The 101183-nt window shown below is 43.0% G+C and overlaps 1 protein-coding gene and 1 long non-coding RNA gene across 3 annotated transcripts; one reads left to right on the top strand and one right to left on the bottom strand.

The window, feature by feature from the left end:
- The first annotated feature begins 11525 nt into the window (after positions 1 to 11525).
- LOC120052502 lies at positions 11526 to 25409 on the top strand. 2 transcript variants are annotated; one of them, XR_005477377.1, is made up of 4 exons: positions 11526 to 12188; positions 12416 to 12521; positions 17775 to 18461; positions 23564 to 25409. It is a non-coding gene; the product is annotated as an uncharacterized LOC120052502 (long non-coding RNA). The 2 variants fall into 2 exon arrangements; XR_005477376.1 differs by lacking the exons at positions 17775 to 18461; positions 23564 to 25409 and adding an exon at positions 14640 to 15263 and having other exon boundaries at positions 11528 to 12188.
- LOC120052501 (glypican-1-like) lies at positions 17301 to 90232 on the bottom strand. Its single transcript, XM_038999450.1, has 9 exons — positions 89638 to 90232; positions 32790 to 32948; positions 27373 to 27767; positions 24089 to 24254; positions 23741 to 23871; positions 23475 to 23615; positions 23094 to 23227; positions 18251 to 18426; positions 17301 to 18026 (listed from the first exon to the last, which is right to left on the bottom strand). Exons 1-9 carry the CDS (start codon positions 89792 to 89794, stop codon positions 17821 to 17823), a joined length of 1665 nt encoding a protein of 554 aa, XP_038855378.1. The 5' UTR covers positions 89795 to 90232; the 3' UTR covers positions 17301 to 17820.
- Positions 90233 to 101183: the final 10951 nt, after the last annotated feature.

Here is a 101183-nt window from a genome sequence, read left to right as displayed (position 1 = left end):
CCCACACCGGTTCTGCTCTGATGGACTTACGCAAAAAGTAGAATCCTTGTTACTCTTCATTATTCAGGCTGGACCTACAAACAAGATCAAATCAGATACATAATTATTCTCTCAATGTCACATTATATTTTAAAATGTATTGGCAGCTGTAATTCATAGAAAAACACTATATTGGAAAAGTAGCAGGCCTAAACGTTTGCATGATCCAGGATATAAAGAGTAAACAGCAACACTCCTGGGAGCAGTGGCCCAATAAAAGAAACCACCTCGGTTTTCAAGGAGTATTGGAAACATTCCCTGGAGCCATGTATCCTCTTTTACAGTGCCTTGTAAAAGTATTCATCCCCCTTGGCGTTTTTCCTATTTTGTTGCATTACAACCTGTAATTGAAATTGATTTTTATTTGGATTTCATGTAATGGACATACACAAAATAGTCCAAATTGGTGAAGTGAAATAAAAAAATTACTTGTTTCAAAAAATTACAAAAACTTTCAAACGAAAAGCGGTGCATGCATATGTATTCACCCCCTTTGCTATGAAGCCCCTAAATAAGATCAGAAGTCACATAATTAGTTAAATAAACTCCACCTGTGTGCAATCTAAGTGTCACATGATCTGTCACATGATCTCAGTATATATACACCTGTTCTGAAAGGCCCACCAAGCAAGCGGAACCATGAAGACCAAGGAGCTCTCCAAACAGGTCAGGGACAAAGTTGTGGAGAAGTACAGATCAGGGTTGGGTTATAAATACATTTCAGAAACTTTGAACATCCCACGGAGCGTCATTAAATACATTATTTAAAAATAAATGCAAAGCTCCACAGCGGAGATTGGAGTATCTGTCCATAGGACCACTTTAAGCCGTACACTGCACAGAGCTGGGCTTTATGGAAGAGTGGCCAGAAAAAAAGCCATTGCTTAAAGAAAAAAATAATCAAACACGTTTGGTGATCGCCAAAAGACATGTGGGAGACTCCCCAATCATATGGAAGAAGGTACTCTGGTTAAATGTAGCTTTTTGGCCATCATGGAAAACGCTATGTCTGGCGCAAACCCAACACATCTCATCACCCCGAGAACACCATCCCCACAGGGAAGCATTGTGGTGGCAGCATCATGCTGTGGGGATGTTTTTCATTGGCAGGGACTTTGAAACTGGTGAGAATTGAAGGAATGATGGATGGCACTAAATACAGGGAAATTCTTGTGTGAAACCTGTTTCAGTCTTCCAGAGACTTGAGACTGGGGCGAATGTTCACCTTCCAGCAGGACAATGACCCTAAGCATACTGCTAAAGCAACACTCAAGTGGTTAAAGGAGAAACATTAAAATGTCTTGGAATGGCCTAGTCAAAGCCCAGACCTCAATCCAATTGAGAATCTGTGGTATGACTTAAAGATTGCTGCACACCAGCGGAACCCATCCAACTTGAAGGAGCTGGAGCAGTTTTGCCTTGAAGAATGGGCAAAAATCCCAGTGGCTAGATGTGCCAAGCTTATAGAGCCATACCCCAAGAGACTTGCAGCTGTAATTGCTGCAAAAGGTGGCTCTACAAAGTATTGACTTTGGGGGGGGGGGGGGGGTGAATAGTTATGCAAGCTCAAGTTTTCTGTTTTTTTGTTTGTTTATTTCTTGTTTGTTTCACAATAAAAAAAAATTGCATCTTCAAAGTAGTAGGCATGTTGTGTAAGTCAAATGATACAAACCCCCCGAAAATCCATTTTAATTCCAGGTTGTAGGGCAACAAAATGGAAAAAATGCCAAGGATGATGAATACTTTCGCAAGCCACTGTACCTAAATGTTTCATGCAGACCACCATAGTCCCTGTGCCCAAGAATGTCAAGGTAACCTGCCTAAATGACTACCGCCCCGTAGCACTCACGTCTGTAGCCATGAAGTGCTTTGAAAGGCTGGTCATGGCTCACATCAACACCATCATCCTAGACCAACTCCAATGAACAATTGGCCCCAACAGATCCACAGATGACGCAACCTTAATTGCACGCCACACTACCCTTTCCCACTTGGACAAAAGAAACAACTACGTGAGAATGCTGTTCATTGGCTACAGCTCAGCGTTCAACACCATAGTGCCCACAAAGCTCATCGCTAAGCTAAAGACCCTAGGACTAAACATCTCCCTCGGCAACTGGATCCTGGACTTCCTTAAGGGCCTCCCCCAGGTGGTAATGGTAGGAAAAAATACATCTTCCACGCTGATCCTCAACACGGGGCCCCCTCAGGGGTGCGTGCTTAGTCCCTGCCTGTACTCCCTGTTCACCCATGACTGCGTATCCAAGCATGACTCCAACGCCATCATTAAGTTTGCTGATGACACAAACAGTGGTAGGCCTGATCACCGACAAAGATGAGACAGCCTATAGGGAGGAGGTCAGATACCTGGCAGTGTGGTGCCAGGACAACAACCTTTCCCTCAACCTGAGCAAGACAAAGGAGCTGATCGTGGACTACAGGAAATGGAGGGCCAAACACGCCACCATTCACAACGACGGGGCTGTAGTCGAGCGGGTTGAGAGCTTTAAGTTCCTTGGTGTCCACATCACCAACAAACTATCATGGTCCAAACATACCAATACAGAGGGAACGACAGCGTTTATTCCCCCTCAGGAGAATGAAAAGATTTGGCATGGGTCCCCATATCTTTAAAAAGATCCACAACTTCACCATCGAGAGAATCCTGACCGGTTGCATCACTGCCTGGTATGGCAACTGCTCGGCATCTGACCGTAAGGTGCTACAGATGGTAATGCGAATGGCCCAGTACATCATTGGGGCTAAGCTTCCTGCCATCCAGGACCTCTATACTAGGCAGTATCAGAGGAAGGACCAAATAATTGTCATAGACTCCAGCCACCCAAGTCATAGATGGTTCTCTATGGTACCGCAAGGTAAGTAGAGCACGGAGTGCCAATTCTAGGTCCAAAAGACTCCTCAACAGCTTCTAACCCTAAGCCAAAAAACTTCTGAAAAATGTATCAAACGGCTACCCTGACTTTTCTTTACACTGCTGCTACTCGCTGCTTATTATCTATGCATAGTCATCTTTACCCCTACCTATACGTACATATTACCTCAACTATCTCGACTAACCTCTACTCTTTTTTTAAATTTAGTTCATTAAGTAAATATTTTCTCAACTCTTATTTTCTTAAAACTGCATTGTTGGTTAATAGCTTGTAAGTAAGCATTTCACGGTAAGGTCTACTACACCTGTTGTATTCGGTGCATGTGATTTGACTGAGCACGGAACGACGCCGCGTCTTTTGGACGTCTTTTTTTGGTCCTGTCCGGAATTGCTGTAGTTTGTTGGTCTTTTATGGGTGCAACCTTCATTTCAATGTCCACGGACGTAGATTTTTGGTACAATACATACCGGACCAAATCTGAACAATCATAGACGTCTATGTTTGGTTCTGATTAGACCCAGTCCGGATGGGCCTTGATTTCAACAGCCACAGACAGACTGGCCTATATTCGGTCCAAACATAGACATCTATAATTGCTTCCGATTTGATCTGGTCCGAACCTGCCTTGATTTGGCCCAAACATAGATGTCTGGTCCTGTCCCGACCAGACCAAATCTGAACAAATCATAGACATCTATGTCCCAGGACCCCTTTTGTGATAGCAAATTCATTAGGGACCAGCTCATAATCAGAACAAATCGAGTGAGATCAAAATAGTGTATGGAAGGATGAACCAAGTTCCTGGCCCTAGAATAAAATGTTGCAGTTTTCAAGCAAATTTCCTGCAATTCTACACATTTTGTCATGGGACAGATAGAAAACGTTGTTGACTTAAAGGCCCAGTGCAGAGTTTTATATATATTCAAAAGTTTGAACACACCTACTCATTCCAGGGTTTTTCTTTATTTTTACTATTTTCTACATTACAGAATAATAGTGAAGAAATCAAAACTATGAAATAACACATATGGAATCAAGTGTTAAACAAATCAAAATATATTTTATATTTATATTCTTCAAAGTAGCCACCCTTTGCCTTGAATGACAGCTTTGCACACTCTTGGCATTCTCTCAACCAGCTTCATGAGGTAGTCACCTGGAATGCATTTCAATTAACAGGTGTGCCTTGTTAAATGTTAATTTGTGGAAGTTCTTTCCTTCTTAATGCGTTTGAGCCAATCAGTTGTGTTGTGACAAGGTAGGGGTGGTATACAGAAGATAGCCCTATTTGGTAACAGACCAAGTCCGTATTATGGCAAGAACAGCTCAAATAAGCAAAGAGAAATGACAGTCCATCATTACTTTAAGACACGGAGATCAGTCAAGATGGAAAATTTCAAGAACTTTGAAAGTTTGTTCAAGTGCAGTCACAAAAACCATCAAGTGCTATGATGAAACTGGCTCTCATGAGGACCGCCACAGGAAAGTAAGACCCAGCGTTACCTCTACGGCAGTGGATACGTCCATTAGAGTTAACTGCACCTCAGATTGTAGCCCAAATACATGCTTCACAGAGTTCAAGTAAAAGACACATCTCAACATCAACTGTTCAGAAGAGACTGCATGAATCAGGCCTTCATTGTCGAATTGCTGCAAAGAAACCACTACTAAAGGACACCAATAATAAGAAGACACTTGCTTGGGCCAAGAAACACAAGCAATGGACATTAGACTGGTGGAAATCTGAGAGAATGCCAAGAGTGTGAAGAACTGTCATCAAGGCAAAGGGTGGCTACTTTGAAGAATCTAAAATATATTTATATATAAAATACACTTTTTTTGGTTACTACATGATTCTATATGTGTTATTTCATAGTTTTGACATCTTTACTATCATTCTACAATGTAGACAATAGTAAAATATAAAGAAAAACTCGAACTTTTGACTGGTACTATATATATGATTTATAAGTCCAAAAATGTATGTAGCAACTACAGATTGCCCCTTTAAGTATATCAAAAGTGTGCTAGTTTGAGCATGTGTCCATTAGGACTATGTTTCTTTCTCAGCATGAATTAGATTGCGCAATAAAAGCCTCATTTTTATTCCATAGGCTGGTGTCAGAGTCGTGTGTGTATAGGTGGCAGGGAAGTCAGGCGCAGGAGAATCAAACTTAAGGTAATGGAGTTGTTTAATAACAATAAATAAAACATAACTCCAAAACTATAATAACAATAAAACAAAGTGGGTACGAGGACCCGTCGCGCACCAATACAAACACGAAACTGAACATCAAACAATCTCTGACAAAGACATGAGGGGAAACAGAGGGTTAAATACACAACAGGTAATGAGTGGGATTGAAACCAGGTGTGTAGGAAGACAAGACAAAACCAATGGAAAATGAAAAATGGATCAATGATGGCTAGAAGACCGGTGACGTCGACCGCCGAGCACTGCCCGAACAAGGAGAGTCTTCGACTTCGGCAGAAGTCGTGACAGTACCCCCCCCTGACGCACGTCGACACCGGCCTCGGGGACGACCCGGAGGGCGAGGCACAGGGCGATCCGGATGGAGACGGTGGAAATCCTGCAGCATGGAAGGATCTAACACGTCCTCCACCGGAACCCAGCATCTCTCCTCCGGACCGTACCCCTCACAGTCCAAGAGGTACTGAAGGCCCCTTGCCCGACATCTCGAATCCAAGATGGATCGAACGGAGTACGCCGGGACCCCCTCGATGTCCAGAGGGGGCGGAGGAACATCTCGCACTTCAGCCTCCTGGAGCGGGCCAGCCACCACCGGCCTGAGGAGAGACATGGAACGAGGGGTTAATACGGTAATTAGTGGGTAGCTGTAACCTATAACATACCTTTTTCACTCTCCTCAGTACTTTAAACGGCCCCACAAACCGCGGACCCAGCTTCCGGCAGGGCAGGCAGAGGGGCAGGTTTCGGGTCGAGAGCCAGACCCAGTCCCCTGGTGCGAACACTGGGGCCTCACTGCGGTGACGGTCTGCGCAAACTTTCTGGCGTAGTGTGGCGCGCTGAAGGTGGACGTAGGCGGCCTCCCAGGTTTCCTCCGCGCGCCAGAACCAATTGTCCACCGCAGGAGCCTCGGTCTGACTCTGATGCCAAGGAGCCAGAACCGGCTGATACCCTAACACATATTGAAAGGGAGAAAGGTTAGTGGAGGAGTGGCGGAGCGAGTTCTGGGCCATCTCTGCCCATGGCACGAACTTCGCCTACTCCTCCGGCCGGTCCTGGCAATAAGACCGCAGAAACCTACCCACATCCTGGTTAACTCTCCACCTGCCCATTACTCTCGGGGTGAAAACCTGAGGTAAGGCTGACCGAGACCCCCAGACGTTCCATGAACGCCTTCCAGACCCTTGACGTGAACTGGGGACCCCGATCAGACACTATATCCTCAGGGACCCCATAGTGCCGGAAAACGTGTGTAAACAGGGCCTCCACAGTTTGTAAGGCCGTAGGGAGACCGAGCAAAGGGAGGAGACGACAGGACTTAGAAAAACAATCCACAACGACCAGGATCGTGGTGTTACCCTGTGAAAGTGGAAGATCAGTTAAAAAATCCACCGGCAGGTGCGACCACGGCCGTTGTGGAATGGGTAAGGGTTGTAACTTACCTCTGGGCAGGTGTCTAGGAGCCTTGCACTGGGCGCACACTGAGCAGGAGGAAACGTAAATCCTCACGTCCTTAGCTAAAGTGGGCCACCAGTACCTCCCTTCAAGACAGCGCACCGTCCGACCTATCCCAGGATGACCAGAGGAGGGTGACGTGTGGGCCCAATAGATCAGTCGGTCGCGGACAGCAGACGGAACGTACAGATGCCCAGCTGGACACTGAGGGGGAAAGGGCTCTGCACGTGACGCCCGCTCAATGTCCGCGTCCAGCTCCCACACTACCGGCGCCACCAAACAAGAGGCTGGGAGTATGGGAGTGGGATCCATGAACCGCTCCTCTGTGTCATACAGCCGGGACAGTGCGTCTGCCTTAACGTTTTGGGAGCCTGGTCTGTAAGAGAGGGTAAACACAAAACGGGTGAAAAACATGGCCCCCCTTGCCTGACGAGGATTCAGTCTCCTCGCCTCCCGGATGTACTCCAGATTGCGATGGTCAGTCCAGATGAGAAAAGGGTGTTTAGCCCCCTCAAGACAATGTCTCCACGCCTTCAAAGCTTTTACGACAGCCAACAGCTCCCGGTCCCCCACATCATAGTTTCCCTCCGCCGGTCTGAGCTTCTTCGAAAAGAAGGCACAGGGGCGGCGCTTCAGTGGCGCACCCGAGCGCTGAGAGAGCACTGCTCCTATCCCAGCTTCGGATGCGTCCACCTCCACTATGAACGGCAAAGAGGGATCCGGATGAGCCAACACCGGAACCGAGGTAAACAAAGCCTTCAGGTGCCTAAAAGCCCTGTTTGCTTCACCTGACCACTGCAAGCGCACCGGGCCCCCCTTTAGCAGTGAGGTAATGGGAGCAGCAACCTGACCAAAACCCCGGATAAACCTCCGGTAGTAGTTGGCAAACCCTAAGAATCGCTGCACCTCCTTTACCGTGGCGGGAGTCGGCCAATTACGCACGGCTGCAATGCGGTCACTCTCCATCTCCACTCCTGACGTGGAAATCCGATGCCCTAGGAAGGAGACGGACTGTTGGAAGAACAAGCATTTCTCAGCCTTGACATATAGGTCATGCTCCAGCAGGCGACCAAGCACTTTGCGCACCAGAGACACATGCTCGGCGCGTGTAGCGGAGTATATCAGGATGTCATCGATATACACCACTACACCCTGCCCGTGGAGGTCTCTGAAAATCTCGTCTACAAATGATTGGAAGACTGATGGAGCATTCATCAACCCATACGGCATGACGAGGTACTCATAATGCCCTGAGGTGGTACTAAATGCCGTCTTCCACTCGTCTCCCTTCCGAATACGCACCAGATTGTACGCACTCCTGAGATCCAGTGAAAAAGTGAAAAAAGTGAAAAAGCACGCCCCGTGCATTGACTCAATCGCCGTAGCGATAAGAGGTAGCGGGTAACGATACCTCACAGTGATTTTATTTAGACCTCGATAATCAATGCACGGGCGCAAACCTCCATCCTTCTTCTTCACAAAAAAGAAACTCGAGGAGACGGGGGAAATGGAGGGCTGAATGTACCCCTGACGCAGGGATTTGGAGACATATGTCTCCATAACCACCGTCTCCGCTTGCGACAGGGGATACACATGACTCCTGGGAAATGCAGCGTCTACCAGGAGACCTATCGCACAATCCCCCCGTCGATGGGGTGGTAATTGATTCGCCCTCTTTTTACAGAAGGCGAGAGCCAAATCGGCATATTCTGGGGGGATGCGCACGGTGGAGACCTGGTCTGGACTTTCCACCGTAGTAGCACCAACGGAAACCCCTAAACACCTATCTGAGCACTCTCGCGACCACCCCATGAGAGCCCTCTGTGGCCACGAAACAGTGGGTTTATGACAAGCTAACCAGGGTAGGCCCACCACCACAGAGTACGCAGGAGAATCAATAAGGAAAAGACTAATCTTCTCCTTGTGACCCCCCTGCGTTACCATACTCAAAGGAGCGGTGGCCTCCCTGATAAACACTGACCCTAATGGTCGACTATCTAAGGCATGAACGGGAAAAGGCATATCCACAGGAACAATGGGGATCCCTAAACTATGAGCTAAACCTTTATTAATGAAATTCCCAGCCGCGCCTGAATCTACTAGCGCCTTATGCTGGGAACGCGGGGAAAATTCAGGAAAAGTGACAGAGACAAACATATGTGCAACAGAGGGCTCTGGATGAGAATGGTGCCTACTCACCTGGGGTGACGGTAGAGTGCCCTGCCTGCTGCCTCGATTCCCAGAGGAACCAATCCGGCATCGACCAGCAGTGTGACCGCTGCGACCACATATGGTGCACGAGCGGGAACCCCCTCCGTTCTCCCTGCGCACCATCCCTCCCAACTCCATGGGTATAGGAGAGAGGGTGCGGGAGGATGGAACAACCAGACCCCGATCTAGACGTCCACGAGTAGCCAGCATGTTGTCCAGCCTGATGGACAGGTCCACCAGCTGGTCGAAGGTGAGGGTGGTGTCTCTACAGGCCAGCTCCCGACGGACATCCTCGCATAGACTACAGCGGTAATGTTCGATCAGGGCCCTGTCGCTCCATCCAGCGCCGGTAGCCAGGGTCCTAAACTCCAGAGCAAACTCCTGTGCGCTCCTCGTCTCCTGCCTCAGATGGTAGAGGAGCTCAACCGCCGCTCTGCCTTCGGGTGGGTGGTCAAATACGGTCCGGAAATGGCGGGTGAACTCCTCACGGTCCAACGCAGCATCCTCTTCTCCACACACAGCGCTGGCCCACTCCCGGGCTTTCCCGGTGAGGCACGAGACGAGGGCGTAACTCTTCTCACGATCTGATGGAGCTGGGTGGACCGTGGCCAGATATAAGCTTAGTTTGAGGAGGAAACCCTGGCAGCCAGCAGTATCTCCGTCGTACCCCTGTGGCAGGGATAAATGGATCCTGCTGGGTTCAAGCGGGGAAAAGACGATCAGGGGAGACCCCGGTTGTGCTGGTGGAGGCGCTGGAAAAACTCTGTGTCTCCCAGCGGTCCATATTCTGGACAAGGCGATCCATGGCGGCGCTCAGATTGTAAATCATCTCCGTATGTTCCATGACGCGCTCCTCCACCTCCATGGCCGGGGTACCTTCTCCTGCTGACTTCATTTTGGGTCAGAGATTCTGTCAGAGTCGTGTGTATAGGTGGCAGGGAAGTCAGGCGCAGGAGAATCAAACTTAAGGTAATGGAGTTGTTTAATAACAATAAATAAAACATAACTGCAAAACTATAATAACAATAAAACAAAGTGGGTACGAGGACCCGTCGCGCACCAATACAAACAACACGAAACTGAACATCAAACAATCTCTGACAAAGACATGAGGGGAAACAGAGGGTTAAATACACAACAGGTAATGAGTGGGATTAAAACCAGGTGTGTAGGAAGACAAGACAAAACCAAAAAATGGAAAAATTGAAAAATGGATCAATGATGGCTAGAAGACCGGTGACGTCAACCGCCGAGCACCGCCTGAACAAGGAGAGGCTTCGACTTTGGCAGAAGTCGTGACAGCTGGTATCCGCACAATACAGCTATTGCAAGAGCGAAATGTTTCACTGGCTGTCCACTTGTTTCAAAAACAATGATTGATAGGCAGCTTAAACTTCTTGAATTCATCCATTATTTGTCTCAAATAGACATTTAGAGTTGTGAACAGCCATCCACAATAACCACAATCAGTAAGGCGCAAATAGCTAAATGAGAGAGCAGCAGTGTGATTCACAGCAATGCGCTACGTAGATATCAATAATAAGTGATATACGTATCGCCGTAGACTACATCCTTACCTCCAAGCATTTATTCAAATTGGATAATCTTTGGATGCCAACAGCAGTCGCACCATTGGAAGACATAGCTTGGACTGTAGACTACAACATATTTTTTTACGCAAACATCCTTTCTGAATTTAAAAGTAATCCTCGAAGTAATCATGTCGTTTTTCAAAAGTATCTGTAATCTGATAACAATATTTTTGCTGGTAAAGTAGCGGATTATAGTTACAGTTTTTTCTGTAATCCCTTACATGTAACGGATTACATACCACAGGTGAAGAAGCCATGTAATCTGTTACTCCCCAACCCTGACCACGTGACAGACATCCGGCTTCTTCACCAGACATGATGCTTGGCATTCAGGCCAAAGAGTTCTATCTTGATTTCATCAGACCAGAGAATCTTGTTTTTCATAGTCTGAGTCCTTTAGATGCCTTTTGGCAAACTCCAAGCTAGCAGCCTTTTTTGAGGATTGGCTTCCGTCTGACCACTCTACCATAAAGGCCTGATTGGTTGAGTGTTGCAGAGATGGTTGTCCTTCTGGAAGATTCTCCCATCTCCACAGAGGAACTCTGGAGCTCTGTCAGAGTGACCATCTGGTCTTGGTCACCTCTCTCCATAAGGCCCTTCTTCGTTGATTGGCCGGGCAGCCAGCTCTAGGAAGAGTTTTGGTGGTTACAAACTTCTTCAATCTAAGAATGATGGAGGCCACTCTGTTCTTGGGGACCTTCAATGCTGCAGAAATGTCTTGGTACCCTTCCCCAGATCTGTGCCTCGACAGAATCCTGTCTCGGAGCTCTAGGAACAACTCCTTTGACCTTATGGCTTGGTTTTCGCTCTGACATGCATTGTCAGATGTGAGAACTTATAGACATGTGTGTGCTTTTCCAAATCATGTCCAATCGATTGAATTTACCACAGGAGGACTCCAATCAAGTTGTAGAAACATCTCAAGGATGATCAATCGAAACAGGATGCACCTGAGCTCAATTTTGAGTCTCATAGCGAAGGGTCTGAATACCTATGCAGTAAGGTATTTCTGTTTTTAATTTTTAATATATTTGCAAAAATTTATAAAAACCTGTTTTCACTTTGTCATTATGGTTTGTTGTGTTTAAATTGATGAGGAAAAAATGTAATTTAATCTATTTTAGAAGAAGGCTGTAACGTAACGAAATGTGTAGAAAGGGAAGGGGTCTGAATACTTTCTGAATTCACTATACATTACATAGCTATACAGAAAGCCCTTAAAGGGAACTACCTCCTAGAACCAACTTATCTGGTTATAAATGTTCTATGTGGCATCGATATGAGTCAGTAACATTAATTCTAGTGTCAGAATTGACTACAAAGTGTAAATAGGATAATTTTTTTCATAAACTCAGTCTCGTCCCAAAACGAGATTTGGAAGTGAGTGCTTCATAAGTATTTGGACAGCCAGGGCTCTGAGCTCATAGGAAATATTGTGGGTTCATTTTAGAGAGGCCATCCTTACTGACATAAATGTGAATTTATGTAAGTAAAACTGCAAACCATGGAGAAAATAATCCAATAGAATAATCCTCTAAATAAACCAAAGCAATATCACAAATGAAAGGGATGTACTGATTGACATAATTTTAGGGTGGAGTTGATTAACCCCCATCTCTTTGTTCAGTCACATGGGCAGGCAAACAACCATGAAGCTGCTACTGGACAGGGAAGCAGACCCCAATGCCTCCAGTGTGCCCATGCCTGTCTTCTTCCTGGTATGAAGGCAGGCCACATCCAGGCTGTCAGGCGTCTGCTGGAGTGTGGAGCACGTGCCTGCCTTCAGAGGTGGGTTATCTCTCACCTTTCTTTTACTCTTTCTCACTCTGAGTTAGCCCCACTAACATAACACATTGGCTACTCCTAGCTGGGTCTAGTTGACTACACAGAGTTGATGTTTCAATATGACTGTGGTTGCTGGAATGGCTTATGGTGACAAAAGGCTAGGGCGGTTGGTTGGTCTATTCCAGTGGAAAGTTACATTCAAATATCTCCTCTCATCTCTTGTGTTCCAGCAAAAGGGATTATACCCTCTGCACTTCGCTGCAGCTCTCCCCAGGGCAGAGGGCCCAAAGATCACAGAGCTGCAGGCTGCACACCGTGGGAGGGGGTTTGGAATAAGTAAGTTACCACTCTACTACTTCTCTCCACCTCCCCTAGTCCCCTAATGTAATCATTCTAAACTTGGCATAGGGTTTTCTCCCAACTCTCCATGACTGTTCAGTGAGATCTCTCACTGTGTTTAACACCAACCACTTAATTATTTCCATTGAATTTCCCCTCACACCCTCTCCATTCCTCAGTAGCCATTTAGTACATGAATACCCTGTTAAAATATGTGAGGAGTAAATCTGAATCCGTCTTTTTCATGGCACAATGTGAAATGTTTCTGCTCTGTTCTCTTACATTCATTTGGTTCCTTCAATTGTTCACAGACTGAGCGGTTTTGAACCATAATGTTTTGTTCTCCAACAAAGAGTTAATTTGCTGTAACAAAGGCGTTCTAAGCTTGCAACGATTATGGCAAGGAGGGGAGCTGCCAAATTCAGCTGGATGGGAGGAAGGAAGGAAGGGAGTGCATCCTCGAGAGGAGCTGGAACACATTAGAAGGGAGGAAGGGAGGGAGCGCATCCTCGAGAGGAGCTGGAACACATTAGAAGGGAGGAAGGGAGGGAGCGCATCCTCGAGAGGAGCTGGAACACATTAGAAGGGAGGAAGGGAGGGAGCGCATCCTCGAGAGGAGCTGGAACACATTAGAAGGGAGGAAGGGAGGGAGCACATCCTCGAGAGGAGCTGGAACACATTAGAAGGGAGGAAGGGAGGGAGCGCATCCTCGAGAGGAGCTGGACACATTAGAAGGGAGGAAGGGAGGGAGTGCATCCTCGAGAGGAGCTGGAACACATTAGAAGGGAGGAAGGGAGGGAGCGCATCCTCGAGAGGAGCTGGAACACATTAGAAGGGAGGAAGGGAGGGAGCGCATCCTCGAGAGGAGCTGGAACACATTAGAAGGGAGGAAGGGAGGGAGCGCATCCTCGAGAGGAGCTGGAACACATTAGAAGGGAGGAAGGGAGGGAGCGCATCCTCGAGAGGAGCTGGAACACATTAGAAGGGAGGAAGGGAGGGAGCGCATCCTCGAGAGGAGCTGGAACACATTAGAAGGGAGGAAGGGAGGGAGAGGAGCTGGAAGTAATGCTGGGGGGCATGAAAGGCTCCGGATAGGGAGCACATCCTTGAGAGGAGCTAGTTGGGACATCACACACAGTCAGGCTGGGATGAGTTGGCTTGGATGAGTGTGTGTGTGGGGGGGGGAGTTCAGACACTTGTTGTAGTCTAGTAGGCCAGGTTCTCCCAAACTTGGTCCTGCCCCCCCCCCCCCCCCCCCCGTGGGTGGGTGCACGTTTTGGTTTTGCCCTAGCACTACACAGCCGATTAAAATAACCAACTCATTATCAAGCTTTTATTATTTGAATCAGCTATCAGCTGTGTAGTGATAGTGCAAAACCCAAACGTGCACCCAGGGGGGGCCACAGGCCCAGTTTGGGAAACCCTGACCTACTAGATTACAACAAGTGTGTGACCCCTTGTAGTAGGCTATTATACGAGTTCAGACTAGTAAATGCCACATTTAAAGCTATACAAGTTTTAGTCACTAGATGGAAGCAAAGGCATTGTTATTGCATGTACAAGAAAATAAGGTTTTGAAGAAACACAGAAAATAAGGTCTGAGGTTAACACAGGTTTAGGAGATCGTATACGTTTTGTTCTAAGAGATAATAGCAGTCTGTTAACATGACCTTTATGAATTATGAAGCATTTGTGATTGAAATGCTTTTTTTATAACAAATTCTCCAGAATTCACTAAATGTTCATCAGTTAACTCAATTTATCTCAATGAACAAAACATACAAGATCTCCTAAGCCTGTGTAAACCTCAGACCTTATTTTCTGTGTTTCTTCCAAAACCCTATTCTTTCCCCATTGATTTTTCCCATAGGAATGGCTGAACAAACCAGAGGTAACTTATCAGAATCTTGAGAGGTTCAAGGAGAAGCTGGCAAGAGGGTTAGTATAGGGTAGGATCAGAGTAGGATAAGGCCCTATCTTCACTGCAGGACGTTATCTCAAAGTACTGAATAGAAAGGGAAAGTCTTTCTGATGTGATAAGATAGTCTGCCAGTCACGACCCATTAGATGCTAGAGAGATTGGGAATAAGCATGGCGTTGTGTTTGTGTCTGCAGCTTAGCCCAATGACCCAAACAGCTCTGTGATGAAAGCCAAAAGCAACAAGTGCTCTCAGGATCCGGACGCTCAAAGACGATACTTACGAGCCGGGGTCAAAACCATGACGGGCCAGCTCAGCCTGGCCCAGAAACTCTCAGAGACACTTTGAAAACCTGAAAAAGAACTACAGCGTCATCTGACAGCTACACAGAGATAGATTATGCTATATTAAAGCACTTTGGGAGTAGAATTTCTCTAGAAACATGGAGTGTGGTGACTTGATTTCATGTGAAATTGTGTGCCAGATGATTTGAGAGACATGATAATGTGCAGGAAGATAAGCTAATGATAATTAAACATTGTATGGACAGCATCCTAGTACTGTTGACTCTTGACTCTATTATCCCAAGTAGCAGTTAAAAAGAACAGTCAGTCAGACATCTTTGTCATCATGTTTATAATAACTGACACAATCTAGTGGAAAAACGACAGCGCGTTGACATATTTCACCTCGGCATTGTTGCAAATGTATTTTTATTTTTTTATCACTTGGACACTTTTTCAAATTGTCACATTGTACTTATGCCTCCGACTGTAGTTGGACAATTAAGCGTATTCACAAAATACTTGGGGCCCCTGTTTTTCTTTTCATCCATTTATTCCAAATACATAAACTCATTCACACCCTGACACATAAAAACACATTCACACCAGACCTGGGTTCAAATACTATTTCAGGTATTTTGATTACTTTTCAATACATTTCAAAAAAAGTATTCAGACAAAATTATTTAAAAAAAAAAACAGTAGTTGATTATTGGAATGTATTTAGAAATATACTTTGAAAGTATTTGGAAATATACTTGGAAAGTATTTGAAAATACTCAAATACATGACTCGAATACACTCCCATGCCTTTAACATAGGTATTTCAAATTTGGAAAATACTTTCAAATGCAATTTGGTCAACTATTTGGTTTTTACAAATAACCATTCAAATACTCAAAAGTAATTATTTTGGGCTGTGTATTTGAAAATACTCAAATACACAGAAAAAGTATTTAAATAACAATTACTCAAATACACGTGTTTGCGCCCTGATCTGCACCACACACGTAAGGTAATCAGCCAGTCTGTATCTGTATCCAAATCAATCAGCACTTCAACATGGCGCTTCTCACCCATTGATTTTCCATTGTGCTGATTCTCTGTGCATTGAGAGAGGGTCTGCTCATCGATTGCTCAGCATTCGTTGGCCCCGGGATCTGCACTGAGGAGCCCAGTGTTAGGTTTACAGCACAAAGAGTTTAAATTAAGAGCTATAAAAATCTGCAGGTAACAGGGAATGGGCCTGTGTTGTGTTAATCTTCTTCCCACCTCAATTAAAGTAAGGGAAATTAAGAACACAATATATCTCTACTGAATGTGCCTGGGTCCCATATGAAAAGCAGGTTAAGGAAGACACATGCAGTCTCATGGGCCTGTGTTGAAGGAGAAACAAGGTGCAGTGCAAATTTAGGGGATGGTAAACAAGACTGGAAAGCAGTATTCATGCTCTCAGTCTATTGTTTCCATTTCATTTAGCTCTGTTTTCAATGCTTCTTTCCTGGGAAATCAGACGCTGTATTCACACAGTCTTAAAGCATGCATTTTACATGCATCCATTCATACTGTGCCTATATGCAGTCAGTCAAACAGTCACACACACAGTTTTACACAAAGTCAAAGACAAGCATTCACACACTTACATACCGTACACCAGTACATTGACACCTACACTGCGTTACATTAACGAACACTGTGTCACCAGATCTTCCCCATTCTAACATCCACGTACTGTCTGGATGTCTTAAATTACTCAACCCCAACATATGAACATTTAATCACCATTGGCCATACATACACAATTTGCCACTACATCAGATTTATTCTCCGCTATGAGACTTGTAACTGTACACACACAGACACTTTGAAATGGTCCTCCTGTGTGTGACGGAGGGAACATGAGCCAGCTCCAACAATGCACTTACGTCACTGACTACACCTTAATACAATCTCATTACAATCTCACATTCCAGCAATGTTTGGAGAACGTGTGACTGCGTTTTAGTCAAGGCATTCCCACTCCACATCCAGCTGTAGTCAACTGTGTAGATGGCAGGTGGAGAAGGTTCAGACCCCTAAGCTTGGGTTAATGACCATAGATTACATTATATTATAAGACATAGAAAATATGTACAAAAAGGTGGACCCGTCTTTTTTTTTTGGACAGGTCACTAGGATGTGTTGAGTGAACAATACTAACCAAGGTCTCCGTCATCATGTCACAACTGGTACACTATGATTGAAATTGTTCTTGTGAAAAGATCTGCATGTGTGTGTTGGGCTTCTTTCGGCATGTGTAAATGCTGTGTGTTTCTGGCTAAGTGAACTGTGCATTATCACCTGACTGCTAACAGAATGGTGGCTTTTACAAGTTTTAAGACCAGATGGATAAATGAAAATATCAGGCACAGCGAGAGGCTTATAGGCCTAGTCTGACAAAAGTGGTTTTCTACAGTCCTTCAGTAGAAGTCAGGTATATAGTTATACTGCTTTCACAGATGCCCTCTCAAGTGAAGTTTGTCAATGGTGCTGTGTTAATGTGCTATTGATGCAAGTATATCACAAGTACAAGAAACCATTATTTTTGATTTAATATACTTGAGAGATCCAAATTCCCTGTCACTGTGATTGATATGAAAAACAAATGCATTGGATTAGCACACTGAAGATACACACCAAACCGTCTCTCACAGTGCTCTCACAACATCACGGTCAAGTTATTGGCATTGTTAGAACATTGCAACAAGGTCACATTGACTTTACATTAGAATGGCATGATCGCTAAGAAGCTTGTGCCATCCAAACATTGCATCTAGCATGTGAAACATCCTTGTTCACCACCCAAGCATAGAAACAATAAAAAGAAGCCAAAGACCAGCTCTACTTGCCACATAAAAAAAAAATCAAAACAAGAAAAAATGATTAGGAAATTTCTTTGTGTTTCTCTCATTAAAATGAAAGTTAGTCCATTCATTCAATAACAATCCTTTCCTATTTGGCAAAGTTACCCACCCATCCCCCCTTTTCTCTCTTCTATTCCATCTCAGAGCCCTACTCCAAAACACAGTCTCGACTGGATGCACCACCGGTCCATTATCGCCTGCGCAGCAGTGTGGCCAATGAGAGCAGGAGGAGGAGGATGGAGGGGTGGGTCTGGGTTCCTGTGCTCTTCACCTTCTTGTTCTCAGGATGATTGTAGTATCTGGTGCTGTCTGCTTTGGGCACAATGACACGAGGTCCATTGCGGGCACACGACTCGCCTGTACACATTCCACTTCCTGAACCACTGACGTCATCACCTGGAGACAAGGGAAAGGCATTGGTTAATTGAAATTAGGATATCAGTGAGACCAAGCGGTTCAACATGTTTCTGATACACTCCCAACTCTAACCTGCACATCCAATACCCCCCATCCCCAAACCCAATACCCCATACTCTCTCACCCTGTCTACTATACTCTTGGCCCTTCCTCCCTCCTCTCTCAACCCTCCTTCCCCCTCTCCTCTCCCGCCCGTCACTCACTGGCATCCTGGAAGTCCACGTCATTGCCGTTGAGGGCGTTCCTCAGCCGGTTGGTCATGATCTTCAGCTGCATGATCTGCTGGCGGATAGTCATGTCTGGCTTGGTGATGTCGATGTCCACTTCTGGGTTGTTGATCTGGCTGGCCAGGCCGTCGCCCATCACCTCAAGAAGATACCTGGACACAGAACACATGATGGAGATGTATGACAAGTAGGTTTTTGTGGGTTATGTTGTCTTTTTCTGTTGTAATCTGTGGGTATTTATGCTTGGACAAATCAATTATCTTTCAGGGATTTAGTCTAGCGATTTCACCAGTTATTGATTTGTCATCCTTTGTATGTGTCTGTCCATCTATCTCAGTCTCTCCTTATCATCTCTATCCTGTCTTCTTATGGGGTCTCTTCTCCTCCACTGGACTATATTGCTGTGGTCACAGTACTGGATGGAAAAACCACACACTCATGCAAATAGTCCGGGTAGCCATTTGATTACCTGTTAAGGAGTCTTATGGCTTAGGGGTAAAAGCTGTTGAGAAGGCTTTTGGTCCAAGACTTGATGCTCCGGGACCGCTTGCCATGTGGTAGCAGAGAGAACAGTCTATGACTGGGGTGGCTAGGGTCTTTGACAATTTTTAGGGCCTTCCTCTGACACCGCCTGTTGTAGAGGTCCTGGATGGCAGGCAGCTTAGCCCCAGTGATGTACTAGGCCGTACGCATTACCCTCTGTAGTGCCTTGCAGTCGGAGGCCGAGCAGTTGCCGTACCGGGCAGTGATGCAACCAGTCAGGATGCTCTCGATGGTGCAGCTGTATAACCTTTTGAGGATCTCAGGAACCATTCCAAATCTTTTCAGTTTCCTGAGGGGGAATAGGTTTTGTTGTGCCCTCTTCACAACTGTCTTGGTGTGTTTGGACCATTCTAGTTGGTTGGTGATGTAGACACCAAGGAACTTGAAGCTCTCAACCTGCTCCACTACAGCCCCGTCGATGAGAATGTTGGCATGCTCGGTCCTCCTTTTCCTGTAGTCCACAATCATCTCCTTTGTCTTGATTACGTTGAGGGAGAGGTTATTATTCTGGCACCACCCGGGCCAGGTCTCTGACCTCCTCCCTATAGACTGTTGTGTCGTCTGCACACTTAATGATGGTGTTGGAGTCGTGCCTGGCCATGCAGTCGTGTGTGAAGAGGGAGTACAGGAGGGTACTGAGCACGCACCCCTGAAGGGCTCCAGTGTTGAGGATCAGCGTGGCAGATATGTTGCTACCTACCCTCACCACCTGGGGCAGCCCGTCAGGAAGTCCAAGATCCAGTTGCAGAGGGAGGTGTTTAGTCCCAGGATCCTTAGCTTAGTGATGAGCTTTGAGGACACTGTGGTGTTGAACGCTGAGCTGTAGTCAATGAATCGCATTCTCATGTAGGTGTTCCTTTTGTCCAGATGGGAAAGGGGAGTGTGGAGTGCAATAGAGATTGCATCATCTGTGGATCTGTTTGAGCAGTATGCAAATTGGAGTGGGTCTAAGGTTTCTGGGATAATGGTGTTAATGTGAGCCATTACCAGCCTTTCAAAGCACTTCATGGCTACGGACGTGAGTGCTACGGGTCTGTAGTCATTTAGGCAGGTTACCTTAGTGTTCTTTGGCACAGGGACTATGGTGGTCTGCTTGAAACATGTTGGTATTACAGACTCAATCAGGGACATGTTGAAAATGTCAGTGAAGACACCTGCCAGTTGGTCAGCACATGCCTGGAGCACACGTCCTGGTAATCCGTGGCCCAGCGGCCTTGTGAATGTTAACCTGTTTAAAGGTCTTACTCACGTCGGCTACGGAGAACGTGATCACACAGTCGTCCGGAACAGCTGAGCATAGAAGTGATTTAGCTCGTCTGGTAGGCTCGTGTCACTGGGCAGCTTGCGGCTGTGCTTCCCATTGTAGTCAGTTTGTAGGCCCTGCCACAGCCAATGAGCGTTGGAGCCGGTGTAGTACGATTCAATCTTAGTCCTGTATTGGCACATTGCCTGTTTGATGGTTCGTCGGAGGGCATAGCAGGATTTATTATAAGCTTCCGGGTTAGAGTTCTAAGAAAATCTTGTCTGCTAAATTAACTAGTGTAGCCCACAGCCTTACGGCATAGCCAGAACAAATCAAATTTCCTTTGTCACATACACATGGTTAGCAGATGTTAATGCGAGCGTAGCGAAATGCTTGTGCTTCAAGTTCCGGCAGTGCAGTAATATCTAACACGTAATCTAACAAATTCACAACGACTACCTTATACACACAATGTAAGAGGATGGATATGTAAACATTATTAAAGTGGCATTATTTAAAGTGACTAGTGATACCATTATTAAATCGATTTATTAAAGTGGTTAGAGATTTGAGTCTGTATGTTGGCAGCAGCCTCTCTATGTTAGTGATGGCTGTTTAACAGTCTGATGGGCTTGAGATAGAAGCTGTTTTTCAGTCTCTCGTTCCCAGCTTTGATGCAACGGTACTGACCTCGCCTTCTGGATGATAGTGGGGTGAACAGGCAGTGGCTCGGGTGGTTGCTGTCCTTAATGATCTTTTTGGCCTTCCTGTGACATCGGGTGCTGTAGGTGTCCTGGAGGGCAGGTAGTTTGCCCCCGGTGATGCATTGTGCAGACCACACTACCCTCTGGAAAGCCCTGCGGTTGAAGAAGGTGCAGTTGCCGGACCAGGCGGTGATACAGCCCGACAGAATGCTCTCGATTTTGCATCTGTAGAAGTTTGTGAGGGCTAAATTTCTTCAGCCTCCTGAGGTTGGAGAGGAGCTGTTGCGTGGACCATTTCAGTTTGTCCATGATGTGTATGCTGAGGAACTTAAACTTTCCACCCTCTCCACTACTGTCCCGTCGATGTGGATAGGGGGGTGCTCCCTCTGCTATTTCCTGAAGTCCACGATCATCTGTTTTGTTGATGTTGAGCGAGAGGATATTTTCCTGACACCACCCTCCGAGGGCCCTCACCTCCTCCCTGTAGGCTGTCTTGTCGTTGTTGGTAATCAAGCCTACCACTGTAGTGTCATCTGCAAACTTGATGATTGAGTTGGAGGCATGCATGGCCATGCAGTCATGGGTAAACAGGGAGTACAGGAGAGGGCTGAGAACGCACCCAGTGTTGAGGATCAGCGGGGTGGAGATGTTGTTTCCTACCTTCTCCACCTGGGGGCGGCCAGTCATAAAGTCCAGGACCCAGTTGCACAGGGCGGAGTCGAGACCCAGGTTCTCAAGCTTAATGATGAGTTTGGAGGGTACTATGATGTTGAATACTGAGCTGTAGTCAATGAACAGCATTCTTGCATAGGTATTCCTCTTGTCCAGATGGGATAGGGCAGTGTGCAGTGTGATGACTAGGATAGGGATTGATTGAATATGTCCATAAACACACCAGCCAGCTGGTCTGCACATGCTCTGAGGACGCGGCTAGGGATGCAGTCTGGGCCGGCAGCCTTGCGAGGGTTAACACGTTTAAATGTTTTACTCATGTCGGCCACGTTGAAGGAGAGCCCGCAGTCTTTGGTAGCGGGCCGTGTCGGTGGTACTGTATTGTCCTCAAAGCGCGCAAAGAAGTTATTTTACTAATCCGTGATTGACTGTAGACCCTGCCACATACGTCTCGTGTTTGAGCCGTTGAATTGCGACTCTACTTGTCTCTGTACTGACACATTGCTTGTTTGATTGCCTTGCGGCGGGAATAGCTACACTGTTTGTATTCGGTCATGTTTCCAGTCGCCTTGCCATGATTAAATGCAGTAGTTCGCGCTTTCAGTTTTGTGTGAATGCTGCCATCAATCCACAGTTTCTGGTTAGGTAAGGTTTTAATAGTCACAGTGGGTACAACATCTCCAATGCACTTCCTAATAAACTCACTCACGAGACAGCGTAAACGTATAGGGCATATACATATAGGGCCTAACATAAGGACAACTCAGAGTATGCTATTCTGTTCTTCTAAAATAGACTGCATTTTTTTCATATCATGTTTCTTTAGAACTGTCTAAAATAAATAATGGATTTATTGTGATGGGGTAGGCTATATTACATGGATTTATTAGACTTAGACTAAAATGTAGATGTTCCAAAGATCTGCATCAGTGGCTTATAGGCTATGCGTGGAAAGCCAGGAGATGCTAAATGTGTTTATGTTAATTAACAGTCAGTTATTGTGAGACTGGCAGTTATTTGCTTGACAATCACTTGCTGATAACATTTCATGACCGGCACAGCCCTAGCTACATGCATTACTAATGGTCCCATTGCCTTGGAGTTGCATTTTTATGACATGGCCTGTCACATATTTCAATATTTCAGCATCACACACACACGCACATACACTTTTATATCAGCATCCAATGCTGCTTTAACGCTAACACAAACACACCCATGAACCCACAAGTACATACATTTTTTATGACACAGTCTGACATTATTCAGAGTAAACAGTCCTCCATAAATCAAATTGCCCAATCTCAATCCAATAAGGGAAGAGTTGTGGCTCTGCAGAAGGGGAGGTAAACTGCTCAATAATGTATTTAGAATACAGAGGGTCTTGGGGATTCACTCTAACCAGAGAGAGCGTTGCATGACAAATAGGCAGTGCTGTGTCTATAGCTCTGTGAATGGTTAGCATGTTCATCCTCATTCTAAATGGCATCTCAGGGTTACCTGAGCAATCCACATCCAACACAGTACAGATGTTCTCAGACATTTGAAGCGGGATAGTATACCATGGGATGGTATGCTACATATTCCTGTTGACAATGTGTCAGTAACAGTCTGTCTATACCAGACAGCTAAACTACAGGACAGGTGCTCATCATACCTGGCCTTGGTCATGCCATTCCAGCACTTGTCATCACTAGCTGCTCCTGCTGCCACTTTACTACTGCACAGAGCAGCTGGCAGCTGTACCCAGTACTGCTGCATCTCCCGCAGCTTACTGGACACATCAGATATCTAGGGGAGGAATGACAAACTAGTCAACACAAAACACGCATGTACACACACACAGAGAGAGCGAGAGAGAGAGAGAGAGAGAGAGAGAGAGAGAGAGAGAGGGAGAGGGAGAGGGAGAGAGAGAGAGAGAGAGAGAGAGAGAGAGAGAGAGAGAGAGAGAGAGAGAGAGAGAGAGAGCTATTCTTGGTCTACTGGGCACATTAGACTCAACAGAGAGGATATCCTGCAGTTTTAATGAAACACACACCTGCATCTCCAGCCGGACCCCTGCGGTGGGGCTAGGTTTGTACTCCATTGCGGTGCTGGCGGGGTTAACTCTCTTCTTTCTCTCCTCAGACCCTGAACTTTGTGTGCCTGCCACCTTGGGGGTCCCACAGGCCTGAAATACCTACCACCAAACACACAGTAAAACACACACCTTTAGACACACACATCTGAGACTCAAACACATGTAAAATAGCATAGAGCGTGGGAATAAAGGTTTAGTCAGGATTTGGTGCTGGTTGAACAGACCTTGCTGGTGAAGACCTCTGTGTTCTCCTGCATGTAGAGGATGGCGTCTGAGATACGGAGGGGGATGGAGTAGATGACCACGTCCACGCTGGGGTCAGAACTGAAACTAGATGCCACCTGCAGCATGGTGTCTGGACAAACAGAGACAGGAGATTAACAAGGGGAAAACTGAGTGTGTGCTTATATTTGCTGTGTGTGTGTGTGTGTGTGTGTGTGTGTGTGTGTGTGTGTGTGTGTGTGTGTGTGTGTGTGTGTGTGTGTGTGTGTGTGTGTGTGTGTGTGTGTGTGTGTGTGTGTGCGTGCGTGCGTACGTGTCCATGCAGTCGGGCGGACATGTGTGTCTCTCACCGATGAGGTTCTGCCACTCGGTGTCGAGGTCGGCCTGGTTGGCGAGGCATCCCTTCATGACATTTCTGCAGTAGTTGGCACAGGGCTTGACTGAGGCCAGGCCTCTACAGTGAGGACAGTACACCAGCTTCATCATGGCACGGGTACACTCTGGGCTGAGAGGTACCTGGAGGAAAAGACCAATCATCATCATCATCATCATCATCATCATCATCATCATCATCAATGAGCTTTGCATCTTTTCAATTTTGACTTCAATTATGAGGAGTTATGAGTAATACAGCGAGTTGGAATGGGAAGGTTATGTTTTGTAAAATAACTGCTATTCTGTATTCTATTTTCACTCAGGCATGATGACTGGCGCCTGTGTAGAGTAGAGAGTTGTTCTTTGCTACTTCTTAGGTCTCTATATGTATCAAGTCAACTGAGCATATCTGTGCTCCAGCGATAGAGGCCGTTACACTTGTCAGTGCGAAGACTGATGAAAAGCCCAGTAAAGCTCACTTAGAGACATCTTTCCTCCCCTGATGTACTGACTGGTTCCCTCCAGCACTGCCATTTTGTACACAGGTCTCTGAATGCGTACACCATCTCCAATACAGAGACAGAAGTTCACCCTCATTGCATTTGTGGTTATAATATGTATTATATTCTTGATTATCATGTATTGATTATGATTAAGAGTATTGTGCGATATGGAAGGGCAACACTACCATGCAGCTAACACATGACCGTGGTTAGATAGTGGATAAAGAAGTGGATATGTAGGTCTATGTTGTGTAGATGTTTGTGGTCAGAGGAGTCGGCCATCATTTCCAAGGACAATCACGCATTCAGAGGAGGACCATGTCATTTTCCCAGATTGCAGTTTCAAATTTAGCTCCTTAATGTGGATGTCTAGAGTTTGACACCATTAAGAACTACAAGCAAACTGATCAGATAACAAGATTAAAGAGGCATCATTACAACCGGTCCTTGTATTGCCAGACTTCACAGGGACACATCAACAGGGCTTAATGTAAACAGACAGCCGGCTTCCTAACACGTCCGACAGTCACCGATTGATTGTGACATCCCCGTGTGAGATCTCCTACAGTGTGACACAACAGGAGGGGGAGTGGAGCAGAGCAGAGGCCAGTTATTGGTGGCTGCTAAATTAAGATCAGTGATGGGACAGACGCCCATGATGCCTCACTGTTACAGCAGCCACCATCACTGGCAGTAATGACAATAATCAACCATAGCTCAAAGGAATTCTTCCATCTGCATGCTCTCTCTCTCTCTCTCTCTCTCTCTCTCTCTCTCTCTCTCTCTCTCTCTCTCTCTCTCTCTCAGATCCTCTCACTCAGATCCTCTCTCTCTCTCTCTCTCTCAGATCCTCTCACTCAGATCCTCTCTCTCTCTCTCTCTCTCTCTCTCTCTCTCTCTCTCTCTCTCTCTCAGATCCTCTCACTCAGATCCTCTCTCTCAGATCCTCTCACTCAGATCCTCTCACTTTATTCAAACTCTCTCTCTCATACACTCACGTTCATCGATCTCTCTATACCTCCTCCTCTATATCTCCCTCTCCATGTGTTCTATTCAAAGGTGGTAAAGCGTGTGGTATCATGTACTGGAAACACAGTCTGTATTTAAATGGGCCAGACTCTGGCCTCTTTGTGCCAACATAAAGAGTGGTTTGAAATGGTGGTTATTTTTAGGAAGAAGGGAGTGAAAGTCCACTGGATTCCTGCAAGTAGCTATTGGCCTCTGTGGTGTTTGTGTAAACAGCTTGTGTATGTTCGATATGTAACGCACAAATACACATCAATCCACTTTAAAAAACACAACAGATTACACAGTAGACATGACATTACACGTGTAGACTTAAAGTACTTTCATAGAAATGTAACATGCACATTAACTTAAAACCTTAAAACCTCACTCATTACATAGTCTCAAAGGCTCCTTCCTCTCTCCAAGAGTGTGCCAGGAATCCCCTTTTGAAACTCTTTATACCACCAAGAGCATCAAAAAATGGCATACATCCACTGCTGAGACAGAGAAGTGTCCCACTGTTACCCTACTTATGGTTGAAGAGAAAAAGTAGAATGTCCAAGTATTCAGCAAGTAGACAGTGGCTGTAGGAACAGGGACAGGAAGGCCAGACCTCTCTGTAATTCACTTCTGATGGGGAACAGATGTTAAGCTAGCCTAGCTACATTATTCATCTGCCTCTCAGACAAATAAAAACATATTTTATTTTTCACATGCTTTGTAAACAACAGGTATAGACTAACAGTGAAATGCTTACTTAGGGGTCCTTTTCCAACAATGCAGAGTTAAAGATCAAGATTGTATTTTTTTACAAAATAGTGGTACGAGGAATAAATATGCAGTGAATAACGAATAACAATATGGAATAAAAATAAAATGTCCATATATATAGGGAGTAGAAAAGAGGAATGTCCGCAACTCCGGTATGCTCCCATGGTGATTTAATCAGACGCACAATAAACACTAAGTTTTGATCCGAGTTGGATCTTAGTCGTTCTTTTGTCCTGCACCTGATAAGTTCAATGTGCATATTTATCCATTTTTCCCCCATTTATATAAGGAGTACCAGTACCGAGTCGATGTACAGGGGTACGAGGTAATTGAGGTAGCTGAGCTGTAGTCAATGAACAGCATTCTTACATAGGTATTAATTTTGTCCAGGTGGGTGAGGGCAGTGTGGAGTGCAATAGAGATTGCCTCCTCTGTGGATGAGTTGGGGCGGTATGGAAATTGGAGTGGGTCCAGAGTGTCTGGGAGGATGGTGTTGATGTGAGCCATGACCAGCCTTTCAAAGCATTTCATGGCTATAGAAGGGAGTGCTACAGGCAATGCACAGCAGCCTTTTACACACCCTTACTGAGACACGCCACTACTGAGACATGCCCCTACTGAGACACGCCCCTACTGAGACAAGCCCCTAGTGTGCTTTATCTATCCACAGTATTCATATGTTTTCACCAGGGTAACCAAGGTTAAACATTACCTGTGGGTGAAAATTACATAGTCTCATCCAGGGACTTTACTTTTTTGTGAAACGTTTACACAAGACACTAACTCGTAAAAATCCCAATTTGAACTGGTTGAGAGGGTTTCAGTGTGTGCTGTAGGATGTGAGTAATGTGTGTTAAGGTGGTTAATGGTTAACGGTGTGGCAGATGTGAGGTGATAATCTCAGGTATAAAAAGCACAGCCATGTTTATCAGAGGCAACAGCACGTGAAACAGCACAGGTCTCTACAACAATAGTACCTGGGAGACTTTGCGGACCACCTCTCCACTGACGGTCAGGCCCTGGACGAATGACCGCGCCGCCACCAAGGCCCGAGTGACCTTGGACTTGAGGTCGCGGGGAACATCCCCAAAGGGCCGCAGGGTCTCCGTCTGCTTGGCGACACACTCCAGATAGTCATCAGTGAGAGTGTACTGTGGGAGGGCGGAGGCCTTGAACAGGTGCTCCAGCAGCCGTGCCCAGAAGTCGTTGAGCGTCTCCTCCAGGTTGACAGCGGAGCCACGGTAGTAGCGACGCAGGTCAGTGTACAGGTCCTGGAACACAGGGGCGTTCTTGGAGTAGAGGGAGCTCAGTTTGGCCAGGAAGGACTCCTGGAGGGAGCGCTCTGAGCTATTCAGGAGGTCTGTGAAGTATGCTGAGGAGAGAGGAGAGAGGGACGAGGAGTCAAATACTGGACTAGTCAGTTGTATTTATAGGACAGGAGCAGCACCTATCAATGCCTTTGCCAGACCACAAACAAGGCCTAGGGAGCGTAGAGTGAGATACATTTCTTTACTTGAGGAACTTGAGGCAACCGACCAATCAAACACGAAAGAGATTATGAAAGAGACAGGCCTCCAAAGCTCTTTGGTCTAGTCTACAAAAGGGTGATCAGGCTCATTCACACGCATGGTCACCTGCGCCTGGCTGGAGATGCAGGTGTGTGTTTCATTAAAACTGCAGGATATCCTCTCTGTTGAGTCTAATGTGACCAGTAGACCAAGACCAAAAATCAATCTTTCCCTCTCTGACACACACACACACACACCTGGTTGGTCTCCAGCTTCCAGCCATAACAACATTAGCTCCATCACCACCTGTCTGTCAAGAGAAATAGCACTTACTGGCCTTCGGCACCTGTCAGGTCTACTGTACAGTATATTAGAGATTTAAAGCACTACCCATTGGGCACACACTGGTTGAATCAACGTTGTTTCCACATCATTTCAATTAAATTACATTGAAGCAACATGGAATAGACATTGAATTGATGTCTGTGCCCAGAGGATAAGGTCTTGGTGCTATGTAAAACATTGAAATAAATGGGAGTGTGGAAATGAGCAGATTAATTTGGCCCATCATTATGACCAGGGCATAAGAGACATAATACTGTATATATATGCACAGTATCAGTCAAACGTTTGGACACACCTACTCATTCAAGGATTTTTCTTTATTTTTACTATTTTCTACATTGCAGAATAATAGTGAAGACATCAAAACTATGAAATAACACATATGGAATCATGTAGTAACCAAAAAAAGTGTTAAACACATCAAAATACATTTTAGATCCTTCAAAGTAGCCTCCCTTTGCCTTGAATGACAGCTTTACACACTCTTGGCATTCTCTCAACCAGCTTCATGAGGTAGTTACCTGGAATGCATTTCACTTAACAGGTGTGCCTTGTTAAAAGTTAATTTGTGGAATGTCTTTCCTTCTTAATGCGTTTGAGCCAATCAGTTGTGTTGTGACAAGGTATGGGTTGTATACAGAAGATATCCCTATTTGGTAAAAGACCAAGTCCATATTATGGCAATAACAGCTCAAATAAGCAAAGAGAATCAACATTCCATCATTACTTTAAGACATGAAGGTCAGTCAATAATGAAAATGTCAAGAACTTTGGAAGTTTCTTCAAGTGCAGTCGCAAAAAACATCAAGTGCTTTGATGAAACTGGCTCTCATGAGGACTGCCACAGGAAAGGAAGACCCAGAGTTATCTCTGCTGCAGATGATACATTCATTAGAGTTACCAGCCTCAGGAATTGCAGCCCAAATACATGCTTCACAGAGTTCAAGTAACAGACACATCTCAACATCAACTGTTCAGAGGAGACTGCGTGAATCAGGCCTTCATGGTTGAATTGCTGCAAAAAAAACACTACTAAAGGACACCAATAAGAAGAAGAGACTTGCTTGGGCCAAGAAAGACAAGCAATGGACATTAGGCCGGTGGAAATCTGTCCTTTGGTCTGATGAGTCCAAATTTGAGATTTTTTGTTTCAAACTGCCGTGTCTTTGTGAGACGCAGAGTAGGTGAACGGATGATCTCCACATGTGTGGTTCCCACCGTGAAGCATGGAGGAGGAAGTGTGATGGTGTGGGGGTGCTTTGCTGGTGATATTGTCTGTGATTTATTTAGAATTCAAGGCACACTTAACCAGCAAGGCTACCATCGCATTCTGCAGCGATACGTCATCCCATCTGGTTTGCGCTTAGTGGGACTATCATTTGTTTTTCAACAGGACAATGACCCAACACACCTTCAGGCTGTGTAAGGGCTATTTGACCAAGAAGGAGAGTGATGGAGTGCTGCATCAGATGGCTTGACCTCCACAATCACCAGACCTCAAACCAATTGAGATGGTTTGGGATGATTTGGACTGCAGAGTGAAGGAAAAGCAGCCAACAATATGTGTGAACTCCTTCAAGTCTATTGGAAAAGCATTCCAGATGAAGCTGGCCAGTTAGTGGTGGCTGCTGGTGAAGCTGGTTGAGAGAATGCTAAGAGTGTGCAAAGCTGTCATCAAGGCAAAGGGTGGCTACTTTGAAGAATCTCAAATATAAAATATATTTTGATTTGTTTAACACTTTGTTTGTTACTACATAATTCCATATGTGTTATTTCATAGTTTTGATGTCGTCGCTATTATTCTACAATAGTAGAAAATAGTCCAAATAAAGAAAAACCTTTGAATGAGTAGGTGTGTCCAAACTTTTGACTGGTACTGTATATTTTAGGAACTCAGTCAGGGTCTCAACTTACTGTTGAGAGTTAGAATAGTATAGCATCAGCAGTTTTTCTCTTGTTATGGTAGTCACTGACAGTCAATCAATTAGCCCATGTCAGCTACCATTTTTTAGATAGGTAAATTAATCTAGCCAGCTATCTTGTAGTAACTTGTAGTAATCGTGGTAGTAATCATAGTCGAATATCGACCAGGCACAAAGGGCACGTTCCCAGGGGCCCTGACTTCCAGGGGGCACCCATTGATTTTGTTTGTCACTCTTACTCAGATATCATATTAACTTGGCATAAGTCAGGGCAAAATTTGTAGAATTGCAGGAAATTTGCTTGAAAACGGCAAAAGTGTCTCTCCACCCCATGGCATAATATGTAGAATAGCAGCAAACTTGTTTTAAAACTGCAACATTTTCTCTGAGCCCCATGACAAAATGTGTAGAATTGCAGGAAATTTACTCAAAAAATGTTTCCTCTCCGCCTTCAAAAGGGAGGCCACTAAAATGTTTTGCCCGCAAGGTTTTGCTTGAGGCCCCCAAAAGACTAGGGCCCTGATTGTGACATACAAGGAGGAGTGCTCTAGCTTTCCTGACAAATGAGCTATAGACACTGTTAGAACCTGTGAATTTATCTGTAGAACTGTAGAGCACTTTTTCAGCTGCAGTTCAGTTCACAGCACTGTGCGGGTACACTCTTAGAAAAAAGTGTTCCAAAAGGGTTATTCGGCTGTCCCCATAGGAGAACCCTTTTTGGTTCCAGGTAGAACCCTTTTAGGTTTCATGTAGAACCCTCTGTGGAAAGGGTTCTACATGGAAACCAAAGGGGTTCTACCCGGAACCAAAAAAGGGTTCTACCCGGAACAAAAAAGGGTTCTACCTGGAAGCAAAAAGGGTTCTTCAAAGGGTTTTCCTATGGGGACAGCCGAAGAACCCTTCTTGGTTCCAGGTAGAACTCTTTTGGTTCCCTTTAAGGTTCTAGATAGCACCTTTTTTCAAAGAGTGTATAGTGAGAGGAGAAGAGAAAAACAAAACAACAAAATCAACAAGGGACAATGTCATTGCCCCATATACCTCCTTATTGAGCCTTGCAATAAAGCGGCATATGTTGAGAGTTACAGTGTCAGTGGGAAATGTAATACATCTCTGTATCCTCCCATTCTGCTGACACACTGACTGGGCTGCTGCTGCTGCCTGCTGCTGGAGCTGACCCCTATAGAAAGAGGGTTAAGATGGGCAGACTGCCTCTGACTCTCCCTCTAATCTGAGGTTTGCATGCTGGAGGAGAGGGGAGGGCCTGGGTGGGGCCTGGGAGTGCTGCTGCTGCTGTGGAGATGCAGTAAAAACCTGCATTTATTTGAGCGAGTCCAGGGCCCACGCCCGACAACCCTGAACACAACCAGATGGCCATGTAGCTCTTACCGTCACTGCTCTCCGCGTCCTTCTGGTCCTTCTGTTTCTACTGCTCCTACTGCTACTACTCCTGTCCTCTACTGCTGATCCGACACAGCTGCAGTCATATCAAATGGGCTTGAAACATCCCCTGCACACTTCAATTTCCTCCTCTCTCTATCGCTGCTTCATGTAGCTATAGCTCTCCTGCTCATTCCTCTTTGATGCATTGCTTCATCCTCATCAACATCTGACTTTCCGCTGTCTCTGTGGTTGTAACCTCCTGATGTTGAGGGGATGAAAAGGGGTTGTGGGTTTTGGGGTGAGGGAGCTGTACTGTATGCAGCTGGACTAGCTCTATACTGTTCTGCCAGCCCAGCCCCTGTGTGTGTGATAGTGTCCGTGTTGTTGTGTGGCCCAAACCTTCCTCCTGTTGCTAGGCTAACTCTGCCACATCAGTCACAAGTATTTCATCTCGCTGCGTAAATCAGAGCAGCCCAGCAGTCCAGAAAGTGCAGAAAGCAGGAGAAAAAGGAACTGGAACTCCCCATCTGACAAACACTGCCTGACTCATACCACCATACCCTCTCCTCTTTCCTTCTTTTTTTAATTCTTTCAAATGTCCATTAGCATTGCCAGCATCTCAGCCTGTGGCAGTGGATAGGAGGAGGAGAGACAGAGGGAGGGCTCCCTGCTCCCCCCATCCCCACCAACCTGTCAGACGGTGTCTGCTAGGTTCCATGACTCATTACCACAACCAATCATAACTCACTCTCCCAACCGCCCGCAATCTCCTCCCTGTCTCTGTGTCTACTGCTCTCTGTCTATGCCACTCTGATGACAGCTAGGGCCCATCAAAGCAGGAAATATGACTCCATGCCATCATCCCCAGTTCCTGTTCTAATTTTATGTTAATCAGATGGATGGATGGAGGTCCAGATTACTTGTGGGGGATTTATTTCCCTGAGCAAACAACCGTGTTTCAGGCGTTATCAGCTGCTGTCATCGGGGCACCATATCCTTTGGGCCACACTGGTCCTGTAGCTGGAGCCTCAGGACTATATTGATTAGTTTATAAATAGAGTTTATCAGTGATGTGTTAAAGATTGCAGTCTTTAAAATTCTCAGAACAAGTCAAGGACATCATCAAGGGCATCCAGTTCTTGAACTCAAAGATCACACGCAAATACGTGTGTGTGTGTGCGTGCGTGTTTGTATTGTCAGCATAGAGGAGTGTATGCGTTCTGGGAGGCTGCTACTCACTGTCGAAGCTCCTGTACTGTGCATTGAGAGAGGCCTGTAGCGAGCGTCCAGCCTCTCTGACCAGGCCCTCAAACTCCCTGCGACTCAGGTTGGACAGGGTCTCCTCCATGGCACTGGTACAGCAGGTGTACCCCTGGGGACAGATCCGAAGGTGCTCACCTACACAGACGTAAGACAGAGGAGAGGACATGTTTAGGGTTTTATCCACAGTACATACAAACTATATTTCCATACATTTATTTTGTTCTTTCTGTATTTTGTTCATACAGCAAAACAGCACAACTGTGATGGTCATTGTATCTGATAAACTGAAAATGGTCCATAATGGATTGCTACTGGTCTCTGTAACCTGTGGAGTAATCAATCTCTTAAGGATCTAAAAATAGCTGTGCAGGCCCCTCTGCTTCCCTAGAACCCACAGTAATAAGAAAGAGAGAGGATGATATCTCATTGTTACCACCAGTTCATTACACTGACCTACATGCCATCACATGGCCTCGGGCCCTCAGGACCCCAGAGGTGGAGGAGGCAGCCCACTGGTTATCACATATCACCTCTCCCCCTCTCTCTGACTGTCTCTGAGCAACACATCAGACCAGTGTCTGTCAGACTACAGCCAGAGAAGAGCTTAACCAGAGAGAATAGAGATGAGCTCAGTCATAGAACAGAGATATTGATTATGTTAAAGGACACAGTGGGATCAACTCAAAGAGCATGGAGGTGAAAACTACACTGGAGAACGGGCCATTCCAAAGACTCATATATAAAAACAACCAGATGACATATACAGGTAACTGCCAAAAACACGTGTGTAAATGAGGGATACAAAGTGTATTAAAAGCAGATGCTTCCACAAAGGTATGGTTCCTGAGTTAATTAAGCAATTAACATCCCACCATGCTTAGGGTCATGTATAAAAATGCTGGGCAGGCCATTATTTTGGCCATTATTTTGGTTACCATGGCTATGCCCCATGAGATGACAATGCCCCCATCCACAGGGCACGAGTGATCATTGAATGGTTTGATAAGCATGAAAACAATGTAAACCATATGACAACGCCGTCTCAGTCACCAGATCCCTACCTAATTGAACACTTATGGGAGATTCTGGAGCGGCGCCTGAGACAGCGTTCTCCACCACCATCAACAATACACCAAATCATGGAATTTCTAGTGGAAGAATGGTGTCGCATCCCTCCAATAGAATTCCAGAAACTTGTAAAATCTATGCCAAGGTGCATTGAAGCTGTTCTCGCTCATGGTGGCCTAACGCCCTACTAAGACACTTTATGTTGGTGTTACCTTTATTTTGGCAGTTACTAATAGAAGAATGGCGCCGTAGGGGTTGGCTGCCGTTTTACGGACTCCTAATCAATTGTGTTATTTTGTGTTTTTGCATTGTTTGTAACTTCTTTTGTACATAATGTTGATGCTACAGTCTCTTATGACCGACAAGAGATTCTGGATTTCTGAAAAGCGATCACTCACCTCGAACTGGACGAAGATTATTTCTTTAATGAGTCTGACACGAAGGATATAATGTTGTTTCCTGGACAAGGCCCAAATCCCTGTTATTCGCATGAAGAAAAGAAGGAAATACAGTAGACACAGATCAGGGTGCCTTGTGAGAATTCGACGGTGACCCGCCTCCACCATCCGTTCTATTGGCCAATGTGCAATCACTGGAGAATAAACTGGATGAGCTCCGTTTGAGACTATCCTACGTACCAACAGGACATTAAAAACTGTAATATGTGGCTGAACAACGACGATGATATACAGTTGGCTGGGTTTTCCATGCATCGACAGGACAGAACAGCTACGTCCGGTAAGACGAGGTGTGGGGGTGTGTGTCTATTTGTCAATAACAGCTGGTGCGCAATGTCTAATATTAAGGTAATCTCGAGGTATTGCTCGCCTGAGGTAGAGTAAGCTGTAGACCACACCATCTACCAAGAGAGTTTTCACCTATATTTTTCGTAGCCGTCTATTTACCACCACAAACCGACGCTGGCACTAAGACTGCACTCAACCAGCTGTATAAGGCAAACAAGAAAATGCTCATCCAAAAGCGGCGCTCCTAGTGTCCGGGGACTTTAATGCTGGCAAACTTGAATCTGTTTAACCTCATTTCTACCAGCATGTCAAATATGCATACAGAGGGAAAAAAACTCTGGACCACCATAACCCCACACACAGAGATGCGTACAAAGCTCCTGCTGAATCCTGCTTACAAGCAACAACTAAAGCAGGAAGTGACTCGCTCAATACGGAAGTGGTCAGATGACGCGGATGCTACTCTACAGGACTGTTTAGCTGGCACAGACTGGAATATGTTCCGGGATTCATCCAATGGCATTGAGGAGTATACCACCTCAGTCACTGCCTTCATCAATAAGTGCATTGACAACGTCATCCCTACAGTGACTGTACGTACTAGAGGTCGACCGATTAATCAGCATGGCCGATTAATTAGGGCCGATTTCAAGTTTTCATAACAATCGGTAATCTGCATTTTTGGATGCCGATTATGGCCGATTACATTGCAACCCACGAGGAGACTGCGTAGCAGGCTGACCACCTGTTACACGAGTGCAGCATCAAAAGAACCTTGTGGCTGCAAGGAGCCAAGGTAAGTTGCTAGCTAGCATTAAACTTATCTTATAAAAAACAATCAATCATCACACAATCACTAGTTAACTACACATGGTTGATGATATTACTAGTGTAACTAGCTTGTCCTGCGTTGCATGTAATCAATGCGGTGCCTGTTAATTTATCATTGAATCACAGCCTACTTCAACTTCGCCAAACGGGTGATGATTTAACAAAAGCGCATTCGCGGAAAAAGCACAATCGTTGCACCAATGTACCGAACCATAAACATCAAAGCCTTTCTTAAAATAAATACACAAGTATATTTTTTTAAACCTGCATATTTAGTTAAAAGAAATTCATGTTAGCAGGCAATATTAACTAAGGAAATTGTGTCACTTCTCTAGCGTTCAGTGCAAGCAGAGTCAGGGTATATGCAGCAGTTTGGGCTGCCTGGTGCACAGCGCTGTTTATGACTTCAAGCCTATCAACTCCCGAGATTAGGCTGGCAATACTAAAGTGCCTATAAGAACATCCAATAGTCAAAGGTATATGAAAGACAAATGGTATAGAGAGAAATAGTTCTATAATTCCTATAATAACTACAACCTAAAACTTCTTAACTGGGAATATTGATGACTCATGTTTAAAGGAACCACCAGCTTTCATATGTTCTCATGTTCTGAGCAAGGAATCGCTTTCAAGGAGCAGGACACTAATCCGAACACTTATAAGATGTAGCAGAGCTTGCAAACTACTATGGACTACAAAGAGAAACCCAGCCATGAGCAGCCCAGTGACGCAAGCCTACCAGATGGGCTAAATGTAGGTAGCCTAGTGGTTAGAGCTTTGGGCTAGTAACCGAAAGGATGCTGGATTGAATCCCTGAGCTGACAAGGTAAAAATTGTTCTGCCCCTGAGCGAGGCAGTTAACCCACTGTTCCCCGGGTGCTGAAGACGTGGATGTTGATTGTGGCAGCCCCCCCACACCTCTCTGATTCAGAGGGGTTGGGTTAAATGCAGAAGCCACATTTCAGTTGAATGCATTCAGTGGTACAACTGACTAGGTATCCCCCTTTCCCTTATGCTCGCGTCGAGGCAAGCAACACTAAAGCATGCATGTGAGCACCAGCTTTTCCGCACGACTGTGTGATCACACTCTCCATAGCCGATGTGAACAAGACCTTTAAACAGGTCAACATTCACAAGGCCGCGGGGCCAGATGGATTACCAGGACGTTCCCAGAGCATGCACAGACCAACTTGCAAGTGTCTTCACTGACATTTTCAACCTCTCCCTGACCGAGTCTGTAATACCTACATGTTTCAAGCAGACCACCATAGTCCCTGTGCCCAAGAAAGCGAAGGTAACCTGCCTAAATGACTACCGCCCTGTAGCACTCACATCGGTAGCCATGAAGTGTTTGAAAGGCTGGTCATGGCTCCCATCAACACCAGCATGCCAGAAACCCTAACAGATCCACAGATGACGCAATCTCAAGCGTAATCCACACTGCCCTTTCCCACTTGGACAAAAGGAACACCTATGTGAGAATGCTGTTCATTGACTACAGTTCAGTGTTCAACACCGTAGCACCCACAAAGTTCATCACTAAGCTAAGTACCCTGAGAATGACCACCTAACTCTGCAACTGGATCCTGGACTTCCTGACGGGCCGCTCCTAGGTGGTGAGCGTAGGGAACAACACATCTACCACACTGATCCTCAACACGGGGGCCACTCAGGGGTGTGTGCTTAGTCCCATCCTGTACTCCCTTTTCACCCACGACTGCATGGCAAGCACGACCCTAACACCATCATCATTAAGTTTGCTGATGACACAACAATGGTAGGCCTGATCACCGACAACGATGAGACAGCCTATAGGGAGGAGGTCAGAGAACTGGCAGTGTGGTGCCAGGACAACAACCTCTCCCTCAACGTGACAAAGACAAAGGAGATGATCGTGGTCTACAGGACAAGGAGGTCCGAACACGCCCCCATTCACATCGACGGGGCTGTAGTGGAGCGTGTCGAGAGTTTCAAGCTCCTTGGTATCCACATCACTAACAAACTATCATGGTACAAACACACCAAGAAAGTCGTGAAGAGGGCATGACAAAGCCTTTTCCCCTCAGGAGACTGAAAAGAAAGGCATGGGTCCCCAGATCCGCAAAAAGTTCTACAGCTGCACCATCGAGAGAATCCCGATCGGTTGCATCACCGGCTGGTATGGCAACTGCTCTGCATCTGACCCTAAGGCGCTACCGAGGGTAGTGCGTACAGCCCAGTGTCAGAGGAAGGCCCAAAAAATTGTAAAATAACCCAGTCACCCATGTCATAGACTGTTCTCTCTGCTACCACAATGCAAGCGGTTCCAGACCGCCAAGTTTAGGTGCAAAAAGCTCCTTAACAGCTTCTACCCCCAAGCCATAAAACTGCTGAACAATTAATCAAGTGGCCACCCAGATTATTTGCATTGACCCCCCCCCCCCCCCCCCCCCACCCCCCTTTGTTTTTACACTGCTGCTACTTGCAGTTTAATATCTACAGTATGCATAGTCACTTTACTCCTAACTACATGTACAAATTACCTCGACTAACCTGTAGCCCCGCATATTGACTCCCCCTGTATATAGCCTCATTATTGTTATTTTATTGTGTTACTTTATGTTTTAGATTTAATTTTTTTACTTAATTTAGTAAATATTTTCATAACTCTATTTTCTTAAAACTGCATTGTTGGTTAAGGGCTTGTAAGTAAGTATTTCAAGGTAAAAATCTACACCTGTTGTATTCGGCGCATGTGACAAATACATTTGTTTGATACCTGCATATACAGTACTGTGCCTTCAGAAAGCATTCACACCACTTGACTATTTCCTCACGTTGTTGTGTTACAGCCTGAAACTTTAAAATGTATTAAATTTAGATTTTTTGGGTCGCTGGCCTATACACAATACCCCATAATGTCAGCATTTTTACAAAGTATTCAAACCCCTTGTTATGGCAAGCCTAAATGAGTTCAGGAATAAAAAGGTGCTTTAACAAGTCACATAATACAGTACGTTGCATAGACTCACTCTTCGTGCAATAAATCAAATCAAATCAAATAGCGTTTAGCATGATTTTTAAATGACTACCTCATCACTGTACCCCACACATACAATTATCTGTAAGGTCCATCAGAGCAATGAATTTCAAACACAGATTCAACCACAAAGACCAGGAGAGGTTTTCCAATGCCTCGCAAAGAAGGGCACCGATTTGTAGATGGCTAAAACATCTAAAAAGCAGACATTGAATATCCCTTTGTGCATGGTGAAGTTATTAATTACACATTGGATGGTGTACCAATACACCCTGTCACTACAAAAATAGAGCTGTCTTTACTAACTCAGTTGCCGGAGAGGAAGGAAAACGCTCAGGAATTTCACCATGAGGCCAATGGTGACTTTAAAACAGTTACAGAGTTTAATAGCTGCGATAGGAGAAAAGTGAGGATGGATTACCAACATTGTAGTTACTTCACAATACTAACCTAGTTGACAGAGTGAAAAGAAGGAATAATAAAAATATTCCAAAAGATGCATCCTGTTTGCAACAAGGCACAAAAGTAATACTGCAAAATATGTGGCAAAGCAATTCACTTTTTGTCCGGAATACAAAGTGTTATGTTAGGGGCAAATCCAATACAACACATTACTGAGTACCACTCTCCATATTTTCAAGCATAGTGGTGGCTGCATCATGTTATGGGTATGGTTGTAATCATTAAGGACTGGGGAGTTTTTCAGGATAAAAACATTTATGGAATGGCGCTAAGCACAGGCAAAATCCTAGAGGAAAACATGGTTCAATCTGCTTTCCACTAGACACTGGGAGATGAATTCACCTTCCAGCAGGACAATAACCTAAAACACAAGACCACATCTACATGGGAGTTGCTTACCAGGAAGTCAGTGAATATTACTGAGTGACCAGGTTACATTTTTTACTTAAATCTGCTTGAAAATCTATGGCAAAACTTGAAAATGGTTGTCTAGCAATGATCAACAACCAATTTGACAGAGCTTGAAGAATTTTGAAAAGAATAATGGGCAAATATTGTATAATCCAACTGTAAGACTCACAGCTGTAATTGCTACAAAAGGTGATTCTAACATGTATTGTCTCAGGGGTGGGAATACTTCTGTAAATGAGATATTCTGTATTTCATTTTCAATACATTTGCAAACATTTCTAAAAACATGTTTTCACTTTGTCATTATGGGGTACTGTGTGTGGACGGGTGAGAAAAAAATTCTGTCAAGGGGTGTGAAAGGGGTGTGAAAACTTTCTGATGCGACTGTAAAATACATCCCAGCTAGCACATAACGTTCTGAGAACCATATGTTTCTTAGAGCTTGGTGAGAGTGTGTTTGTCCTATGGTTATTTTGCATACAACCTTCCCACAACTTTCTGGGAATGGTGCCAGGATAGTGTTCTGGCTTTGGAACATTCTCAGCACATTAAAGGAACTTCACAAAATAAAATCTTGTTATTTCAATAGTTTAACGTAATGTTTCCTAAAAGTTCAAACATGGTTATATTTAATTTCAATTTTGGTAATGTTCTAAGAGTGTTCTCCAACTGGTTTGACTTTGGGAATGTTCTCAAATAGTTCTTCTTGTCCCAAGAACGGTTATGAAAACTTTCCATAAAAACCACAAGAAAACTTTAGTAACATTCAGAGAATGTTCTAAGAATGTTATTTAAAAAGATATACATTGCATTCTCAGCATCAACAAAACTTTCTCTATCCTCTATCTTGTTAAGAACGAAAAGTAAGTCGCTCTGGATAAGAGTGTCTGCTAAATTACATTTTTTTTTTTTTAAAGTGTGTTCAGGTGTGTTGGCCGCGCCCACTAATTGGCCACATCTGATTTTAATCAGAGTGATTGTTTCCTTTGAAATGCGTTCTGTTTGAATAGACTAAAATGAACAGCTTTGTATGAGTAAAAAAAACAACATGGCATGCTAGCTCCATCCTGGTGATGCAGTGGACTTATTCCATGGATAAAAAACAGAAGAGCATAGGTTTGAATCTCACTGACGCCGTGCCACAATAAAAAAGAAATGTGTTTGCATGACTAATGCCTAAGCAATGGTTCCGTGTGGCTCAGTTGGTAGAGCATGGTGCTTGCAACGCCAGGGTTGTGGGTTCAATTCCCACGGGGGGACCAGGATGAATATGTATGAACTGTCTGCTAAATGACTTAAATGTAATTTCCATGTGTCCTATCTGTGCTTGGAGTTCAAAACAGTTACCCCAAACTAAGATAGCAGTGTTATTAAGTCTTATTGAAACATGTTCTCAGAATGTTATTTAATTACCTTCAAATAACCTATAATTTCCATTCTCAGAAGGTTAATAATACCTCCCAGGAAAATGTTCAGGGAACCCTAGTAAAACATTCTCAGAAACTCCCTGCAACCTAAAACTAAAAGGGACATTTCTAAATTCATCATCTCCAGCACCACCCCAACATCAACATAAGTGAAAATGGCGTAAAAACTATTTATCTTTCTCTATCTTTTTTACTACAAACATAGAAAGCTCAATTTTCCCATATGTTGATGTTGTGCTGGTGCTGGAGATGATTAATATGATGTTGACATTTTTAGAAATTTCCCTTTAACGTTCGCAGAACAGGCAAAATGTTCACTTCCATTCTCAGAACGTTTAAAAAACATTCAGTTTTACCGGTAAGGAAACATATGGCTTCATTCCCAGAACCAATGGGAAACAACACATTTACGTTCCCACAACTTCCAAGAAACCAAATGTGCTTGCTGGGATTAACCTCAACAAACACCAATACAGAACAGCACAAAGATGCTAAACACGTCGAAATCTCTGCAGTGCGGCATGTGAACATTGCTAGAAGTGATAGTAGAGCAATGGAGCACACACACAAACAAACACACATGCAGAAAAAAAGAGTGCCAGACAGCTTAGAGTACAGTCTGCAGTCCCAGTCCCCAGGCAGGTGGGGGTGAATCTGAGGAGGGGGTTAAGCAGACACAGGGGGTATGGGGGTTGAGTGGTCTGCCTGCTTGCCTTCTCTGACATTTCGCAAACAGGTTCCCTGTTAAAGCCCTTCCCTCGGCCTGGCCCTGGATGTCTTTACAGGGAACTGGAGCAAGAGATGTTATCGCATCCATGCATCTTTTATGACTCCTGACTACAGCAGGTGGGAAAAGTTCAGAGAAGTTTCTATTAACTTGTTTATTTCCTCACTTTTATCTTAAAATTCCAGAGAAAGAACATAGATATCTGCCTACCAGGAAGCTCACTAGTTGTGTGGTAGTCAGGCAGTAGTTTGTCTGTTTTCCTTTAGTGTTGTAAACAGCATGTGGTACAGTATTTTGACATTGTCATGAGGAGTATTGCAAACCTTTATATCAAATCAAACAACTTTGAGAGGACATGGAAAGGGATGATTGATCCTGATCGTGATCATGCTGTATAGAGATGAGAAGGGTAGCACTCAATGAACTTGACAGCCATTTTAATTGTGCATTTGCCTATTGTGTATAATTTTTAAAATCTTTTTAGCTTTATTTAACTAGGCAAGTATAAACTCCTTCCTCCTGAACATCTCTTTTTTTCTCTTTCTTTTAGTTATGTCTTTACTCTGAAGCAGCGCTTAGCTTCTGAAGCGAGACTTCAAACAGGTTGTGATGAGGTGATTTGATATGCGGAGCAAAGTGTGAACCAGTAAAAACTCAATGGAGGGATTCTAGTAGAGATCATATTGCGTGTCTTACTCGTAGGCCTAGAATACTACGGAGCTGAAAAGGCTAAAATCTCATTAAACAGCTCATCTTGTGGCCTGTTCATGAACATGCGTCCATTTTAGTCAGCGAGCAGGGGGAAGATGTGTGGCATGCATTTCAATTACTGCTGACAGTGAACAACGAAAGACAAGACTGATAATCTGTCATGTGCACCCACATTCATGCAAGCCAGGGACACAGGAGACACACGCTTGAGCACCCACCCACACCCACCCACACACCTCCCTCCCCAATCCATAGACATGCAAAGACAAACACACAGAATTATAAATAGCAAGTCATCATCAGTATGCGGATAGGATCACATCTCCCATTGGACCAGTAAGACAGCAAGGTTCCTGAGACTTAGGCCTACATTATGTAAATCCCTTACAACGGTATATACTGTATGTAACATTTGCCACTCCATATTGAGATGCTCTAGACCTACAGTATCTACACTCTGTAATATCTGCCTCCTAAGTGGCGCAGCGGTCCAAGGCACTGAATCGCAGCGCTTGAAGTGTCACTACAGCCCTGGGTTCGATGCCAGGCTGTGTCACAGCCTGCCATGACCGTGAGACCCATGAGGCGGCGCACAATTGGCCCAGCATCGTCCGGGTTAGGGGAAGGTTTGGCGGGCTGGGATTTCCTTGTCCCATTGAGCTCTAGCGACTCCTTGTGGAGGGCCGGGCACCTGGAAGCTGACCTCGGTCGCCAGCTGTGTGGCTAGCATCCGGGTTAAGCGAGTAGCGTGTCAAGAAGCAGTGCGGCTTGGCAGGGTCGTGTTTCGGAGGACGCATGCTCTCGACCTTCGCCTCTCCCGAGTCTGTACTGGAGTTGCAGCGATGGGACAAGACTGTAACTACCAATTGGATATCATGAAAAGGGGGTAAAAAGTACAAAATAATATATATATTTTTTATATAAAAAATATCTGTGATGGGTATGATTGCAAATGGGCAGCTACATCCTTGCTATAGTGGCTGGTTGGCTATATCCTATCCATATCCTGTTGGCTGCTTGGTGTTCGTCCCTGCAACTAACTGACAGACAGACAGACAGACAGACAGACAGACAGACAGACAGACAGACAGACAGACAGACAGACAGACAGACAGACAGACAGACAGACAGACAGACAGACAGACAGACAGACAGACAGACAGACAGACAGACAGACAGACAGACAGACAGACAAAGCCCTGGTCTGGTCTGTCTCTGGCTGGCTGGCTGTGTGAGGGAGCAGGTGCGGGGAGAAAGTCTAGCCCACTTACAGCGTTTATTCAAGAGGCAGATTACTGCTGAGGGATATGAGGGGTGTCCAACCTCGCTCCCGTGTCACACTAATCGAATCAAAGTCATAGCACTGCCAGCCACAGTCAAAGGCACAACCCACACATTTAATACAGACTAATACAATATGCAAGACTTCCACAGAAAATGTAGCTAGCAAATCTAGATTGGACAGCCGTTGAAAGAAAATGTTGACTTTGACTATTTGTCCATGAACCTGCACTCTCCATCTCATTTATATCTATGGCTGTCACTTCTGCAACCAGAAATTAATGTCTGGACAGACAATTGTGACCAGCCTACACTATATCTAGAACCTAACATGGTTCTTTGGCTGTCCACACAGTAGGATAACCCTTTAAAGAACCCTTTTAGGTTCAAGGTAGAACCCTTTTGGGATCCATGTAGAACCTTTTCCTCAGAGGGTTCTACATGGAACCCAAAGTAGTTTTACCTGGAAACAAAAAGGGTTCTACAAGGAATCAAAAAGGGTTCTCCTATGGGGACAGCTGAAGAACCCTTTTTTATAAGAGTGTACAAATGTCTCTCTATGCAAAAGAGATTGAAAAGAAAACCATGTCAAATGCTTGGAAGGGGCAATAAAAGGCTTGCAAAGACTTTCATAATGTCTAAATGTAACTTTTAAAACTAAATGGAAACTTTGGTTTAAGCGACAAAACCATCCACTTTAATTGAATTGGCATTCCACTTTAATATATTTAACTGTTTTTGGTTTAACCACTGATCTGTGGATGGTGGAAAGACATTTCCACCTCAGACATAGATGTTTGTTGTCATTAGACTGAAGTATGTTTACTACAGTAAAGGGGCTTAAAAACATTACAGCGTTGCTTAGTCATGGAAACTGTGTATCCTGCATGAGCCATAAAATTAATTAACTTACAGTGACAAACACATACAGTTGAAGTCGGAAGTTTACATACACCTTAGCCAAATACATTTAAACTCAGTTTTTCACAATTCCTGACATTTAATCCGAGTAAAAATTCCCTGTCTTAGGTCAGTTAGGATCACTACTTTAATTTACGAATGTGAAATGTCAGAATAATAGTAGAGAGAATGATTTATTTCAGCTTTTGTTTCTTTCATCACATTCCCAGTGGGTCAGAAGTTTACATACACTCAATTGGTGTTTGGTAGCATTGCCTTTAAATTGTTTAACTTGGGTCAAATGTTTCGGGGAGCCTTCCACAAGCTTTCCACAATAAGTTGGGTGAATTTTGGCCCATTCCTCCTGATAGAGCTGGTGTAACTGTTTGTAGGCCTCCTTGCTCGCACACGCTTTTTCAGTTCTGCCCACATATTTTTAAAGGATTGAGGTCAGGGCATTATGGCCACTCCAATACCTTGACTTTGTTGTCCTTAAGCCATTTTGCCACAACTTTGGAAGTATGCTTGGAGTCATTGTCCATTTGGAAGACCCATTTGCAACCAAGCTTTAACTTTCTGACTGATGTCTTGAGATGTTGCTTCAATATATCCACATAATTTTCCTGCCTCATGATGCCATCTATTTTGTGAAGTGCACCAGTCCCTCCTGCAGCAAAGCACCCCCACAACATGATGCTGCCACCCCCGTGCTTCACGGTTGGGATGGTGTTCTTCAGCTTGCAAGCATCCCCCTTTTTCCTCCAAACATAGCGATGGTCATTATGGCCAAACAGTTCTATTTTTTTCATCAGACCAGAGGACATTTCTCCAAAAAGTACAATCTTTGTCCCCATGTGCAGTTGCTAACTGTAGTCTGGCTTTTTTATGGCGGTTTTGGAGCAGTGGCTTCTTCTTCTTTGCTGAGCAGCCTTTCAGGTTATGTCGATATAGGACTCGTTTTACTGTGGATATAGCTACTTTTGTACCTGTTTCCTCCAGCATCTTCACAAGGTCCTTTGCCATTGTTCTGGGATTGATTTGCACTTTTCGCACCAAAGTACGTTCATCTCTAGGAGACAGAACGCGTCTCCCTCCTGAGCAGTATGACGGCTGCGTGGTCCCATGATGTTTATACTTGCGTACTATTGTTTGTACAGATGAACGTGGTACCTTCAGGTGTTTGGAAATTTCTCCCAAGGATGAACCAGACTTGTGGTCTACAATGTTTTTTCTGAGGTCTTGGCTGATTTCTTTTGATTTTCCCATGATGTCAAGCAAAGAAGCACTGAGTTTGAAGGTAGGCCTTGAAATACATTCACAGGTACACCTCCTTTAATAATGGAAAAATTGATGTAATCAATTTATCACTAGCCACTTATGTATATACTGTACGCTATACCATCTACTGCCTCTTGCCTCTTGATGTAATGTATCACTAGCCACTTTAAACAATGTCGCTTTATATGTTTTCATACCCTACATTACTCATCTCATATGTATATACTGAACTCTATACCATCTACTGCATCTTTCCTATGCCGTTCGGTCATCACTCATTTATATATTTTTATGTACATATTCGTATTCATTCCTTTACACTTGTGTGTATAAGGTAGTTGTTGTGAAATTGTTAGGTTATATTACTTGTTAGATATTACTGCATGGTCGGAACTAGAAGCACAAGCATTTCGCTACACTTGCATTAACATCTGCTAACCATGTGTATGTGACAAATACATTTGATTTGATTTGCTTTGAATTGACTCAAATAATGTCAATTAGCCTATCAGAAGCTTCTAAAGCCATTTTCCAAGCTGTTTAAAGGCATAGTATGTAAACTTCTGACCCGCCGGAATTATGATACAGTGAAGTGAAATAAGTGAAATAAGTGAAATAATCTGTCTGTAAACAATTGTTGGAAAAAGTATGTGTCATGCACAAGGTAGATGTCCTAACCGACTTGCCAAAACTAAAGTTTGTTAACAAGAAATTTGTCATTAGATCATTTATTTTGCTATTGTCCATATGTAGCTCGTTTTTGGTCACAGGTCCAGGAATGGCTGAAGAATTGCAACATTTGCGTAGAACTAACGCTGCAGATAGCAATACTGGGTGATTTGAAAAGCCATAGTCAATCAATCAATAATATAATAATTATTTTTGCAAAGAAATATTTTTCATTTACAATCTGTAGAAGCTATGAGAATAGAAAGGTTCAGTACTTTTGTGAAACATCACAGCACAGTTGAAAAATATATGGCAAATAGGAATCCAAAATGGATGATGTTGAGAGATAGATGGGAGGGGTTGAATGGAGCTGAAGGGTGGGACTAATAACAAGATAACCAATGTAAAACATACGGGGTCTGTAAAATATATATAGGTTCAGAAATGTTGTGAAATAGCACAGTTACAAATAGAAATCAAATTGGATGGACATCAGAAATAGAGGACTAAAGGACTAAAAACAAACAAAATAAAACTATTGTAAAATAGATTGTGTCTGTAAAATGTGTATAAGATGTATAAACTGAAGGTAGAAAAGCCTAAGTGTTTATTAGTTTACTCCAATTGGGTGATGGGTGGTAGGGTTTGCGGGGAATAATAAAGGTATATTCTTAAAAAAGTATGTATATCTATATAGGTATGTGTATGTATCTATGTGTATATATATGCATACGTGTATGTATATGGATATATATATTTACTCCAAAAAGATATGGGGGATTGGAAATGACAATTACATTGATGGAAGCAACAATCTTTCCACAATATTAAGCTGATCCACCCCTTAATTTAAAAAAAAAAAAAATTTATAATAATAATTTGTGGAGTGGTTGAAAAACGAGTTTTAACGACTCCAACCTAAGTGTATGTAAACTTCCGACTTCAACTGTATACTGCAGGTCAGTCAGGGGTGGATCACATTCTTGTATGGGCTGTTTGTTCCATATAGATGCAGTGGATTAACTCTGACATATTACAATGAACACAATCATATTGGCTTCTTTGAACACTCATTCTGTAGCAGAGATAATGAATGATACTCAATCACTCTGCATCTGTCTCAGGCTGCTCCTTCTCACCCTATCCACATACCAATGTACTGTATCTATTTTCTTTCAGTTTACCTATGCTTTCTCCATCTTTCTTTCCATATATTGCACTCTGTGCACAGTAATGTAAAAGGCATTTACATGACAGCAGATCCAGTTTACAATCCTGCACCTACTTTCCATTCAATGAACATTATTCACAAGACCAAAATTGAAACTGTAAAATCCATCTCAGAATAGCGGAGCTAGATCCATATACCCTGTAGCCTGGCTGACTCATGTGGTGCACAGCGAGGGAGATCTGTGACACCGGTCTGGGCAGGAGTCTGTTGTTTGTGCAATATTCCTGCTGAAGTTGGCTCGAGCTTTGATTTGTTCTCTCAAACATTTTATTTCCTGGGGGGTTGAGACCTCTCCTTGTTTGGATTTGAAAATCCAACAGTTGTATTGGAAGGGGACGGTGCTCACGGGCTGTGTGTGGCTGTCCATGTGGGTGTTTCAGTGAGAAAGACACATAGAGGAAAAATCTGTAAAAAAAAGCACAGCCCCCTTCATTATCAACACTTCGTGCCTACATCAGACTGAAGTCTACATCCAGACAGAAGTCAGGAAGACTTGCAGTTTGGTGTCAGCCAGACTATATAGCCTACACCGGTACATGCATATCATTCAACAGCACACACATAGAAATTACATTGGATCTAACACAGCAATAATTATTCAATTTAAAAAACGTAATTTTCCAATCCATCTGATGGAACTCATCTGATATCATTTCAAAGAGATTGTTGAGCACGTATCTGGGATGTGGGCCAGTGTTTAAACATGGCAACCCCGCTCTCCCTCCCCTCCCCTCCCCTCCCCTCCCATCCCCTCCCCTCCCCTCCACCTAACAGCCACACCACCACTCCAATTACTCCCTGCCTACAATTTAATATGGGAAGGACATGGGAGTCATTTCTAAACACTGTATAATTTTACGGGCACTTTGGCTCTGGGAAGGGCCATTCAGTGACGGTGTGTCCATTTTTGGAAAGTGTGACATCACCACCGGGGTGCTGTGTCCGACGGTGGAGAGGAACGTGACAGATGGGGTGCAGAGGAGGTGATGGTGGGACACCGCTCCTCAACCAGGTGTTGACAGGGTAGACGCTGGGGCCGACTCAGTGAAAGGTCGCCAGACGACCCCAGTGCACTAATGCCAGCCGTCTGTATACAGAGAAAGGCTGAGCCATCACCTGACATTAGACACCTCCTCCATCTCTTTTCTCAGCCATGTGCACAGTGCACAGAGACACATAGATGCGTGCACACGCAGACACACACACACACACACACAGGAGGTTTACACACAACGCCTGTAGGCCAGCACCCAAGGGTTAGAGAAGGATAGAGAATGCAAAGCAACTGGTCATGAATTATTTATACGCTACAGCACAGAGGAAGAGAGCAACTAATCACTAATCTACACTGAACAAAAATATAAACACAACATTCAACAATTTCTAAGATTTTACAGAGTTACAGTTCATATAAGGAAATCAGTCAATTTAAATAAATAAATGAGGCCCTAATCTATGGATTTCACATGACTGGGCAGGGGCACCATGGGTGGGCCGGGGAGGGCATAGGCTTACCCACTTGGGAGCCAGGCCCACCCACTGGGGAGCCAGGCCCACCCACTGGGGAACCAGGCTCTGCCATTCAGAGTGAGTTTTTCACCACAAAAGGGCTTTATTACAGACAGAAATATTCCTCAGCTAATTTGAGAGAAATTAGCTTTTTGTGGGTATGGAACATTTCTGGGATCTTTTATTTCATCTCATGAAACATGGGACCAACATTGACATGTTGCGTTTATATTTTTGTTCAGTGTTCTTTGGCATGGTAACTAAGGATCTATGGATCCTATTATCAGACATATGGTGTTCGTGCTGAATAGGAGCTTGAGCTTTTGTTTCAGGGCATGACAAACATAGACAGAGCATGAGTGGCCTGTACAATCATCAACTCTTTCCCACCCTCTCCTGAAAACTGAAAACAGCACACACACACACACGCACACCCACACACAACCCTTGTCATGCCAGTTGATCATAATTGAATTGCTGTGCATCTTCAGCAGAGCACTGGGTCTCCTCTGGCCCACCTGGCATAATCCCACCATAGCCATCCCATGCTTTAATCGAATGGCCACCACACGCATCTGCTGTGACGCTGGCTGGGGAACATCCATGCATCCCTGCCTGCCTGCCCTCTGGTCTCTGACAGCTCTCAGACTTGGCTGGACAGAGTGCTGACACAGGACCAACTGCCAAGTGGACTGGAGACTGATCTGAGGCCCATGTGTAGCAATTTTATTTATTTTTTTATTTTATTTCACCTTTATTTAACCAGGTAGGCCAGTTGAGAACAAGTTCTCATTTACAACTGTGACCTGGCCAAGACAAAGCAAAGCAGCGTGACAAAAACAACAACACAGAGTTATACATAAACAAACGTACAGTCAATAACACAAAGTAAAAGAAAAATCGAAAAATCTATGTACAGCGTGTGCAAATGTAGAAGAGTAGGGACCAAATGCCGTGCATCTACCGTGCTTCTACACCTGCATTGCTTGCTGTTTGGGGTTTTAGGCTGGGTTTCTGTACAGCACTTTGAGATATCAGCAGATGTAAGAAGGGCTTTATAAATACATTTGATTTGATTTGATTTAGGGATCTAGGAAATAAATAGGCCCTAAAGGAGAAAATAATTTCAATTTAGCATTAATACTGGAGTGATAGATGTGCAGATGATGATGTGCAAGTAGAGATACTTGAGTTCCAGTCATTGGCAGCAGAGAACTGGAAGGAAAGACGGCCAAAGGAAGTGTTGGCTTTGGGGATGACCAGTGCAATGTACCTGCTGGAGCGCGTGCTACGGGTGGGTGTTGCTATGGTGACCAGTGAGCTGAGATAAGGCGGGGGTTTACCTAGCAAAGACTTATAGATGACCTGGAGCCAGTGGGTTTGGCAACGGATATGTAGTGAGGGCCAGCCAACGAGAGCATACAGGTCGCAGAGGTGGGTAGTATATGGAGCTTTGGTGATAAAACGGATGGCACTGTGATAGACTACATCCAGTTTGCTGAGTAGAGTGTTGGGGGCTATTTTGTAAATGACATCGCCGAAGTCAAGGATCGGTAGGATAGTCAGTTTTACGAGAGTATGTTTGGCGGCATGAGTGAAGGAGGCTTTGTTGCGAAATAAGAAGGCGATTATAGATTTAATTTTGGATTGGAGATGTTTAATGTGAGTCTGGAAGGAGAGTTTACAGTCTAACCAGACACCTAGGTATTTGTAGTTGTCCACATACTCTAGGTCAGAACCGTCCAGAGTAGTGATGCTAGTCGGGCTGGGATGGTGCGGGCAGCAATCGGTTGAAGAGCATGCACTTAGTTTTACTAGCATTTAAAAGCAGTTAGAGGCCACGGAAGGAATGTTGTATGGCGTTGAAGCTCGTTTGGAGGTTTGTTAGCACAGTGTCCAAAGAAGGGCCAGATGTATACAGAATGGTGTCATCTGCGTAAATCTGATGTCACCTATGCCATAATATTGAGACAGAGAGAAGAGTTAATTTAGACTGACAAGGAAATAGGGATAAGATTGAGATCATATTTGTCTGAGATTAAATATGTAAAGTGTCTGACAGATATGGTGGAATTGGAAAAATTAGGAAATGCGCAGAATTCAACACTGGTGGTCATTTTTATAAACTTCTTAGAAATTGCATGAACCTCTTTGAACTTTATTGTATTCTCTCTAAGTGCATCAGCAAGGCCAATGATTTCTGCAGGGGAAAAAACCTAATCAGTTGAGCAACCGTAACTAGTAGTCAGAGGCCGCGTTTATACAGGCAGCACAATTCTGACCTATTTTTCACTAATTAGTGTCACAACTTCCGCCGAAGTTGGTGCCTCTCCTTGTTCGGGCGGCGTTCGGCGGTCGTCGTCACCGGCTTTCTAGCTGCCACCGATCCACGTTTCTTTTTCCATTTGTTATGTCTTGATTGTACAAACCTGGTTCCCATTACATTATTATTATTTCCCTATTTAACCCTCTGGTTCTCATCATGTTTTGTGCGTGATTGTTCCTGGTTTTGTGTTAGTCTTTTGTGTTAGGGTTTGTTATCCCTGCGTGGATTTATTTGTTATCCTTGCGTGGATTTATTGGCTGATTATTTTTCTGAGTAAAGTACGTTATTTTACTCAGTTCTGTGTCCTGCGCCTGATTCCGTCCTCACCTCTGCACAACTGACACTTGACAATTAGACTTTTTACCAATCAGATCAGCTCTGAAAAAGATCTGATGTGATTGGTCAAAAGACCAATTAATGGAAAGCATTTCAGAATTAGACTGCCTGTGTAAACACAGCCAGAGAGACTAATCTATGGACTAAAACAATGGCCGTTGAGTGCTTAATCCCTCTCTGGTCGACCATTCATGAACAATTCACCTAGTTATTACGGTCTGGATGTTGCATGTTAAAGTGGGTCATTACACTATTATACAGTACCAGTCTGCAGTTATCCACTAATTCCTCAGTGATCTACATTCAATGTTCTTTATACATCAATTATTCAATGTCTTAGACAATTTGAATATACACATTTTAAGGGAGAAAGGGGGAACCGAGTCAATTGTACAACTGAATGCCTTCAACTGAATTGTGTCTTCCACATTTAACCCAACCCCTCTGAATCAGAGAGGTGCGGGGGGCTGCATTAATCAACATCCACATCTTCAGTGGTTTTAATGGTCAATGTACACTGAACAAAAAGATAAAAGCAACATGTAAAGTATTGGTCCCATCTGTCATGAAGTGAAATAAAAGATCCCAGACATTTTCAGAATGTACAAAAAGCTTATTTTTCTCAAATGTTGTGCACAAATTTGTTTACATCCCTGTTAGTGAGCATTTCTCCTTTGCCAAGATAATACATTCACCTGACGAATGTGGCATATCAAAAAGCTGATTAAACAGGATGATAATTACACAGCTGCACCTTGTCCTAGGGACAATAAAAGGCCACTCTAAAATGTGCAGTTTTGTCACACAACACAATGATACAAACGTCTCAAGTTTTGAGGGAGCGTGCAATTGACATGCTGACTGCAACAATGTCCACCATAGCCGTTGCTAGAGAATTTAATGTGAATTTCTCTACCATAAGCCTCCTCCAATGTTGTTTTAGAGAATTTGGCAGTACACCCAACTGGCCTCACAACCGCAGACCATGTGTATGGAATTGTGTGGGTGAGTGGTTTGCTGATGTCAATGTTGTCAACAGAGTGCCCCATGGTGGCGGTGGGGTTATGGTATGGGCAGGCATTAGCTAAGGACAACGAACACAATTTTATCAATGGCAATTTGAATGCACAGAGATACCATGACAAGATCCTTTGGCCCATTGTTGTGCCATTAATCCGCCGCCATCACCTCATGTTGCAACATGATAATGCACAGCCCCATGTCGCAAGGATCTGTACACAATTCCTGTAAGCTGAAAATGTCCCAGTTCTTCCATAGCCTGCAAACTCACCAGACATGTCACCCATTGAACATTTTTGGGATGCTCTGGATCAACGTGTACGGCAGCGTGTTCCAGTTCCCGCCAGTATCCAGCAACTTCGCACAGCCATTGAAGAGGAGTGGAACAACATACCACAGGTCAAAATCAACAGCCTGATCAACTCTATACGAAGGAGATGTGTCGCGCTGCATGAGGCAAATGGTGGTCACACCAGGTACTGACTGGTTTTCTGATCCATGCCCCTACCTTTTTTTAAGTACTGTATCTGTGAGCAACAGATGCATATCTGTATTCGCAGTCATAGATTAGGGCCTAATAAATGTATTTCAATTGGCTGATTCCCTTATATGAAGAGTAACTCAGTAAAATATTTGAAATCGTTCCATGTTGCGCTTATATTTTTGTTCAGTATATTTATCCTATGTCTCCATCTGAAATAATCTATAATCTCCATAGCCTTGCATAGTGGGCTTCTAGGCTCTTTCATAACACTCCAATGTGTCAGACACTTGACTGGTAAACTAAACTATTGTCCATAGTCACCCGATTAAATCTGTCCTTGTTTTGCCATACCTTCTCAGACACAGTAAATGATCAATTAACTAGAATTATTATAGTTAGACAGAGTAGACAAAATGGTTCACAGTAGCCTAACAATCAGACATTTACTATTTACTATGTATTAGGATCCCCGCCACAGGTGTCGCTAGAGCGCAATGGGACAAGGACATCTCGGCCGGCCAAAACCTGCCCTAACCCGAATGACGCTGGGCCAATTGTACGCCGCCTCATGGGTGTCCCGGTCGGCTGTGACACAGCCAGTATCAAACCAGGATCTGTAATGAAGCAGCTAGCACTGCGATGCAGTGCCTTAGACTGCTGCGCCACTCGGGAGGCCCTTATAAATGCATTTCTATACCTTCCAAAATATTTTTTTACAACGGTGGGGAGGGCCAAGATGGAGGTGGCTTCAACACAGCACCCCCCATTAGTCATCTAATGTACAGTATATATCAGTGATCATGACTCAGATGCACACAAACGCACACACACCACAGATCACATACAGAATTTAGGACCTCCATATAGTAGGTAACTAAGAGAGAAATTTGTGAAGAGGGCCTGCCCATGACCTTTGACCCTATTCTCTCCCTAAACTATTGTCTGGGGAAAATAACAAGACAATTTCAACTGAAGTGGTTCCTCTTATTTGCCAATTGCCTCTAGGCCTTGGCATAAATTTAGTTCCTCACACATCTCAAGGGTTAATACACATACATTTTACCCAGGAGTTAACTCTGATAGGATTTTCTCCTTCAGGCAGGCACAGTGAGAGGTGAGCACTGCAGTGAGAAAGACCCTAAATAAATGATAGAATGTTGAGAATAACAAAATATAATTTGTGTCTTGCAGGCTTCTGGTTAAAACACAGCAATTGGTTAGCTCTGCTGATTGCTGTTAATGCTCATTCGAATTCAGTTCTGCATGTTCAAATCAAACTTTATTTGTCACATGCGCCGAATACAACAAGTGTAGACTTTACCGTGAAATGCTTACTTACAAGCCCTTAACCAACAGTGCAGCTCAAGAAGAAAATATTTACCAAGTAGACAAAAAAAAAGTAACACAATAAGAATAACGAGGGGCACCGGTACCGAGTCAGTGTGTGGGGGTACAGGCTAGTTGAGGTAATTTGTACATGTAGGTGGGAGCGAAGTGACTATGCATAGGTAAAAAAACAGCAAGTAGCAGCAGTGTACAAGGGGGGGGGGGGGGGGGGGGGTCATTGTAAATTGTCCGGTGGCGATTTTATGAATTGTTCAGCAGTCTTATGGGTTGGGGGTAGAAGCTGTTGAGGAGCCTTTTGGTCCTAGACTTGGCGCTCCGTCACCGCTTGACCTGCGGTAGCAGAGAAAACAGTCTATAACTTGGGTGACTGGAGTGTCCCTCAATTTTATGGGTTTTCCTCTGACATCACCTATTATATAGGTCCTGGATGGTAGGAAGCTTGGCCCCAGTGATGTACTGGGCCATTTGCACTACCCTCTGTAGCACCTTACGGTCAGATGCCAAGCAGTTGCCATACCAGGCAGGGATGACACCGGTCAGGATGCTCTCAATGGTGCAGCTGTAGAACCTTTTGAGGATCTGGAAACCCATGCCACATCGATGACGTCATCGATGCACTTATTGATGAAGCCGATGACTGAGATGTTGTATTCCTCAATGCCATTGGATGAATCCCAGAACATATTCCAGTCTGTGCTAGCAAAACAGTCCTGTAGCGTAGCATCCGCGTCATCTGACCACTTCCGTATTGAGCTTCTTCACCTTCTTCACCACGTTGTCTGTGTGTGTGGACCATTTCAGTTTGTCCGTGATGTGTACGCCGAGGAATTTAAAACTTTCCACCCTCTCCACTACTGTCCCGTCGATGTCGATAGGAGGCTGCTCCTCTGCTGTTTCCTGAAGTCCACGATCATCTCCTTTGTTTTGTTGACATTGAATGTGAGGTTATTTTCCTGACACCACACTCCGAGGGCCGTCACCTCCTCCCTGTGGGCTGTCTCGTCGTTGTTGGTAATCAAGTCTACCACTGTAGTGTCGTCTGCAAACTTGATGATTGAGTTGGAGGCGTGCATGTGTAACAGTATAGCTTCTGTCCCTCTCCTCGCCCCTACCTGGGCTTGAACCAGGGACCCTCTGCACACAGACATCAGTTATCCACGAAGCATTGTTACCCTTCGCGCCACAAAAGCCGTGGCTCTTGCAGAGCAAGGGGAACAACTACTTCAGGTCTCAGAGCCACCGATTGAAACGCTATTAGCGTGCACCACCGCTAACTAGCTAGCCATTTCACATCAGTTACACATGGCCACGCAGTCGTGGGTGAACAGGGAGTACAGGAGAGGGCTGAGAACGCACCCTTGTGGTGCCCCAGTGTTGAGGATCAGCGGGGTGGATTTGTTGTTACCTACCCTCACCACCTGGGGGCGGCCCGTCAGGATGTCCAGGACCCAGTTGCACAGGGTGGGGTCGAGACCCAGGGTCTCGAGCTTAATGACGAGTTTGGAGGGTACTATGGTGTTAAATGCTGAGCTGTAGTCGATGAACAGCATTCTTACATAGGTATTCCTCTTGTCCAGATGGGTTAGGGAAGTGTGCAGTGTGATTGCGATTGCGTCGTCTGTGGACTTATTGGGGCGGTAAGCAAATTGGAGTGGGTCTAGGGTGTCAGGTAGGGTGGAGGTGATATGGTCCTTGACTAGTCTCTCAAAGCACTTCATGATGACGGAAGTGAGTGCTACAGGGCGGTAGTCATTTAGCTCAGTTACCTTAGCTTTCTTGGGAACAGGAACAATGGTGGCCCTCTTGAAGCATGTGGGAACAGCAGACTGGGATAAGGGTTGATTGAATATGTCCGTAAACACACCAGCGAGCTGGTCTGCGCATGCTCTGAGGACGCGGCTGGGGATGCCGTCTGGGCCTGCAGCCTTGCGAGGGTTAACACGTTTAAATGTTTTACTCACGTTTGCTGCAGTGAAGGAGAGCCCACAGGTTTTGGTAGCGGGCCATGTCAGTGGCACTGTATTGTCCTCAAAGCGAGCAAAGAAGTTGTTTAGTCTGTCTGGGAGCAAGACATCGTGGTCCGCGAAAGGGCTGGTTTTTCTTTTGTAGTCCGTGATTGACTGTAGACCCTGCCACATACCTCTCGTATCTGAGCCGCTGAATTGCGACTCTACTTTGTCTCTATACTGACTCTTAGCTTGTTTGATTGCCTTGCGGAGGGAATAGCTACACTGTTTGTATTCGGTCATGTTTCCGGTCACCTTGCCCTGATTAAAAGCAGTGGTTCGCGCTTTCAGTTTTGCATGAATGCTGCCATCAATCCACGGTTTCTGGTTGGGGAATATTTTAATAGATGCTGTGGGTACAACATCACCGATGCACTTGCTAATAAACTCGCTTACCGAATCAGCGTATTCATCAATGTTGTTGTTCGACGCTATGCGGAACATATCCCAGTCCACATGATCGAAGCAATCTTGAAGTGTGGAATCCGATTGGTCGGACCAGCGTTGAACAGACCTGAGTGCGGGTGCTTCCTGTTTTAGTTTCTGTCTATAGGCTGTGAGCAACAAAATGGAGTCGTGGTCAGCTTTCCGAAAGGAGGGCGGAGGAGGGCCTTATATGCATCGCGGAAGTTAGAATAACAATGATCCAGGGTTTTGCCAGCCCGGGTTGCACAATCGATATGCTGATAGAATTTAGGAAGCCTTGTTTTCAGATTAGCCTTGTTAAAATCCCCAGCTACAATAAATGCAGCCTCAGGATATGTGGTTTCCAGTTTACATAGAGTCGAATGAAGTTCTTTCAGGGCCGTCGATGTGTCTGTTTGGGGGGGAATATACACGACTGAGATTATGATCGAAGAGAATTCTCTTGGTAGATAATGCGGTCGGCATTTGATTGTGAGGAATTCTAAGTCAGGTGAACAAAAGGACTTGAGTTCCTGTATGTGGTTATGATCACACCACGTCTTGTTAATCATAAGGCATTCACCCCCGCCCTTCTTCTTACCAGAGAGATGCTTGTTTCTGTCAGTGCCATGTGAAAAAACCAGGTGGCTGTACCGACTCCGATAGCGTGTCTTGAGTGAGCCATGTTTCTGTGAAACAAAGAATGTTACAGTCTCTGATGTCTCTCTGGAAGGCAACCCATGCTCGGATTTCGTCTACCTTGTTGTCAAGAGACTGGACATTGGCGAGTAGTATGCTCGGAAGCGGTGCGCGATTTGCCCATCTACGGAGCCTGACCAGAAGACCGCTCTGTCTGCCGCTTCTACGGCGCCGTTGTTTTGGGTCGCCGGCTGGGATCCGATCCATTGTCCTGGGTGGTGAGCCAAACAGAGGATCCGCTTCGGGAAAGTCGTATTCCTGGTCATAATGTTGGTGAGTTGACGTTGCTCTTATATCCAATAGTTCCTTCCGACTGTATGTAATAAAACCTAAGATTTCCTGGGGTAACAATGTAAGAAATAACACATAAAAAAACTAAATACTGCATAGTTTCCTAGGAACGTAATTTGAGGCGGCCATCTCTGTCGACGCCGGAAGTACATAAATAACTAGGTATTGTGCTCCAGCAGGTATATTTCACTGGTCATCCCCAAAGCCAACACCTACTTTGGCCGTCTTTCCTTTCCTGCCAATGACTGGAACGAATTGGAAAATCCCTCACTAACTTTGAGCGTCAGCTGTCAGAGCAGCTTACCGATTGCTGCAGCTACACACAGCCCATCTGTAAATAGCCCATCCAACAAACTACCTACCTCATCCCCGTATTTGTTTTTGTTTTTCTACTCTTTTGTACACCAGTATTGCACATCCTCATCTGCACATATATCACTCCAGTGTAAATTGCTAAATTGTAATTACTTTGCCACTATTGGCCTATTTATTGCCTTACCTCCTTACTTCATTTGCACACACTGTATATAGATTTTTCTATTGTGTTATTGACTGTACGTTTGTTTATCCCATGTGTAACTCTGTGTTGTTGTTTTTGTCGCACTGCTTTGCTTTATCTTGGCTAGGTCGTAGTTGTAAATGAGAACTTATTCTCAACAGGCCTACCTGGATAAATAAAGGTGAAACAAAAAAATGTAAAATTAAAATCTCTATGTGTGTAGTAAAGGTGGTCTAGTATTTTTTCCCCCCTGGTTGCATATGTGACATGCTGGTAAAAATTTGGTAAAACTGATTTAAGTTTGCCTGCATTAAAGTCCCCGGCCACTAGGAGCGCTGCTTCTGGGTGAGCATTTTCTTCTTTGCTTATGGCCTTATAGAGTTGTTTGAGAGCGGTCTTAGTGCCAGCTTTCTTTGTGGTGGTAAATTGACGGCTACGAATAATATAGATGAGAACTCTCTTGGTAGATAGTGTGGTCTACAGCTTATCATAAGGTTATCTACCTCAGGCGAGCAATACCGTGAGACTTCTTTAATATTAGACATCGCACACCAGCTGTTATTGATAAAAAGACACACACCCCCACCCCTCGTCTTACCAGAGGTAGCGTCTCTGTTCTGCCGGTGCATAGAAAATCTCGCTAGCTCTATATTGTATGTATCTTCGTTCAGCCACGTCTCGGTGAAACATAAGATGTTACAGTTTTTAATGTCCCGTTGGTAGGATAATCTTAGTCGTAGGTCATCAATTTTATTTTTTATTTTCCAATGATTGCATGTTAGCAAGAAGAATGGAAGGCAATGGGAGTTTACTCGCTAACCTCCGGATTCTCAGAAGGTTGCACGATCTGCGGCCTTTTTTGCGGCGTCTTTTCTTCACGCAAAAGGCATGGATCTGGGCCTGTTCCAATGAAAGCAGAATATTCTTCTCGTCGGACTCGTTAAAGGAAAATGTTTCTTCCAGTCCGCGGTGAGTAATCGCTTTTCTGATGTCCAGAAGTTATTTTCGGTCATAAGATACGGTAACAGCAACATTATGTACACAATAAGTAAAAAAATAAGTTACACAAAACACACAAAAAATAACAAAATAGCACAATTGGTTGGGAGAATGTAAAACGTCAACCATGTTTTTCGGCGCCATCTATTGTATCGAACCATGTTCACGCCTCCAGTGGGCAAAAACCCACCAGTCAGTGAAACATGAAATCATGAACATGAAAACATGAAAAAAATTAAAGACTTTGAGGGGACTATAATTAAAACTTGAAAAAACACCAGCCTCTGTGTTGTGAGAATACAGAACACATTGGACATTGAACAGTAGAAACATTTCAAAACAGTATTGAACCATTTTTCTCAGACAGAAACACTTTTTAACCCTTTGTTAAACATTTACATAATGAATATCAGAATCTAGCGTGAATGTCCAATCCTTCTCCGATTACAGATCCCTCTGTTAATCAGACCAACCAAAATGAATTATCCTCCCTATGTTCTTTCAAAGCCCTCTGTGTATCCCTGGGGCCCGGAGTAAATACCACAGCGAGCCTGAACACAGTTCGAGCCTGAACAGGTGCGAGGGGCGTGGTCCCAAATCCCCCTTGGTAAGGGCGGGAAAACCACATCGTCGTGCTCAGGCCTCGATTCCATAATCGATGCTAGCCCATGTAATTTTGTGAAAGAGAGGCATTCAGAAGCATTACCGGAAAAATGGAAGTTGTTTGAGCTCCATTCAGCCTTCAGCCAAATCTTCAAAGATAAATGGATGTGTCTGACTGGCAGCCAAACAAGCTATTTAAAGCTAATAACAAGCAACAAAGTGATGTTAGACTGAGATTGAAGGTAAGATAGCCTATCTTACTGTAGATCCTAACAACTTAGTTCATCAACTCGGGCCTAAACAGGCACAAATAGCCATTTGCTTTCCAAAAAGGCAATAACTAAGGTGATAATACTGCAGGTTAAATGCAGGCCATTCTGCGATGGCTGAAGTTGATCAAAGTGATGGGATAAATACTTGACGCAAGTAGGCTAGGCTGTATCCACATAAGGCCATGTGAAAAGCTAGTGTTGAAACACAGACCTTTCCATATGGGTGTCTCATGGTCATAGTCACACAGAGATAAGCTCCTTTGTTAAGTCTGACCTTGTTTTCAGATTTGGGGTCACAGGCAATCTGAGCTTTACAGAAACAATGGTCTCAATTAAGCAGATCAGTGTGTTTGACAAACACATACACAGACATAATATCAGCATTATGAGCCACAGTGCATAGACAATGAGGTTAAGCACGCCGAGAGTCAATGACGGGTGAGCAAGTGCATGTAATACACAGACATACACACTGTAATATCAGTGTAAAAGAAGGCAACATGCAAAAGTTCCTCATGTTGACATCAGCTAGAAATCCTTTAACTCATTAGCATTACAGTATGTCTGAATTGAACACAGGAGCTTTACTGTAATGGCTTGCATTCACTATTCAGTCTATTCGGATCCCACTATTGTCTCAACCCTATCCATTGTGTCGGGTCTGTGATGGTATTAACGGAAAGAAGCACTCACAAAAAATACCCAATTCACAGCACCTTTCCTCACATCATCTCTTCTCCTTATCTCCCAACCTCCACATCCCCTCTAACGTTTCCTCTATTTCTGCCCCTGTTCATTATCACCCCCCCCACCCCCACCCCACCCACTTCTCTCCGCTCCAACTCTCTTCCCTATTTGCCAGTTGTGACATCCGCCTCATGCCTACAGGTTGGTTGCCCCCTGCAGAGTCTGCTGGAGTTGAAAGTACGACACAGGAAGTATTTTACGTCTGTAGCACCTCACCGTCTTATTTTAAGCGCTAGTGCCCTTTGACCCGTGGTCTCATAAAGCCATCGCACTCGGGAAATAAAACGGGATTGACGGCTGCCCTGTGGCTCGCCTCTTTGTGTGCCACAAGAGACAACATCAAAGCAGGTCTGGCGCGCTCTATAAACTGCCAAAAAGTGCCATGTCATTTATTTCTTCAGTAGTTTTTTTATTCCTTCCCTTCCTTTGTAAATGAGCATGTTAGTCATGAGCAGGTTTTTTAGATCATGCTTGTTTCAGATGGTGGAGAGACTGTGTATGTGTGCTTGGGGGGATGTGTGTATGTGTGCTTGGGTGGGTGTGTGTATGTGTTGTTGGGTGTGATTCTGTGTATGTGTTGTTGAGTGTGATTCTGTGTATGTGTTGTTGGGTATGATTCTGTGTATGTGTTGTTGAGTGTGATTCTGTGTATGTGTTGTTGGGTGTGATTCTGTGTATGTGTTGTTGAGTGTGATTCTGTGTATGTGTTGTTGGGTATGATTCTGTGTATGTGTTGTTGGGTGTGATTCTGTGTATGTGTTGTTGGGTGTGATTCTGTGTACGTGTTGTTGGGTGTGATTCTGTGTATGTGTTGTTGGGTGTGATTCTGTGTATGTTAGTTGCCAGCTGTACGGCACACTCTAATGTCTGACTCTACCATTCTCTTAGAAAAGCACCTGTAGCTGATTAAGTGTGCACATTGCCAGCCTCCGAATACATTTTTATTACCTTAGGAGATGGAGCAAAGAGGGAGGAAATAATGATTGACCTGTAATGGTGGTGTCTAATGAGGCCTCATGATCCTATCAGGGCTGGAGAATCAGTGGTGGCAGATGGGAGTGGTTTTCCCCTCTAAATCACTTCACATTAAGTAAGGACTCCTGAGAGCACTGTGGTTTTCTATCGTGTCTTTTTAAGCCTCCCGTAATGGTCCCTCTGACTGTAATAGAAGAGAAGAAACATAGCAAACCAAGTGCTTGTATAAATGGTTGAACGGACCTGTGAATGCTTACTGTAATTCATCAGGATTTGGGTGAGGTTGAAGATTCAAATTCTATGAGGAGATTTAATTGGCCTACTTCCATGTAATATAGATGTCTTGCTTAATGAGACACATAGGAAAGAAGATAAAACAGCACTTTGGGTGAAACATTACTGGGTTTATAAGAGTCTAAAAATACATCACTGCAGTGCTTGGCCTCAACCCTGGCCTGTCTGCACACCAAGCGCGTGTGTGCGTGTGTGTGCGTGTGTGTGTGTGTGTGTGTGTGTACACAGCAAGGTAAGGGTGCAATAATGCAATTCTATGTAATTTTTATCAAGTACTTAAAAGCCATTTCTTACACAAGCTAGTATTTTATTCCTCATTGCTCTCAGAGGCTGTAAATGTGTGCAACGTGTGCCATGCTGTGTGTATATGGGTGTCCTTTCAGCAGCATTTTATATCATTCTTCTTCAGGGTGTTTTATTCAGTCAATTACTGCTGTTGGTTTCTCAATAAGCAGTTACATACTGGTGCTAGGAACATATACCAGAGAGAAGAAAGAGTTTGCCAAGGCTTTATAAAAATGCTGTTTACCTAATGTCACGCTATATGGCAGGCGACTTCATGCTATGAAACAGTGACAGTTAAAGCTAGAATCCTTAGTTACTACATCCATTTTTGGACTTTTAAATTAATCATGTACACCTATTGATTCTTGAAGAATATAACGTATAAATGCCTCATGAACTCAGTTCAACTGTTGTTTTTTAATAAAAAAATTGTACCTTCATTTAACTAGGCAAGTTCTTATTTACAATGATGGCCTACCCCGACCAAACTCTAACCCGTACGATGCTGGGCCAACTGTGCGCCGCCCTATGGGACACCCAATCACGGCCGGTTGTGATACAGCCAGGAATCAAACCAGGGTCTGTAGTGACACCTCTAGCACTGAGATGCAGTGTCTTAGACCGCTGCGCCACTCGGGGGCTCCCATTAGACCTGAAAATATAAGCTTGTTTGACTCCATTGTTTGTAAACAATTTAAATGTAAACAACCACTGTATAGCCTCAAAACATGGTTAAAACTATCATTTTGATATCCTGGATGTTCAGTCCTTGCATCCATATCTCTGTCTATGAATTTACGAGTGGTTACATTTGTTCAGTCCCATCCCTGAGTTCTTTTCCAAATCTGAGGCAAGGTGCCCGCTTCCCACTGGGCACAGACGTCAGTTCAACGTCTAGTTTTGATTTACATTTGGTGGAGTTATCAACTAACTTGAATTCAACATGAAATCAACAAAACATTTCACCATGTCATTGGATTTAGGTAAAAAGTTGTGTGAAAAAAATACCAAATGTCCTTTCATTGATTACTTTTTACAAATCCAATCAGTTTTCCACATTGATTCAATATCATCAAATAGATTTTTGGGGTTGAAATGACATGGAAACAATGTTAATTCGACCAGTTTTTGCACAGTGGGTTGTTCTTGTTTCAATTAAGGATTCTTGCTTTAACTTGGGATTGATAGATAGTGACCCTATATACCAGAAGTGAATACAGATGTCCAGCTACAGTATATAACCCCAACAAACTGTTGGTCGAAACGGTAGGAGAGAAATGTAACACTTTATTTGGATCATCCCCTTCAAATGATGTGTGGATGTTAAAATGGTTAACAAACTATTAGTTCCACATGTCCATGACAGAATAGCGGGGGAGAAAGAAGGATGAGATGCCAAGACTGGAGATGTTCCCTCCCTTATCACAAGACCAAGATGCTTATTTGAAGGCATCACAACTGCCCAGCATTCAAGACATATATTATCTGGGCAGAATGTCATCTGCAAATTTCACTGATGATCTGATGCAGTGTCACTAGTCTCAATGCAAAATATTATTGCCTATATAGAAATAGCCATGATAATTGGCAGGTAACGTGAGATGTCCGATTTACAGTGAGCAGAAAAAATAAATATTCAAGAGGTATTTATCCCTATACAGGTATTATGATTGAATTGATACAAAATGTGATTCTATAAACAAGTGGATGGTTACATAAACTCACAACAAACACTAGGCATCAGGGCATGGCAAAATAATTCCTGAATATAATACAGTACATTGCAGTGTGAATAATCTGGTTTTAAACGTGTGTGTGCTGTATGTAAGCATGCATGAGAGACGAAGAGAATAAGCGAGATAACATCCCATACTGTCACAAGGCCATGGAGACAGTCTTAAACTGCCATGCTCCATGCTCTTAAATGCTGGATTACAGCTCTGGGATTGTGGCAAGATTATTCATGTTTTTAAAACATCCTAATCCCTGTGTAATAAATAAGAGGAGGAAATGCCTCGGTAGGAAATCAGGGCCCAAGTGTGGTTGGTTGAGGGCACATTTTGGAGAAAGAGCGAGAGGGGCGAGAGAGGGAGAGAGCGAGAGAGAGTGAAATAGAGTTGAGCATGTGTGCAGTACACATCTGAGTGATGGAGGAGAGGAAAAGTGGTTATGAGAAGAGAAAAATAGATGAGTAAGAAGTATTAAATTGAGTGACTGAAAGTAGCAGGTATTAAATCCCATAACACACACTGGCACATGCTTGTCTCAGCAAAACAGCTCTCACTGAACTGGCATGAACTAGTCGACCAGCCAGACTTGAATATACACTCTGGAAAATATTTCTACTGAAACATGGATAATTATAGGTCTCTCTCAGAATAAATCTTTGAGTTCAAACCCAAGACATGTAAATGAGAACTTCCCTTAACCAGCTGTGTTTAGACTCAGATAGAACACTGCTTCTTTTTCAAGGAAGCATTACAAGGAAAACGTATGAGTTATGTGTGTTTGTTTCACTATGTGAAAGTTTGTTTACTCTAAATTATGTTGTTGGGGATAGAGCCATCCACACAAAGAATGGGTACTTCAGTACTCTGATGCTAAACCCTGCTCCCTGTGTGGGTTTAAGGTACCACAGGTTCACATGAACAACAGGATTTAACATTTACCCCATGCCAGGTGCCACACATGGTGTGCAACGCACCTAAAAGTGTCAATGAGACCTGAAGACGGGGCTTCGACCAACCCAGGAGTGTCTGAGACAAGTTAATTCTTCCAATATGAACCCTGTAAAGGGATCTAATCAAGTTTATGAAGAGGAGACTGAGTTAAGCAGTCACTCTTACTGATTACATCTGTGGCTCATGATCTCGTTGTGAGGGGTCTTCCTGAGGCGTAAATATAAATGATTTACATTTTTGTTGCAGTGGCGGCAACGAGTTGTGGTGCGCGGCTACTAAATGAATATAGGGGAAACACTGTAAAGGCATGACTGTCCTACTGTGTTAACTGTTATGAACCATAAATTACATTCATAGATCTTGCCTGATTTCTGAGCATGGGAGCTGCATGAAATTCTTTATTAAATACTTTTATAGACCTACAACATTTGCCAAAACTCACCGCCTCTTCAATACAACCGCAAAGGAACGCATGTGTACTTTATTAAGTCCCTAGCATGAAGCACAGATCATGCGGCTCCATTCATAAAACAGACTAGCACTAATCAAGAGGCCCACATCAAACACTAGCAGATTAACATATTTTAGATTCATTTGGAGAGCAGATGGATCGTTGGACATGCAGAGACAGTGAAGGAGGAAGAGACAATGACTACGAATAGTATCCAACATTACAGATGAAGAGAGAGGTAGGGATGGAAAGCAGTGGCGGTCAGTGCCGTTTTTTCATGAGCATGGCCTTATTTCTATTACAGCATATTGGATGACTCTCATTCATATTCCATTCACCCAGTTCAATGTAAAAGCGAAAGGTTTATTCTACTACATGATACAACATTTTTCCCTAAACCCATCACGAGGTTGCTACAACCTAGCCTATGAATGAAAGTTTACAACGTAGGTGCACAAATGTTGAGAGAAAAATTTGAGATGACAGATAGTGACACATTCAATACCGCCTTGCACACTCTTGCCTGAATCTAGCTTATCTAGGGTGTAAGCATTAGTCCAACAGTTGCAAATGAGAGTTTCTATTAAAAACATTTAGGTGTGTTTATCCCCATTTGTTCCGTTTGCTTCTGTTTAAGAAATGTTTTTCAACAGAATTGTCGGAATTAATTCACCCATGATCACGCGTAAACACAGTTCACTTTCATAGCAGCCACGTTGTATTCCTTCTCACACCTATGCGCTCTCCTCCTCTCTCCTTGTCCCTTAGCTTGTGGACTTCAATGCACAACACATCAGCTGTATGTGACCAGGCGAAAAAAACATTCCAAGCTTAACCGCTACACACAGCCTACATCGTTGTCACCATATTAGCTAAAGTAACGTCATAGTCAGGATAGCTAGTAGAACTAACGCGTTAGTACCCGCTATAATCATGTGGTAAAGTTAGTGTACAGTCAGTAAGCAGTTACACTGTCAGGCCCCAGTGGCAATAAATTATTAATACCAAAAGCATACCTTGATTTGGAAGAGTTCCAGTGTTGTGTTGGATAGTCATAGCCAGCTAGCTAACATAGCATCCCTCTGTTTGAGCAGGGTGTGTCAATAGGCTAAACTAGCTAGCTGCATTTGCTAGCTAAGTAAGTGAAACTGAAAATGAAAAAAAAAAGACAAAATCTCTCTCTCCATTTCTCTCTTGCTTCTCCTTCATTTTTGGAAGAGATTAATTTGTGAAAAACTGTTCAACTATTGTCTTTCTCTCTCTTTGAGTCAACTACTCACCAAATTTTATACACTGCTATGCTAGCTAGCTGTAGCTTATGCTTTCAGTACTAGATTAATTCTCTGATCCTTTGACTGGGTGCACAACATGTCCAACATGTCATAATTACTGTGTAAGTCTATGGAAGGGGGTGAAAACCATGAGCCTCTTAAGTTTTGTACTGAAGTCAACGTACCCAGAGGAGGACGGAAGCTAGCTGTCCTCCGGCTACACAATGGTGCTACCCTACAGAGTGCTGTTGAGGCTACTATAAACCTTCTTTGAAAAATAATGTATTTTAATCAATTGTTTGGTGACATGTGATTACATTTAGTATAGTTTTATCTAAAAGAACTTTAATGTTTTACCATTTACATTTTTATGAAATTCACTGAGGAGGATGGTCCTCCCCTTCCTCCACTGATGGAACGCAGGTGCAAGATGGGAGCATGAAACTGAGAAGTGAGATTACAGGAGGGACAAACCCACTGGGCACACCACATAATTTCAACGTGGAAATGTGGGTAATTTTTGGTTGATTTCAACCTTTATTCACTCACTCAAAAAGACAGTCTGAAGTTTGTTGAATTTCCAATGTGTTATCACTATGCTTTAACCCATCTTAAAGCACAACCAAATTCCAATGGAAAAACAATGTCTGATTTTAAATGTGGTATCACTGCATTTTCAACCATTTAAAAGCACAACAAATTTCAAATGGGAATACAATGTCAGATGTTTTGTATTTATACAACAACTTAATGTGCTATCACTGTGCTTCATCCAATAGCACAACCAAATTACCTGTATTGTAGTTGAGATCACAATAAAAGTACATAGTTCAAGTGATCAAACTGAGATTCCGCACAGATACTTATATTTGTAAGATAGCCTTAACTTTAGGCTATTTACTGTATTACAAAAGGCATATTAAATTGTGTTAGGTTGACAACGCAACCAAATTTCAACATTTAAAGGAGATGTACTGTATCTAATGCTTGGATGGTTTCAACTGAGCCACTAGCTTAAATAAAGTTTAGTTAGTTGCCTAGTTAAATAATGGTGAAATAAAAAACTTTTATTTTGGGTTTAGTTGGAGACCTAAATCCAACATATAATTTGTTAACTTGTCGACGGTATTGCAAAAATGATATTGAATTGTGTTTGGTTGTCAATGCAACCAAATATCAACATTTGAAAGAGAATTATATTTTGTGCCACTGACTTAGGCTGAATTTAATATCAGTTTGTCTACAAATGAATAATTGATATTCACGTCTCTGTCTCAACCAAAAATAAAAGTTAAAGAATATGACAAAATAAAATAAAATCTTCAAATGTGCTTTAAATAAAGTTTGATTTGATTTAGTCCTATTCTTTAAATTAGATTGTTGGTTGAAATAGCGACATTAATCCAACATATTCCTTATTAACTTGAAGATTACATTTGACATCAGGAATATATTTATTGTCTACATTTAGTTGAACCATGGATTGAATTGAAACAATAGCTGTTGATGACTTTGCAAATGCTATGATATTATAGGCCTAAATAGTATAATTGATGATATATGACGTATAGAGAGTATGGTTACATTTCATTTGCTCTGTTAAACCTACCGTTTGGAATTACTTCGATAGCAACAGTGATTTTATTTAGTTATTAAGAGATCTCTCAAAAATCATTGTCACAATAGCACACTGGTAGTAGTCAGTGACAAATATCAAAGCCAAGCAAGGCTGCTGGGCTTTGTTAAAACCTTGGATGGGAGACAAAATGGATAGCTGTGGAAAGATCAACTCTCCTGTAGGAGGTACTGCCCAGCCTATATATTTTTTTCTGATAGTGGATATAACGTTGAAGCTCTGACATTGTTTCAAAGGTACAAATTCAACATATTTTATATGAGGGTTGGCTATGTTGAAAATTGGTTAACATGATGACATAATTCTGTGGTTTAAATTTCACCCTCAAAACAACACAGTTCACCTTCATGACTTTTTGCGAATCCAATGTATTTTCCAGGTAGATTCCACGTCACAATACGTTGACAAATTACGTTGAAACAACGTTGATTCAACCAGTTTGTGCACAGTGGGGAGGATTTTGAGAGGAAAGGAAAAGATAACGAGAGGGTGAGAGTAGCAGGAACAAAGAGAGAGAATGGCCAGAAGAAAGACTACAGGCAACCAAGAGAGGGGAAGTGAGGAGGAGACAGGGATGGGATCCAAGAAGAATAAGAAAATGGAGATAAGGGATGGGATGGGAGGAAAAGAGAGAGGGCAAACTGCAAAGGCTGTCAAGGAGAGCTGGAGATTGTCGTCCTCCGTCCTGCTACCTTTCAAATCTAGATTAGCGTCTCCTCCCACCGGAGGAAGAATCCAAACATCATGAAAAATGTACAGCCAAAGGCTTTTAACAAGCCTGCCCTAAGCCCCTATCAAATACACACACACATCAAAGCACACAACACAGCCACTCCCAGTCCCAAACACACACACACAATGGCATGCTTAACCCATAAAGTACAATCTACTGTATAACTCACTAACCTTGGAACCAGAACCAAGAGAATAACAAACAAAAAAAAACATAAACTAAACAGTCACGTGAATCAGCCCATAAGAAGCATACGAATTCAAAAACTGTGCCGCAAATGCCGAATTTGCGGCACTACGTCCTAGGTCCTAGACCTAGGACGTAGGACGGCGGACGTAAAGGTAACGTAAAGGTAATGGCGGACTGAACGAAGTTATGTAGAGCACCTCAAGATAAAACATAATATTCGAAATATCTGCTAAATTAGACTAAAATATTAGCACTAAATAATCTGGTGGGTGATAACCTTCAATCTGGATAATAACACAAAACAAATCCTAAGATTAGAGACATTTATCGACAAATATTACGAAAACAAGCAACACCCAAACATGACGGAGAGTAAGACAGGGGAACCGATTCAAAAACGAAAACGTGACTCCTCAACCGACACTGATGATTTAATATTCTCACCACCGGCAATGGTAAAGGTCGAAACCGATCTGTTAAAATCAATAAATGACAAACTGGGTATACTTGAATTAGTTAGTAAAGATATAAAAGAGTTGAAGGCAAGCCTAGAGATGAGTGATGAAAAAGCTGCGACATTGGAGAAGGAAACACACGCGCTAAAAGGGACAGTCAATAAAATTGAAACCGAAATGAATGAAATTAAAAAGGAGAACAACGTTCTGAAGGAATGCTTACTAGACATACAAACTAGATCCATGAGAGAGAATTTGGTACTTACAGGTATCCAAGAGAAAGAAGGAGAGGTTCCTGAATCTGTAGTTAGAGAGTTCCTTTTTGCAGCGCTTCAGATTCCACGCGAAGTTATCGATAAGATCCAACTTGAACGTGTACACCGCCTCGGACAGAGAGGGCAGAGGTACGAACGCCCAATCGTTGCCAAATTTGCTTCATTTAAAGATAAAATAATGGTTAAAAGCCTGGGTAAAAGACTTGCTGGGACCAAAATTGGCATGAATGATCAGTTTCCGAAAGAAATTGCAGAACGGCGCAAAGTTCTGTATCCAATTTTCAAAGAAAATAGATTAAAAGCGAAACGAGTAGCTCTCGTCGTTGATAAACTATATATTGATAACCAGTTGTTCAGAGACACAAAGACTACTCCATGGTTATTTTAAAAATTACAAAGTTCTCATAGATGAGGAAAATAAACACAATTCAAGCCCGGTTATTGATTGTAACAATACAATACAAAATATAGCTTTTCTATAAATCTTCATATATAACTAATTGAACACAAGCACTATTTCTACATAGTGAAGATAAAAACTAAGTAAACAGAAGGCACAGTATGTGTGGATGGTGTGGTGTGTGTTTATTTTTATTTGTTATGTTTGGAAAGTTGAGTGAGTGAGTAATGAAATAGTTGCATATCCCAGAGCCAGTGTATTGCTGTGGGCCGGGTATGAGAGGGCTTTCAATGTTGTTCAGATGATGGATATACTTTTATAATGAATTATACGTCTTATTTATTTATTGTCCTATCATGGGGAACTACATTTTTAAAATAAATTATATCTAATTATTTATTATCCTATTTTAATGGTACGGTCCATGGCCCTATACCCTAGACACCCACATGAATGGCCCAGATACTAAGGAGAAGTCCCTAACTGTTTTATGTGCATGCTGTAAGCGGTCTGTATGCAGCCAAAATGAGGTCAGGGACCAAGAGCAGCACTGCCCCCTCAAGATTCTGAGCCTGCTTGGCAGGGTTGGTCCTGCAAAGCCAAAGCCCCCTAAAGGGAGAGCATAATAAACAAGGAAATTCTCAAAGCTGCTAATGAGAACCTTGACGACCTTGTACCTAGCCGGTGGGGATTCCGGTGGGGTGCCCCCACCCAGGCAGTGGCAGTGCTGGCAACACTAGCTGCAGTAACCCATGGGGAGGGGGTCACACTCGGACATTCAGAGAGGGGGTATATTATTGTGGCCCTGGTGGCACGAAATCAAGTCGGACTGCATGGAGATGCTTGGGAACATGGTCAAAATGGATGACCGTATTGTGGGTGTTTCAGGAAGAAGGTGTACATTTGACCTCCATCATTTAGGATGTGACAATGGTAAATAAATCTCTACATTTATGCTCATTTTTTGCGCGGTCTTGCAGGCCTTCTCATGCAGCTGCAACTGCAAGTACATTTGTAAATCATGATCCATCTTGAGTTGGGCTCTGGGATGGTGCAATTGTTGAGAGGGTGAGCTTATGGTTGTGTGGGGGTAAGGGCTGAATGTGTGTGGGTGTATGTGTGTATCCCACAACTGTTGCGAAGGAAGAAGTAAAAGATGTTAGGGACTATAGAGGATGATTCACAGCAATATGTAATAAAAATAGAGGTGAGGGCGATGGAAATGCATTTGGCAATGGATCTGCTTCGGTTCGGTGGATGGCGCTGTGTGCACTTTTCGAAGGATGGATCCCAGTCGGTCCGGGGCTGTGCGATGCGGGGGGTCGGGGGTGGTCTGCCGGTCATTGGGATGACAACCCAACTCGAGATGGGGGCTTTTGACGGGTGGAATAGTGGGGACCAATTGGAGGTTTGCTTAGTGGAGATGCAAATGTCATGGTACAACTATATAGACACTCAATCATTATGTTACTTTTTAATAGGACGTTTACAAACATATATTTTGATAAAAATAATTGAAAGGTGTGTCTCATTATGGTAAGTGGTGAAATAAGTATAGCCAGTTACAATTGTAATGGCTTAGCAGATAATAAGAAAAGACGATCAGTATTTACCTGGCTAAAAGAGAAGGATTATAATATCTACTGTTTACAGGAAACCCATTCGACAGTTTTAGATGAAGTTTTGTGGAAAAAGAACTGGGGGGGCGAAATATATTTCTCCCATGGGCAAAGAAATTCAAAAGGGGTGATGGTTTTAATTAATAATAACTTTGATCCAAATGTGCAACTTGTCCAAACAGATCCTCAAGGTAGATGGATTATTTTAAATATGTTATTGGACAATAAACATATATGGCTTATTAACCTATACGGTCCGAATAATGATGATCCAAGCTTCTTTGACAATATATATAAGAATGTATCAACTCTACAAGCAACACTAGACTCTATTATTATAGTGGGAGATTTTAATACGGTCTTAAATACCTCTATGGACCGGAAAGGAAATCACACTACAAACTATCACCCTCAGGCACTTAAGGAAATCAGGAATGTCATGGATATATTGGAATTAGTGGATATATGGAGACTTAAATACCCTGACCTAGTGAGATATACATGGCGGAGGCTTAATCAAGCTAGTCGCCTTGACTACTTTCTTATATCATTCTCTCTGGCACCAAAAGTTAAAAAGTGTTTGATAGGGGACAGAATGCGGTCGGACCATCACATAATTGGCATATATATTACTCTTACAGAATTTCCACGTGGGCGAGGATATTGGAAATTTAATCAAAGCCTACTAGATGATAAATTGTTTAGAACTAGGACAGAAGAATTTATAACTGACTTTTTTAGACATAACATAGGTACAGCAGATCCCCATATTGTATGGGACACTTTTAAGTGTGGCTTTAGAGGCCATGCAATTCAGTACTCATCTATAAAACAAAAGCAATTTCGATCAAAAGAGTCCATATTAACAAAGGAAATTGAAGGACTAACAGTACAGTTAGATAACAATAAAAACGGTACCATAGAGGCACAGAATAAGTTAGAGGAAAAACAAAAAGAAATGGAGGAACTTATTCAAGAAAGATCCAGTGTAACATATTACAAAAATAAAGCGAACTGGATGGAATATGGGGAAAAATGCACCAAATTCTTTTTCAATCTTCAATATAGAAATGCTACCAAAAAAAATGTATTAAAACTTGTTACAAATGATGGAGTCACGCATGATTCACCAAATGATATTTTGAAAGAGGAAGTAAAGTACTTTAAGAATATATTTTCGTTTCAGGCTCCTCCATCTCCACTAACTGAAACTAATTGTATGGATTTTTTCCCTAATAATAATGTAAAATTAACATCTGTACAGAAAGACTCATGTGAAGGCCTAATTACAGAGGAGGAACTACTTGATGCAATTGGGGCCTTTAAGGATGGGAAAACTCCAGGACTGGATGGCATACCAGTGGAAGTATACAAACATTTTTTTGATATACTCAAAGGACCATTATTAGCTTGTTTTAACCACTCCTATATAAATGATAGATTATCAGACACGCAACAAGAAGGTGTGATATCATTATTACTGAAACAGGACCCAAGTGGTATATATAAAGATCCAGTCCATTTAAAAAATTGGAGACCTCTTACACTTCAGTGTTGTGATGCAAAAATCCTAGCAAAATGCTTGGCGCATAGAATAAAAAAAGTTTTGTCAGATATTATTCATCCTAATCAGACAGGTTTTTTACATGGACGATACATTGGAGATAATATAAGGCAAGTACTGGAAACAATAGAACACTATGAAATATCGGGGACACCAGGCCTGGTTTTCATAGCTGATTTTGAAAAGGCTTTTGATAAAGTACGACTGGAGTTTATATATAAATGCCTAGAATATTTCAATTTTGGGGAATCTCTTATAAAATGGGTAAAAATTATGTATAGTAACCCTAGGTGTAAAATAGTAAATAATGGCTACATCTCAGAAAGTTTTAAACTATCTAGAGGAGTAAAACAAGGTTGTCCACTATCGGCATATCTATTTATTATTGCCATCGAAATGTTAGCTGTTAAAATTAGATCAAACATTAATATTAAGGGATTAGAAATCCAGGGCCTAAAAACTAAGGTGTCATTGTACGCTGATGATTCATGTTTTCTTTTAAAACCACAACTAGAATCTCTCCACGGCCTCTTAGAGGATCTAGATACATTTGCTATCCTCTCTGGATTAAAACCAAATTATGATAAATGTACCATATTACGTATTGGATCACTAAAAAATACACATTTTACATTGCCATGTAGTTTACCAATTAAATGGTCTGACGGTGATGTGGACATACTCGGTATACAAATCCCAAAAGAAAGAAATGATCTCACTCCAATAAATTTTTATAGAAAGTTAGCAAAAATAGATAAGATCTTGCTACCATGGAAAGGAAAATACCTGTCTATTTGTGGGAAAATCACCCTGATTAACTCTTTAATCATATCACAGTTTACCTATTTGCTTATGGTTTTGCCTACACCTAGTGACCTGCTTTTTAAATTATATGAACAAAAAATATTCAATTTTATTTGGAACGGCAAGCCAGATAAAATTAAAAGGGCCTATTTATATAACGAATATGAATTCGGAGGGCAGAAATTATTAAATATTAAAGCATTAGACCTCTCACTAAAGGCATCAGTCATACAAAAGTTATACTTAAATCCAAACTGGTTCTCTAGTAGATTGGTACGAATGTCTCATCCTATGTTCAAGAAGGGCCTTTTTCCCTTTATTCAGATTACACCTGCTCACTTTCGGTTGCTTGAAAAGGAAATAATCTCCAAAATATCTTTATTTTTTAAGCAAGCCTTAGAAAGTTGGTTGCAATTTCAGTTTAATCCACCTGAAAGGACGGAACAAATAGTACAACAAATCTTGTGGTTAAATTCAAATATAGTAATTGATAAAAAAACTGTATTTATCGAAGAAATGTTTAAAAAAGGTATAATTTTTGTGAATGATATCATAAATAGGACTGGTGGAGTAATGTCACACATGCAGCTAACACAGACATATGGAAATGTCTGCTCTACCCAAAATTACAACCAATTAATTGCAGCATTACCACAAAAATGGAAGAGGCAGGTGGAAGGGGATAAAAGTAAGGAACTTGTATGTCGGCCTTATATTAAAGAACATAAATGGTTAAAGAAAAGTGTGATAAATAAAAACATATACCAATTTCATTTAAGGACCAAAAAACTTACAGCTGTGCCATATAAATTGCAAAATAGTTGGGAAGAGATTTTCGATGTACCCATTCCATGGCACATGGTGTATGAATTGATACGCAAAACAACGCCGGATTCAAAACTTCGAATTTTTCAATTTAAATTATTGTACAAAATTCTTGCAACTAATAGAATGTTATATATATGGGGGATACAATCTTCCCAGCTCTGTAGATTCTGCTGTGAGGAGGCAGAGTCATTAGACCATTTATTTTGGTATTGTCCGCATGTAGCTCGTTTTTGGTCACAGGTCCAGGAATGGTTGAAGAATTGCAACATTTGCGTAGAACTAACGCTACAGATAGCAATACTGGGGGATTTGAAAAGCCATAGTCAATCAATCAATAATATAATAATTATTTTAGCAAAAATGTTTATTTTTAATTTACAATCCGTGGAAGCTATGAGAATAGGAAGATTCAAATCTTTTGTGAAGCATCACAGCACAGTTGAAAAATATATGGCAAATAAAAATCCGAAATGGATGATGTTGGAAGATAGATGGGAAAGGTTGAGTGGAGCTGAAGGGTGGGACTAATAACAAGATAAACAATGTAGGGCATACGGGATCTGTGAAATGTGTATAGGTGCGGAGCTATTGTGAAATAGCACAGTTACAAGTGGAAATCAAACTGGATGGACAACAGAAATAGAGGAAGGACTAAGAACAAACAAGAGAGAACTATTATAAAGTAGACTGTGTCTGTAAAATGTGTATAAGATGTATAAATTGAAGGTAAAAACAGAAATGTTTATCAGTTTACTCCAATTGGGGGATCGGTGGTAGGGTTTGCGGGGAATAATAATAAAGGTATACTCTTTAAAAAAGTATGTATGTCTATGTAGGTATGTGTATGTATATATGTGTATATGTATGCATACGTGAATGGATATATATATTTACCCAAAAAAATATGGGGGATTGGAAATGATGCAGACAATTACATTGGAAGCAACATTCTTTCCGCAATATTAAGCTGATCCACCCCCCCAAAAAAAAAAAAAAAAAAAAAAAAAAAAAAAAAAAAAAAATGTGCTATCACTGTGCTTCATCCAATAGCACAACCAAATTACCTGTATTGTAGTTGAGATCACAATAAAAGTACATAGTTCAAGTGATCAAACTGAGATTCCGCACAGATACTTATATTTGTAAGATAGCCTTAACTTTAGGCTATTTACTGTATTACAAAAGGCATATTAAATTGTGTTAGGTTGACAACGCAACCAAATTTCAACATTTAAAGGAGATGTACTGTATCTAATGCTTGGTAATGCTTGGATGGTTTCAACTGAGCCACTAGCTTAAATAAAGTTTAGTTAGTTGCCTAGTTAAATAATGGTGAAATAAAAAACTTTTATTTTGGGTTTAGTTGGAGACCTAAATCCAACATATAATTTGTTAACTTGTCGACGGTATTGCAAAAATGATATTGAATTGTGTTTGGTTGTCAATGCAACCAAATATCAACATTTGAAAGAGAATTATATTTTGTGCCACTGACTTAGGCTGAATTTAATATCAGTTTGTCTACAAATGAATAATTGATATTCACGTCTCTGTCTCAACCAAAACTAAAAGTTAAAGAATATGACAAAATAAAATAAAATCTTCAAATGTGCTTTAAATAAAGTTTGATTTGATTTAGTCCTATTCTTTAAATTAGATTGTTGGTTGAAATAGCGACATTAATCCAACATATTCCTTATTAACTTGAAGATTACATTTGACATCAGGAATATATTTATTGTCTACATTTAGTTGAACCATGGATTGAATTGAAACAATAGCTGTTGATGACTTTGCAAATGCTATGATATTATAGGCCTAAATAGTATAATTGATGATATATGACGTATAGAGAGTATGGTTACATTTCATTTGCTCTGTTAAACCTACCGTTTGGAATTACTTCGATAGCAACAGTGATTTTATTTAGTTATTAAGAGATCTCTCAAAAATCATTGTCACAATAGCACACTGGTAGTAGTCAGTGACAAATATCAAAGCCAAGCAAGGCTGCTGGGCTTTGTTAAAACCTTGGATGGGAGACAAAATGGATAGCTGTGGAAAGATCAACTCTCCTGTAGGAGGTACTGCCCAGCCTATATATTTTTTTCTGATAGTGGATATAACGTTGAAGCTCTGACATTGTTTCAAAGGTACAAATTCAACATATTTTATATGAGGGTTGGCTATGTTGAAAATTGGTTAACATGATGACATAATTCTGTGGTTTAAATTTCACCCTCAAAACAACACAGTTCACCTTCATGACTTTTTGCGAATCCAATGTATTTTCCAGGTAGATTCCACGTCACAATACGTTGACAAATTACGTTGAAACAACGTTGATTCAACCAGTTTGTGCACAGTGGGGAGGATTTTGAGAGGAAAGGAAAAGATAACGAGAGGGTGAGAGTAGCAGGAACAAAGAGAGAGAATGGCCAGAAGAAAGACTACAGGCAACCAAGAGAGGGGAAGTGAGGAGGAGACAGGGATGGGATCCAAGAAGAATAAGAAAATGGAGATAAGGGATGGGATGGGAGGAAAAGAGAGAGGGCAAACTGCAAAGGCTGTCAAGGAGAGCTGGAGATTGTCGTCCTCCGTCCTGCTACCTTTCAAATCTAGATTAGCGTCTCCTCCCACCGGAGGAAGAATCCAAACATCATGAAAAATGTACAGCCAAAGGCTTTTAACAAGCCTGCCCTAAGCCCCTATCAAATACACACACACATCAAAGCACACAACACAGCCACTCCCAGTCCCAAACACACACACACAATGGCATGCTTAACCCATAAAGTACAATCTACTGTATAACTCACTAACCTTGGAACCAGAACCAAGAGAATAACAAACAAAAAAAAACATAAACTAAACAGTCACGTGAATCAGCCCATAAGAAGCATACGAATTCAAAAACTGTGCCGCAAATGCCGAATATATACAGTGCCTTCAGAAAGTATTCACACCCCTTGACTTTTTCCACATTTTGTTGTGTTACAAGTTGGGATTAAAAATGGATTGAATTGTCATTTTTTTGTCAACGATCTACACAAAATACTCTGTAATGTCAAAGTGTAAGAAAATTTGTAAGACATTTATGAAAAACAAAACACTAATATGCTGTATTTTGAATACTTAAGTATTCAATACATGTTTGGCAGTGATTACAGCTGTGAGTGTTTCTGGGTAAGTCTCTAAGACAGAGTTCCCCTATTGTCGGCCCGTGTGTGGTTTTATTTGGCCCCCCAAGTTTTCTGAGCAAAATATATACATATTTTAATTTTATTGTTGGACATAAAAGACTGTAAAAAAAAACACCAGGAAATCAGCTCCAAGTGATTTTAACTTAAGACATCTGTTCCCAAGTATTCCCATGCATAATAGAGAGACGTGATCATATACAAATGTAAGCGCAGTCTACGAATTATTTGTAATTATGTTCCGGCCCCCCAACCATCCACTCAAGAAAAAAAAATCGTCCCGTGGCTGAATCTAGTTGATGATCCCTGCTCTAAGAGCTTTGCACACTATCCTTTTTAAAATTATTCAAGCTCTGTCAGGTTGGTTGTTGATCATTGCTAGACAGCCATAGATTTTCAAGCTGATTTAAGTCCGAACTGTAACCAGGCCACTTAGTAACATTCAATGTCATCTTAGTAAGCAACTCCAGTGTATATTTGGCCTTGTGTTTTAGGCTATTATGCTGCTGAAAGGTAAATGTGTCTCCCAGTGTCTGTTGGAAAGCAGACTGAACCAGGTTTTCCTTGAGGATTTTGCCTATGCTTAGCTCTATTCCATTTATTTTTATAATAAAAGAAGTCCCTAGTCCTTGCCGATGACACACATACCAATAACATGATTCAGCCACCACCATGCTTGAAAATGTGATGAGTGGATGTCAGTGATGTGTTGTGTTGGATTTGCCCCAAACATAACGCTTTATATTCAGGACATAAAGTTAATTTCTTTACAAACAGGATTCATGTTTTGGAATATTTGTTCTGTACCGGCTTCTTTCTTTTCACTCTGTCATTTACAGTAGGTTAGTATTGTGGAGTAACTACAATGTTGTTGATCCATCCTCAGTTTTCTCCTATCACAGCCATTAAATTCTGTAACTGTTTTAAAGTCACCATTCGACTCATGGTGAAATCCCTGAGTAGTTTCCCTCCTCTCCGGCAACTGAGTTAGGAAGGACACCTGTATCTTTGTAGTGACTGGGTGTATTGATACACCATCCAAAGTGTAATTAATAACTAATACATTTAGCCTCTTGAACTTATTTAGGCTTACCATAACAAAGGGGTTGAATACTTATTGACTCATTTCAGCTTTTCCTTTTTTATTAATTTGTACAAATGTCTAAAAACATATTTCCACTTTGACATTTTGGGTTATTGTGTGTAGGCTAGTGACACAAAACCTCAATTTAAATCAATTTTAAATTCATGTCGTAACACCACAAAATGTTGAAAAAGTCAAGCGGTGTGAATACTTTCTGAAGGCATTGTAGCACATGTGGTCTCTCACTATGGCAGGTGAGCTCAGGTTATAATTCACCTGCATGGGACAGTGCTCTCACAGGCATCCATCCAGCTGGCGAACCAACCGCACGGCACAGATTTTTTTTAAAGCAGCGAGAAACAACAACAGTGCGATAAGGTTTTCTATGCCCTGCTGCACAGTGTGAATGGTTGAGTGAGTAGCTGATCTCGGACGGGTGTTCTTCTGCTAGAGACGATGGACAGCATTGATTTCCTCCCTGACACATGAAAGATCCTCCACCATACCAAGGAAACACTACTGTATGTGTGCTGAAAGTGTACACAGATGCTGCTCTAGGACTGCTCACTTCTTTGTTAGGAATGTATCAATGACCGTATCTACACTGAAAAAATAATTACCTCAGCAAAAAAAGAAACGTCCTCTCATTGTCAACTACGTTTATTTTCAGAAAACTTAACATGTGTAAATACTTGTATGAACATAACAAGATTCAACAACTGAGACATAAACTGAACAAGTTCCACAGACATGTGGCTAACAGAAATGGAATAATGTGTCCCTGAACAAAGAGGCGGTCAAAATCAAAAGTAGCAGTCAGTATCTGGTGTGGCCACCAGCTGCATTAAGTACTGCAGTGCATCTCCTCCTCATGGACTGTACCATATTTGACAGTTCTTGTTGTGAGATGTTACCCCACTCTTCCACCAAGGCACCTGCAAGTTCCCGGACATTTCTGGGGGGAATGGCCCTAGCCCTCACCCTCCGATCCAACAGGTCCCAGATGTGCTCAATGGGATTGAGATCCAGGCTCTTCGCTGGCCATGGCAGAACACTGACATTCTTGTCTTGCAGGAAATCCCGCACAGTACGAGCAGTATTGCTGGTGGGTCATGTCAGGATGAGCCTGCAGGAAGGGTACCACATGAGGGAGGTGGATGTCTTCCCTGTAACGCACAGCATTGAGATTGCCTGCAATGACAACAAGCTCAGTCTGATGATGCTGTGACACCGCCAGAGCACAGGCCTCGGTGTAACGCTCATTCCTTCGACGATAAACGCAAATCTGACCATCACCCCTGGTGTGACCAAACTGCAACTCGTCAGTGAAGAGCACTTTTTTCCAGTCCTGTCTGGTCCAGCGACGGTGGGTTTGTGCCCATAGGCGACGTTGTTGCCGGTGATGTTTGGTGAGGACCTGCCTTACAACAGGCCTACAAGCCCTCAGTCCAGCCTCTCTCAGCCTATTGCGGACAGTCTGAGCACTGATGGAGGGATTGTGCATTCCTGGTGTAACTCGGGCAGTTGTTGTTGCCATCTGCGGATGTACCGATCCTGTGCAGGTGTTGTTACACGTGGTCTGCCACTGCGAGGACGATAAGCTGTCCGTCCTGTAGCACTGTCTTAGGCATCTCACAGTACAGACATTGCAATTTATTGGCCACATCTGCAGTCCTCATGCCTCCTTGCAGATTGCCTAAAGCACGTTCACACAGATGAGCAGGGACACCCTGGGCATCTTTTTGGGGTGTTTTCAGAGTCAGTAGAAAGGCCTCTTTAGTGTCCTAAGTTTTCATAACTGTGACCTTAATTGCCTACCGTCTGTAAGCTGTTAGTGTCTTAACGATCCTTTACAATGAAGATCTGTGAAGTTATTTGGATTTTTACAAATTATCTTTGAAAGAGGGGGTCCTGAAAAAGGGAAGTTTCTTTTTTGCTGAGTTTATAAACACAACATGTAAAGTGTTGTTCCCATGTTTAATGAGCTGAAATAAAATATCTCAGAAATGTTCCATACGCACAAAAAGCTTATTTCTCTAAAATGTTTTGCACAAATTTGATTACATCCCTGTTAGTGAGCATTTCTCCTTTGCCAGGATAATCCATCCACATGACAGGTGTGGCATATCAAGAAGCTGACTAAACAGCACGATCATTACACAGGTGCACCTTGTGTTGGGGACAATAAAAAGCAATAAATGTGCAGTTGTCACATAACACAATGCCACAGACATCTCAAGTTTTGAGGGAACGTGGAATTGGCATGCTGACTGCTGAAATGTCCACGAGAGCTGTTGCCAGATGATTGAATGTTCATTTCTCTACCATAAGCCACCTCCAACATAGTTTTAGAGAATTTGGCAGTACGTACAACCGGCCTCACAACCGCAGACCACGTGTATGGCATTGTGTGGGCAAGTGGTTTGCTGATGTCAACATTGTGAACAGAGTGTCCTATGGTGGCAGTGGGGTTTTGGTATGGGCAGGCATACACTACGGACAACGAACACAATTGCATTTCATCGCAATTTGAATGCACAAAATTACTGTGACAAGACACTGAGGTCCATTGTGAGGCCCATTTTTTTTTTTTTAAAGGTATCTGTGACCAACAGAGGCATATCTGTACTCCCAGTCATGTGAAATCCATAGATTAGGGCCTAAGGAATTTATTTCTGTCACGACTTCCGCCGAAGTTGGTCCCTCTCCTTGTTCGGGCGGCGTTCGGCGGTCGACGTCACCGGTTTTCTAGCCGCCACCGATCCACTTTTCATTTTCCATTTGTTTTGTCTTCATTGTACACATGTGTACACACCTTGCGCATGTGTCCCTGGTGCGCAAGGTGCTTGGTCGACTGTTGGAGCATGACCTGTACGTCAAGGCTGAGAAATATCTGTTCTTCCAACAGTCCGTCTCCTTCCTAGGGTACCGCATTTCCACATCCGGGGTGAAGATGGAAAGTGACCACATTTCAGCCGGCGTAAATGGCCGACTCCAACCACGGTAAAGGAAGTGCAGAGGTTCTTACGGTTTGCCAACTACTACCAGAGGTTAATCCGGGGCTTTGGTCAGGCAGCGGCTCCCATTACCTCACTGCTGAAGGGGCGACCGGTGCGACTGCAGTGGTCAGCTGAGGCGGACAGGGCTTTTTGTCATCTGAGGGCTCTGTTTACCTCGGCTCCCGTGCTGGCTCATCCGGATCCCTCCTTGGCATTCATAGTGGAGGTGGACGCGTCCAAGGCTGGGATAGGAGCTGTGCTGCATCAGAGCCAGATCGAGGCACCTGCCGTGGATGAATGGTTTAGGCGCTCGGAGGAGACCTGGGACGCCTCCCATGTGCACCTGCAACGGGCCATAAGGCGGCCGAAGGCGAGCGCCGACCGCCACCGCAGTGAGGCCCCGCTGTTCGCACCGGGGGACCGGGTCTGGCTCTCGACCCGAAACCTGCCCCTCCGCCTGCCCTGCCGGAAGCTGGGTCCACGGTTTGTGGGGCCATTTAAAGTCCTGAGGAGACTGAACGAGGTTTGTTACAGGTTACAGCTCCCCCCCTGATTATCGTATTAACCCCTCGTTCCATGTGTCTCTTCTCAGGCCGGTGGTGGCTGGTCCACTCCAGGAATCTGAGGTGCGGGAGGTTCCTCCGCCCCCTCTGGATATCGAGGGGGCCCCGGCGTTGCTGTTCGAGCCATCATGGACTCAAGGCATCGGGCGAGAGGCCTTCATTACCTCGTGGAGTGGGAGGGGTACGGTCCAGAGGAGAGATGGAGAGATGCTGGGTGCCGGTGGAGGACATCCTGGATCCGTCGTTGCTGCGGGAGTTTCATCGTCTCCACCCGGATCGCCCTGCGCCTCGTCCTCCGGGTCATCCCCGAGGCCGGTGTCGGCGCGCTGCTGGAGCCGCGTGTCAAGGGGGGGGGGGGGGGGGGGGGTTACTGTCACAACTTCCGCCAAAGTTGGTCCCACTCCTTGTTCGGGCGGCGTTTGGCGGTCGACGTCACCAGTTTTCTAGCCGCCACCGATCCACTTTTCATTTTACATTTGTTTTGTCTTCATTGTACACACCTGGTTTCCATTCCCATTGGGGGGGGTTTGTTCATTGTAAGTTGGTCTCATTTGTGAGCTTGATTATGTTCCTTCTTGGAATATTTGTTTTTTTGAGTAAAGTTACGTTTATTACTCATCTCTGTGTCCCGCGCCTGACTCCGCCTTACCTGCTACACCTAGACGCCTTACAATTTCAATTCACTGATTTCCTTCTATGAACAGTAACTCAGTAAAATCTATGAAATTCTTGCATGTTGCATTTATATTTGTGTTCAGTAAAGCTGTAATCGTAGTGTTATTTCCTAAAAGTGTGAATACAATGCTCTTTCAGATTGTTTTCCTTATAGTATCTTGTATCAGGTTTTGTTATTTTGTTCTGAATAAATGTTATTTCCATGTGAAGGTGGGGAGTGATCCTGTTTAAGTCAGTTCAATGGAACGTTAGAGTTGGGAAAGCCTAGACCACGGGTGTCAAACATCGACTCCAAAATCGGTGGATAGAGGACTATTTTTTGCAAATTTTGACGATTAGGAAATATTATACATTTTCAGTGCAGCCCTCTGGACCTCGTTGAGGACAAATGTGACTCCCGGGGCAAAATTAGTTTGACACCCCTGGCCTAGACTAAAGCCCTATATTTAAACCCTCAATGAGATTATCAGAAATGTGAAAGGGCACTCACTTTCTCAGTATACAGACACACAGGGAGAAAAGAAAAACTGCAGACCAAAGGAAAATACCAATGCTCTAGAGGGGAGAGGAGGGTGTGTTAAAGAGAGTGAAACTGTTGACTTCAATAGAGAAGAGTGTGCAAGAGAGTAAGTTTCCATAGAAACTTGGACACATTAGTTTCCATAGATCTTCTACTTATCACTGTAATATTTCTCCTGGCTGTGTCTGGAGTGTTAGGCAACTGAGGAACTCAAAAGACATCCCGAGTGTTAGAGGAGAATGTTTCATTAAGGGTAATTTGCCAAACGAAACCCATTAACATTCAGCACAATGCGTTCAGCTCTCTCATGTTTCTCACAGTGGATGTGAAGGCAGGCAGTGGCTCTGGGAGCATTGTGATGAGTAGAGTGTGCCATCATGACACTGACAGAGTACAAGATAACGATCGCCCTGTCGAACCCTGTCACTTCCTTCCCCTTCAGATCACTTCCCTCCCAGGCTTCACGCTCAGTGCTAAGCTAATTGGGTGAGGAGGGAAAAACTCAAAATGTAAGGGCTGCGGTCAGGTTTCCCTGTAAATTATTCAAAAACGTTGCTAAATCTCAGTGCATCAATTGACTGTGATGAACACACACAGGGTAGGCCTACAGTGAATACTGATAAGCGGGCGAAGCCTAACAAGAGTAACTGTCAAACCTCAACTGAACCTAGAAGAACAAACGGAACCTGACCTGAAGCCAAGCCAGCACCAGCTCATCAGCACGGACAACACAACAATCTTATATTGTTTATTTAACGCTCTGCACATAATGCATAGGTGTTGAGGACCAACTAATGGGAACCACAGATATGAGATGATTATGTGTTTATTATTTAATTTCTGTCCAGTAGTTCTTCTCAGTAGCAGTGAAAAGCAGAGCCAGTATATTTCTATGTGGCTCAGGTGAAAAGCAGCTTTCATGTTTCCTCATCAGAGAGAGATTCATTACCCAGCAGAGCTCAGGGGCCTGAGAAACTCCTCTCTTTATCACACCAGTGATTAAGTCTATTGATTTCTGCAGGGAAAAGTAGCTGCTCGGAGTCGGGGCCAGGCTACAAGGCTGATGTTGAGTCTCACTGTGTAGCAGTTGAGGAAGAGGGAACTCACATTGACTTGCTGAACACAGTGCTACTGTAACAAGAATAACTTTCAAATGTCTTCCTCAGTGAATGCAACTGAAGTAGATGAAAGTAAACAATGTAAAGGAACATCTAAAAACATGTTGGACTGTCCGACCCATTCATTATAATATCAGGGTTGTATCTGGAGTCTGACTTCAATGGTCGTCTGATGATTCATCGTGGTCTCTGGGAGGGAAGCAGTAATCTGAAGGCCCACACTATGTAGTATATTTAAGTGATCATGCCCGAGAAGCCGGTGTTTGGAGGATATATTGGCACGCGTGTTGTTAGGCCCGAGACTTAGTCGATATATTGGGCCTATATATCCTTCAAAACACCAGCTTTGAGGACATTATCACTTTTATACAACGGGTTACCAACATATTCAAATAAAGATTGACATATTTTCATTAAAAACATTATTTTGATGAATTTATTCGTACTATTTCATCCTTCCACAAGATATAGTCCAGACATAAATCTATGGTTGTTATCTAAGCCAGCTGGTCGTTCGTTCTATCGGTTTGGTTGTTGAACACAGAGACGTGACTCAGTCGTTCAGTCTTTTTGTTTTGTGTCTAAGGACACGACCCAATCGTTCATTCCAAATGTTCCATTGCCATATTGGCTGGCAACGTTTTTATCCCGTGCTTGCTAGCTAGCCAACTACGGCTAACTTACAGTCATGTCAAACAGTGAGGACAGAATAACAACGCAGTAGCTGCATTTGTTTAAACTGTTTTCTAGTGACATTTATTTGGATAACAATGATCTAATGATCATGATCAATGCGATTTCAGCTGGCATAGAAAATGTGCTCTCTCGTTAAACACTGTTGTTCAGAGGAGCTAGCCAACAACACAACTAACACAATCACTTCAAACTGAAGCTGGAAAGACTTTAAACTAGCTGCACTTTGTTTCGTTTTAACCTGTTTTCTATTGATAGAAATTATGCTAATTCATGATTTCGAGGGGTTGAGAAAAGCTACCTACCTGTCTGTCTTATCCCGACACGTTAATTACTATGGGACAGCTGGAGATCAAATTTGAATATTGAAACAATGTTGCAAATGTCGGAGAGACAGACAGCAAGGTTTATACAAATCTCCGCTGTTGAAAACTAAATGTTAGTCTAAAAGAAATGTGAGATAATGTCTAGATGCTTTTTATAGTGGAGATCAAGTTTAGAAATTGCCTGGCTGGGCTGATGAGAGAGTGGATTGCGAAGTCAGATAGAAAATAGGCATTTTAACGTCATAGATTTAGCCTTTGGTAACTTGTGAAATAGACACCAGCTGGAATGCGATTTTAACCAAGCAGCATTCAGGATTAGACCCAACCTTATGTTATTGATGTTTTATGAGTTTGTTTTCACCTCACTGGCACAACACACAATATGCCCTAACGCAGGTGAGGTATGGAGAAATCTGGTCATGGAGTCATGAACCCACTTCCGTACAGCCCGACATCTGTCATATGAGTACATGGGTGTGTCCACAGAAAATGAGATGGGCAATCCATGTTCATGAATGAAATACCCTCGATGGGAGAGGTGTTACATTTCAGTAGGCTTTAAATAAGAATGTGTTCTTAACTGACTTGCCTAGTTAAATAAAGGTTCAATAAAAAATGCGCGCACACACACACTCATACACTGAGTGTACAAAACCTGCAACTCAATATTAGGAAGGTCTTCTTCATGTTTTGTATACTCAGTGTATAGCTTCCACCTGAATGGAGGAAATAAAATCCTTTCTTTGTTAAGGATACCGTAGGAAACTAAACGGATTACATTATTGAAGTATCCATTGAACAGTGAACATTGAGGGACCATTGTCAGCTGGGTATTGCTACAGTCATCACAGATGTTAGTAAGAATAAATACATAGATCAGGCAAAATTACACGCAGCAAACTTAATTAACATTTTGCACAACATAGATCAGTATCTACAGAACATATTTGCTTTTTATCCAGTCCACGGTCACATACAGGGAAGTAAGGTGTACAAAAATGATCGATATAGAAGATATAAAGGATCTTTTCTCCTGGACCTTATGAAAAACTACAATCTTTATCCAATCCTGAGCTGCAACCAATGTTTTGTTTTGCAGATAAAAAAAAAAAAGACAGACATTGAATGATTCTCACTGGGAATATTCAATGTTTTCCCCTTGCTTTAACAATATCATTGAGACTGAATGAAGTGACCTTCAAATTCCCTGCAGAGCCCACTGGCAATCCCCCTACTACCTTAGCTCTGTGTACATAATCCACAGCCAACAGGAGACTCAGAAACCCATTACAACTCCGCAATAATGCAAAGGTGGGTGGGTGTGTGTGTGTGTGTGTGTGAGTGCATGTGCACCCATATGCATGTGTATGTGCGTACTTATGCATGAGTTATGGATAATACAACAAAGAGTCCACTACAAAGGATGGATTCATTCAAAGGCTGACATTGGCCACTAATCACTGGGACAGAACATGATGCGTTGCATGGGGAACAGGCTAAAACAGATGCTGGATGAGAAAACTGTTCTTTTGATGCATCTTCATCTCCATGGCTGTTTTGATAACCCATCCTGAAATATGAACTGTTTACTACTCACTTAATGTCAGATTGAATGTCAGAATATAGATATAACATACATTTCAGTAATTTAGCATACTGTGTTCAAGCCATGACATCACACCATGACACTATTCAATATGAGTATGTGATGACGTCATCTTTGCTGATGGACTGTTTGTTCAGATGAGGCAGTTAAGAGGGAGGCCTTGTCTAATAGAAAAGAGCACTGGGAACAGAAGTCCAAAGGTTAAAGGAACAGGCAGGACAATTAAAAGTGTACCTAAATACAATTAGCATACAAATGGTTAATAGTAAAACAAATATTGTATTGAATATTGAGCCTGAAATAGAATGTATGTCCTACCATGCTTTGCCTCTTGGTTATACCATGCTTTCTTTTATCCACGTGACTGAAAACAAGTGATGCACTCGCAGGTAAAAGGCCAGGTGTCAAACTCATTCTACACAGGGCCGAGCATCTGCGGGTTTTCGCTCATCCCTTGTACTTGATTGATGAATTAAGGTCACTAATTGGTAAAGAACTCCCCTCACCTGGTTGTCTAGGTCTTAATTGAAATGAAAAAACAAAAACATGCAGGCACTACGCCCTTCATGGAAATGAGTTTGACACCCCTGTAGTAAGCCTACTGATAATTATGTTTTTTTAAATTATCTTTCTGTACACAAAAAGGTGCTATCTAGAACCTAAAATGCTTCTTCGGCTGTCCCCATAGGAGAAACCTTTAAATAACTATTTTTTTGGTTCCAAGTATAACCCTTTTGGTTCCAGGTGAAACCCGTTTGGGTTCCATTTAGAACCATTTTTGCATAGGGTTCTATGTGGAACCCAAAAGGATTCTACGTGGAACCCAAAATTATTCTACCTGAAACCCAAAAGGGTTCTACCTGGAACCCAAAAGGGTTCTACCTGGAACCCAAAAGGGTTATCTTATGGGGACAGCCATATAACTTTGGAAACCTTTTTTAAGAGTGTACCACATCTAAAAGTCATACATTGATATCAGGCCCTGGCCTATGTGAAGACACCAGAGCACTTTGAGAAGCTCTTTTCAAATTAAGTGTGCAACTTCGGGGCTTCATCAAGTTAGCTGCACATGGAGATTGTGCTAGTAGGCTGTCCGTTGATACAGAAGCCTACAACAGCTGACCACTCACCTCCTTATTGCCCTCAATCGTGTCTTATGTTCATAATTTAAATGTTTTACACTGGAAACCAAAATGATAACATTTTATATAATTATTTAATTAAATAGTTGCTTGAAAAATATAATATTATGGCTAGAAAATGTGCCGTTACTTACCAGATATCTCTGTATGTGGCACCCCGTTGAGAGTGAAGCCTTTACCGCTGTAGAACTGTCGGACATCCGAACAGCTCCGGGCTTTACTGCTCGCATTGTCCGCCGACAACGGGATAGCAGATAGACAAAGGAATAGGAGAGCCTGGAGAAAATCCATAATGACAACCAAATAGCAAGGTGTAGATCAAAGAGAACGAGTCGAGACAATTAAAATAAGTCCTACAAAGCCTCGTATGACATTCAACCGGTAGATAAAGCCTCCCTTGGCGGTGTATCTCGCTTTGGCGCGGAGGATACAGCTGGAAACACCAGCTGAACAATCTGTCAGCGCTCCCCGGAGTCCTGTGACGACGCTGTGACTGTCAAGATGAGCAAGTCCTCGCAGTGATGAGTCTACTAGGCAGAACGGCTCTAAAAAAACGAAAATTAATTACTGTAATACGTGTTATCAAAATCCACCAATAAACGGAATAAAGGCTTTGCTACTGTCAGTGAACAGTCACAGTAGTCTTGGATGAAACTGTATGGAACAGGTGAACTCTACAAATATCGGAGATGTGTAAGAGAGAATAGCCCGAGTGTTGTGAGCTGAGCACGTAGCACAGCCAGTATAGGATTGGAATCGCGCTGGGATACTCATGCGGAGCTGCTGTTTTGGTGCCGCCCCGCGGAGAACAGATGGCACCACCTGCAGGTCAGTGCGCTTCTGTTTTCTTTCTTTTTCTTTTTTTGTTGTTGTTTTTTTTTTTTTATAAATTTTTATTCATAAAACAAAATCAACAACTTCGAATGTGCAGCCCTTTAATATTACGATTTATCATTATTTTCTTCCAAAGACAATCAAAACCTATTTGTTTGGTGAAAAATAAGTGTATAATTCTAGAAAAATCACTCGAGATTTCGCGTTATGGAGATGAGCTCAAATGCATTCACTGTTGGCTCTTGAAAGTCCACATCATCATCAGCCTGGATGTGATAAAGATGTAGGCTCTTTATTTGTATACCCTGCAGTATAACTTTCATACAATGCAGTAAATGTAAAACTTGTAGCGTATTTGAGGTTAAAAAGGCCTCTGAAGTTTGTAATTTTCACTTATAATTTCAGCCTTTCCCTTACAAAAAATTGTATCAACCCCTACAAAAATGTCCATTCATTATAATCCACGTAGTAATTGAGATTTTCTGTTGCAGCAGAATTATTTTCCTGTTGTAGCATACTGTCTCAAATCTAGATCCTACATCTGTACCATGACCACAATAGGCCAATACTCTCTGTTCATCTGTTTGAGTTCTGTGCATAATACAATTTTTACGCACAGGTGTGCATAAAACACAATGACAAAACTCACATAATTTCACCGAACGAAGTGTCTTCATTAATTCTCTACACACATTCCCATTGACATAGGCCTACTGTACTATCCACACTAATTTCCAAGCATATAATCCGATTGTCAGCCGTATCTCCCTGCATGGCACAAAGATGGCTACAGAAGCCTGAGAGGTGGGAGTTGGTGGGTGGGAGGTCTGACCAGCCACTAAGCTGTATGTGTGAAATGACAGTGTAATTACATGTACAGGGGACACATTTAGTCTCTCACTAACCACCTGTAATCCCTGTTACAGTGTAGCCTGCCAGGGTCTGTACTGGATTAACATGGTGTTGTTGTGGATTGGGACACAGCCCTCTGTGTGTGTGTGCGTGTGTGTGTGTGTGTGTGTGTGTGTGTGTGTGTGTGTGTGTGTGTGTGTGTGTGTGTGTGTGTGTGTGTGTGTGTGTGTGTGTGTGTGTGTGTGTGTGTGTGTGTGTGTGTGTGTGTACGTGTGTGCGTGCATGTGTGTGCATGCTTGGGTGTGCATGCGAGGGTGCATGATTGCATGGTTGTGTGTATAGTCTGTATGCATGTGTGATAGAAGTGTGAAGTGTATTCCTTAGGCCAACCTGGACTCAAGAAGAGATGTAACATAGTAAATGTAAATCCTGGACACTCCAATTAGTATGATGTATTACGTTTCTTATGGTATGTATTAATTTGTGGATGTCCAGGTTAGGGTTAGGCTTAGCTAACATGCTAAGTAGTTGCAAAGTAGTTAAAAAGTGTTAAGGTGTTGCAAAGTTTCTAATTAGCTAAAATGCTAAATTTGTCCAGGATGAGATTCGAACGTGCAACCTTTGGGTTGCTTGACGTTCGCGTTTAATGCCCACCTATCCATCCCGACCAACAGCCTTAATTTCATTTTTTTTCAGAAGGTTCAGAAGTAACCTTCTGTCTTTTATATAACCATACCAAACATAACATACCTTACTAATTTGAGTGTCCCGGACAGTGTTACGTCTAGTCTATTACTCTGTTATGCCCATCCAGGCTGCATAGCCCTTCAAAGCGAGACAGTTAGAAGACAGAAAGGGCAAGGCACTGATATTTGTCAGTGAAAGGCTCTTGGCAGAGTTCCCTCCCCCCCCTCTCTCTCTCTCTCTCTCTCTCTCTCTCTCTCTGACTGAGAGTGGCAGCCACATTTTGAGTGTACCCATGCCAGTAGGTTGTTACTAGTTACTACAGCCACAAAATGAAAATTGGCAAAGTTAAAAAAATTCTTGATAACAAACATTTGCTTTTTGGTCTAATTCAAGCTCAGTGTTATGCATAAGGTTAGCAGTGTGGTTAGGGTTACGGTTAAGGTTAGATTTAAAATCAGATTTTAAGAAGATAAATTATATAAATAGGCAAGGTTTAGCCATAATCATGACTTTGTGCCTATGGTAACTACTGACGAACATGCCAGGAAGTAAAAGCAGGAAGTGTACCCTTCAATCTGCGCTGTGATTTGTTGAGTCAAATTAACTGACATTACAAACAAAAAAATCTAAATATATTTTAGATTTGATATTCTTCAAAGTAGCCACCCTTTGCCTAGATGACAGCTTTGCACACTCTTGGTATTCTCTCAACCAGCTTCACCTGGAATGCTTTTCCAACAGTCTTGAAGGAGTTCCCACATATGTTGAGCACTTTTGGTTGCTTTTCCTTCACTCTGCGGTCCAGCTAATTCAAACCATCTCAACTGGATTGAGGTTGGGTGATTGTGGAGGCCAGGACTCCATCACTCTCCTTCTTGGTCAAATAGCCATTACACAGCCTGTAGGTGTGTTGGGTCATTGTCCTGTTGAAAAACAGATGATAGTCCCACTAAGTGCAAACCAGATGGGATGGTGTATCGCTGCAGAATGCTGTGGTAGCCATGCTGGTTAAGTGTGCCGTGAAATTCTAAAGTAATCACTGACAGTGTCACCAGCAAAGCACCCCCACGCCATCACACCTCCTCCTCCATAGTGGTTTCATTGCAGAAATTTGATCATGACGGCCTGATTCACGCAGTCTCCTCTGAACAGTTGATGTTGAGATGTGTATTTTACTTGAACTCTGTGAAGCATTTATTTGGGCTGCAATTTCTGAGGCTGGTAACTATAATGAACTTCTCCTCTGAGCAGAGGTAACTCTGGGTCTTCTTTTCCTGTCGCGGCCCTCATGAGAGCCAGTTTCATAATAGCGCTTGATGGTTTTTGGACTGCACTTGAAGAAAAGTTCAAAGTTCTTTAAATGTTCTGTATTGACTGATCTTCATGTCGTAAACTAATGATGGACTCTCGTTTCTCTTTGCTTATTTGAGCTGTTCTTGCCATAATATGGACTTGGTATTTACCAAATAGGGATATCTTCTGTATACCACCCATACCTTGTCACAACACAACTGATTGGCTCAAATGCATTAAGAAGGAAAGAAATTCGACAAATTAACTTTTAACAAGGTACACCTGTTAATTGAAATGCATTCCAGGTGACTACCTCATGAAGCTGGTTGAGAGAATACCAATAGTGTGCAAAGCTGTCAACAAGGCAAAGGGTGGCAACTTTGCAGAATCTCAAATATAATAGGTATTTTGATTTGTTTAACACTTTTTTGGTTACTGCATGATTCCATATATGTTATTTCAGAGTTTTGATGTCTTCACTATTATTCTACAATGTAAAAAATAGTAAAAATAAAGAAAAACCCTGGAATGAGTGTGTGTGTCCAAACTTTTGACTGGTACTGTATATTCGATTGCATGAGCCACATCAGTTTGAATCATGTGAATGAGCATCATACATTTCCATGGCAATTCAGCATCAGTTGAAATAACATTCCAAAATACCATGGAAATTATTGCATCACAATACCAGGCAGCCATTGCGAGTGTACCCATACGTTTACCAGTCAAATTGACAGGGTTAGAGCTTCCAAGCCGTTTTTGTTCATTCTGTTTTTATGGGTTGATATATAGGAGGAAAGTGGAATTGTCGGATGTGGCATGGCTTGCAGACTATAACGGATTACAAAGGGAAAAGCCCAGTGACACAGAACTTCCAAACAAGCTGAATGCCTTTTATGCTCGCATCAAGGAAAACAACACAGAGTCCTGCTTGAAAGCACCTGTTGTTCCAGATGACTGTGGGATCATGCTCTCCGTGGCCGATGTGAATAAAACTTCTAAACAGGTTAACACTTGCAAAGACTCCGGGCCAGACGGAATACCAGGGCGCGTTCTCAGAGCATGTGCAGACCAGCTGGCAAGTGTCTTCCAAAGCTCATCACCAAGCACCCTGGGATTGAACACCTCCCTCTGCAACTGGATCCTGGACTTCCTGATGGGTCGACCCCAGGTGGTGTTGGTAGACAACAACACCTCCGACATGCTGCCTCTCAACACGGGGGCCCTTCTGGGGTGCGTGCTTTGTCCCATCCTGTACACTATACAGTGAGTATACCAAACATTAAGAGCCCCCCCCCCCCCCCTTTGCCCTCAGAACAGCCTCAGTTTGTTGGGGCATGGACTCTACAAGGTGTCAAAAGCGCTCCACAGGGATGCTGGCCCATTTTGACTCCAATACTTCCCACAGTTGTGCCAAGTTGGCTGGATGTCCTATGGGTAGTGGACCATTCTTGATACACACAAGAAACTGTAGAGTGTGAAAAATCCAGTAGCGTTGCAGTTCTTGACACAAACCGTTGTGCCTGGCACCTTGTGGCACACGTACACAATCATTATCTCAATTGTCTCAAGGCTTAAAAATCATCTTTTAACCTGTCTCCTCACCTTCATCTACACTGATTGAAGTGGATTTAATAAGTGGCATCAATAAAGGATCATAGCTTTCACCTGCGTACACTTGGTCAGTCTGTGTCATAGAAAGTGCAGGTGTTCTTAATGTTTTGTATTCTCAGTGTATATACACACTATACACACCCTCACTCACACACACATACACTGACACTCTCATGCAAAACCCACACACCTTCACATACACTACAAACGCCCACACACACAACACGCACACGCATACCGACACAACACACACACATACACACACACACACACATACACACTTTTACACTCATAATTTGCTGTTGCTACTCTGTTCTTTATTTTACTCATATTATTATCTATCCTGATCCCTGGTCACTTTACCCTGCCCCTGCACATTGATCTGGTACTGGTACTCCCTGTATGTGACTCCATTCTTGTGTATTTTATTACTCTTCTGTTACTATTAAGTTTTTTTGTTTTTTTAACTCTGCATCGTTGGGAAGGGCTAGTAAGTAAGCATTTCACACTAAAGTCTATACCCGTTGTATTCGGTGCATGTGACAAATACAATTACATTTTTTTTATTTGATTTTGATCAGCCCCATAGTCTCATTTCTGAGCTTAATGGAGCAGAATAGTCCAATCACTGTACATGCCTCACATGCATGGATCCATTCATTTATGCTGCATAACACCAAAAGTTGTTTTTCTCTGTTGTCAGCTTCTATTCATGATGCCATTCAAGTTTTTTTTAAATGATCATGAGAAACATCCTTCCCACTGGACACAGACGTCATATCAATGTCAAGTTTTTATTTATATTTGGTTGAGTTGAATCAACAAAAAATGTCAATATGTCATTGGATTTAGGTTAAAAGTTGGGTTGATTCAACGTAATCACATTGAATTTTTTGGTTGAAATGGTGTGGAAATAACATTGATTCAACCTGTTTTTTGCAGTGGGATATAGTGGTTAAGTGCATTGCAGCATTAACAAGAACCTTTCAAACCAAAAGCAAACGGAACTCGGATTAATTTCACACATTCTGCTGCACAGAGTGTACTATTCCGTCAGACTGGTTCTTGTGGTTGACCAATATTCTAACACATGCACATCTCACACGTCATGTTCAATAAATAGTTGGATACCAAGAACTTTGTTTGCATGTCAATGCAAAAACAGAAAATGCTGGATTATTCCCAACAAGATTTTAAGGATGATAATCCAGAGCTATTCATAATATATAGTCTGCTATTCCATTTGATGGCAGTTATTTGTCAAGATAAGATCATGACATTCTAGCTAGGTCTGTTAAGGTAATGACTTTAGTCATGACTGATTGGTTTGGAAGCAGAATGGTGAGAATGTAAGAATCTGCTCTAACCTGAAAACAATAGTGTGCCATTGTCTGCCACTGTCTGCCACCCCACATAGAAACACATAACATAGACTACCCACCCAGCTCACGTCCTGACCAACTAAACAAAGTTAAACAAAGGAAAATAAGGTCAGGAACGTGACAGCCACTCTACTACAAAACAATGCCTGTTAGATGCTCTTCATTACATTTAGCGTGTTTATTCTGATTTAGCGTGTCATGGTAATGAAATTGTGGCCAGTGAATCTGGTGTAACATTTGAAACAGCTGGTAACAGAGAGAGCAAACAGAGGTGTATCCTAGTGTAGCCTCTGTCATTTTCACACATGCAGACGGAGAGAGCTGCACTACCAGCCACACATTCCCTTCCTTCCTGACCAGAGTTGGGTAGATGACTTTCTAAATGTAATCTGTTACATATACAAGTTACTTGTCCTAAATTGTAATCAGTAATATAATTTTTTGGATTACCCAATCTCAGTAACGTAATCTGATTACTTTCAGTTACTTTTAGATGACTTTCCTCTTAAGAGACATTAGAAGAAGACAGAAAGGATCAAACAAACAAAGTTGGTGTGTCATCGTAGTAGTCTCTGACTTCTGGTCAACAAACTTAAACCTGCACCTTTTTTTAAATGCTGAATTTAAGTAATTGGGGAAATGTAAATGTAATCCAATAAGTAATCATCTAGTTTTTCAAAAACATCATACAACTGGCGACCGAAGTCAGTGTGCATTCGCCCAGCCCGCCACAAGGAGTCGCTAGAGGGCGATGGGACAAGGACATCCCAGCTGGCCAAACCATCCCCTAACCCAGACGACGCTGGGCCAATTGTGCGCAGGCTCATGGGTCTCCCGGTTGCGGCCCAGCTGCGACACAGCCTGGGATTGAACCCAGGTCTGTAGTGACACCTCTAGCGCTGCGATTCTGTGTCTTAGAACGCTACGCCACTCGGGAGGCACCTGGAGTTATACTTTTAACAGTTGATTTGTTGTTGTGTGATCCATCAGAATTTGGATTTTAAACAGTACACTTTCAGCACCAACTTTTAGGCATCAGGGCCAGGTCTATCAGTGTGAAACCCAGTAGTCTGGGAGATCTCCACTAAAGCCCTTTGCCCTCCTTACCGTTCCTCCATGATGGATGACCTCTCATGCTCCACTATCCCCCAGGATAAGGCTGCTAACCTCAGTCCATCCCCTCAGCCCCTCACTGCTAAGACACCAAATTACGAACACACATTTGATGGATGAGCGCCAATTGAACTGAATGAACAGGGCAACTGTGAGGCTTAACCCTCTATAATGTATATGTGCATTCGTGCAGATTGTGTGCACGCACACACATGTACAAACCCACACATTTATGCACTGCTTTAGACACCACAGAGATGAAAGGGGTGGTAGACTGACGATGAAGATAGATATGGAATCAACACATCTACATACTGTATAGGCTATGCGTTTGTGTGTTTCTGTGGCTCTGTGTGTGGTGCATTCCTGCAGCGTGGTGATGAAAGTCTTGGGGCTGGAGGACAGGGCTCAGGTCAGAGGGGGCTGGGCTGGGGGTAGTGGGGGCTCCAGACCTTTGGGTCTGGCTCTCCAGATGGCGCTCTGCTCTGCCTCTATCTGGCAGAGAGAGGTCCTGGAATAGCTCTGTGCTGCTGGCCTGGCAGAGAGAGGTCCTGAAATAGCTCTGTGCTGCTGGCCTGGCAGAGAGAGGTCCTGAAATAGCTCTGTGCTGCTGGCCTGGCAGAGAGAGGTCCTGAAATAGCTCTGTGCTGCTGGCCTGGCAGAGAGAGGTCCTGAAATAGCTCTGTGCTGCTGGCCTGGCAGAGAGAGGCAGCTCGACCGTTAGCTCCGCTGATCCCCACCTCTCCCTGACTGGAGGAATCCCTGCTATTAATGGAGCGTTATTAGAGAGCACCATGAGACTATATCAGCATTAGAAAGTGTGAACCCATTATGGGCAACTGCAAGCTAAATCCTATTCAATCTTTCTTACTGAATTCAATAGGCTAATGAAGCTGAGCCAACATGAACTACAGCTGAAGTCTGAAGTTTACATACACCTTAGCCAAATACATTTAAACTCCGTTTTTCACAATTCCTGACATTTAATCCTAGTAAAAATTCCCTGTTTTAGGTCAGTTAGGATCACCACTTTATTTTAAGAATGTGAAATGTCAGAATAATTGTAGAGAGAATTATTTAATTCAGCTTTTGTTTCTTTCATCACATTTCCAGTGGGTCAGAAGTTTACATACACTGAATTAGTATTTGGTAGCATTGCCTTTAAATTGTTAAACTTGGGTCAAACGTTTTGGGTAGCCTTCCACAAGCTTCCAACAATAAGTTGGGTGAATTTTGACCCATTCCTCCTGACAGAGCTTGTGTAACTGAGTCAGGTTTGTAGGCCTCCTTGCTCACGCACACTTTTTCAGTTCAGCACACACATTTTCTATGGGATTGAGGTCAGGGCTTTGTGATGGCCACTCCAATACCTTGACTTTGTTGTCCTTAAGCCATTTTGCCACAACTTTGGAAGCATGCTTGTGGTCATTGTCCATTTGGAAGACCCACTTGCGACCAAGCTTTAACTTCCTGACTGATGTCTTGAGATGTTGCCTCAATATATCCACATAATCTTCCATCCTCATGATGCCATCTATTTTTGAAGTGCACCAGTCCCTCCTGCAGCAAAGCACTCCCACAACATGATGCTGCCACCCCCGTGCTTCACGGTTTGAATGGTGTTCTTAGGCTTGCAAGCCTCCCCCTTTTTCCTCCAAACATAACGGTGGTCTTTATGGCCAAACAGTTATATTTTTGTTTCATCAGACCAGAGGACATTTCTCCAAAAAGTACAATCTTTGTCCACGTGTACAGTTGCAAACCATAGTCTGGCTTTTTTATGGCGGTTTTGGAGCAGTGGCTTCTTCCTTGCTGAGCGGCCTTTCAGATTATGTCGATGTAGGACTCGTTTTACTGTGGATATAGATACTTTTGTACCTGTTTCCTCCAGCATCTTCACAAGGTCCTTTGCTATTGTTCTGGGATTGATTTGCACTTTTCGCACCAAAGTACGTTCATCTCTAGGAGACAGAACGCGTCTCCTTCCTGAGTGGTATGATGGCTGTGTGGTCCCATGGTGTTTATACTTGCGTACTATTGTTTGTACAGATGAACGTGGTACCTTCAGGTGTTTAAAAATTGCTCCCAAGGATGAACCAGACTTGTGGAGGGATACCATTTTTTTTTCTGAGGTCTTGGCTGATTTCTTTTGATTTTCCCATGATGTCAAGCAAAGAGGCACTGAGTTTGAAGGTAGGCCTTGAAATACATCCGCAGGTACACCTCCAATTGACTCAAATTATGTCAATTAGCCTATCAGAAGCTTCTAAAGCCATGACATCATTTTCTGGAATTCTCCAAGCTGTTTAAAGGCACAGTCAACTTAGTGTAACTTCTGACCCACTGGAATTGTGATAGAGTGAATTATAAGTTAAATAATGTGTCTATCAACAATTGTTGGAAAAATTACTTGTGTCATGCACAAAGTAGATGTCCTAACCGACTTGCCAAAACTATAGTTTGTTAACAAGAAATTTGTGGAGTGGTTGAAAAATGAGTTTTAATGACTCCAACCTAAGTGTATGTAAACTTCCGACTTCAACTGTATGTGACCTGGCCGGGATAGGACAGTTGGTGGTTTTGGCCAAGCTCCAGGTCCAGCCATGGTGTCACAGAAATCAGATGTTAAGATAACCTCTTGAGTTGAAGCATTGGCATAAATAAAACATTTAAAATCTGCCTTTATGTGTTTCATAACAAGTCGGAATCGGATTTCACCTTCGAGATTCAAGGTTTTTGTAGCATTTGTGAATTTGATCAAACTTGGGTAAGTTATATACTTGTCAGACCACGCACAGTTGCACTTTGACCTACTCTAACATGCTGACCACACCACTCGCCGTCGCGTGCGCAAGCGCTACAAAAGGAATGTACACATACATGTTATTCAGTCATTGCACTCCGAATGTCTGCGTAGCTAGGCGCTAAAGTAGAACTCGGCTTTATTTGTAATGCTTGACACGCTGTAAGTCCGGCCTCTCCCATCTCCTCATTGGTTTTTAGGAGTATATACCCAAGTGGGTGATTGAAAGCTGAACTGAGGTCCACACTCCAATCCAGTTGGTGGTGGTAATGCACCTTTAAGTTGGTTGCCAACTGCCATATAAAGCCAAAAGAAGAACCCTGAAGGAAGAGAGATGACTATAAACAAACTCGGTTTACCATTTTATCTGTGTATTAATTGTCGGAGTAGAGGGCCTTGTTTATTTCAGGTAAAATACCAACCCAATGTTTATATCCCAGGACAAATTAGCTAGCAACAGCAAGCTAGCTAGCTAAATTGCCTTAAATGTTTAATGCTTTTGGACCTGTCCCCAAATTAATATAGTTGGTTCAGAGTTTGTTTTGATATTCCAACCTGCGTGTCCTGATCGTGTCTGGTGTGGGTGGACAAAATCAACATGCGCGCGATGGCGCACTTGGACGCTCACGCACACGAAACCAGCATTCTGTCTGTCTCTCCTTGTGGTGTGGGTTCTGCCTCACTGGTTACTTGGTATTCAGTGAGAGATGTATTTATTATCCAGCAGGGCAGTGATTGGCTCCAGCTTGTGGGGCTTGGCAGCAGCCGTTGCCAATCCAATCACAGTAATCCGGTGAAGGGCCAGAGGGCAATGAGCAGCGGCAGCCTGCCCAGCCCAGTCCTGCCCTGCCCAGCCCAGCTTAAATCAAGAGGCACAAAGTGGCAGAAACAACACAGACATGCACTATTTGGCAAATCAATGCAGAATCACCAGCACAGTACTGGAAATATACTGTAGAAAATCCCTGAAAATTTTCCCTGATCGTCTCGTCATACAAGATTCAACTTCCTTTATCAATATTCATATCAATACTGCAAGGGCACTGTCTCATAGTGCAGTCTTTCCTAACTCCAGTCCTCTAGAACCACCAACAGAACCAGG

Source organism: Salvelinus namaycush, chromosome 8 (assembly GCF_016432855.1).
Source record: "Salvelinus namaycush isolate Seneca chromosome 8, SaNama_1.0, whole genome shotgun sequence".
Classification (NCBI taxonomy): Eukaryota; Metazoa; Chordata; class Actinopteri; order Salmoniformes; family Salmonidae; genus Salvelinus; species Salvelinus namaycush.
This window is presented reverse-complemented; position numbering and strand designations above follow the sequence as displayed.

Excerpts from the sequence above, each read along its gene's own strand:
- LOC120052501 (XM_038999450.1), bottom strand. The coding sequence starts at position 89,794 with ATGGATTTTCTCCAGGCTCTCCTATTCCTTTGTCTATCTGCTATCCCG. Across the intron at positions 32,949-89,637 it reads GCCACATACAGAGATATCTG|GTGAGCACCTTCGGATCTGT; the intron begins GTAAGTAACGGC and ends ACGTCTGTGTAG. Across the intron at positions 27,768-32,789 it reads ACAGTACAGGAGCTTCGACA|CATACTTCACAGACCTCCTG; the intron begins GTGAGTAGCAGC and ends CTCTCTCCTCAG.